The sequence below is a fragment of the Anastrepha obliqua genome, chromosome 1, assembly GCF_027943255.1.
Source record: "Anastrepha obliqua isolate idAnaObli1 chromosome 1, idAnaObli1_1.0, whole genome shotgun sequence".
Taxonomy (NCBI): Eukaryota; Metazoa; Arthropoda; class Insecta; order Diptera; family Tephritidae; genus Anastrepha; species Anastrepha obliqua.
In genome coordinates, this window is record NC_072892.1 from 19,453,294 (window position 1) to 19,597,472 (window position 144,179).

Consider the following 144,179-nt stretch of genomic DNA (forward strand, 5'->3'; position numbering starts at 1 on the left):
GCGGGTAACACTAGATATTACGGGTCTTATCCAGTTGTCCTTTCTGTAGGCACCTCAAGCGGGGTGAGATCTTTGGCACGTACGTCTAACCCAGCAGAAGTTGTTCAATCATTTTTTAGCTGATACATTATTTATAAACTCCAGTTGATATTAACAATGTAAGCATCACAGAATTTATCTGAATCAGCCCCATAGTCGAAAAAATAATATAAAAATATGGTATTGGTATGTCTTCCTGATAATTCCAGTTCTTTGATCTTCGTATTATTTATTAAAGAGTTTCACCTATATTTTCATTCCCTCCCTCTTATGGGCTTTTGTTGTTCTATATATTTAAAATGGTTTTGAAGGGACTGTAGTTCAAGTATGATATTTAGGTTACGTACAGAAGTGTTATGAGATGAGACGACGTGGAGGTGAAGTGTGGCGTTTTGAGTTTTTCGATCTGCCAAAAAAATAAAGCTCAATAAATTAGTTTTATTTTTTATCAAATTAATCAATAGATTAGATTAGGTTGAACTGATTGTCGTGGTTCGCAAGCATCGGGTCTGATGCCTTAGAACCTTCATGTGTGCGCGTCCGACCACTCTCCACTTCTCCGTTCGCTCAGGCCAACCATTCGCCTCCTCTCCCGTCACGTTGGACTCGTGGCCAAGTCGGTCGGAGATCTTGATCGCAGCCTTGTAGAGTGATTTCGCCTTTAACATCTTCTTTGGTGATTTCACTCTGGGTACTTTATTGTAGTCGGAATTGGGACCCTGAGCCTTTTTCGGAGAACGAAGTAGTGCGTCTTCATGCGCGGTGTTTACACTCATTACGCTTTTATGGTCCGAGTCTTCAAGGACTAAGGCACCATCGCAGAGTGGATTTGGGTTTGGTAGTAGTAGCAGTAGAGGTGTGGCCGCTAGTGGCACTGCTTATAAGCTCGCTGTGTCCGCCGGTGGTGACAGGTGCTTCTCCTAGCAGATATCCCTGCCCGCGTCTCATCTTACTCGGGCAGCTAGCGGCACAGCTTATAAGCTCGTTGTGGTCGCCGGCGGTAACAGGCGTTTCTGGGAGCAGATATCCCAGCCCGCGTCTCATCTTACTCGACCTCCACATTGATGGCCAGCTGTAATCCACATCGCTTTACCCAGAAGTCAAGGGGAAGGGGAGACCAGTTTGGACTGTTCTTGCACCTGTAGCTTAATCATTATTGTGGCCGCTTGTTCTGTATTTCGCATCGTAAATTGTGCATCGACTTCCTTGCGCTGGCTACGTTGCACCTTCAAGCGTTTCGGAATATATGCGGATACTAAGGCAATATGCGCGAAAAATATATCAGGCTCACATTTCCCGCGATTAGAGTAACAATTTGCAGTTGCAAATGAGTGTGTAGAGTTCTATTTAATACTCGTATATCATTCTGGATGCCATGAAACTGGTTGCAGCAAAACTAATGTGCAACAAGAGCGCACGTGAACGGAGCAGACGGCGAACAACTTCCAGCCAATTGAGAATAATCGACAATCCGCCAACATAATCAGATACCGATAAGCAAATTAAATAAGAGGCAGATTACAACCGGCTGCCCGTTACTGTTGGAGCGACATGCGGCATATGCAACATGCATGGCTGTTGCAGCTACATTCGGGTAAATGACAGATATACTGCGGTTGCACATTACTTAATTGTGTATTTCGCACCGCGCACCGGGAAACGTCCCGCTTTACACCTGGAAGGATCTTACGGACAACAGATCGCTTGAGCGCGCATGGGGATTATCATATTGGAAATTGTAAAAGTCGCATATCGGTTGTATTCGGCAATTTGTTATTGAGTTGCAACAAACTGTAGCAACTGATTTGCTGATTAGCCGTCGCCACTCTTGCTGCTGTGCACGCCACTGTGCGCCTTAAGCTGAGGCGTTCGGTGTTGCACGATAATCACCCTGCCTGTGGCGGTTCGATAGCGACACCGAACGGCTGCGGCTGCGGCTCCAGCGGCGCAGGACATATGATTGACAGGTGTTGATTGCAACAGGCGGTCATTCGCGTCATACGCAGGCACATTCTTATTGACGGACATCAGCAATGTCGATCGGCAGCGGCGGCTGCAGCAATCACTGTGCCGTAATAGATATGATGGGCTTTTGGCGGAATTGGTAATTGGCGCGTTGCAAGCGTGAAATAAATTATTACAGTTCGTACGTGATTTCAATCAATTTTTGTGTTTTACGATCAGCAAATGATTTATTGTAAGATGGTGTTACACAAATTTCCGTCCAAGTATCGCCATGTATTCACGTGCATTCATATGTTCAATTACAGGTATGTGTGTGTGTGTATGCTGCAAGTGTGGCAATATGAGGAAGAGTGTTGCTGTCGTGTTTTAGATTTGCTGCAGTCAAATTATAAAATGTGGAAATACAATAAAGAATGCGACTGCAGGCTGGTGCGGCTATGCGGCTGTGTGTATGTGTGTATGTGAATGCATGTGATTACGATTCTTTTAGGTGCAATTTGCGTAAATCAGGTTCTAATTTACGCCTTCGATGCGCTTTGCATTGCCCACAAGCCGTAGGCAACAACATAATTGCACGCGCATGCGCGCTGTGTATCCGAAAATCCAGAAGAAGGCGCGGCGAGATTATGGCGAGCGGCGGTGGGACTCGAACGGGCGTATGCGCATTCTTATGGAAATTGCAACGCGTCAACGCATTTTTTGGCATCGGGATATTCTGCTTTTGGATTTAAGTTGTTTGTTATTTATTTCTCCATTTTTACTAGTGGCTTTGGCAGTGCGCACTAGTAACGGAACTTGTGCGAAGTTTAATCAATAATTTCTTTTATTGCTTTTACTGTTTGGCCGGTAATTCGCGCCATTTGTGGCTTATATGAGATTTTTTTTATATTTTTTTTTTATAAGAGCTCATGTGCTCATGTGTGTGTGTGTGTGAGTGCGCAAGCCGTCGTACTTTGTATTCATAATAGCAGTAGCGGTCGCGCATGTGCATAATTGAATTTTTACGCCAGGGTCAAACTGCAGGCTGCAGCCGCTCTGCGCTAGGCTACTTTCACGTGGCATTGATTTTGATTGCGATGAGTTTTTGCTGTGGTATATATTAGCACTTTTGTAAAATTCAATATTTAATACTCGTAGTCGAGAGTCCATAGATGTAGTGGTTTCACAAACCCTTTGAAAAATTCACTCTTCGAGATGAAGAAATTTATTTCGTCCGATAGTTCTCCACCTACTATTAATATTTTGTCTCATTCATCTACCTACATCACCTTCAAAAAGCTCCTCATAAAATCCATTTGCTATTCGGAGTCGGGTTAAAACTGTAGGTCCCTCGATTTGTGGAACCATTTCACGATGCACGCCACAAATGGAGGAACGTACGCGCCAAATATTTATTTTTTATTAAACTAGGGGACATTTTTCATAATTAATCCTCAAACCTCAGTAAGCTGATTTCTATCGCATGTATCCCATTCCTACTCGGTGAGGTTAAGATTTGTAGGTAGACAGAGACATTTCCCTCTTTCTAACTCACACTGAGATATTTTCCTAAAATTTTTCAGAAACACCAAATTAAACATTCGCCGTTCAGAAATATTAAAGCTATAGGGTGACTCAAGAGTGATGTGGATCTTTGGCAGCTTATATTTGTGACATGTTAATTTTTTTACACATTTTTTTAAACAATTCGCACTGCAAAATTTGGCAAACTTAGCCATAGAGCAATTAAAAAACGCGTTTTATGGGTCTCCATTTACAAAATGTATTTCGCACATTGTGTGCCGATTTCGGTCACCATAAGTCAACAATCAGCAAAACTGCAGCTATTGCAAATCCACCTGTCATTCAACAAAAAATTATGTGCCCTCAACGAATTACTGTTCGGTGTGATTTTTGGGCTGGCGGAATCATCACTACAGTCTTCGAAATTAATGTCGGCAACGGTGAGTAGTAGTGAGTGGTAGCAAACTTCTTATCGCATGAATTAGATGGCATAGGTTTGAAATATATATGATTTCGCCACGACGGTACCACTTGCCGCACAGCCTCTGAAACAAGGGTCTTATTGCGAACGAGGTTCCTAAGGTGCACTATTTCACAAAAGAATGAGGACTAATTAGAGAGAGTTAGCCCAGAGCTAGCGATTTGACACCATCGACCATCTTACTCTGGCCATGCATTAGCTCTCGGAAGCACTTTGCCGAGAGCAAACGCGAAAAAAGAAAATGAGTAATGGATTGCAAACGTAATATTGGGATTGTATTATATTTGGCTGGAAAATCACAGCCAGCGATTGTTCGTGAGCTCGAGCACCTTAAAGTAAATAATGTTTTTGTTTCTCGCACCATTATTCGTTACAAAGATACTGGTAGCATCGCGAAACGTCATGATGGTGGTCATCAAAAGACTGCAACGTCATGTGAAATGCTTCTAAAAGTGAAGTGAAGCGACTTGAGCAAAATCCCCAACGAAGTGCCAGTCGAATGGCGAAAGAACTGAAAATATCTGGCCGTAGCATCCGCCGCATACTAAAAAATGATCTCAAAGTCAAGTCTTACAAGATTAGAAAGGCGCATAATCTCACACCAAAGCAGCAAGAGGAAGAAGAAGTCAGACTTAAGACAGCGGAAGCAACTCCCCAAACATTGTGTTTTGTGACGTGAAAATTTTTCAAATTGAGCAATTCGTAAACACCCAAAACGATAGGATTTATTTGACCGCACGTTCAAACGAGAATCTGAGTCATCGATTGGACACCACGAGGCAGGTAATGGTTCACAGGTAATGGTTTGTGCCGCTGTAACCACAGATGGGCGCTCTCCAATCGTTTTCATCGAGCCTGGCGTCAAGGTAAATGCGAAATATTATCTGGAAAGTATTCTGGAAGTTGCTTTGTAGCCTAGGGCAGACAAACATATCGGTGGTAGACCATGGACGTTTCAACAGGACTCGGCACCGTCTCACAAAGCTCGAGTGAACCAAGAATGACTAAAAAACAGTGTCCCAAACTTCATAACGTCCACACAATGGCTCTCAAATTCACCAGACGCGAATCCGATGGATTATTCTCTTTGACCTATTGTGGAAGGCAAGGTCCGAACTAAAAGATTCATCAGTCTCGAGGCGCTGAAAAAAGCCATTGTCCGCGAGTGGGCCAAAATAGCTGCAAGTCACATTCGGGCAGCTTGCGATCCATTTCTGGACCGTCTCAAGGCCAAAGTCAAGGCAAAAGGTGGTCATATCGAGTAAAAGTAAATGGATTCTTAATTTTGTATTATTTTTACCCATTTTTTACTTTGAATTGAATATAAGTAATTTTCCCAACTAAATTTATGGCCTTTTTAATTGGTTACACTTTGAGTGCCGGAAGCTGTAGTTAAGGAGCTATATTTTTTTACCGTTAATACATATAATTTACCCGATTTTATCCTACTTCCTTTGCCACTGCCCTGCTCTAAGCAGAACTTGTGACGACTGCCTGCGATCAGTACACTTTTCATGTCTGACGGATATTGCTGATATAAAGTTGGAACTGTTAACAAAAGTTAAAACTCGCCAACACCTGTATCACGAATTATGTTTCACCCGACTCCAACAGCACTGGTAACATTACGGACCCTTGTGGTCTATGTGCGATCTTTTCAGATCAGCCCGATATGCCTAATCTAATCTAATCTAACCTAACACCACCTCGCAACTGTTGAAAAACTAAGTGAAATGCACTACGTCACATCTGGCGAATCTTGTGTTAGTTCCGAACTATGCAAAAAAGGATAACTGACACTTCCTGAAAAATCACCATGGAAAACTCACCAGTGTTGACATACCGACAAGACTTGGAGTTCTCCACCAATTTCAAGTAATCCATAAATCTTTTACCAACGACTACCGCACCGTATGTGTAGAAGTATGTGCGTGCATAGCAAAATCGGTCCAAAGGCCAACAACACTCTGCCACTCAAAAAGCAATAATGCTGTTGCATCAGCCACGTCATTGTGTGCTAAATAGATTTCTAAAAGGCGATACAAATTCGCTCAAACAATGGACCAGCCTGTGTCCGCCTAATCGACTAACTGGCCGGCTGTGTCGCTGTCCGTCCGCTCTTCCGTTTATACGTACACCAGTAAGGAGAAGCCACGCATGTGCAACAACGGCTGTCTAGCTGCGTGTTATTGTTGTTGTGTTTATTGCTGGTATTAATGTTGGTCGATTTGGCGACTATTGCTGAGGAGAACCAGCGGAGATACTTAGCTGGAATGAAATGGCATTCACCAAACTAACGAGAACAGCGCTGCCGGTGTTGGCACAACAACAAAACGGTAGCTGGTGACAACGTTGCCAATATGTGGCACTCACAACATTGCGTGGCAGCAATGACCGCAATGATCGGCTAAGCAGCGGCAGTCAGAAGTTTTTCAGAGCGGCGTCGGCGGCAGCGGGCGTTGTTGCATAATCTGTTTACAGCTACTTACCTCAGTGCGGCACGCAACATGGAAGTTTTGGTATTTCTTGAGTAAAACGGCGAAATAGTTTGGCGCACAGACACACACACACACTACCACACTCAATGCATTTGCCCATCCTTCTGCGACATTAACCGTTGATGGTCGCAAACAATGCGGTTAAATTCGTTGTTGCTATTTGGGTTTTTGTTGTTGCTGTTTTTTTTATCTTTTCGCCACAAACGCACAATATCAGTTGCTTGCCACATTTTGTTGCACTTCACAGGCCTATGTTGTTTCATAATCTCCATAGAAGATCTACATTTTTGGCATCTTTTTGTTCCATTTTTGCTGGTCCTTTCCAACGACTTTGCTATTTCCATGCTGCTGAAAGCAAAGAAAAAAAATCAATTTGTAAAATATTGAAAATGGAAAATAAAATTACATTGCAGTTTCTCTTTGTCTTTCCATACAACACAAACAATGGGCAACAAACAACTGGAGAGGCGTGTGACGGCTGCTTCTTTCGTCTAGCCAAAAAAAAGTTGACACGGGGCACATTTGTATTCTTTTTCTGGGCAGCGTGATTTCCTAATTTCTTGACATTTCCTCCTTCATCCGCTGACCAGACTACTTGCGTGTATATTTGCCAAGTACATATGTACGAAGGTATGTTTCCTTGTTCCCGTTTCGAGGGTGGCTTTTAGATTCGCCACTCACCGCCTTCGACTGCTTACTGTGCAGGTAATCGGATTTCTCAAGTGATCAATGAGTGCGTAATTTGTGGGATCTGCAGAATTAGGCGAATGATTTTCAAAAATTGCCACATATCCATGCAACAGATTGGCAGACAGGATTACTGGCACACATCTGCTTTAACTTAAATTAATGTAGCCAAGTATGTGCGAGTGTTGTTCGTGCGATGTGTGGCGAATGCGAGTTTTCTTTGGATTTGTCTTAAACGTGGAGTGGATTGCGAAAATTTCAACCGAATATTTTTATACCCTTTTTGGTTTTATTTTAGTGGCTTTTTAATATTCATGAGATTCAATTATTAATAACTAATTACACTGCACGGCCCAACCGAAGAAAAATAAATAAATAAAAACATTCCAATAATGGATTCTGGTACACATTTAACCCCTTTGCTCATTATTTTGGTAAGCCGGCTAAGGAAACTATCTGATCTATGGTACATGATTTGTTCGGCAGTTCTAGGTGAAAAACAACGGGCAAAATATTTGGAGAACGCTTTAAGCCTCTAACTCCTCGATAGATGGGTCTTGTTTGTTTCTGTGCGAAAAATAGTGCTATCGGAGGGATGTAACGGCTTAAAACGTATCACAAATATATTTATCATACAATTTTACTATAAGTCTTTCGCCCCTACTTTGGCTAGTTGCTATTGACGAAGTTCTGATAATGCTAAATAAGGCTGAGGTTAACATAGTAGCATACGCCGATGGCTTGGTCCTAATGGTATCGGGACCGTTCCCTCAATCATGGCTGGGATTTTGGAAAGGTCACTAGCTGTACTCAGTCGCTAGGCTACCACTTGCGGCCTCCGAGTCAATTTTGACAAAACGGAGCTGGTACTATTTACCAGAAAATATAAACCTCTACCCTCTCGACTTCCCAAATTAAACAATCACGTTCTCCCGCTCTCATCAGAAGTTAGGTATCTTGGAGTGATACTTGACTACAAACTCCATTGGAAGAAAATCGGGTAAAGAAGGCCATTATAGCCTTCTATTTCCGCAAATCTATGTTCGGCAAAAAATGGGGAGTCAAGCCACAGATCGTGCTGTGGATGTACAAGGTAGTGGTTCTACCAATTTTAATGTATGGATGCCTGATTTGTTGGGAACCTCTTAGGAAAGGCTGCAATATCACTAAACTGGGGAGGGTGCAAAGGACTGCATGCGTTGACATTATCGGAAAACTTGCCCAAGTGCTGCCTGGAATGTCGTTTTACATTTACTTCCCATCGAGTTTTCCAGTCTTTCCATCGCAGCTCAAAGTGCAATCAAGTTAAAGGAGGTTGGCCGCTGGAGGCAATCCCTCAAGGGACATGGTATCATTTTTGGGCAGCTCAAACCGTATTTCTCCGCACTTCGAACAGATGTCTCTATCCGCAAACTAGAGTTTGAGGGGCGTGCTAGAGCCATCTTTCAAAATAAGCAGGATGGGATCAAGGGGGAAATCTGCGCCGAAGCTTGCACCTCTGTCTTCACTGAGGGATCCAAGATGGAATCGGGAGTCGGAGCTGGGATTTTCTGTAAATCAGCTAATTTATTTATGTTTAGAAAACGCTTGAGATACTAACATTTTCTCCGATAGTCAAGCCACGATCAAGGCTCTGGCGACGCCATGGTGCAGAACGAAATTAGTAATCTCCTTTAAGGAGGATATCATATCTCTTGGGTGTGCAGGTAACATTTCTCTGATCTGGGTTCCAGGACATAGGAACATTGACGGAAATGAAATTGATGATAAGCTTGTCAGGAAGGGGACTGAATTGGCCTTAGAGACCTCCTACCTGTTCATTGGCATCCCCCTGACAGTTGTTAAAGGGGAACTGCACAAATTATTTCTCAGGAAAGTGCAGAAAAGATCGAGCTCCATTTTTTCATGTGCTAGTTTGAAAGCCCTTTGGCCCCAATACGATATACGAAGGACTTAGAAAGCCCTTTGGACTCTTCGTCATTAAATTTCCAAACTCGTAGCGGAAAAGCTAAGGTTACCATTCAACTGCCATTGCAGAGGCTGTGGGGACCTTTTAGAGAAGGAGACTATTGAGAACTTTCTCTGTAAATGTCCGGCTTTGGCAGCTAGACGATTCAGGTCACTGGGTGCTCCTTTCTTCGACAGTCTGGGGCAGTGCGCCAAGCTAAATACCATCAGTCTCTGGCTGCCTGTCGATATCTGTTTGTTGGAGGTCTCATAATGGTATCAGAACGGCACTTCAATGCTACTTGAGGAGTGCCAGACTAACACTTCACCCATTTCACCTACCTACCTACCTTACTATATGTCTATTAATACATCAAAGCTCAAAATTCAGCTTAAGCTGACTCACACGAGATGTGAGTCTTCTTATTATATCCTACGGCAGTTACGAAAATATTCGGCTGTTTTTTTACAATCAATGATAATTTTGCCTTTGAGGGTACATATATGTGTATAGACGCATATGTAAGTAGACAAAAAAATTTATCATTTTTGAAATCTTAGAAATTTAAAATTAAAAAAAAAAATTAAAAAAGTAAAATGACGAAAATAAACCAAATAAATTCAAAATGCTTCGAGGTATCTCGGCCTCGTATTTAATTCAGTGAGCTTCCTGAATGACATATTTCACATATTTACTTGCTCTCTGTACGTGCATTTATGTAGCTGCTTTGAGAAAGCTGAATCAGGTAAAGTTTTAATTCAATCGTCCGACAACACAAACTGAAATAAATGAAAAACATTGAATGTATCCTGACAAAGTGAACTTAATTAACTTGAAAATTTATTAAGTCCGCTATCATCAAAATTCATTAGTGCCAAAAAAAAGACATGGTAATAATTGCAAACTTACTCACAACAATAACAACAAAGCACACCAAGCAGAACGGCAGGAAAGTAAAGTCAACCGCAAAGCGTCAAGCGCAAGAAATATGAATTTGAAACAGAAGTCAAAGCAACCGAACCCGAAGCCCAAATTACAACTCCTCAGCTGGGTAAATGGCGGTCAAAGCAGATGAAAAGGATATCCTGGAGCTTGACTTACATGGAAGACGCACTGCTGTGCACCTACACACAAATTTATTTATTTCTAGTTATCCATTTTATACGCACCAGAAAAGCCAAATCAGCAGCGGCCCAGGGTATGCCGCCGCGTTGGTAAGCGAAAGGCGACACAGCAAAGGCGCGCACGAAATGATTAATAATTTTCACATACACTCACACCCAAGCAAAACACAAACACATTTGCGACAAAGTAGAAGTGGGTATCCTGTTCGCTGGCAAAGACAAATGAAAATTGTGCGTGGTCTGCTTTTCGCTGAAATTAGCGGGAAGTTCACTCCATCTGCTCCTTTGTTTCAGCGCTTTCTAATTTTTCAGACTACAGACTTAGTTTTTTTTTTCGTTTTGTTCTTTATTGCTGATTTAGTCAACTGTTTGTTGGTGATAAAATTATTAGCAGCAACATTTCATCTTGAACGCGGAAGCTGTGGCGGATGTGGTGGATTTGCAGGTCTTCGAATGCTGGTGTTGGTGGTGGTGGGAAATTGTTTTTATATTTGAATGCAAATTTTTTAATTCTGGTTGTTTTGGAGTTTTTAATCAGTAGCACTCAGGAGCTGGGCAATCTTCTGCATAATTTCATTTTTTGGTGTTGTTTTTTCATTTCTCCTTTGATTTTTTTTTTTTCAAATTTCCTGTTGCAAGTGTGTCCTCTAATGCTGTGGTTGCACTTCGCTGGTGATGAATGAGCTGACAGCGAGTTTGCAAACAAGTAGGGTAGTGGGAGAGGTTAGTAAAAAGTGAAAAGCGTTGCGGGGCTTATGTGCCTCATTCCACGCAGGAGAGAAAATGGAGCTATCAGATTTGGCAAAGAAATGCAGCTTTAAAAAATGATATGTAAAACAAATTTAAAGAATTGAAAAGCAAAAACATTTTACGGAGCAATAACACACATACTATCACTAATACCAACACATGCGTGAAAATATCTTGAAGCCTAGAATTACTGGGCGAGCGTCCTTTGAACTACCTGTGAATGGCTTAATTCAGTGCGCCTGGGTACTGTGGTTTTCTTTCAAAGATATCAAATTTCAAGTGCGCCGCAATGCCCGACGTTTTACGCAAATGAAACAAAGTTTGTCATATTTAAATGACAGATTTGCTGAAAACTCATTTTAGCGAAAACAAAAGCGCAAGCGGACGGGGTGAAAGGGTGATAGTCAAAACAAGCTCAATGCTCATTGCTCCCTGCTCACTGCTCACTTGCTTGACGGCGGTATGAGTTCTACAATCACACATGCACACAAACGGCGAGCGTGTGTGTGTGTGTGTGTGAGGCAGTGAGCGAATCAGTTTATGAGGGAAATTCGACACCGACGCCTCGAAGAAAAAACTTAAATGAATTTTATGCAATAATTGCGGTTGAACTGAGATTTCCTCTGGACAACAACGCTTCGTGTACTCTTTCTGAGTTTTCACGTTATGAATACGCCCGAACGCCCAAAATTATGCAAATTATACCATACGATATGCCATAAAAGGTTGACATGCGTGCATGTGTGCGGTATTTAACCCTAATTGGCAAGCGAGCAAATACATACAGAACAGCAGTCGCACCAGAGGAGCAAAGGATGTGCATATCCTTGCGGCAATTTAGCCAAATGGTGACATTGATATGACCACACCAATGGGTACATTTTAATTAGAACCAGTGATTGTCGCAACCTAATTCGTTCAGGGCGTAGGAGTGGGGCAGGCGCATGAGGTGGTGGTGGTGCACACCGAATGGATGCTGGATGACTGTTGGTTGTATGAGCAATTGGCTCGATTATCTGCGCTGCTGCATCACAGCACTGACAGCTACATATGTGTGTGTGTGTAAGCATACACACCTACACATACATATAATGATATAGAAATGTTGAAGTGGTTGGTCGTAAATATAAAACGGCGTGATGCGCAGTCCTTTCGGGCACTTCCTTGGCCATCAGAATATGATAATCACAGTTGAAACATGTCAATGACCAATGCTGAATTTCGGCGTCAGCATTTGACCAGGTTGTCAATGTCGTCGGTTAACTTGTCAGTTTCAAACGGTGACACATAAAACGTCGAGCGAAAGCAGCAGGAAAGGGTGGCCAGCAAATTAGAGCGTCCATATGAGAATATGTCAAAAAATAAAGCTTGACAGTTTTAATTCGCATACAAATCCATAAGTTTCAATATTTTTAATACAATATTTTTTGGGTATTTTATTTTTCGATTAAGTTTTCTGTAATCGATTTGGTTTCTTGTTCACAAAATTGATGGCTTTGCATAAATTTTCAACTTGGTAGCTCATAAATAACCTAAATCGGAATTTGTTTCCAATTATATTTTACACCCCATGACAGCTAAGCAAAATACTAGAAATGAAAAAAGGAAGAGAAATGTAAACATCGGTGCGCAAGAAAAGTAATGCACTTGGCTATTAGTAATTTATAGCGACCTGCTGAATAGCGCTTACAAATTGTCAAATCTCAAATTAAATTTCCTTGCCACAAAATCCACAACAACACCACTCGATATGCCACATAGTGCGCGAGCGCTTAACCAATGCGAAGTGGACCGATTAGGCAGGCCTGGGCTGGCCCGACCGTCCACCTCGGCGCAAGCAGACCACCCATGGCGTTACGGCATAGTATGGCATATGACACCTTTGGAGATGACCAACCATGAGTAACTAACCAAACGCAATGCAATTCAACAAAACAACATTTGCACAAAAGTCCAAAGGCGCATTCAGCCCAGCCAGAGCGGAGCAGAGTTGAGAGGAAGCTTGGTGCTTGTTGCTGCCATTGTAACAAGCTTTGCATGCGCCTCGCTACTCTTTGCCGAATTAATTTGTTGTATTTGTAGCTTTTACAATCTTGGCCAATTGCACTGGTGCTGCGTTCATTGTTGTTGCTATTGTGTATCTATCTCATCATAATTTTTCAACAAACAACACCTCACCGGTGGGTCCACCACCCGCCACATCGCATCTACCATCTGGCGCGATCGTCACCAAGCCACGAGTAAACTGGCTCGCATTTTCGCATGTGCCGCGATCGCTGGCCGGCACTCGAGTGGAGACTGCGTTGCGTTGCGCCGTTGGTGAATGATGTTAGTATTTGTTGCTGTACGTGCATATGTTGCATGCCACCCAGTCGCGTATTTTTTACGCATTAACGCAACAAATAATAATTTCTGCTTTTCGCCTTTCTTGTTGGAGACTTCGTCAAAAGATTGAAAAATGTCCACAAATACATTAGTGCGATTTACTTCGGCGCAACAACAACAATAACAACAACAAGAAATTATGCGCATTGTAAATGTGTTTGGTGGCAATGCGATGGTGACGGTGTTGCTGGTGCTGGTGTTAAGAAAAAAATTAATACAGCTTATAAGTGGCCTACTGAGCGGCGGTTGGGCAGTGTTGGATAGCGACGTTTCTCTAAAAAAATATGCATTTCCTTGGAATCTGCGGCAGCTTGGCGAATAAATAGTAAGTTTTATAAAACAATAAAACGATTTCAAATAGAAAAGATGTTAGAGTTTTTGGATCTTTGTGGTCCAAATAAATTTTCGTATGCCCTGTGCTCTGTTTATTGTTTTAAGCAAAGTACCGTTAAGTATATACGTACCTGGGCTAAAAAAAAATTGCAAAAATTCAATCCTGTAAATCCTGTATTTTCGGTAATCCCGGTACCATACAACAAATTTGCTTTGATTTTTCTGAAAACCGTCGAGATGGTTATTTAACATCCATCTATGATCAGAAAGTACTGGGAATATTTAAATAAAACAAAACAGAGTTAAATTTCAGGCAAATTTATTTTATCCCTTTTAAACGTTTAACCCAGTCCTCCATGCCCCCCTGGTAGGCCGACGAAGGGATGGCTTTCAGCTTCTTCGTCGCATTCTCTTTGATCTCCTCTACCGACTGAAATCTCCTTCCACGAAGTGGCAATTTCAGCTTGGGAAACAAAAAGAAGTCACACGGGGCCATACCAGGTAAATCGTGCAGGTATTTATTTGGTATTTGGTCAAATAATCCAACACAATTCTGGCTCGGTGCGATGGGCAGTTATCATCATGAAAAATCCAAGAATTGTTTGCCCACATTTCCGGCCGTTTGCGACGTACAGCATCTCTCAAACGCTTCAAAACGGATAAATAATATTCTTTATTGACTGTCTGGACCGATGGAAGGTAGTCATGGTGCACTGCGTCTTGGTAATCGAGGAAAACAGTTAACATCCCCTTCCCGGTACTTTTTAATCATAGGGTATGTTTCATTCGTAGTTCTTTTAAGCTCCGAAATCGTTTTCGTATAGTTGTGTCAGTTACCGAAAGTTGTGCCCCCCTAAAATATCTTTTGTTTTCATGATGAAAAAATCATTCATTGAAAATTTGCTTTTAAACTGTTTTGCTAAATCCATTCATACTTCAAACCTTTGCCATATACAGTGAAACCTCTCTTGGGCGAACACTCACCTCAGTCAGCTGCCGATGCGTTGCTACCGATGGCCAATCTATATTCTGGAATTGTACACTCTCGGCCACAGCGACAATATCTTCGTCGCCACGCACAGTACGATAGGGCGGTTCGTGAGTTTTGCCCGCAATAAAGTTAAGTTTTCCCACAATCTTGAATTTGAATCATTTCGACCAAACGCACTTGAAATAAATTTTCTGTTTAAGCAGCGCGACACTATTTTCTGGCAGAAAGCAGCTCGCCTCATTCTACAGGATTTCAAGAGGACAAGAACTGTTAATGCCATAACTGGCCCTTGATTCGAGAACAAAGCCTCGATCAACTTAGAAACACTGAAAACAGTCTGGCCAGTGATAGCTGATCGTCGTTGTTATTGTTATCGTTGTAAGCAGTAATAGAAGCCCCGTCAGTGTAGGGTATATCACCGGTCGCCTTCGTCTGGCTCATCTAAAGGTAGGCCCAGGAAACTTTCTGTTTCGACAGGTTGGGTCCAGAGGGAGAGGGTTGTTAGATGAGTAGGTTTTAAAAGCCATGTGAAAAGGTGGTTAGTGTCGTGCGGGGTGCCTTCACATGCCGGACATGTGTTTGTTATGTCGGGGTCAATTATGGACAAGTAGGTGTTTAAACTGCTACAATATTCAGAACATTCCAATGGCAGCCGGTTCTACGTTGCCGGAATGACTCGGATTTTTCTCGAGCAAGAGCTGTCGCCCCAGTAAACTAGCCCTGTATAGTGAACAGGTGATCGTCGTCTATGGGCTTGGTCAACCTTTTCAATTATATATACTGGCGGCCCTTGCCAGGAGCCCACTTAGACAAATAATCAAAATTCGTCCGTTGTGATATCATAGAGGGTGGGGGAGGAAAGTGAAAGCAGAAGGAAAAGAACCAAACAGGTGGAAATGGGAAGCAGGGGTTTTGGACTAGACTATGACGACCAACAGTGGCTAATTACGTTCATATTAACCGCTTCAAGCTACTGATGAATTTTATCAGGTGTGTGATATATTTTTTTTCCTTGTTCACTCCTCTCGGTAGCATAGGGCCTCGACAAGACTCTTCCATCGTACAAGGTTCTGTTGTTGTTTTTGCACATCGACTTTCTCCAAATGTTCTTTTGTTCGACCGCGACCTCTTCTCCTTTGCGGTGTGATATTTAAACCCGCAATAACCGCAGGTGCAACAAACAAGTGAGAGCCCAGTTGTCTTAATCTTTGCCCTATGTTAGCAGAAGAGCTGAGAATAAGGTGCTGAGATGATTCCACCTCCTTTTCCAGACAGCTTCTGCAGAAAGAGCTTGAAGCAGTCCCAAGTCCCACCGCATGGATACCTAACGGACAATATTCGGTAAGGTTACATACCAAATTCGAGAGCTGCGGCTTTGTTACCCTTAGAAGTTCGTTTGAGCGCCCCCGATCTACCAGTGGTCGCGAAGGATCTGGTGACTTTGCACGTTTACGCACTAGCCCACCGCTCGCTGAGTTGATGCGTGGCCCATCTTTGCAGGAGCACTTACTCAGTACCAAGTAGTTGTTTTCTGAAGCAGCACTTCAATAGCTCTTTACAACGCAGCGAAATGAGAGGCGTGCCTGCACTGCTATTCAAGTTCAGTTATAGTTAAAACTTGATCAACTTGGTCACAGTAAGGTTTTACGATTTTGGATACTCATGATGCTGTCCGTTATACTACACTGATTTCTACCTTTTGGCATTTGAACAATTCACGAAGGTGCATATATGTATGTGTGGATGCATGGATGTGTGTGAATTAACAGAAATGCGCTTTATTGTATGCCACAGCTTAAAGCGTTAATACGTAATTTATGTGTCACAAAAAAAGAACTTGAATGCCACACGAAATTATGGATTATTTATCATTTCACACGAGCTGCGCTGAACCGTAACGCATGCATCGTTACGAGCGCTCACAACACCGACAACCACAAAATGTATGCCTACCACTACAGCCACTTCTGCATGACCACTACTACCGTTGTCGTCTTGCCACCGGCTCCAAACTCACCAATAAGTTCAGTGCAGTGCTTATGAGCCCGATCCAAAAGTCCAGACCCACTTACGAGTGAGAGCCAGTTGAAGTCATCGCCGTACTGCTGGACTGCTGCACTGCTGTACTGCTGTCGCCGTCGTCATTCGCCTTTCGCATCGCATCATTTAAGCTGCATTTATGCACAAAAGCCAAACGTTTGTCAATTCGATTGGTAACCAAATTTATGACAACACGCATATAACTTATGACGGGCTTGGTCGTGCTACGAAAAGCGCAAATACGTAAATGCACAAGAGGTGTTGGTGGGGGCAGTTTGGACGGTGTAGAAAGAAAGGCGCGCGCTGTTAGAGGTACAATGAAGGTAATAAAGTTGATCAGTCCACTCGAATCTTAACGTTATTTTTATTGATTTCATTGCAGGGTAGGTGGCTGTTATTGTTGGTGTCGTGCGAAATCCATAAAATACTCAGAGAAACATGCGCTTGTACTTGCACACACACACACATACACACGAGCTGCGAACTGTGCGGGAACTAAGGTGTTGCGCTCGATTCCTGCGGTGGCAAGTGTTAATTGGAATCAATTTGATAATCTGTAGACACAGAGTAACACTTGGCAGTTGAGGTGCCGGCACATACGAGTGTCCAATTGTAGATGCCATACAGGGAAATCCAATGATTTCTTAGCTGGTGCCTTCTGGTGAATTTGAGCATTAATTATTTTAGTTACCGGAACTGATGAGTGGTAAGGCGAAGTTTTAAGAGTTATCAAATGTTTTCCTGGCACGACACGTGGTTGAGGAACAAGTTCTGGCTCCTTGATAGTTGCTCGAGGGGCCCGAACTAATTTCAATTTATTCTGAAATCATCGATTTTAAGTGAGTAATTCTAAACAGTTTGCTTGAACCATTGCGAGTTCCTTATGAAAATGTAAAACAAAAAATAAAATAAAAGAAAGTCCAGCTCCCTTTCTTGTGGTTGGCCTCTGGAGGCAATCTCCTAAGGGACATGGTGGCATTTTCGGGCAGTTGACACCGTATTTCTCCGAGCTTCGTACAGATCTCTCCATCCGCAAACTGGAGTTTGAGGGTCATGCTATGGCAATATTTCCAAATAGGCAGGATTGGATAGAGGGGAAAATCTGCACCGAAGTTTTCACCTCTGTCTTCACTGACGACACTAAGTTGGAATGGGGAGTCGGAGTAGGGGTTTCTTCTAAATCAACCAATTTAGCTATCCCCTTTAAACTGCCGAATACTGCTGGTGTTTTGAAACAGAAGTCTTTGCGATCCTGCAGGTATGCAAAATGTTTAGGGAATGTGACACCGAAGGGTGTCCTAGGTGTGCAGGTAATAGTTCTCTAATCTAGATTCCAGGACATAGAGGGAAATGAAATTGCTGATGAGCTTGTCAGGAAGGGGACTGAATTGGCCTCAGAGACCTCCTACCCGGTCATCGGCCTGCCCCTGACAGTTGTTAAAGGGGAACTGCACAAATTATTTCTCAAGAAAGCGCAGAAAAGATCGAGCTCCATTTCTTCATGTGCTATTTCGAAAGCCCTTTGGCCCCAGTGCAATATACGGAGGACTCAGAAAGTCCTTAGAACATCTCGTCATTCAATTTCCAAACTTGTGGCTGTGTTTACCGGTCACTGGACGATCGGCGCACACGCAGAAAAGCTGGGGTTATCATATAACCCCCTTTGTAGAAGCTGTGGGGACCTTCCAGAGAAGGAGACTGTTGAGCAATTTCTCTATAAATGTCTGGGCTTGGCAGCTAGGCGATTAAGGCCACTGGGTGCTTCTTTCTTCGACGGCTTTTGGCAGACTGGCTGTAGATGTCTGTTTGTTGGAGGTCTCATAATGATATCAAAACGGCGCTTTAGTGGTGATGGGCACTTCAACCATTTCACTTACCCAACTACCTACCTACCAGCTCCATTTCGCTCCCTTTTCAATGAGTGGAAATTTAGTCACCTTCCCACTGATTCTCATTTGGGATTAAAGGCAAATCTTAATTAGAAGTTTGCGCGTTTTCTCTGCAGGGTATTAATCCGCAAGTACTTGCATTCATTCGATAAGTTATGTACGAGTACGAGAAAGGTCCTTTGTTGTTATTGTTGAGTGAAGTTGTGCTCATGATCATTTCGCGGTTGTGTTTTGATCGAAAAATTGCGCTTTGGGGGGCTTTCACGCAATCACATGCCGCAAATGCAACGCTGCTGCATACTTGCATATGTATATATGTATGTGTGTGTATGTATGTATCATCGTTACTGATTTGTGTGTGTTGTGATTTGAGTGTAAGCGGATGAGAGTGTAATTCAAATTGAATTAAATTAAATGCCAATTTATTGCCAAAAAGCTGCCACCACCACCAAAATTCATTAAAGTCATGAAATGTGGGCCAATGCGTAGAGGCCTGAGGAAAAAATGTGAAGGGATTTGAAGACAATCAATGAGTTGCAACTGTAAAATGTTGGCTAATCCTTTGCGATACACAGGCATACTGCTTTATAATAAAAGAGGTGGCCAGCGAATAAGCAGTTTTTTGGTTTTGGCGAGACATTTTTGGAAAAACTTAAACTCGTGCAAACTACAACGCGAATATATTATTGATGAGCATTCAAAATTTCGGGAAAGGTTTACTATGCGAGGTTTCATATAAACAACGGAAAGAAATTTAAAAAAATACCAGTCTAACGGTTAGACGCGATAGAAGTGAAACCTTCCGTAAAACAAACTGAGAGAGAATGAGACGAAAGCAGCATAAGGAGCGGGATAATTATAGGTTCATTATAATATTGCTATAAAGTTCATATTTTATTTTCTTCATTTTATTATTATTCATCCTCAATGTTTTCAATTCCAACAAATGATACGAGTGGCTTATGATAGATAAAATATGATACAAATGCTTTGGTTTCGATGTTGTCAAAAAAAATACCCAAACGGACCGAAGAAACAGACAAATTTCTTCCATTTTCGTCTACTTGTATTCATATAAAAATTTATGTCTCTTCCCACCAAAGCTAAATGTATTAGTATATTTCTTCTTGTATTTATTCAATAATTTGGGCCGAAATCCCGGCGGTACTGCAATACCGGGCCAACCCGTGGCAGAGGTGGAGCAAGCCCCTAAAACACTCCGCCCATTTCCAAAAATTAGTTTAACATTTGTTGTCCTCCGATGGAGGATCTATCAGATGTTAATCTGATAAGAACAGATACCACACTACCTAGTCAATAGATTTTCTAATAAACCTTTTGAGAATTACACGCTCACAACAAAAATTAATGTACGAAATATTTATACCGATTCACTTAAACTGACTTTCAGTATCTAAACCAAAAATAGAAAAGCCAAAAAACTGTTTTCAATAAATAATCAGAAATGTCCTTCAATGCAAATTTCAAAAAAAAAAAAAATTTTTTTCTTGTAATTCGAACCAAGAATTTTGGATCGGAAGTTCACATTGCTAGCCGCTCGGCTATCGCGCCATGCTGTCGGTGCTGGCCTAAAAGTTATTTAGTTCGTCGCTACGTTTATATGTAATATTCGCAGCCAAGAAGGTCGCTTTTTCGTTTCACTTTTTCTCAAATCACTCCCAACGATTCTAAAGAAGTTTTCACTTCAATAAAACAAAAGAAATTTCAAAAATGGATTTGTTGCTTTGCTTGCTCGTAGTATTCAAGTCCAAGACTCCTAAAGGCCTTTGTTGTCAGCCGTTGTTGGCACAGCAGATTTGCTGAATTTTAGTGTCCAACCTACTGCATTTTTTGACTAATCTTTAGTGCTGCTATTGCCGATGCTGTTAGCTATACTAGGCTGAGCATAGGTTCTGCATAGGGAACTTGACTTATTAGCTTTTAAAGTTCGATTAGATATTGACTCGACTCAGAAATCGAAGCCAAATGGACAAACTCTTGCATAACCCGTCTCTACATGGGCTTAGAAACAGTCAACTATTTTGCTTAACGTACTACCATTCGGAGAAGCCTACAAGATGGCCCATATAAAGGGGTTTCCAATAAGAGGTGTTATTTTGATATTCAAAGAAAAATCCTATTAAATACTTAATATATTTGATCGGACGTTTATTTCATCATAAAGAGGAAGGTATGCCGTTAACAGTGGAAAATAACCACCACGACCACGCTTAGAGGACAATATCTTTTTCATGAAATTTTCCATAACCGAATTGCAAAGTGGCTGCGCTATGTCCTCGATAGACTCACGATTTCCATCTTTGAGGTCTCCAATCGACTCTGCGACCCTGTGCTGTTGGCGTAGACCTTCTCTTTCATGTAGCTCCAAAGAGAAAGTCACAAGGTGTTAATTCACAAGATTTCGGTGGTCAATTGTGATCACCCCTTCGAGAGATAACTTCGTTCGCAAACTTTTCCCGTAAAAGATCAAAGGTTTCGTTGCTTGTGTAGTACGTAGCGCCGTCCTGTTGAAAATAAACGTTGTCCAGATCAATACTATCCAATTCCGGCCATAAAAAATCGTTAATCATCTCTCCTCGATTCAGGCTCTGGAGACGAATATCACGCAAGCCATTCGAAAAATGGCGCCAGAAACCGTTCAACACTACGGAAAACTAGCTTAACAGGATACGCTACTGCGAAGCCGGCCGCAGCAGTCACTTAAATGAAATTGTGTTCCTCAATCAATGGGGAAGTTTGCTCTTTGGAATAATTTAATACTAAAAAAATAATTTTTCTTAATTATTATTATTTTTGCTAATTTGTTTTTAATTTTTTAAAAATATCCACTTTATGGACCACCCTGTATTTTTACCTAAAACCATACCATATTATTTAAAACAATTATTGAAATTAACTCAAGGTGTATATCACACAGAAGGTGGAGCATTCCGAAAACCGCAAATTTATTTTTCACGAATTTTTACAACCGTTTACATCAGTGCTGAGAATAAACAAACAAAATGAAGAGTAGTTAGTTGTTTGTGAATATTCGGTGAATGGCTTTGTAATATTGCAATTTTTAAATTAAACCAACTACTAAAAATTAAGTGCCATCAGTCAAATCGCTGAGTGAACTTCGTCGGAGGTGTGTTCAAAAAGTATCGCGAATTTTGTGTTTTTTCAAAAATGATTTATTTATTCATTAATATCTATTTTGTCCCCTTCAAAGTACTCCCCATGAGATATTTCCACATTTTTTCCAATCTTCGAAGCAATTCAAAAAATCATTTTTTTTATCTCGTTCAGCTCCGCCTTCAATGCCATCTTTATCTCGTCAATCGTAGCGTAGCATCGTCCTTTCATAGGCCTCTTCAATTTCGGGAACAACAAAAAGTCACAAGGGGCCAGATCTTGGGAACACGGTGGCTGTGGCATCATTAGAGTGTTGTTTTTGGCCAAAAAGTCGCGCACAAGCAACGATGTGTGAGTAGGGGCGTTGAGCGTTATCGTGATGCAAGAGCCAATTTTCGTTCTTCCACAAATCTGGGCGTTGCTGGTGGATTGCTTCGCGCAAATTGCGAATAACTTATAGGTAATATTCTTTATTGACAGTTTTACCCTGTGGCAAGAACTCATGATGCACAACGCCCCTGCAATCGAAGAAAACGGTAAGTAAAACTTTTACATTCGACGGAACTTGGCGCGCTTTTTTGGTCTGGTCTTGGTTCGTGCGGGAGCTTCCATTGGCGTAAGGCTTTCTCAAGTGGGCCACAAAATTACCAAAGTGAATATTTTGCGATGAAATTCAGCCAGGACTGAGTTCTATCATCCAGAAGCACACTCAGAAAATTTTGTTGTAAAATTCTAAATAGTTTTTTTTTATTAACTATCGAAGTTTTTTGCAGCGCTTGAATAATTATCACATTTCTCGTAAAGTAAGTATCCGATTGCAACGATTTTTCAACTGCAGATTGATAAAGGATGATATTTTCCAAAAACGTTATTTTTGTTCCGAAACTTGATGTTTTGTTGTTGTAAATAATTTTTTTTAATAAACAATTAAAAACTTAACTAATTTCTGCGCCTCTGCGATGAAAATTTTTTAAGGATATTAACGTAATAAACATCTGTGCATTTATGTATGGAAAAAAATGCGTGCAATTCGAAAAGAATTAATTACAATTAATTTTTTGTGCCAGGATGCGCGCTTCGACTTACGCGGATGCGCACGAACACACAAACGGCGGCTCGCGGGCGGCTTGCGAAAAACCGTGTTTCGAACACGTCTCAACGCGATATGCTTCCGGAAGATCAGTTTTGCCGACATTGTCATTAGTTGTGTCTAGTCTCCTTCCGACTGCTGTGGTGATGTGTTTCGGTGATAATAAAAACTGTGATATTATGTAGATCGCTACGTTAATGTGTACAAAACTTAGTATAGACTAATATAATGCCACATGCAAATCGTTGTTGTAACCCTTTCGGAAAACAAAACCATAGTCGTGTTTACACAAATCGTGAAATAGCTGGACAATTTGTGTGCCGTTTTTGCAGGACATCTTTATACCAAGGAAAAGTTCACGTCTCCCCTATTGTATGTTCCACATACTTGTTAAACTACCGTATTAAGTGTACTTATAATTATAAATGCATAATTTACAGGTTGGCCTAACTTTCAAAAATGATCCTCCGAGTCCCATTGAAAATTTCCCTAACGAAATTATTACTACTGAAGATAATGAACAAGAAGATCCTAATTTCACTTGTGGGGCTGTTGATAACGAAATAAAAATTGATAATTGATTGATTGAATTTACCAGAAAAATTTTGCGTGAGCCCGGTAAAAATTCGCCGAGTCTCTTGTCCAACAAAGAAAAAAAAGTAAAATTAGCTGCGAGCGTTGATGAATTGAAACAAGGGACTGACTGTAGTGCGCGTCTTTCTAGAAATTCTGAAATCGGAGGATTTGACAAAAACCTTGAAGAATTGCTGGTATTGCTTAATAGTAAAAACAATCGTACAGATAAAATACATGTGCTCACTTTCATCCCAGACTCATGGACGATTAAACAAATTCGTGAATATTTTCATGTGTCTCGACGAATGGCCGCTGCAGCTAAAAAGCTTCGGAAATCGAAAGTCATGGGATCGCAACCAGTGAGAAAAAAGGTCGCCCAATCGATCCAAATATAATTGAAGCTGTTCAGAATTTTTATCGGTCTGATGAAGTAAGTCGCATGACTGCAGGTGTTAAACAATATAAAACAGTAACAAATATAGGAGCTGGCCATCGTGAACAGAGAAGATTATTATCAGATAAAATCGAAAACATCCATAAAGAATTCCAAGAGAAATTTCCAGGAATTCAAATATCACTTTCAAAATTTAAAAAATGTCTATATCTGTTTAACTTTTTGTGTCCGTCCGTGAATTGTTGTTGTTTTTCAGCGAGAAATTTTAAGGGCATTTGCTGACTGAACTTACAATGTATAGATCTGATATGTAAACATAAACGTGAGTAATAAAGAAGTATGGTATATATAAAACGTTGCATGACAGCTTATACATTCCTTTGAATACATTTGATTTAATTATCATTACGCATTTCCGCGACAGTCAAAGTGCAAATTCTGTTATACGTAAATTATTTATATGGCCAATCTTTAAAAACAAGTAAACACCAGTAATGGAAAAGTTGGCAAAACTGATCTTCCGGAAGCATATCGCGTTGAGACGTGTCCGAAACATGGTTTTTCGCAAGCCGCCCGCGAGCCGCCGTTTGTGTGTTCGTGCGCATCCGCGTAAGTCGAAGCGCGCATCCTGGCACAAAAAAATTAATTGTAATTAATTCTTTTCGAATTGCACGCATTTTTTTCCATACATAAATGCACAGATGTTTATTACGTTAATATCCTTAAAAAATTTTCATCCCAGAGGCGCAGAAATTAGTTAAGTTTTTAATTGTTTATTAAAAAAAATTATTTACAACAACAAAACATCAAGTTTCGGAACAAAAATTACGTTTTTGGAAAATATAATCCTTAATCAGTTTGCAGTTGAAAAATCGTTGTAATCGGATACTTACTTTACGAGAAATGTGATAATTATTCAAGCGCTGCAAAAAACTTCGATAGTTAATAAAAAAAAACTATTTAGAATTTTACAACAAAATTTTCTGAGTGTGCTTCTGGATGATAGAACTCAGTCCTGGCTGAATTTCATCGCAAAATATTCACTTTGGTAATTTTGTGGCCCACTTGAGAAAGCCGTACCCATTGAGGTGATTGAGCTTTGGTTTCCACGTCATAACCATAAACCCACTATTCGTCACCAGTTAAAACCCTCCGGAGCGAATTTGGGTCGTCGCGGACAGAGTCCAACATCTCATTAGCAATGTTTATGCGATGCTGCTTTTGGTCGAAATTGAGCACTTTTGGTACGAATTTTGCGGCAACCCGTATCATGCCCAAATCATTGAAAAAAAAATCGAATGCCATGAGCCAATCGATGTGTCTAGGTCCTTAGCAGCTTCTATACCATTTTCTTCACTTAATCAATTTTTCCGTCTGTTGTTGAAGTGCTCGGGCGTCCGGCACGCTTTTCGTCGTTCACATCTTCTCGGCCTTCTGAGAACATTTTGTACCACCGATAAAAGTGGCTTTGGTCCAAGGTAGCTTCTCCGTATGACACTGTGAACATTCGAAATGCATCCGCGCACTTAATTTCATTTTTCACACAAAATTTGATACAGGTTCTTTGATCCATATTTTTGAATAGTTGAAAATCGATGCGAGCAGAAAACGTGCAGGCAAAGCAGCTGTCAACAATTAACTGATCATTCAAAATGGCCGAACTCGTTGGCATGAGTGAGAGACATGAGTACCAACACAGCGCCACAAAAAAATCGAAATTCGAATATACGTAACCCGCGAAAATTCAAAACTCGCGATACTTTTTGAACACACCTCGTATGAGATGGCACATAACCAAAGCGAGGACAAAGTTCGTCCAACGAAATTCGTCGACAGTAGATTTATTTTTAATTTTGTCGCTGCGACCAGTCATCAAAATCCTCTGTCGGGTAAAAAATGTAAATAAATCTTCTTCGTAAACTTTGCTTCACTTGCAGAAATGCTTTGCACATTACAAAGATGATTTTTAAAACTTCGATAACTTGAATTTATCGAAAAATTTTGGGACTCATCCTTTCACTTCTGGTGCAAATTTCGTTTTGGGTCTTTTTTACTGAGTGAAAGGTTACGGCGAATATCACCCGACGGCATCGCTGGGTTCGACGAAATTCAACCGGCGATTAGGTTTATTTTTTCTCTGCAAAGAATTGGTGTGGGAACATAGGTTTCGAGCTACAAAAGTACTCGGTTATCTTACAGATGCTGCTATCATAAGAGCAATTTCAATGTTATTACTGATCCATTCAACTAATTATTTTCTCCTTTTTTTTCTTGTTCACTCCTCTCGGGAGCATAGGGCCTCGACGAGACTCAGTCTTGCGTTCGTTTCGTTAATCCATTTTGATTTCTGACAGGGTAGATGATTAGCCTGTAGCTACCAGTCTTAAGTAGTGGGAATGCCCCCCTGTCGTTGCTTCGGAACAACGTCTTCTTATTGCATGGAGCGCCATCTGTGTTTCATATTTTTCTGCCAGAAGGATCACACAGATGGTTGAGGACTTCGCTAAATTTGGTGTGTCTGCGCTATAATCGCGGTTGCCCGCTTCCTCTTGCTGGCGCCACCGATGCATTGTGTAAATCTGTGGTTTTTCTTTGTTTTTTTTTTTTTTTTTGTTTTTTCTAGTTTTAGCAGCCACAGTGCAAATAATGCGCTGACTATTGTGCGGGAGTAAGGATGGGAAAGGTCACTTTTTATTTTTTTTTTTTTGTTTTGGGATAGAGGAATGGGAATATTTTTGTGTGTTGGTTTTGTTTTCAGAAACAGGGAAAGTCGGTAAATTTGGAAAAGTGCGTGGTATGACGACATTTTCGGTAAAATTCGTAGCATTTTTCAATATTAACAACAGGGGTGTAACTACAATTAACAACTATTCTATAGAGCCTAAAACACACTACGGTGCGGCCGCATATTCAAAAAATACTATGATTAGTCAATTAACCCTTACCTAATCACGGCGTTGTGCAAATTTCGATAATTCATATTTTCATTGTTAATCTTTCGATTCGTATAAGCACAATTTCGCACCTTATTTGCATGAAAAGCAGTTGCTCACACTCGTGGCTACGTCTTTGAATTCGCGAATTCCCACGTTCACACCATGTGGCAGCTGCAAGACTACACAAGCGCATAACTATTCCAACAGTGCACCAAGCGCTGAGTATATCAAGCAATCAGTCACCTTCTAAAGCAATAATTTTCGAATCTCAGACGAATCCCTTCGTGCTTGCATTATTTGGACACCTATGCAACTAAGCATCCGCTTTCGTACTCATACATGAATTATATCTCCTTTTAGGTATGGCTGAAATTAGCTATTGCTAGTTTTTGCACCTCCACAGATACCCGGGTAGATAGGCAGACCGAAATGCCAATTGGTAATTGGTAATTTTAACACCTTCAATGCCGCAAAATGATGCCAAAATGCTAACGATCTCAAAGTGGCTTGAGAAGAAATAAAAAATATTAAAAACAAAGGCATAGCGAGCGCCCATACGGACGTGAAGCGTATCCACCAGGCATCAGGCGTCAGGGTTTTACACTCGTATTTTGTGGCTGTTATTGTTCTTAGAGTTAGTTCATCTGCTTCATTGTAGTTGGTGGCGATCATTAAAGTCAAATCATTTTCCACATTTATATTACGGTGGGCAGTTGTCGAAAGTAACCGCTGGGCTTAACACCTCAAACACAATAAGAAATAAACTAAATGTAGCGTGAATAGCAATCAGAAATCAAGCAAATCAAGCAAATCAAAAATCAAAATTACCACCGATTGCATATCACGACTTGCTTACCTTTCCGAGCTGGACGTGGCCGAAGTGGCAGCACTTATGTAAAAGTAATCAAATCAACACCTTCCACCAACGGCAATAACTCAAAATCATCGACAACCGATCGCTCATCACCCATCGCCAATCAACGATCAGTCAACACCGCCGCAACCGCTACACAAACCGCAATTGTTGGCGACTGCAGCTTCCTTTAATTTTTCCATCTTATTCACGTGCGATTTTGTGCCTCAAAAATATCTGCTTTCTGCTGATTTCGTTTATTTTTTTGTTTGTTGCTGTTGTGCTGTGACCGATCAGCGGAGCGATCATTACGATCGCAACATAACACACAGCTGAAAGAGGTTGTGATAGACATGTCGACGCGCACCTCTGCCACACTTGTCGCCTTTGGTATGAAACAGAGCTAAACTATAAAATTTACGTTTCTGGAAGCCGAAGTTGTCATTTAAGGGCTAATTTATGTCTCACACAATTTATCGCAACACCAGTGTTCCTTGTCGCTTGGGCCGGCCATTCACGCAGCCTTCACTCACAAGCACGATTGCATTGCTGGCAGTTTACGAGCCTTCGAGCAAACTAGGGATACCCGATTGCAGTTGCTAATCGCACAATCTGTTTCTGATCAATTCTTCTGCGCCGCCACCGCTTTCAACTTCCTACTCTGCGAAGCACGTCCACTCCCGCAAGGACGCTATGATGTGGACCGCTGGGGCTTGGAATTGACCTGCAATTGATTCAAATTCACTGCAATCCATTATAGGGGCTAAGCGCACGAGTTTCATGTCTCATTATTGGTAATTTCGGAGCAGTTCACATATCTGTAAATTGCGGCGATTCGCAAGAGGCGCGTACTGCCTCTGCCACAAGCCGTGGTAGGCAATGGATAGTTGAGTTGCTTTGGTTTAGAATTAATAATACGTGACAAGTACGTACGAAAGTGACAATTTAAGTATGCGTATCAGTATAAGCATAAAAAATATGCATAAAGAATAAAATAATAATACGCAAAATGTGGGTTAGGTTCGGCGAAAAGCTCAGCAAAATGTTCCTACGATTTAAATATTCTTAATCATAGGTCATAAAAATATGGTTGCAAATTTCTAAAATTTTTAATAAATGTAATTGGCTAACTTTTCCTTTTGCAATTACAACGAGAATAACTAATAGAAGGGCTGGAGTTCTTTGATATAATTGGACTTCTTTTGCCTCTTTACCATGGCTAAGCAGCTCTTCGGATCTCGAAACTATTGAGAGCTTCTGGTAGGGTTTAAATCCATTGGTTACCTTCGCAGTCCGTCCACGATAGTTTAGTTGAAAAACACATTTCAGAATTTTTTTATGGAGCGCATGAGATTAGAGCTCGGATCAAGAACTGTGAGCAATTATCCAAATCTTGCTAGAGGTGCTGCTACAAACATGGAAATAAAATTGTATTACTTTTTTTCAAAGCCTGTTTAAATAATAAAAATACATTGAAATAAATAAATGCCACTGCTAAAAAATTTGTTTTATGTTTATCAATCGCAGAGTTCTAATTGTTTGTCCGCGTATTGTGGCAGCTCTGCACTCGAAACGCGTGACTTGTCTTGGCATTCTAACCAATTTCAAAGGCTTCTGTGCGGTTTTACATTTGGTTTTGGCGAAATAAGCAGCAACAACAAAGTTTTTCAAAAAAGTTCAATGAAAAATAAAATATTGCAGGTGTCTATCCAGACATTTCACTACAGGGTTGCCCATATTCGACGGACCCATCTGGCAACCCTGTATCTTTTGACAGAGATGTCAGATCGCTTAATGACATACCGCGTTGGAAGCGTGAGTCCAAGCAGATTTTTACCATGGAACAGTGGCAGTTCTGGTTTCAGCAAGACGGCGCTCCACCACACACAGCTCGCACCACAATCAATTTTTTGAAGAAATTGTTTCCTCGTCGTTTGATGTCGAAAAATGGCGATTTTGACTGGCCACCGTGTCGCCCGATTGCTGCAAAACGGGCACAATACGCCGTACAGGCTCAAGGCGGCCATTTGAGAGACATCAAAAAGTGATGTCAACAAATCTACTTGAACCAAATAAAATGATTATTATCGTCAACATCAAAAAAATTGTGTGTTTCTTTGATTAAAAAAAACACATGGGTCCGTCGAATATGGTCAACCCAGTATTTCAAATAACCAAGTGGTGTCACTTCTTGAGTTAATTAGATCTTCTAAAGATGTAGGCGCAGATACTGATGTAAAATTCACCACATCATGAACAGTGGAATGCTTAATTACTTTAAACTACACGAAATCATCCGACGCAGCTCATTTCGAACTGAATATTTTCGATGCAGGTCGTTTAAAAAGTTCCATGCAAAGTCAGAGATTTGGCACTGCTGGCGCGCCCCGAGGTTATATTTAATTAGTAGCAGCACCACTGAACACTACTAACATCACACGCTGTGACTGTTCTGCACTTCAAAGAAACCGTGACAAATATCTTGCCGCTTATTTCTTTAAAGACCTGGGAAATTTGCAAAATGTCTCACTGGAGGCACTAGTTGCCTTCTTAAAAAGATCTAAGTGGTTTAAGCAACATAGCTAGGGGATGGAAATGAAATGCAAGCATCGCAGATCGACATGTGCCTGCAGCGACAGCCAAGCTGCGTTCATGGCCTTAGAGAGCCCCCCAACCACATCGGGGGTAGTCGAGTCCTGTAAATCCAGGCTGAACTATGTCGGTAGACGTAATAGCCTGATGCTAACATGTGTCCCGGAACACGTGGATATCGTGGGTAACGAGACCTCTGACTCCTTAGCTAGGATGGGCTCTGAGGCCAACTTCTTTGCCCCAGAGCCCATTCTGCCACTCCCTTCTGCAGCCACCAAAGCCACGGTTAGTGAATGGATTACTACAGCCCACAAACGAGCTTGGAAGGCTGAAAAGGCTGCAGATGGACTGTCATTAAGCAGAGGGAACTGCAGACAGCTGGTTGGACTGAAGACGGGCCATTTTCTGTGGGCGAAGCACATGGAAAAGGTAGGCATCTTAGAGAGTGTACTCTACGCCCTGCTTGTGAAGAGGAGGATGAGGCGGACCACTTTCTATGCGTCTCCCCGCCTTCGCTCGAATCAGGCTTGAGTTCTTGGGCATTGATGCGTTAAGAAGCGACCACCTTGGCTCCTTGGCATCACAAGATCTACTCAGATTTCTCCGGAGGTCGAGTAGATTTAAAGAAAATTAAAAAGGGAACCCGAGTGCAGTACAATGGATTTAATTGTGTCTGAGAGCTGGTTCGATAAAAAAAAACATAATTTAATGGTTTCAAATACTCTTTATTATTTAGTGGAGTCTACCTGCAGAACAACAATACACTTCCTGTAACGAGATTCCAATTTGTGAACTCAATTCCTGATGTGAGAATTTGCAAGGGCTGAAAATGCCTTTTACTGCTGTTATAAGCTCATCATTTTATGAAAAACGCTTTCCCTGCATGCATTTTTTTAAGTCTGGAAACAGATGGAAGTCGTTAGCGGCCAAATCTGGGGAATACGGTGGCTGCTCCAACAATTCAAACTCTAATTCATGGAGTTTAGCTATTGTCAAAAGGCTCTTTTTCGTGATTAAAAAATTGCAAGTAATCCACAAACAATACTCCTTTCGCATGCCAAAATACTGATGTTAACACCTTCTTGATGGATTTCTGGAAACGAACCCGTTTCGTAGCCGAAGAACCAGGTTCACACCACTCTTTTGCTTCTTGTTTTTACTTCGGATCATGGTGATAGACCCAAGTCGCAACCAAAGTGATGAACCTTTGTTAGCGAATGCGACATCTTTTGTGCACACAGCTTTCTGAAACCCAAAACCCAGTGACATGCCTAGGGCTTCTACTAAATCTCTTTCAGTCACTCGACGATTTTTCAATAAGATAGCTTGTATTTTTTTCTATGATTTTTGCTATTGTTGCACACAGGAGGTGTTGTTGCGGATACACAGGAGACAATCCATCTAGCCACTTGTAAAACCGCGAATCTCATGTATACACAAAATGCACATACTATAAATACGCCAGATTCGTACTAGCCCTGTCTAGAAAGGAAAGCACAACTATCGTAGGCATACTGACAGGCCACAATTTGTTAGCGGCACATGCATATAAGATGAGAATTACAAACAACGACAACTGCAGATTTTGCAATGAACTGGAATAGAGGGAGACTCTTGAACACCTTCTGTGTGCTTGCCCTTCATTAGCTAGAACCCAAATGAAATGTTTAGGAGCTCTACAATATGAGAGGTTCGAATGTCTCTCGGTGTTAGAGCTTCAGCGCTACTTAGATTCGCAAAAAGTATCGTTGTTTGGTCTCGAATTTTTTTGAGCACGGGACAGTAGGAGATCGTCAACATGCCGTTCATCAACGTCCAAAACGTTCCAATGAACTTATTGAAGCAGTGAGGGAGAGCGTTGCCCAGGAGCCAACAGTGTCGCATCGTCGTCGCGCTCAGCATTTTGCCGTCAGTGAAACCACAATGCAGCGCATTTTAAAGGATGATTTAAATTTTTTCTCGTATAAAGAGCAATTGACACAAAGAATATTGCCGACAGACCATTCACGTCGCTTGAAATACGGCCAAACAGTCGCTCGAATGGTTGACACTGAACCCCATTTTTGGAAGCAAATTTAAATGACTGCGAGGCACATTTTAACCCCTCTAGCAGCGTGAATAAACAATATTGCCGCATTTGGGGAGCTGAGAATCCACACAAAATCGCTGAAACGCCATTGCATGACCGGAAAGTAACTGTTTGGGCTGGCATTTACGCCAAAACCATTATTGGGTCGATGGAAACCGATATTGATGGATGTGTTGGCTCATTATGTCTGCTCGCAAATGCGTGACACAGGTTTAGACGGTTACTGACTTCAACAAGACGATGCGCCATGCCACACTGCGAATGCAACAATTGAATTTCTACAACGAAAATTCCCGGGACGTCTAGTGTCAAAAAGAGGCGACATCGACTGGACCCCCAGATCACCTGACTTAACCCCCCGGACTTATTTTTGTGGGGTTATCTGAAAAGTAAGGTTTACGCCAACAGGTCGCAGACTATTGACCAGCTTAAGGCAAACATTTGTGCCGAAATCGACGCTATGAAACCCGAAATGCTTTACAAGGTGATGACAAACGCAGAAAAAAGATCGCAGTTTGTGATTGCTAATAAAGGTGGCCACTCTATTGATATTGTATTCAAAAAATTGTTTTAATAAATTGTAAATAACCGAACCAAACAAAAATGCCTCACTTATACAAATCAGTTGTTTTTTTGTTCAAGGTTACGCAATGTTTTCATACCGACATAAATGATGGCGCACCCTGTACGTAAAGATGCTTTAAGGGGGTATTCTGATCTAGAAATTTGAAAAAATCGATTTTTTTTGCATATTTTCAAAGTTTAGACTTTCAGCAATATGCGCTTCAACGGATTTTGCAAAATTCGAATTATTTTCGAGTGGAGCGAATCGCACAATGAACGGCAGATGTTACCGGACGACTTGAGGACTCGTTCTTTCCAGAAAATCTCTTGTATCCCACACAACCTTTATATATTCCTTACATATATATATATATATATATATATATATACTTTATACTTCTATAATATATACCTGGAAATATATCGCCGATTAATCCAGAGTGAGTAGTAAATATTATGATCTAAGTTATTCGATTGGATTTGTTGCTCAAACTGCAAACGCGATTTTCTTAAAACTACTTTTTTTGAGATGGTCGTCATGATGTCTCAAGTTCCACTTGACCGATCGCTTTGAAGTTTGATAAGAATTTTTTATTATGCATGCTATCGCGCCTGCCTCGGATTTTGAAAAATTTAAGTTTGAAGTATTTTTAAAAAATTTCATTAAAATTTGGTAAAAAAAAGGGGGTTAAAAATTTTTTGTTTTCAAAATGACGCCATTTTGTGAATTTTTTTTTCTTTGGTTTGGCGTAATCCGATAGTGACATCCTAACTAATGAAGAATTTTTTTAATTTGTTTGATTTAGATCGCTACAAGGGTTGGAATCATGTCAACAATGGAGCGCCGTTTTTTATGTAGCCCCCACTCCGCCGGTCTGTAATTCCCCGATTTTTTTATTTTTTTTTTTATAAATTTTTTTTTATACTTTTCCAATATTAATAAAAACCATAAAAAAAATGGATAGTAAAAATGTTTTTCCTTTTTTTTATTTTAGTTTCAAAAATACCTAAAATTAAGGCGTCTAGACTAGATACCCCCTTAACCAAATATTGGCAAATATTTCTATAGGAAATATTTCAAAATTAACTATTTTCGAATAGCCGCCAGTGATTGCGCCAATCTTAGATATAGAATTTTTGTCTCGTTGAGACAGTTTTGTCTCGTTCGTTCCCCTTAAAGCGCAACTCGTGGTTTTTTTTCAAAATGCCTACCATTTCCGGTTATTGTGAAATGAATCTTGCTGCGGTGACAATTTATTTTCCATCGATGTGTTACTGTGCGCCATTTTGCTTCGGAATAAAACTCAAATTGTCATCTTAAGATTTGCCTTTTTTATTTCTTTCAATTAATTTATATTTTATTTAATTTATTTAACTTGTGAATTTGCTTTGTTTTTATTCCAGCCACATTTAAAATAAATTATATATAAAAAAAAAAAAAAATTGTTGATTGGTAAACAAATTCGTCTGCTTAAAATTAATTAATTTATATAAATGTATTTAACGCATCATATTTATAAATAACTGTTTATGTTGTTTTATTTGCTAAATGCATACCTATGTTCGCATGTCTGTATGTACGTATATACATATATCTGTTTGTATGGGTATGAATGTGTACATATTTTACAACAATTTATACACAATTCCTTGATATTTCGCCCTTGTTTCATATATTTTCCCGTTCTTTGATAAGAGTTTCGCTCTTGATTTTAATTAAATTGTTTCTTCAACGCTTCACTTGCTGTTTTTATGTTGTTGTAATGCCTATCAGTAATACATATATTATACAAATTTGTATACACCAATACACACGCATATAATACAAAACAAGTTTACGTTTTTTGTTCGTTTGTTTGGTTGTTTTTGAAATGATTTATCGCCATTTCTCGAAGCTGCTGCTATGTACAGAATTCCTTTGTGATCTACGATTAAAATTTATTGCTAGCAGAAATGGAACTATTCCTCTTTAACACACTGTGATTCGGCTATTATTTACAAATTATTTTAGCATGCAAAACACTGATTCGTTGCACTTATTTTGCTCACTGGAAAGGCCAATGAAAATAAATGAAATGAACGCAAAAGTAATTGAATAAAAAGAAATGTGCAAGTGAAAATAGACAATAAAAATAATTAATAACAAAATAAATACCACAAACCTTTTTTTAGGAAATATTAAAACACTTTTTTCGTATATGTACATATGTATGTATGTAAAATATCAAATTTTATTTAAAAATAATTTCTCGTTTTGTATGTATAAATAAAAAAATTATATGTTTTCTTTTTCAACTTAAAACTAAAGTTGCACTGGTTTTGATTTCACATAAAATAAAATAAAAAATTTGCTAATTAAATTCTGCGTAATTAAAAATAATTTTTTCTGTACCTTTAAGGGTAAAATGTAAAATTTAAAATTTTACTCAATTCTAAAATTGAATTAAAGCACAAAATTGCCACAGTTGAGCACAAAAGACACTTGAAAACGAAAAACAGACTGAATAATTTGAAGCTGGGTAAAATAAAGAAAGATTAAAGAGTAAAATTAGAAAAAAAAGTTAAAAATCGAAGAGCTATTTTGCTTAGTTCAAATTACGCGTACAAATAATGTTAATAAATTTGTTGTTGAGATAAAACTTTTTTTAAACTTAAAGTAAGTATTAAAGTATAAACTGAAATTAAGTAAGATTCAGTGCCATTCCATTCATTAATATTTGTTTCACGTTTGCTTAAATCTACGAAAATTGTTGCCCTTTTGGAAAATCATGCAAAGTTTCGTTTAACGAAACTCTGTGGCTCCCTTCTAGTTTGTGTTCAATTTGTGTATTGCTTTGTTTCAAGGATATGTCACTTGAAGCCGCCAAGAATAGAATTTTTTGCAAAAAAAAACTAAAAAAATTGGGGGAAAAAAACAAAAATTAGACACCAGAAATAGGAGTTTTTTACACAAAAAAAGGAAAAAATATGAAAAGAAAATTGAAAACAAAAACAAAAATTAGACACCGTAAATAGGAGTTTTTTACACAAAACAAAATTGGAAAAAAATTGAAAAAAATTAGCTACCAGAAATAGGAATATTTTACACAAAAAAAGAAACAAAAAATAAATTGGAAAAAAAATTGAAAAAAATTAGAAGAATAGAAGAAATAGGAGTTTTTTACACAAAAAAAAAAAACAAACAAAAAATTGGAAAAAAACAAAAAATTAGACACCAGAAATAGGAGTTTTTACAAACACAAAACAAAAAATTGGAAAAAACAAAAATTAGCTACCAGAAATAGGAATATTTTACCAAAAAAACAAAAAAAAAAACTTGAAAAAAACAAATACAAATTTAGTTGTAAATATTTTGAGCCTCATTGTGTAAAATCTATTAAAAATGTTTGTAACTGCGCTTGATTTTTTAAGGGGGGAAGCCGGCTTAAATCGATCAAAAAAACGATTTTTTTTATTGCATAAACTACTCAAGAATATGTGGTAAAAACTTTAAAGCTGAATTCGTATTATTCCCGATGCTATGAGCACTTAAGTGCGCTCCCGTCGGTTCGGCCCCGTAGCGCTTACGATACGATGCTTTATATCAAACGTGTTTTTCTCGAAACGATTTTTTTTTTCAAACTGGTGGGCATTCTAGCTTAAAAAGTTATCGACCAATCGTTCTAAAATTTTTCGGGATTTCTTCTTTATTCAATTCTAATTTATATGAACTTATTCTCGGATTATATTATTATTTGAAATATTGTTTTTAAGCAAAATATGTATGTAGATGAAGAAATATGGTATAAAAAAACTAATTTCTGTTCAAGCGCCTCAAAAGCATGCAATTCTCAATATTTTTTTTTCCAAAATTAAATTCATATTCTTAAGAAATATGTTGTTAATATGAGTAAAAAAAAAATTGCTGTTGATTGCAACTTCAGGAATTCCCACCAGTAAGACACTCGGATGGCTATCGTCCATAGACAGCACGCACTAACGCCACTATCTCCCGCGGAAATAGCTTAAAAAAATTTAAAAGTGTACCTAACAATATAAATAAAATATCCTCTAAACTTAAACCATTTCTGATTATTCCTTCTTTGTTCAAAAACTTCTCGAAAAACACCAAAATTTTGGCCTCCTAAGCAGGTTTCCCCCCTTAATTCGCATGCACTTTTTAAATTTTTCTTCAGCTTCTATTATTTTTCTGTGTTTTTTCTACTCGGAGTTTTGGCTTCAAGCTTCATAGTTTGGGTGAAACATTTGTATAACTTCAATAAATAAATTACTATATAAATATTAATTAGTTAAAAATATTTACAAAAGCACGACAGCGTTCCCATTTCAAATAAATTGCGCTTTAACAACTCTAAAAGGTAAAAATTTACGCTAATATTTCATGTCTTCACTTCAGCTTCCTTAATTTTTTTTTTATGTTTTTTTTTTTTTGTTTATGTAAATTTTAATTTCAACTTTCTTTTGTGATTTCTTTTGTTTTTTTTAAGGTTATTTTCTACTTTCGGTTTTTCTGCAATTACAACTACACTACTCGTTTATACTTTTACTTGACATCGACAATGAGAGGAACTTCGCTAATATCGATTAGATTTGGTGGCGATGCCAGCTGCTGGTGTTGCTGTTGCGGTTGCTGGAGGTGGAGGTGGTGATTGTGGCCGGGGTGGTGTGCATGCAGCTGGGAGTGTGATTGTGAGTGTTGGGCGCTGCGTTGTTGCTGCTGTTGGTATTGTTGGCTGATGATTGCCGCCGTTGCAGCTGCTGCTGTTGCAGGTGCGGCTGTTGCTGTGCCGGCAGTGGAGGAATTGGCAGCTGACAGTGCCAGCGTTGATGTTGACAATGATGAAGCGCTTGTTGATGCCGTCGATGTTCTCGATGATGCGGACGAAGAGGCGGATGCCGTTGGCGCAATCGCACCTGCCTCCACAGTTGTGCCAGTTGTCTCGTCCATGTCGTCGCTGCAGTCGTGGCTGTTGTGATCGCTCACCTGATTTTGACTGCTGCTATTGCTGCTGGCGAGCATCATGCGATGATGCTGTTGAAGGCATTGATTGGCATTCACTGCTGCCGCTGCCATCATCATAGCTGCGTCACAATAGTTGGACAACATTGTTGTTGGATTGACAACACTTGGCGTCGGCGCCTGGGATGCATTGGCTGCGTAGAAGCAATTGGTGCTGCTGCTGCTGTAGTCGCTAGCCACCGAGGTGGCACTGCCACCGACCCCCCCTGTGCCGGCAGTACCAAAGAAACCGCTGCCATAGCTGCCCATCCCGCCCATTATGCCCACCTCTCCATTGAAGTGCTGACCGCTGCTGCTGGCGACTGCATTTGCGCTACTGCCATTGCCAATGCCATTGGTGTGGTTGTTGTGACTATTGTAATTCAGCAAACTGCTGCTGCTGCTCGTGCTGCTGCCTGTGTGTCCGTTGCCAATATCCACAATGCCGTTGCTGTTGGTATGATAGTTGTTGTGGTTGCTGTTATTGAGTGCAACAGCAGTGTGGTTGTTATGGTGGTCGTGGTGGTTGTGGCTGACAGCATTGGCGGCAGCGGCAGCTGCTGCTGCTGCGGCGGCGGCGGCTGCAGCAGCGGATGATCAAGTCGTTGTCAATTGGCGCCACATTGTGTGTCACATCGATGGCAAGTACGGCCAGGAGAAACTGTTGCCGGACAGCAGCATGTCGCGTATTAACGTTTCAATGGGGGTTTTACCGACTAGACGCACAAAAAACAATTGCTCGATGACCTAAAGGGCGGTGTGAAGGGAGCAGAGAAGAGAAAAACAATTGATTATTTCGGCGTCTGCATCAAATCGGCATACAAATTCAAAGGAGAGTCTAAGTGAGAGTCTGAATGAGAAGCTAAATGCTTTGGCTCGAGTCTTGGAAAGTTTAAACGGAAACTATTCGGCTTTAACGCCACTTTTTAAATATTTGTTATTGTAATATTTAGGAGTCAACCATGTCCAAATAAATGTCTCCGCAGAGTGGCTAACTAGGCCACCAATTTTTTTCATTATATATTTCCGGCTACTTGAGCTTCGGGCTAGCGCATATAAGCCATGCGCGGGATTTTTTGCAGCAAGGACTGTTCAATATGTAAGAAATACTGGACCTCCTAAATTTTTTATAATTTTGGTTTTTCAAAAAGCATTTTTGAGTTGATGGAGAGTAATAAAAGTGGCTATTTTCGATGACTTCCTCGACAACAAAAAAATACAGAAAATGCTGTTGGGTCAAGTTTAAAAGGCTTCGTAGCGCATGAGCGAGCAGCGATTATTTAATTTCAGTCCGGATAGACGATAAAAGCATTTAACTAGCCATGAATGTGTGCTTGCCGAAGGTAACTCACCTGGGAGGAAACGGTGCGCAGGGAGGGCAATCGCAGGAGCAACTTTCCGAACCGCGTAGGCTGACTGGGATACTGGGTACGGCAGTACTCTTCGAGCGCGCACTGCGACTTCTCCTGCAGCGATTCGATATGTGTAACGTCCGACAGACCGCACGCATCTAAAACGCACAAGAACAAGAAAATAATTAAATTAATTGAAAAAAAAACAGGTAAATGAATATTTTGAAATAGTTATTTTAAAAAGTTTGCGAAAGTCCGTCAAGCGTGAAAATTAGGAGAAGTTTGAAAATTAGAAACTGGTGCGGCGTATTTTATAAAACGGTTACTCATAAGCAATTAACTAGGCTTGAAAAGCAACAAAACAAATTAATTCCAATCATGCAGCTTCTCTGACTCACTTCCGGGTGAATTTCATTAAAACTTGGTGGCAATTGCATTGAACTTCGCCTCGGAAGTGAACTACGGAAACCGCCCAACTAACGCCCGCTTTTCAGGCTTGACAGACTTTCGTTGAAATCTTCGTAAATAAATTATTTATGATAATAAAACGAATTCGTACTTATGCACTTTAGCACTTAAGTGCGTTTTCCTCAAGCACTGCGCCGCCGAAACTTGAATGCAATCTCTCGCAGATGCACAGCTAGATTGACGTGGTTCGAAATTCGCGTAAAGAATGCCTAATCGCGATACAACAACATTAACCTAAAACATTCAAAACAACAATGGCTTAATTTACTGTTATAAACTGCTTGCAACCCAACAACTATCCGATCGCTCGCCAAACATTTCCAAAGCTTATAGTTCAACCTTGAATTGCTGTCGCAATAGTCACAAATTTACGAATGCCCAAGAACAAACTAAATATATACATACACTCACACACACACACACACATGCATGCATGCACGCATATAAGCTTGGGCACATGGACAGCAAGAGTCGCGTCGTCGGTAATTGACATACTAAGCAATCAACAATAATCAACATTCAGCACTCAACATTTAACAAGTATTTAATTAATGCGTTTTTGTTTTTGTTCAAATTGTTTTCTGTGTTGCCTCATAGCATCAAGCGCCCGTAAAGACGCTGCGCCGCAGGGGATAACGCAGAGCATCTTGTTGTGGCCATTAACAAAGCAACGCCAACACAGACACAATCACAGACAATTTTACATATTACTTCATCGAACAACAACGCAAGATGAGCTGTTTTAGCAGTTATTGGCTAAGCTGAGCTGATAGTTTGGTGATTATACGCCACGTTGAGCCGCTCGCCGAAGTAGGGAGCGAGGCTTTTCATACCCTAAGCGCTTACCTAGAATCCACAATTCTTGAACGTTTGCGCGTCGCTTGAATGGCTACGTGAAATATTTATGAAAAATATTTAATTAAATTATCTCGCTGACGACATTAGCGGCTGTGGCGTGCGGTTATTTGTTGCTAGGATGGGTTGAGTTGAGTTATTTTTGTCGTTTACTAAATTTTTATTGACTTTTGCTTCAGTTGAAATTCTGCCAAAGCAAAATCTTTTGCATAATTACAGCGATAATTGGATATTAGTAATATTTGTTACAATTTTGGGCTGAATGACTTGTTTGCTTAGAAGCTTGGTTAGACATCCAGTGCTTCAGGTGATAATTTCCACCAAGCGGAGTTATCTGTTGCAAACAATCGATGCGAATTCGGTGATTTTTGACTGGCATTTACACTGACTTTTGACGCAATGAAGCGCTGTGAGAATTGTCGTCTCTGAAGTTGCCCGCAGTTGTTTTGTATCGAAGTTGCCAACTGCATTTGAATCCAAGTTAGTTGAGCTTTGTTGGATATTATCTGCGTACGTTTATGGTCAATTTAAGCGACATTAATTGATAGTTCGTTTGCTAATGGAAGTGCGCCGGCGTGTGGCAATAAGCAGCGGTTTTATAGTTTACGATGCAGCTCTCATGATGTCACTGGTTGGCTAACTGACTAGCTCACCATGTACACGGTGGAGCGCGTTGCCCATAAGTGTGCATGTGTATATGTGCATACAGCTAACTGCGTTATGCAAAGCGTCCAGTGTGGCAGATATCTTCGACAGTTCGAATGCTTTTGCATTTATAGATGAATTAAATTTACTCCGTATCTATTAACGTCGTAATCAATTTATAAGGCAAGTTTTCTACTTAAGGCAAATATTTATGTTTAGTATTAAAGATTTAATAATTTCGAGTTGAAATATTATCTGTTATGAGGAAGCTTCGATAAAAAACCGATTTGAAAGTATGATAGTAAACCTGATAGAGATGTTCAACCCATTCCAAAAGAGATTTGCATAACTAAAGGGTGGTTAAATTTCAAGGGCCGATATTGAATATAAACCACACCTAAACATCAAGTTTTTTTCTGCATTTAATTTGACATTTTTCAATTTCAGACTAACTCAACTTTTTATTATGAAAACGGGCGTTCAAATCAAAATGCATATCGCGCACTTCATCTTCTGTCAATAATCAGAATTGCCGCATTTAGGCGAATGATAATCCAAGAGTGATTGCCGAAAAACCGATGCACCCACAAAGAGCGACTGTTTGGTGCGGTTTACGGGCCGGTGGCATCATTGGGCCGTATTTTTCCCAAATGAGGCCGGTCAGGCAGTTACTGTGAATAGTGTTCGCTATCGTGATTTAATAACGAACTTTTTATGGCCAGAATTGGAAGATATGGATGTGGACGATATGTGGTTTCTACAGGACGGTACCACTTGACCCACAGCTAATGAAACAATGGCTCTTTTGCGCGAAAAAATTTGATGACCGAATAATCTCACGTCGCGGCGATGTCAATTGGCCGCCAAGATTATGTGATTTGACACCGTTGGACTTCTTTCTTTGGGGTTATTTGAAAGAAAAGGTATACGTCGCTAAGCCAGCAACAATTCAAGAGCTAAAGGATGAGATAATTCGGCACATCAACGGCATAGAACCTCAATTATGACTCAGCGTCATCGAAAATTTGGACCATCGAATGGAGGTATGCTGCCGAGTCCGCGGCGGCCATTTGGCCGATATTTTGTTTCCTACGTAATTGAGCCATATCAGTATTATCATAATAAAGATAAATAACAATAATTTTCTAAAAGAATTGTATTTTATTCAAAATCAACACCGGTCCTTAAAACTTAACCACCCTTTAGAAACTGAAAGGAGAAGGAAAAGAACTTAACAGGTGGAAAAAAGGGAGAAGGGGCTTTGGATTAGAGGTTGACAAACAACTGAGGCTTATTCCATTCGTATTAGTCGCTTCAATGAATTTAATCAGATTTGTGATATTTAAACCTGCAATACCCCCAGGTGTAGCAAAAAGGTGAGAGCCCAGATGTCTAAATCTTTGCCCTACGAGAGCAGGGTAGCTGAGCAGAAAGTTCTGAGATTCTACATCGAAATACAGAAAGAACTTGAAGCAGTCCCAAGTCTCATCGCATGGACTTCTAATGGACAATATTCGGTAAGGATACCTACCAAATTCGAAAGCAGCGGCTTTGTTAGCCTTAGAAGTTTCCACGAGCGCCCCCGATCTAACTGTGGCCAGAAGGATCTCGCAACTTTGCACGTTTGCACATTAGCCCGGCGTTCGCTGAGTTCACGGGAGGCCCATCTTTTCATGAGCAGACCACAGGCTCTCAAGGCAACTCCAATCCTCTTATTTTGCTATGAAATCGACTCCAGGGTCCCCTGACACGAAAGCCTAGTAAGCTTTACATCGACGTATTCGGATGCCAAATGGAGAAGCCAGTCATTCCCCGACTTATTTTGAATGCAAAAACAACGAGTCCAAGGCTTTAATTGCAGCTTGGCTGTCGGAGTACATATTTGCATCCTTTGCAGTATTTACAAAAGTTAGCACCCAATCCTCTGCTTCTTTAATTGCGGCTACCACCGCTTGGGAAACACTACACTGGTCCGGAAGCCCAAATTTGAGCTAAAGGGTTTTCCAATAACGGGTGTGATTGGTGAATGGATCGTTTGTGCTATCGAGAGATGATTAACGATTTTTTGTGGCCGGAATTGGATGGACAACGTTTATTGTCAACAAAACGGCGCTACGTGCCACACAAGCAACGAAACCATTGATCTTTTACGGGTAAAGTTTCAGGACCCTGTTATCTCTCGAAGAGGTGATATTGTGATTACCATTGTGGTCACCGAGATCTTGTGATTTAACACCTTGCGACTTTTTTCTTTTTAGGCCACGTGAAAGAAAAGGTCTACGCCAACAGCCCAGTGTCGATTCAAGACCTCAAAGATGGAATTCGTGAGGCTATCGAGGGCATAGGGCAGCCACTTTGCAATTCGACTTTCATGAAAAGGATATTGTCCTGTAAGCGTGGTCATGGTGGTCATTTGCCTGATGTTATTTTCCACTATTAACGGCATACTTTCCTCTTTTTAATGAAATAAACATCCGCTCGTTTATGTTAAAAAATAACATTTTTCTTTGAATATCGAAATAACACCTCTTATTGGAAAATCCTTTATGTGGAGAGCTCTTCGCAGAATACTCTCCCACCAAGTCATCCGTCCAACGTCGAGCTATCTGTTAACATGTATGGGCCATGGACATGGCACTGCCCCCAAATGTTGCACACCGCCCTTTCCTCCTTTTAGAGAAAAAGTTTCTGATCTTATTCCTTGGAGATTCCACTACAAAGATAATTTTATGCTATCGAAATCCAGCTATAATTTGTTAAAAATGTACATTTTCAGCAATTTACAACAAGCCCTTCATTAATCAAGATTTCATTGATTTGTGATATTAACATACAAATAGAAAATTTTCGAAGTGTCATCCTGAGGTGTAAATAAAATACATTGCTTGCTAAACTTTAAAAATAATATGACAAATGGAAGAATTTTTTAATACATTTTTTTTTAATTTTTATGATATGATTTTATGGTATTCTAGTACGTGCGTTTGCTGACAATCGTGCAAAATGCAAATTAAAAATTATTTATTCTTTCAATTCTGGAATGCCAGGTCAATCGTATTCAGCAAAGGTTTCAGTTATTTGCATAATTAGAGAGTCAGTTATGTTACTTTGTAAATAAAAGTAATTTGGATGTCATTAACCGTTACACGAAATTAATGGCATAGCAACACCGGCGTTCCAGATCAATATTTTCAGTTAGAGAGACATGATTGCCACACCCTGCAGCGTGACTCGGGAGTGAATGCCTAACAAGCCAAACATGCGAGTGCGTACTTTGTATGGAAGAGAAGGCGTGACAAACCAAAATCAAATAAACAAAATTTCTTTTCTTTCTATAGGAAAATTCCTATATATTTCCCGGTCAAAAAGCGTTTGAAGAAGTCCTCTACTCTGGCGGTAAAAAAACTGAACCAATCGATTTTCACAAGCAGTGCTCGAGGTCAGTTTTAAACTATCAAGAAAATTATTGAAACGTTTGAAAAGGTGATTATCACTTAGTGCCAGTCCTGGACTACGCAAGCTCTCGGCCATTGTGCGAGAGATACTACCCGTTGGCATTAAAGAAGAAGAGAGGCAGCAGCGCTAGTACCTTTCTACAAAGCGTTGTTGGACGCACAAACTAATGCCAGTCATGGTACCGAAATGGTATTGAAGGAAACACGGGGAAGTTGATCTCTACGTGACGTAACTGAAGAGAGGTGATGGATGTTTTAAAGTGTATCTACACCGCTTTAATTTGGAAAACGACCCCTTTGGCCCGGTCTGCCTTGACGAACTATGTAGAGGGTGCAAGGCATGTGCTATTCCTGTGCCCGTGTTTTGATACCGAAAGAGCAGATCTTCGCAGGGTTTTTGGCGAGCATCCCACAGAAGCAAACCTTACGACGCAAATGTGCGATAAACCTGCAGAGTGGCGCACATTAGGTGGTGTTGCAGCGCGTATCATGAAAACCCTGTGTGACGAAGAATAGGTCTGAAAGGCGAACCTAAGCCATCAACAGCTTGATCCTCAGGCTAATGGACTCTCGTACTGTATTATTGTATTACTTAACGGCAAGGTTCTGGGAAAAGCAACCGTTCGGGCAAGTGGAGGTTTTAATTCGAGTTAAAGTCACACATAGAAGAGGTAGAGACAGTCGAACACCTTCTATGCGGGTGTGTGGCTCTGCGTAGAAGACGGTTGAGATTGTTCGGCCGTGTGGATGTTGCGAGTCTCAAATTAGCTAATATAGCCAGTCACACAATGGTTTAGAAAGGACAAGTAGAATAAGGATAGGATAAATCTGGTGGTATCACAAGCGGTCTCTAACTGGCCTAGGTGCGTCGAAGCACAGGCACTTCACCTAACCTAACAATTGCATGGTGGTTCACTTTGCGCCACAAAATAGGCGCTTAAGCAAACTATAACCACTAAAAACATCAAACTTGCAGATGCCCTGCTTTACATAAAAATACAAAGAGCTCTGGTAGCCATTTGGGGTCAACAAACCTCAATTATAAATAAAAATCAGCTATTGGAGGCTTAACAGTTCTTGCACATCGGAACATTTTTTATGATCTTCATCGTCAGTGTTAAGAAAATATTTTTCCTTTTTGACTCTCTTGCTCTTCGTGGATGATTTAAAAATTGTTTCATCTGTTAAGAACTCATTGGACGCTGCCCAGATAAAGCATTAACTCGAATTGAAAAATGTTCATCGTTGGTGCAAAAGGTCGCGTCTGTCCCTAAATATTAAAAAAATGTTTTCGTTTAACATTTTCGAGGCGTGAGTACATTTTTAGCACATCCTACACTATTTCTAATAATGTACTACAAAGTGTAACAGAGTTTAAGGATCCAGGGCTTATACGATACGAAGTTTTCCTTCAGTCGTCACAACAATTTTATTCTTTCAAAATCTCGGTTGTACTCGGTTCTAAGCTTCATTCGTGGCAATACACTCGAATTTTCTAAGCCGTATACCTATATACCTTTGTTCGTGCTCACTTAGAGTTCGCTGTTATCATCTGGAGGTAAGGTCTCCAGGACCAACTTTGGATAAATAGAATACATCGCGCGTATAGAAAACATTTCTTAAGCAGGCATTAGGTTCCCTCGATTTGAGCCCTCTGCTCCTGTATTTCTCGGCTAAAACAAAATAATTTAGAATCTCTAGAAAAGAGAAGAGCAGTCCTTTCGCTTTCGTTTATTTTCAGTGCTGTTAATGACATCGTCCACTGTCCGCGACTTGAGCGGATAAGCTTTAATATTCCACAAAGAAGTCTTCATAATTTAACCCCTCTTAATGGGGGAAACTATGAGACTAAATTTCCGAGTAATGCAGCCATTGCTCGCCCACTCCGAGACTATAATTCGTTATCCAATTATAACCTGCTTGATTTCGCTTTTTATGAATCTAATTTTGTAAAAAATTTAAATTTAGTTGCTTAATATTGAATTTGGTATTCCCACAAAACTAATACGGCTATGCAAGGTGATGTTGCTCAACACCAACAGCGCCGTCAGAATTGGGAAGGACCTCTCCGAGCCGTTTGATACCAAACGAGGTTTCAGACAGGGTGACTCGCTGTTGTGTGTCTTCTTTAACCTGATGTTGGAGAGCGTCGTTCGAGCCGTAGAACTTAATCGCTCAGGCACAATATTTTATAAGAGAGTACAATTGTTGTGATATCGATATCATCGGCCTTAACAACCGCGCTGTTAGATCTACCTTATCCAAACTGGATAAAAAGGCAAAGCGAATGGGTTTGGTGGTGCACGAGGACAAAACGAAGTACAAACAAACAGTCGGCGCACTCGCGTATCGGCACCCATGTCACTGTAGACAGTTATAAGTTCGAGGTTGTAAAAGTTCGTTTATTTAGGAACCAACATTAACACCGAATCTCTCTTGCCAACAAGTGCTACTTTCGACTAAGTAGGCAACTGAGCAGTAAAGCCTTCTCTCGACGAACAAAACTAACACTACAAGACTCTCATCATGCCCGTCCTAACGTATGGCGCAGAAGCTTGGACAATGACAACATCCGATGAAGCGACCATTGGAGTGTTCGAGAGAAAGATTATGCGTAAAATTTTTGGACCTTTGCACGTTGGCAATGGCTAATATCGCAGACGATGGAACGATGAGCTGTATGAGCTTTACGACGGCATACACATAGCGCAGCGAATAAAGATCCAGCGGCTACGTTGGCTGGGTCATGTCGTCCGAATGGATACAAACGCTCCGACTCTGAAAGTATTCGATGCGGTACCAGCTGGTGCGTTGGAAAGATCAGGTGAAGAAGGACTTGATTTCACTTGGTGTGTCCAACTGGCGCCGGTTAGCACGAGAAAGAAACGACTGGCACGCTTTGTTGAACTCGGCCAAAATCGCGTAAGCGGTTATCGCGCCAATTAAGAGGAAGAATATTGAATTTTTATTGATGGCTAATATTTTAGTTGCCAAATTTGGTTTGTTTTTCTTTTTATTTTTGTCTTTTCTGTAAGGAAGTTTGTACTGTAGATTATTAAAGTTAAATAAAAAAAAAAATTAAAAATTATAAAAAAAAATAAAAAAGCTATAAATCAAGCAGTAGTATTACACACATTCAGATGAAGTGAATCAAAGAGAGCAAAACTTAAACTGCAATCAAATTACAATTCCCAATTCTGCCTCAAGACTGATTCTTTCTCCAACCAATCATTTTGAACAGGCATTATTAGCAATTTTCTAATATTGGTTTTGAAGCAATTTTCTAATATTGGTTTTGAAGCAATTTTCTTCGAGTGACTCATTGCTGTGTTTATCATTATTCATTTTGCCGCAGCAAACTTCTTCTCACAGCAAACGGCCGTCGTCTCGTTTTCCGCTTTCAGATTGCAGAAATGACTTGTCGCCAGCAGCGTAAGACATTTAACCATTTAATTGCAAATTAACCACGAACACGGCCGTCGGAGCGCTTCAAGCTCGCCGAGCATAGGTAATCAAATCACTTCACATAAAATAATTGTCAATTGACTTTCTATTAACTGTGGCAGCAGCGATATTCCTACAGCAGCCTATCAATGCTAACGATTCCTTATGGCGGTTGCGTTTGGCGGCGCGGCGCGGTCAAGCGACCAATAAACTCAAGTCAACTGTAAATTCATAAAAATCACATTCAATTCCTTCGCGTATACTTGGCGAAAACAAACTAGGTTTCAGCAGCAAACCAAACAAAAAAAAAATTAAAAAAAAACCGATAATAGCCAAGACAACAAAATAATTTGGAGGTACTTGTAAAAAAGAATGCTGCCAAAGTCACGACAACATTTGACAATAGCAGCTACAAAGTTACTCAAACGATTTCTGCACACATACAAACATACGTACATGCCTTTGTACATATGTACACACACACAACTAAAAGTGTATTATGTAGTTATGTGTTTTCATGCAGTTATCCAGGGAGAAAAGGCTGCACATAGCTTTTTGAAGGAAAAGAAGATGATGATGCAAATATCGGGTGTTTTTTGGCTGCATGAGAACAATCGGCATCTAACTAAGGTTTGACAGCTGAGAATGGAAAACTCTGTTGATATTTCTGTTCAGTAAATTTTGGAGGGAGCACTTCTCGAGCTTGCTAAATAATGACAACTGCGCATGTCGCAGAGAATGTGAAAATTCCGATTCCTTAATAGCTGACGACGGGACTGTCGTTCCGCTACCCGACCATGACGAGGTGAGAATAGGCTAAGGAACAACAAAGCCGCGGGAATCGACGGATTGCCGATTGAGTTATTCAAACATGGAGGCGAGGAGTTCGTAAGGTGCATGCAGCAGCTCCTATGGTCGGTTAAGCTGACTACGTGGATGAATAGAATTGGTCCTTTATGAATGCCGTTCTGGGCCCTCCCGAAGTATTTAATATAGAAAGCAGTCCCGGGAAGGGTGTCTCCACAGAAGGAGAGTGGCCACATCATACGACGCAATAGACGACGGTTGCTGTAAGTGCGAAGGCATTTTGAACCCTACCTCACTCACCAAAGACAAAAAAAATGGTCCACGTCTTCCGATTGGTGTGCTCTGTCCCACCTATAAGTAGAGTGATCCTCCAATTTATGCCAATTACCGCGGGATTAGTATTCTAAATATTGCGATATAAAGTTCTACCGAGCGTATTGTATACGACTGGATCTTATAAGTGTGGCTTTAGACGTGGAATCCATCATCGACCAGATATTCACAATACGCCAAGTCTTGAAAAAGACCCGTGACAGGAGAAACGACATGCACCATCTTTTTATCGATTTTAAAGCAGCATTCGACAGTACGAAAAAGAGTTGTCTATATGCTGCCATGTCTGAATTTGGTATTCCCGCGAAACTAATACAGCTGTGCAAGATGACCTTGCTAAATACCGGCAGCGCCGGCGCAATTCGGAAGGATCTCTCCGAGCCGTTTCATACCAAACGAGGTTTCCGACCTGATGGTGGAAAAGATCGTGCGAGCCGCAGAACTTAATCGCAATTTTTCAGAAGAACGTACAATTGTTGGCATAAGGCGACGATATTGACATCAACGGCCTTAAACACAGCGCTGTTAGTTCGGCGTTTTCCTAACCGGATAAGGAGGCAAAGCATATGGGTTTAGCGTCGAACGAGGGCAAAGCGAAGCACCTTCGCTCATCTAACAAACATCCGGCGCACTCGCATATCGGCACCCACGTCCCTGTTGCTAGGTATGATTTCGAGGTTGTGAGAGACTCCGTTTATTTAGGAACCAGCATTAACACCAAAAACAATGTCAGCCTTGAAATCCAACATAGAATCTTTCTTGCCAACAAGTGCCACTTTAGACTAAGTAGGCAATTGAATAGTAAAGTCCTCTTCTTACGAGCAAAGCTAACATTTTACAAGGTCCTCATGTATGGCGCAGAAGCTTGGGCAATGACAAAATCTGATTAGGCGTATTTTGGAGTGTTTGAGAGAAAGATTCTGTGGAAGGTTTTTGGATCTTTGCATGTTGGGCGATGGAACGATGAGCTGTATGAGCCTTACGACGACATGGAAATAACTCAGTGAATAAAGATCCGCGGCTACGTTACCTGGGTCACGTCATCCGAATGGATACAAACGCTCCGGCGCTGAAAGTATTCGATGCAATACCAGCTGGTGGTAGCAAAGGAAGAGGAAGACCTCCTTTGCATTGGAAAAATCAGGTGGAGAAGGACTTGATTTCATTTGGTGTTTCTAACTGGCGCCTGTTAGCACGAGAAAGAAACGATTAGAATGCTTTGTGAAACCCGGCTTACGTGGTTATCGCGTCAGTCACGGAGAAGCAGAAAGTTTGGTAAGCTATTATGTATCGTTTAATGCTAGAACAACGCTTCCAAATTGTGGAGATTTACTTTGAAGAAAAATAAATTTTATCGGGAAGTTCATAGAGCACTTCGCGCATTTTACAGGCGGCTTACACGGTCCGCATCATCGGTCCTTATTTCTTTCGAAATGCGGAAGGAGCTGCTGTTTGTGATTTGCGAGCGCTATTGAGCCATGGTGACAGGATTTTTGTTTCCAAAAATTAATCAGCTAAATATTGCCGACATTTGGTTTCAACAAGACGGCGCAATTAGCCACGCAGAGCGCTTAACAATAGATTTATTGGACTGATTGAATGGACCACGCAACTCGTAGCCGCGGCGGACATATAGTAATATTGCAATATTGAAAAAATAAATACCATGAAAATGCCACCAGGTTGGAATAAAAAAATCATACTCGTGTTTTGTTTTATCATGTTAAGCCTCAAGCTCTTAAAAAAACACCCGATATATGAACGACATAATAGCAAACCAATAACCGTAATGAGTATTTGTAGAGTAAAGTGGAAAGGGTAAATAAATTTAACAAGCTGGTCCATAAAATTCAACTAAAATAATATTGGCATTACTTTTATTTCCATAAAAGTCTAGAAAGTATAGTCGAAAAACTAACTTATTGCCTGCTGGCGACATTACAGCTCACATTTTTAAATTTAAGTTTGCCAACGATTGACTTTCTACGTAAACGGACATTAAAATGGCACTTAATGTCAAGATCTCATTAATAGAACTACTTTTACGAGTATAGATGTCTTCTCGTTGGGTGACAGTGGCCTTGCAGAGTACAACTACTTTTGCCTCAAGCCACTTTAACAGCGCCAGTGAAGTCAGAGTGTAAGCATTTTTTGTTTTAGTGATTTCAAAAGGAAGCGGCTACCGTTACGTTTACAAGCAGATTACTGCTATCGCTCATTTCTATGTACATCACGCAAAGTTTTGAAAAATATTTCGAATATTTCATCACATAACAATTCTGGAAGTCCATGGACTATTAAAAATAACGGACGTAAACTTTTAGCCACAAAATATTTTATAAGCCCCAAAACGCTAAGTACTTTCCCCATTTATTAACTTCAAACGAGCCTTGCTGCCAGACCAAATTTCAACGGTACTCCAAATAGACTGCCCACCGAAGTTCGTGTGTTTATTCGTTTTGCGAAATTTCGGCAGTCAGAATATCGCTGCTTTGGTTGGTGCTATACGACTACTAAGCTGGGCATTTCTACTGCTCAGTCTTCAAACTGAGGGGAGCGAATGAGTACTGTTATAGCTGGGTATCTATGTAGGAACTGTTGCGCACGAGTACAGTGATGTGGCGCAGAAGAGGCTGTGGCGGTGGGGAGTAGGCGTTGAAGCGCTGGTAAAAGCAGTCACTAACTCAAAAGATCGTGACCGCATGTCTTAAATGCATAATGACCGTAAAGTAGTTGCAGCGGCAGCAGCAGCAGCAGCAGCAACTATCAACAACAGCAGCAACAACGAGAAGTCGCTGGTATTTACTGAAATCTCAGCAACTAGGTAAAAAGTAAATTCTTTAACGTGAAAGAAAAGAAAAGCCAGCCGAAGCAATTCAACCTCAAATGAGTTGGCCCGAAAATCAAAGACTTTGCTTGCACACGGACCAGATTTGGTCGTAAGACAGGCTGATAGACGGGCTGGCGGAGAGTGTGGTGCCGACTAGTTGAACAGTTGAGTCAGTGTTTTGACGCAAACACTCAGTGTGCGAATGTGTGTGTGTGTGTGTGTGTATATGGCTGGCGTAAAAAAGGTTAAAGACATACGACCATCCGCAAGCCATTTACTTATTGAAAATTTACCGATTTCTGAATTGTGGCATAATTTTGGCATTGTTTTCCCTATTCTTCATTGTTATTGTTATTGTTGTTGTGTTTGCTTAGCATTTCTTTGCTTAAGCCATTCTTTATTGTTGTGTTGAAGGGTTTAATAACTTGATTAGATGCTTATTTATACGGCATGGCTGGTCGAATTTCATATACCCGCATGATAAATGAAGGGTCAAGTTTTAGTGCTGACACTGCGATGGGGGTCGTTTAGCTCAAGTTTTAGATGTTTTAATTCAGACCAGAATATTTACAATTATACGACTCGCAGAAAAACAGTGGTTACGCGATAGGTAAGAAGAAAAGCCTGCAAGAGGTCGATTATTCGGCGGTGTTTGGTAGAATGACACAAAAGCGCGGAGCAAAGAGTTTGTGCATTGAGATTTCAGAACTGCGACATCCTCAAACACTTTCAGAGAGGCTCTCAATATCTATGACTAAATCGATTGAGACTTGTGTGCCTGTGTATCTGCTCGTACGTCCATGACGCATAAATTGGGACATCTGAACAAGGCTTCACATATATGTATGTTGGTATCGGAAATGCTATGAATGAATGAATGCTAAACTACGATGCTTCAGTAATTAGTACCACAAATTTGCTCAAATTTCGTATACGGAATGGAATCAGTGAAAGACGTGCGTTAGGAAAACGAGTGTGACAACACCTTCTTCTTCTTCTTCTTAATTGGCGCGATAATGGCTTACGCGATTTTGGCCGAGTTTAACAAAGCGGTCCAGTCGTTTCTTTGTCGTGCTAACCGACGTCAGCTGGGCACACCAAGTGAAGCCAAGTCCTTCTCCACCTGATCTTTCCAACGCAGAGGAGGCCTTCCTTTTCCTCTACTACCACCAGCTGGTACCGCAATGAATACTTTCAGAGTCGGAGCGTTTGTATCCATTCGGACGACATGACCCAGCCAACGTAGCCGCTGGATCTTTATTCGCTGCGCTATGTCTATGTCGTCGTAAAGCTCATACAGCTCATCGTTCCATCGTCTGCGATATTCGCCGTTGCCAACGTGCAAAGGTCCAAAAATTTTACGCAGAATCTTTCTTCCGAATACTCCAATCGTCGCTTCATGGGATGTTGTCATCGTCCACGCTACTGCCCCATACGTTAGAGTGGGTATGATGAGAGCACCTTCATTGGTGAGATGACAACACCTGCATTCGAGTAAGTAGGTCTATATGTGCAACTCCTTTATCTAATTCGACCACAACTGGTCCACTCTTAAAAATAAAGAATAACTTTGGGATTGGAGGCAGCTAAATTCTAATGACATTGAAAACATCATTTTTAACTACAACAAAATGAATTGAGAATTTTAATTGATTAATTTCATAAAACCCCAAAAAGCAACAAGCACAGAAAATGAAACAAAAAGGTCTACAATTTGTACTCGATATGTCTCAGCAACCTTACGAGCTCTTCTGAGAGCCGTAGACTCCTTTTTGAGAGGATAAAATGCATACGAAATACTGAGTTAACTGAACAAAAATTTGTTGAAGCTGGAAAATTACAAAGCCCAGCAAATATTCTCCATAAGCATTGTAGAAAAAGGTCTCGTATTAAAGCAACTCGGTTGGTTTGTCTGCTCAGCAGTTACCGCAACGAAGCATCCACAAACAAGGCACAAAACAAGTGAACATGACAATCACCAAAGAGCTCTGCCGATCGGTATGTGTCGTGTTTACTTACTTAAGATTTCGGTAACCAAATTGCTATTGACTAAACAGCAAGAAAAACAATGTATAAAATCACCTGCAAAAAAGGTGGACTACGAACTAGTCGGTCAATGCATCAGGCAGGCAGTTGAGCTGCTGAGCAGCTGAGCAGTTAAACAGGCCGCCAGACTAGATCGATGCGCTCGAAGTGTGGCCGAGACATGAGAGATACAAGTGAACAACAATCGAAATTGAAACGAAAACAAAGCGAAATCAATGATTGGTGATAGCAACAAAAATGAAGCAAAAAGTAGCCTACTATCGAAAGCAAATCAAATGGGGGGAGAAAGAAGAGCGCGCATGTTGGTGTACGCTTGACTCGCCGTTGTTGACGGCGACATGTTGTCAGCAGCCCAACATAGATACGGTTACTTGCAACGGCAGCAGCGAAATGCCAATTCAATGCCTGCAATGTGCATTCCCGACGTTCCAACTAACCAACTGTCGCTGCTGATCGTGTCTCCCACAATCAAAAAGCACCCAAATGGGCAGCTTAGGGGGCAGCAAGAGTGGCGCTGCGAACATAGTTTGGCGGCGTCGTCGCATGGAAACTGCGCATGACACAGAAATCGCGGACGCTCACTTGCAAATGCGCGCTCGGTTGTTTGGACGGACGAAGCGTTGGGTGAGCAGTGGCTCGACAGCCACTTAACGAAAGTGTGCGAATGGTAAGGGTGAGTGTGTGTGTGTGTGTCCTCGTACTATATGACTGACTGATCGGCTGAAGTTTATGGACTCATCACAGCAATTCAAATACAATAGCAGTTTTTTGCTGTAGTCACAGCCACAGCCGTGCGATCGTCTCCCCTTGCGCCGGACTTACAAGCTCCGTCACTCACTAAAGACCAACTTTAGGATACGAATATTGGCTCGTTTCTCCAACATCTTGTGCAACGGGCAGCAGCAGCAGCATGCCACATAACGTTGCTTACACAATTGGGAAATTATTTTCATTGCTCCTAACAATTTTTTCCTTGTTTTCGGGCTGTTTTTGTTTTGCCTCCTTTTCGCTCGTTGCTCTTTTTCGCGCATTTCTGTTTCCACTGTGGCTGCAGCTTAACTGGGCACGGTGCGCTTTGACAGAGTGTTTTTTGTGTGCTCTGTCACATGGCTGTTGTTGCTATTGGAGTTGCCATTGCCATGGCTGGCTTTAAGTTTTTTGTTTGTTTTTTTTTGCTGCCGTATCTGTATCTGGCGGTTAGCGTAAGGACCGTTTGCGCTTGTAAATAAGCGACGTAAACGAGTGTTGTATTAATGTTCATAAAGTGGTATCTTGACGTCAATAAACGTCGCCGATCACAAGAGTCTCAACTGTGGACAAGACTGTGGCACATCCATCGCTGGTCGCAAGCTCTGATGACGATGACTGCTGTTGGACACATGGATGTATGTGGATATGTATGCATGAATGTGGCATCACCACGGCGCGTTGACTAGGAGAAGCTTAGGTGGTAGGTGGCATTATTAACTTATGCACCACGTGCAACTAACTGGGGTATGCAGTGCGTGTCGAAAGGTACGATGAGCAGCCACAGTAAAATGTCATACTAATTATCGGTCGAAACTGAATAAGTTGGTTATGCCTAGGCTGCGGAAATTTATTAATCGTAGACATGACTTCACGCATTCATATGTTTCATTTCGATTTACCAAACCAATTTTATGAGATTTGTTTGATTTTTTTTTCAATTTCAAACGTTTATTAAAAAAAATGGTTACAAATTTATTCTTCAAAATAATAGCCATCGCTAGCGACACATTTTTCCCATCTCTCAGGCAATTTGTGGATGCCGCGCCAAAAAAATTGGCCGTCTTTGGCCGCAAACCAATCATCGAGCCTTTTTTTGGGTTCTTCGTGAGAATTGAAGCGCTGGTCGGAAAGTGCGTGGCCAATCGATGCAAACAAATGATAGTCGGAAGGCGCCAAGTCTGATGAGTAAGCCGCATGCACCAGCGATGTTCGATTTTGCGGTGCATTGTCATGAAAAAATACTTTGCTCTCTGACGCCGATCGGCATATTCTGGGCGTTTTCGGTGGATAGCGCTGTTCAAATGGGCCACTTATCGTTGGTAGTGTTAAACGTCAACTGTTTCGCCTGGTTTTAATAATATAGCTCGTACCAAATCATACCACGCTGATCCCAGAAAACACACAGCATTGCCTTGCGGCCGAAACGATTTGATTTGGCCGTTGTTTTTGGCTTGTGGCCGGGCGGACCATACGATCGTTTACGCTTGGGATTGGAGATACACCCATTTTTCATCACCCGTAACGATTCGATGCAAAACCGACTTCCTTTTGAACCGGGAGAGCAGCATTTCACAAGTGGTTTTTCGGTTATCTTGCTGCCTTTCAGTCAGCTCATGCGACACCCATCTTCCGACCTTTCAAATCATGTCCATGTCTTTCAAACGTTTGGAAATGGTTTTTTGGGTCACTCCCAACTGCTCTGCCATCATTTCTTGCGTTTGACCATCATCTTCATCCAACAATGCTTGCAATTCATTCGGCGTCCTCAAACTTTTTCGGTGGCCGGCCACGGTCCTCGTTCTCCACGCTAAAATCACCACCTCGGAATTTTTCAAACCACCTGAAGCACTGTGCTCTTCTTAGAGCATGTCCACCATAGGCTTCTTTCTATAAGCATTTGATGAGCTTGAGAAGCGTTTTTCTTCAACTGATAGTAGAAAATCAACGATGTACGCAAATCGTAGTTCGAAGGCACGAAATTCGACATTTTTAAGATCGACAAAAATGCATTGTTGTATGAAACGTAACAAACAATGAACTGAATATTGTTGACAGAAAACAAGACATTTGGGAAGGTTTAGAAATACTCCTAGCGAAATCTAGGGACTAATAGCTGAAAGTCTCATTTCATAGGTATCTACCTGTATTTTCAAGAACAATTTTACATAAAAACACTCATCCCGAGAATAACTCATTGAAAATATTTCTTAAAGTTATAACTACAAATGTAACGCTAAGAATTTGTATAACTAAAAAATAAGAGTTTACACTTATTGGTATCTTAAAGTAATAATAAGAATAAGGTTTCTAATAATTTTATAAAAATATAAGTGCACACTTTTATTGAAAGAGCATAAAAATTTCGCAAAATAAAATATTACTTAAAAACGAGCGGCTAAATATGAAAATGTAATAGAAATGCGCAAATGTGCGTGAAAATGCCTGGTCGGTCCAGTAGCTGTTTCTGCCATCACCCGGCCTCCCAAGTGGTGCGGTTAGTTTGTGGCTCAGTGCTGTGTGAAACCAATAAAATCCTGGTGTTATTTGAAAGTGTGAGAGTGTATATGTTTGTGTGGGTGCATAGGTGTTTGGGGGTCATATTAAACGAATTTCGGGGTCATGAAATAAAGAAAATATATTAGTTAAAAAATTAAAACGCAGTGATGAAACTCACTGATGCAAGAAAATGGCAACTACAAAAATGATAAAATAATAATCCTCAGAAAAATAATAAAGTGGTACAAATAACAATAATAAAATGGTTAATACCGAAAATCCTAAGTAAAAGTTGCCACATTCCAGATCATAAAATAAAGCGAAGCGTAGTTTTCAACTGACTACTCATGAAATATCGAATATCTAAAGTGAGTATGTATTAGTAAGTGTGTTTGCAAATACAAAATAAATTCTTCAAAAACTTCTACAAAGCAAATTCTATATTCATACCAAATGAACTACTGCGATTTTTCTAAACTACTTTCAATCCTAAGGGCCATCTCTTCGCAATCCTCCAACATTAAAGCTTACTTTATCACTGCAATAAATGCATTTGCATACTCTCAAACCTCTGTTTAATACTCGGATCGATATATATAACGGATCAATGTTTATATGCGTCCTTTTAAACTGTACTTGATTTAGGCGGATCTAAAGTGATATGAAACTAATTAAGGCGTTGGAAATAAAGTGCCCTTCACTGGCATTAGCAGCCTTGAAAATAGTTGAACAAAATAAGTATTTTTACTCATTTGCCGTAACTCAGCACTAGCGGGCAGCTGAGAAGGCGAGAAGCGTGAAAGATAAAGGGTGATCAGATTGGAGGTACTTTTTCCAATAGGGTCCTTTTGACAGATCACGCATGACTACTGTTAAACTAGGTTAGGTTAGGATAGGTAGTAATGGTTGCCCAGAGAGTGGGCCCACTTGGACGAAAGCCAAACTTCTTTCATCCTTTGTGATACCATTACAAGAGGGGCAAAAGAGGTGAAGGAAAAAACGATAGGACGAAAAGAAGAGGGTTGGGGTGGGTTGAGTATTTGTGGACTATGAACGATGACTGATTTATGGTTGTGTTAGCCTCTTTATGCTGCTGATGAAGTTCATCAGATGTTTGATATCAAGACCTGCTATATCAGCAAGCGCAGAAAAGAAGTGAGAACCAAGTTGCTTGAATCTTATCCCCGCGAGAGCTGGGCAGCTAAGGAGCAGGTGCTGAGATGATTTCACCTCATCCTCCATACAGTTGACGCAAAAAGGACTCGAAGTAATTCCTGTTAAACTAAATACATAATTTATTTCAGTATTCATTGACATTCCAGCATGCCAAGACTTACACGTCTCAACAACGTTTACAAATCGTAAAGTGAAAAGTGTTCATCGCGTGCTCAGACCCACTTATGGTGTACATAACCGTCTTATGGAACGCACTATTCGGCAAGCCTTCGGCAAAATTGAGAATAATTGTACATTATTGGACCGATTAGGCTATAAATGAGAGTTTTGACGAAGAACCAGAAAAATCGATTTGGCGCCGATCTCAACAACTTTGCCCATCTTATAATTCTACTTGAGCGATTTTGCGCAAAGATCTTGATTTAAAAAGCATATACAGGTGAATGGATTGCGTTATCGAGAGATGATTAAGGATTTTTTATGGCCGGAATTGGATGGTATTGATCTGAAGAACGTTTATTTTCAACAAGACGGCAGTGCGTGCCACACAAGCAACGAACCCATTGATCTGTTACGGGAAAAGTTTCCGGACCGTGTTATCTCTCGAGATGGTGATCACAATTGGCCACCGAGATCTGGTGATTTTAAACCTTATGACTTTTTTCTTTGGGGCCTCGGAAAAGAGAAGGTCAACGCCAACAGCCCAGGGTTGATTCAAGACCTCAAAGATGGAATTAGTGCGGCTATCGAGGACATAGGGCAGCCACTTTGCAATTTGCTTATGGAAAATTTCATGAAAAGGATATTGTCCTGTAAGCGTGGTCGTGTTGGTCATTTGCTTGATGTTCTTTTCCACTATTAGCGGCATACCTTCCTCTTTTTAATGAAATAAACATTGAATATCAAAGTAACACCTCTTATTGGAAAACCCTTTATATGAAGCTAGTCCAAAGATTGAAACCGGCCGATCCCCAAAGCGTCATAATTTCAGTCGTTAGGCGCTTGAAAAACTTGCCAGAGATCCGCATTTTGCGACCCTAATCTTGTTCAGCGATGAGGCCCCGTTTTGCATTTTTGGCAAAGTCGAAGCCATTCAAGAAGAGCCATTACATCTATTGAAAATAACCGTTTGGTGCGGCTTATGGGTTGGAGGAATCATCGGCCCATATTTCTTCAAAGAGGATACTGACGTCAATGTAACAGTGAATATCGAATGCTTTTGCGCCATGATAAACGACTTTCTGGTGCCGAAAATTAAAGCCCGTGATTTTCAAGACATTTGGTACCAACAAGACGGTAGACGGCGCTACTTGCCGTACAGTCCGTAACACAATGGATTTACTGGGACGTCGTTTCGTTGAGCATTTTATCGCTTTTCCCGAAACAGTGGATTGACCACCAAGATCGTGTGATAACACACCTTTGGACTTTTATTTGTGGGGGTATGTAAAATCTTAATGCTTTGTGCATAAAACAGCTTCGATTGAGGCATTGGAAGTCAACATTACTAAAGTTATTCCGAAATAACGACCGAAGTTCGCCAGCGAGTCATTCAAAATGGGTGTTTACGGGTGGCCGAATTATGGCGCAGTTGCGGCCAACATTTGGAAGGGAGTATCTCTAAAAAACAAATGTGACGAATGGTTCTACACAAAAACAATAAAGATTGCCAAATCAATTTGAATTTTCGTTGTCTTATTTCTATTTGATATCCGATACCTCTAAATTGATCACCCTTTACTTTAAAATTAGAACCAGCTTAGAAAAGCGCACTTTATTGATAAAGTGATGAAACAGACCTGAATTTATAGGATAAACTCGTAAGCACAAATTTCTACTTGTAATTACAATAAATTGGTCTCATACACCCCCTTTCACATATTTTTCATATACATATATTTTTTCCATATATTATTATTTTTATATTATATACATAGTATATTTCTCAAATATATAGTTCAAGCTACCACTTAGTCCATATAACCAACAGTTTCGAACTTTAAAAAAAAATTTAAAATTTTAAAAAATTTAAAAAAAAATTTTACTAAAAACTTTATATTTTTCGGCAAATTGTAAGTTTCAGCTGCTTACAAGATAACGTAATTTTTGGCATTGAATGTTTGTTTTTGTTGACAGTACTAGAATTTTTTTATATGAAAAAAAACTAGCACATACTTTGGAGGGAAGCAAAAACTTTTTTAAAAATCAACGCTGTTCTGTATACACTTGAAACTTACACTTTGTTATACTAAAATTAAATGAGCTATAAAACTGCTTACTCAGAAAAATTCTAAAAATTGTGGTTAAATAGTTAAAAGTAGCGATGAAATTTCGAACAATTTTGTACACAGTGGGTCACTGTGTGTTATACTCGTATGGCTTTTGTTGTAGTATGAACGATGCATATTTTTATACAAAAAAAGTGATGTATTTATAATTTGGAACGTGGTGCATATGAGACGAAATCGTAGGGGTACGAATTAATGGCGGTTAGTGTAAGTAGAGCAACTTGACAAGCTCCATGAAAATCAAGCTAAGACCACACTAAAGTGCCTTGCAAGAGTTTCAATTAAGCGGTTATATACCTTGTGTTGGACTAAAAAATCGAAAATTGTTTTATGGCATATTCTAAAAGTACATCATCTTAAAAATATAAATTCAAAAAATCATAAAGATCTGAGCACTAGAACGAAAGTTAAAGACCGTGGAAGCGCGCGACCTTTCTTGGAACGAGAAGTGCACGCAAAACTTTAGACGCGATTATCTCGAAGTCGTGTTTTTTGAAAATTACCGCCGCGATGATCATTATTTATCAAAAAATATTTGACCGATTTGCGTAAACGTTTTTTTAATTATTCAAAGTTACAACCTCGTGAATTTGAACGGTTCACTTTTTATAAATATTTGCATAGTTCGCTGGAACAATTTTTTTTTTTTAATTTTTCAACCGCCAAAAATGGTTTTTTGGTGCAAAGTGGTTTTCATATCGAGAAAAATTTGTTTTGAGTAAATAAACCGTTCAGATTCACTAGAAAACATTTTTCTACAATAATCATTTAATTTTTTTGAATTCAGTAGAGCTGCTCATGCGCTACTGTGATCACCGCAAATCTCTTCTAAAAAAAAATAAAAAAAAAAATAAACATTTTTTAAAATAAAAACACCAAAATGTATTCTTTGAGACTCACCCTTCAGTATGATATATGCGTCATTTGAATAAAAATTTTAAAACATATAAAAAAAAAAAATTATTACAATCGTCCATTTTTTCGGGCTTAGAAGGTATATAACCCCTTAAATATAAAAATTCAATACCCTATTTTATATTAGGTTCACTACTTTTGTCGCTTACTTTACTTTGCTTATTTTAGCAAAATAAAGTGCACGTTTTTGTTCGACAAAAACTGTAAACTCGACATTATTCCGAATACCAGCACCAATCCTTAGCTTCTAAATAAGTTGTGATAAAAATTAAATATTAATTAATAAGTAAATGGTATAGTACTTAAAATTTTTTTAAAAATAAAAAATAAAAAACAAAAACTAAAATACGTAAAAATATTAAAGCCAAAAATCTACAAAGAAAGTAAAGAAAAAATTTGTTTTTTTTTAATTTTCCAACGAAAATCGTTGTCTTAAAATAATCTTAACTTTAAACCAAACGTCTTCCCATATTCTTTCAGTAAATTAGCAAAATTATTAAGTGCAAGCATTTAAAGTTTCTTTTGATTGCATTTACTTTGGATCTGCTAAATTTTAAGCTTTTAAACTCAGCGAACGCAGCGTACAATAAATTTCGTATTAAGGAAATTCACGACTTTCGCACGGAAGACGAATTCAACTACTGCAATTTAGAAAATATTGCACTGGCCTGTAGTCAAAAGTTAGTAATTAATTCAGCTCAAAATTTTGTACAGCTTCAATTTTTTAAAAGGAAAATCTTAAAATTTCTTTCTAAGCCAGTTTAAGATAGTAAAGCAAGTAAAAATACCAAAATAGAATTTAATTTTTCAAGCAACAATGTTTATATTTTTAATATTTCTTTCATCATCTTCCTCCTACTCCTCTCATTCTTCAACGTTTAACCAAAACTAGAGCTAGAATAAATTAGACTTATTTTCTAAAATAATAAATAACTAAATTAGTTAGCGCTTAAGGATTACGTCCATACGATCATTATTGATTAGGCATTTTAGGCACACTAAAGGTACTCCATATCGCTATAAATATACTGCACACTTGCACTTACACATATACACAGTATACACATACATTACACCCTATGTACAATGTAGCTAATTAATACGTTTCTGCTTTTTAATTATATGATTGCAACGTCTAACAAAATATATACAACTAATCATTTAAATTACAGCGTTCGATGGCTAAACTAAAAATGTAATTACAATTTGTTCGGAACGACCTGTTTCTACGCTCTGTTTGTACCGCCGAGTTCAACACTCGACTGCGCTTCGTCGCATAGCAACACTTACGAGAACAGCTTAGAAGTATTAGACTAGACTAAACACTATATCGACCTAAGGCTAAGGCGGCTCTACCAACTTTCAGTAAATCGAAAGATCTGCACCTCGGTGCTCAAACCAAACTACAATTGCCACCTACTGCCAAAGCTGTACGGCGAGTATCTATAGCTGGGACTACCGAACGAAGCGCCACTACTCACACCGAACGGTGTGCTATGGTGGAACATATCAAAAGCCGAACCGAAAGCAGTGCGCGGCGGTGTCTGATAGAACATGGCCGCAGTGGCAGCAGCTGCTACTGCGGCCTGTTGCTGATCTTGTGTCGCTTGTGTTTGTGTATGCGTGTGAAATTGTTGTTGCGCGGAGGTGTGATGCGGCGATTGATATGTTCCGCCATGATTACTACCTGCGGTACCTGAAGAGGCGACAGCGGCGGCGGCGGAGGCGGCTGTGGTTTGGGAAGCATTGTTACTCAATGGCGAAGCGGTTAGGCTGTTGAGTAGGGACGAACCGATTTGCGATTGAGTATTTATGGAAGCGCCCAGACCACTACTATTATTGTGACTTGCGTTCGAAGTAGATGTCGTTGTAGTTGTGCTGGAGTTGGTTGGCGCCGCAGAGTTCGCGCTGGCGTACAACGCGGCCAACAAATCGTCAGTGCTGGTCAAGTGTGCGGCAGTCTTGTGACTGGGGGCACACGAACTGAAAGCGCTCGTCGCCGAGTGCACAAGACCGTTCGCTGAACTTGTAGCCAGATGCTGCGATGTTGTTGGCATGCGTTCATCTTTGATATGGCAAGGTTCAGAGGATCCCATATTTCCAGAGTTATGATCCGTAGTTGATGTCGTTGTCTCTGCAGAGGGTGTAAGCGCCGCGTACTCGGTGGCGGAGAAGACATTTTGAGTGACCGCTTCAACGCCAGCAACACTCTTCATGAAGGCGGCTAGGTGGAAAGCAGCTGCCGAAGTATGTTGCTGTGATTCGCTTTCGACGCGATTCAAATCGTCCAGATGGTCGCGCACTATCAAAAGCACTTGCTCATGTAGCTGATCGGTATTGCCTCCATTCGCCACCGAGCTAGCGGACGTTGCTGTCGTCACCGCCGAACTATCCGAATTCGCGCTGTTATTCGTGCTGGCCGCGGAGGCCAACCCGCACACTTTAGCTGAAACTTTGGTTAGCAGCGCTGGAACATCCTTGTAGAGGATATCCAGCAACTTACCGGTGGTGAAGAGCACGATCGCCTTAAGACAGGAGTATTCCGCCGAATCGACGTGTAGCGCCTTCAGTTTTTCCACCTGTTCCTGGAAGATACGTATGTGATCCATGAATGCAACCACGCGATCCGCCGCCATCGGCGAGGCATGGAGACCAGCAGCGGCCAATAGCGGAGCCACATGCAGCGGCATCGAACATTGACTCGCATTCAAAACGAATAACTCGGACCAGACTAGACGCAGCAGCGCTACTTGATCCGTCACTTGCAGCTCGGGAAAGAACGGGATATTCTTGGCCCACTCCACGGCAGAGAAGAGTAGGCGTGCGGCCAGTTCGCAGATGTTATCAATACCCATTATATTGTTCGGCTGCATGCATTGACCATAGCGGGACGTTGGGTAAGGTTCGGCGCGCAAGAGCAGTGAAATGTAGGAACTTAGATAGGAGTGACCGTTGAAGCCGGCGACTGCCATGGGGTCACCATTGGCGAGCTGATACTGCCCATGCATACCGGCCAAACCGGGCTGAGTAGGTGGCACACGACCGCGTTGAACAGCTGAAAAGAGAGAGAGAGAAAGAGAATAGAGAGAACAAGAATTAGTAGGAGCTTAAAAAGCAAAGAGCTAAACGTAAGTAAGTTAGAGCTGGAGGTAGACGGCTGCCTGCGGCACAGCTGGTAACCTAATACCTTATTTAAATATCTAATTTTCAAATTTTCAAATACGAACAATTACAACAAAACTGTTATTTTGACCACGACATCACACGCCGAACAATGCGGCTGGCAGATAACGCCGTAGATACGCATTCAGAGTGTGTCATGTTTTCAGGCGCGGCCACATGCAACAGCAACGACAATACTGAGACGTTTACAAAACATAAACCCCTAAACTAGCAGCCGAGACAAAGAGGTATCAGCAACCTCAATCTCAGCGCATTGTTATACGAAGTTTAGGCAAGACGACAAGCGGCAGCAAAGCAATGTAGAGGACGCAACAAGACAAAGAATATGGTTTTAAAGATTTCGCAAGACCCAGAGCAAAGCCAAACGCAGGGCAGGGAGCGAATTGCAACCCCTTGTTGAGCATTACGGTGAATGCCAAGCATTGGCAGAGATACTTTTCAGCGCAGATACGCACTGCGTCATTAAACAAAATACTTCGAGAGTCTTGAATACGCAAAAGACGTTAGAGCGCATGGCACGCGGAGCAGTGTAAAGCGGTGGAGAAGAGGTTAGGAAGCAACCCTTCGTCGCTATGGTACAACTAGAACACACATCCAAATAAAGCTCAAGCGTTTGGCTGTTTGTGTGCAAACTCAAATTATGTAAAATATATTTTCAACACATTCGCCAACTTCGTAAATTTACAACACAAATTTGCATTGCTGTTTTGAGTGTTGAGTGAATTTACTTTTAATTAAAATGCACAATTTACAAACGATAATATATATGTACACACATACATACACAAACACACGCGTATGCTTCAATATACGTAAACGGAACATTTATGGGCACATTGCCCGTGCGGCGTGTGGCGTTGCAGAGGGGCATCGCAAGCAATCATCGAAACACGTGAAACCTTAATGGAAACTTTTTACACAAAGTCTATTAACATACGTACGCTTGTATGCTGGTATGCGTGCATGTAAGAGTGCATTCTTATTGGCGCGGAGTCATTGGAGCTCTTGCGTCACTTTCTTCGGCTTTGTCACAAGCAACGGAATTAATTCCATTCGCAAAAATAAATACTTCATTATTATTGTTATTTCTTTTGCCTTCTTGGCATGGCACAGAGATCACAGCAAAGCAGTTTGAGGGGGCTAGCAGCGACGCTGTTGAAGGATTGTTCTGGATTTAATTTTGTTGGATTGGCGAGCTTCCCAGCGGGAGAGACGGTATGGATTTCGGATAGTAAATTTGACTTGGATTTGAATACTCATAATAATAGAGCGGCGCATACAGCTTTCAAAGATGTTTAGGCCAAATTTGTATGTGACTATCCGCTCCCAAGAAGGTTTGTTAAGGGGGCAGATACCTGTAAAAATTTCAAAAAAAAAAAAATTTTTTTCACAAAATGTCAATATAATCCTTTAAGAATATGTCAAAAAAATTCAAGTATTTCTTATATTATAGATCGTCAACCGTGACGAGCGCTCGAGCGCTAGGAGAGGTATAGTTACGTTGCCGACTTTAGACGCGTTTTTCTCAAAACTATATTTTTCGAATTGGCGTACACGATAGCTCGAAAAGTTATTAACCGATCTCCCTGAAATTTAGCACACATCTTTTTTATGTGAATTTACAATTTCTACAATTACAATTTTGTAGCAAAAATAATAGGAAAATTCGCCCCAAAACTAATTTTTTCTAAGCATTTTATTCCGCGAATCTTATATCATATAGAAATTATGGCACTAATAAACAAAAAAATGGTTGGTGTTTTGTATTCAGATCACTGACGCCGATGCTAGAATACCCGCCGATTGAGAAGCTCCGCTGCCTTCCTGGATAAATTGAGTGTACATCCGCCATTTTAAATGATTGAAATAAAATAAAAAAAAAATTATATTATTTTAATATATAAATAAACTATATGCCAATTAAAAAAAAAAAATAAATTGACTTCTTCATTTTATTTGACTTCATAATTTTAATTCTTCAATTTAATATGGCCGTTTACAGGTATCTGACCCCTTAGTAAAAAGTCTGTCAATGGGCGATTGCTGTTAGAAAAAGTTTTCCATGTTTAATGGCCGGGAGTGGGAATCGTACCCAGAACCTATTGTGGGTATATCACCACAAATACCCGACAGTTACAGTTACGACAGCCGATAGAACATCATTGCTGAGTAAGTAACGAATATCGGCGCTGAGCTGCATGCAACCTTAACTGAGGAAGCCGTAACAGCCGCTGCGTTTGGGGTACGGTACACTAGACAGGGCTAGTTTACTAGCAGTCCTTGGTCGGAAAAAACCCGAGTCATTTCGCTAACGTAGAACCGGCTGCAATGCGGCTGAATGTAAACCCCAGTAAACTAGCCCTTTCTAGTGTACCGTACCCCAGCCGTTGATTTGTATAATTCGCCAATAACTTTTAACTTTTAGCATTTACTGTTTATGACTTACTTTACGCACTGGATGCTCGTAAATGGAAATACATTGCAGCATGCACAATAAATAGCTGTGTATGTATGCGCACCTCTGGCTGGAATATTTCATTATTTCTAGAGTTACAGTGCAAATATTTTATTCGCTTCAATTTTCAATTTTTTTCCCCCCATTTTACGCTGGGAAACCGCTCCAATAGGTACTCGTGGCCACATTACATGTGAGTACCTACTTATATATGTATGTATGTGTGTTGGTTTGTATGTACGCACCCACAATTCAAGCGAAATAATATGCAAACTATTATCATTTGTAGAAATCTGCGCAAAATGGGCAGAAATGCAGCGAAATAAATAAAACGGAGAACAATGGAGCCCGAGGTGTCTGAGTGTAGATTAGAAAATTTAAAGCAGCAAAAGCCAATATACAAGTAAATATAGTTGAACCGAGAGTACTAGTAGAAGTGTGGTAAGTGAAAATGTTTTATTATTTTTTGTATTTTATTTCATTTTATTTTACTTATGCGATTGATTTCTCAATTTTTACTTTTCGAGTCTCCATATGAGTTTTATGAGTTTGCGCGCTACTCGCACAGGAGAGCGCGCGTTTTAGTAATATTCTTCGAAAGGCAACGCTCGCCGTTCTTTCTTATTTTCGTAATCCGCATATTTGCACTCTTTCCATTCGGTGATTTCCTAAAGTCTGTACAAAGGTAGCGTTGCGACATGCGACCGTTGGTTAGACCTTAGCCAGGCGCACTGGTCAGCGCACTGGTCACTTCGTACCCTTCTTGTCATTGCTTTTATTTATGGCAATTAAAAATTGTCTATGCAAATTTGCGTCTATCTAAGGGTGTACGTAGCGGGTTTGACCGGTTTTTATGCATGGAATCGCTCGAAGATACCGATTTATAATTTCTTATGAAAGCGGCAAAGTGAAATAAATTCTTCTTACGCGTATTTTGTTTTGGTCAGTTCACCCTCCCTTCTATCTTCGGTCGCCCTCTTTTCTCTTTCGTCTGCTGCTCTTCTAATTCCTACGGCGCTGACGAAAAAGTGAAAAATTTAAACCGGCAATTATTTGGACAATGCGTTTGCGTAATTGTGTTTTGATTTACATTTTTCTTTCCTTCACTTTTCTTCGCTGTATTTCCTCTACCTTTAATGGCTTACTAACCGAGTGCGTTACAGCTGTTCTCTTCGATCCACTGCCGTCAAGTGACAAGTTTAGGTAGATTTTTCCTGACTGGACATGCAAACCAGTTTCGGCAGGCACACACACACACACACACGGGGGCTATCGGTCGACTGACCATTGCGATTGTCCAGTTGTGCATGACGACTATGCGCCTGGCCGGACATTAAGTTATTAATGAGCCTGGGAAAATAGCATTCGGCTGCCTTTTTGGCACCTTTCTGGCCTTTGTGAGGTATTGTCGCTGCGCTTTGTGACCGGAACCACAATCTTTTGATCCTCACGCTACGAGTCGTTCTGCAGCCGAGTGCGCAGGGAACCTAGAAATTTAAGCTGATGCTGTGCGGTTTATGCTTTTATTCAAACATGCACTGACGTCGTATTTTCGGTTTTGCTCTTGCGCTACTTCTTTCGTATACTGCTTTCGGTTGAAAACGAAGCGCTGACAAAAAAAAAAAATGAGCAACTCGCGCCAAAGCGTCTGCTGTGCACTGCCCTAGTCCTTCTGTGAAAAAGGCTTGATTCTTTATCTTACTCGCTTCTTCCCGCTGTGCTCTGTCGCTCAGTTACGTACTCACTAACTCACTATTGCCATAAGTTCATTGCGATCAACACCGCAGATTAGCGGGATCAAAATGCGCAAAAGAAAAGCAAACAGACTGCATGGAAAGGCACACAAACAAGAGTAAAATGCAATAAAATGGCGATGGCAAAGTGGCGGGGCTGTGAGTGCTTCACTATACGCTTTCGATGGCATGCACACTCAAGACAGGAGAAAGACGAAAGTTTTTGCCAAAAACTTTATGCAGTCACAAAGGTAGCAAAGCAACAACAGTGCAGCAGAACATACCACACATTTCTTGAGTCTCTTTTAGCGTTCAGTTTAAGCGATATTTCTATTTTATGTTCTCTTTTGTGCGCTGCTTCATATTTGCTATTTTTTTATTTATTCATTAACTTTACCGCTAATTTTTTCGAGTTTGCATGCCTTAACGCGATCGGCACGTGCTCAAGCCTCCTTCGTGACACTCAAGTTGCTTCCTACACCACGCATTTTATTGGCCATTTCCTTGGCTTTTGTCCCTGTTTGTGCTGTGTTTTTGCGCGCTTACGCAAGGTTATGCTGCGTGTCATGCGATAAATCGGCGCGTCAAGTGCCTGCTTGAGCGCGTACTTTGGCGTTCGGTTACATTCAGCGGGATAAAGTTCGATGAGGCTTCTGTCAAATGCGTGTTGAAGTGTTGGCTGGCAGAAAGCGGCGGGAAATTAGTTGATTAAGGGCGAGGGCTGCAAAATGTGTGTTTCTAAAGCGTTAAGATATATAAATAACAGCTTCCTCCTGCTATGTGTTTAGAAGGCGTGGCGACTGCTGCATTTTCACAAACTTTAACAAAAATCGCACTCTGCTAAGGTGCCACCAAAACAGTTGAGTCTTCTAATAAATCAAGTTCTTATATCTTTTTCTATGAAAAACGACTTACAATGGCACAACAAGTTGTTTTTGGTGTTTTTAGTATTTTTTTATTTTTTTTCCTATTTTTGAGTTGTTGTTTTTTGTGTTTTTTTTTTGCTTGTTCTTACTACCACGAACTAGTTTTGCATGCACCGTGTACCTTTGTAGCTGTACATTTTTCATACCCATTATTTTATGGGCATACCTGCATGTGCGTGCATGTGTGTGTGTGTGCCTATTTCCAGCTTGCAACAATTGACACAACAATTTAATTATATTAACCTACCACCGTAGCAACTTTGGCGTTGAACCTTAAACTTGCTGACCGTTTCTCAAATCGGTTCGCCCAGACTTGCCCTTTGTCCAGTTTTTCTCTTTATATGTCTTCCTTATTTGCCTGATTTTTGTTGTTTATGTATTTTTATTTTTTTTTTTTTTGGAAAGAAAACTACATTTCATGCTTTGAACTTTTTATGAGTTTTTTCAACGCTTTGAAGCCTGATAAAAGGGTGCTTTATGCCTAAAAATGTTGTCATTTTAATTTGTTGAAAACGTTCTCACGATATTTCAGCGGCGATACGAAGACTAGAGGATAACCGAATTGATGTTGAACCAGTTTGGAAGTCTGTCAACAAGCACACAAAATGTAAATGTAAGAAATTACGAAAAAAAACGTTAAACTATTTTCACAAATTTCAAATCAAAAACGGACAGTAAAATTACTGGTGAGAAGTGGCTGAACTGCGACGAGTCGGGGACACCGCGGGGTGGTGGAAAAGGTGTTGAACTCTTTTCCTAAACACTTCTGACATTCGACCGTTTCGAATGTCAGTGCTAAAACGTGGTCGCCAGTACAAAGTTTACATGACACCTTAACAGGTATGAAAGCAACAACAACAACATCAGCAAGCGACTATTGCGAATGGCAACTACAACGAGCTAAGCACTTGGCAGTAATATGTCATTAATGCGGTTTATATGACCACTTAAGTGGTCATATTTCGCAGCTAGCCACTTAAGACGTGCACAACAACAGCGACAGCGACTACATATGCACATTTAACACACACATGCACATACATATGTGTATATATGCATGAGAATGATCGTTTGCGCAGCTACAAATACTACTAATTGCGCTTGTCCCAACCGCATAGCATCAATAGCTGGCTAATGTATGAATTTTTATAATGCCACTTGTGACTGAGTATCAGTGTGCATGTGAGTGTGTGTGTGTGTCTATTTAAATTATTTTTAACAACATTTACTGCAGCTTAATTACAACGCTCCTCAACTGTTCGACTGCTCTATTGCTCGGCTGCTTGGCTGCCTGACTACTTGACCGCTCAGCTGCTCAGTTCGCGTTAACATTCCTGTCATTCACTACTGCGCTTGCGTACCCAGCAAATTACTATCGATTGTAACCCAAATCGATGTGTATAATCAACAAATATACATACGAACACCGATTTATCTATGCATGTATGTATGTATGGCGAATGGCACATCTATTAATTGTTGCCTTTGAAACGGGTATTTTAAGCGCCTAACTTGCTTTATAATAGCAACAGATTTGGCTGCAGCGCTGCAAATTTTCTAAAGCTCTTGTAAATATTTGAGTAAATATTAACAAAAGATTGCAAAAATTTTCGATTCAACACGAATTGCAGTCGCTTGCACGGACACTGAGCGAAAAATAAGTCCTCAAGCTCAGCATAACAGACAACTGAAATTGAAGTGGTTTATCTGAGCGCAGCGAGAAGTTATGAATGCTTGCGTGAATCGGGCGATATATGCTTGAAGTTTGATCACAATGAATTGAACGTGCAATTAAGCTGTATTGGCTGAAATCGTTTAGCCTTTACCGCCTTGGCGTGGATTGTTGTCCTTAAGTTTTTTGCTTAGGGTTTTCAGCTTACAGTCTGTTATCTACATAAGAGCGTGGTCACTGTTAAATAATAGCAACAATTGATTTTTCGAAACTACGCAAATTGATTGATAATTTGGTCGTCAATACTCAATGCAAATACCTCAGTAGCAAGTCCAATCTCCTGCATTGTCAATAATGGCCTGACATCGTCGGGGCATACTTTCCACTAGTTTTTCGGCATATTCTACCGGAAAAGACCTCCAAATTTTCCGAATTTGTCGAGAAAGTTGATCTAAATTGCATGGCTGGCGTCTGCAAAGCTGCATTTTCATCAGAGTCCACACTTTTTCTATGGGATTTGCATCCGGTTACTGAGATGGCCAATCTAAAGTGACAACTACGTTTTGCGCCTTCCACTCGCTACACGCTCGGTACCGATGTTTCGGATCGTTGTCCTCTTGAAGGATCTAGCTTTCATTTTTCTTAACATACCATTGCTTAGCAGATGGTAACAAAGCCTTTTGATATATTTTATTCATTTTTGCGGCATTTAAATTCTCGGTATATGAGATCAAAGTACCGAAACCTTTGTTGGAGAAGAACCCCCAAACATGGACCTTCACGGGATGTTTAACAGTCCGTTGAAACATCCTACTAGTGGAGGTTGCCAAGGCGTGTTTGATGCTCGGAAATGCCCAGAAGGAGGATTCATCAGAAAAAATTGCGTTGCTCCAATCGCGGTCCAAGTTTTCCTTTGCCCATTGCACTCGTTTTTCAACGTGTTTTGCACTCAACATTGGTTTTTCAAAAGTACTGCGATATTTCAGTTTATTGGCAAGCAAGGTCCTGCGAATCATTCCGGAAGATATAACAACATCTTTTACTTTCAGCTCCACGTAAAGTCAAAGTTGGATCTTTCGAGAACAATGCAAGAATCTTTTTTCGTCTTTTTTTGAGACTTTGCTTGCACTTCCGCGATGAGGAAAATTATCAACGTTACCGACATTTTTATAGCGATTTATCCACTTGCTAACGAACTGCTTCGACTTTGCCATATATTTCGCAGCAGCAGTTTGCGTTAATTTGGCTCCTTTTTCATGCAAACATAGAAAAATTGCCTCAAAGCGAGAAGCGTAAACAGCACTCATTTCGAAAAACCAGTCAATTGAAGGCTAAATTTGACAGACAGCTGACTCTTTACAAAAAAACATGAAGGACTGATGTGCCCGTGCCCTCTATGTCATAGAAAAAGAAGCAGGACGCTGTGATGTTTTATCTACGTGTAACAGTGACTACGCGCTTATGTAACAGACTGTAGATTGAAAAGTATGTATATTTGCTCATATTCCACAAGCGTTTGAAACACCTCTCACCGCTGCTTTTCCTCAGTGCATTTGATTGACAAAGCTTGTGATAGGCAATGACAAGCGGCTAATTACTAGGGGCCACTGCCAAAGCAAAACTGACTGCTATCGATGCTGGGCGATTAGACATAATCACTAAGCCACGGTGACGTCGTCAAAGTCAACAAGTTTATAGCCCAAACTAAGCGGCACTTAACTCGCTCGTACTGCTGTTTATTTTTAGGAAGCCAGCAAAGTTAATAATTATTACATGCATACAAAAATATTGTTAATATTAGCACAACTGGGTAAGCACAAACTGACAAAAAAGTCGAAAACAAAAATTAAAAAAATAAAAAAAAACCAAAAGACATCAAAATGCGCCAAGTTGGCTTTTAATAGCAAACAATTAAGCATCAAAAGCATGTTGAGCAGCGGCCTGCACGAATGCCATTGGCAATGCAGATACGCAGTTATTCATAAATATGTACATACCTATACGCACACATACACATGCAATATTTACAATATTCGCGTATTAAGTGAGTAGCCGCATATTCGAATGCACATATTCATGAATGTTTACCGTCAGCGGTAGAGTAAGTTGCTGAGCTGTCAAATGTGACAACACAATTGTCAAACAATTTAGCCATCGGAGTGACAGCTGACGGCTGGATTCCGCTTCGTAGCTTAGCCAACAAAAATTAATTGTTACGCGTTTTAAGTAGCAATTAAATAACACTGAGCCTATGGGACAAATGCACTGAATTATTAATTATGAATCGGCATGGAATTTAATATTTTCAGTGCTTTTTTGCGCTCAAATGTTGGCACAGGCATTGAACTCCGCCACACGCTTCAGAGCAATTGTATGTATGTATGCATGCTCATAAATATATATTTATTTCATAATTGATTTTCCAATTTCCAATCATTGCAGTGCATTTGCTGACGCTGTGACAGTGCGTGACAACTCTGGGGCTAATGCTACAATTTGTTTGAGGTGGGGAAATTGATGTTGCACTGTGCAAGCAATTAAATTTTCAAAGGTTGACGCGCGTTGAAATTGAAAAAAAAAAATCCTTAAGGGGTTACATTCATCCAGAATTTTCAAAAAATAGATTTTTTTTACAGATGATTATTCTTTATAATTTTAGACGTATTTCTGTGGAGGTAGGTAAGTAGGTACAATGGCAAGAGTGGCACAGGCACACTTCAAGTAGCACTTCTGTGCCATTTTGATACCCTAATGTGGACCATTACCTGTGCGAAGAACAATTTTTGGGAAGAGAAAACCTTCTACAGCCATCCAGTACTGTTGATGTAGTGGAGGAGAGAAAAGGGATATAGACTGAAGGATTTCTTTAAGGCATCCCCAGACAACACGCTAAGGAATCTCAAGCGCCTAACCGCCAGAGACGAACATTTGCTGAGAAAGTGTTCAACAGTCTCTTTCTTTGCAGGATCCCCACAGCTTCTGCAATAGGAGTGGTACGGAATTCCAAGTATCTCCGCATGAGTACCGATCACCCAGTGACCAGTGAACACCGCAATGAGTTTGGAAATTGAATGGCGCGGGATTTCCATCACCTGAAGCGTTCTGTTTATATCGTATTGAGGCCATAGTGTTTTCGAAATAGCACACAATGAGACAGACCTCCAGCTGTCTTGCGCTTTTTTTTTAGAAAGAAATTGTGTAGTTTCCCTTTAACAACGGACAAAGAGACGCCGATGTCTGAGAGAGGGACAGCTGAAACCGGTTCTGTCGACCACTTCCTGGCCAGCTCATCGGCAATTTCATTTCCCTTTATATTCCTGTGCCCAGGAACCCAGATAAGGGAGATGTTTCCTGCTCGATCGAGATGTTTGAGTTTCTCCTTACAAGAGTTCACCAGAAGAGAGCTGCAATACGGCGACGACAGGGCCTTGATCGCAGCTTGGTTATCGAAAAAAATATTAATGTCTCCCTCCCAACAACGGTCCCGAAGCATTTGCATGCCTGCAGGATCGCGAAGACCTCTGCTTGAAAAGCGTTGCTCGTTTCCGGCAGTTTAAAGGATACCGAAATGCTGTCTGATTTAGAAAAAACCCCCGCTCCCACTCCAGATTCCATATTGGATCCGTCAGTGAAAACGGAGGTACCTATATCCGTGCCGACTCTCCCTTCCTTCCAGGCTTGCCTGCTTGGAAAGATAGCGCTAACACAACCCTCAAATCCCAGTTTGCGGATGGAGAGATCAGTGCGAAGAACAGAGAAGGAAGAGGAGAGCTGCTGCAAGATGCTACTATGTCCTACAGGAAATTGTCTCCAAAGGCCAAGCTCCTTCAACCTAACAGCGCTCTGAGCAGCAATGGATTTAATCTGCAGATCTACAGGAAGTAAGTGCAGAATAACGTTGAGCGCAGCAGTTGGGCATGTTCAACAGGCACCAGTGATGCCCACACGTGCAGTTCTCTGCACTCTCTCCAGTTTAGTGGTGTTGTAGCCCTTCGGGAGAGCTACCCACCAAACTAGGCAACCATATGCCAAAATTGGTAGAACCACTAAGTTGTACATCCAAAGCACGACACGTGGCTTGAGACCCCATTTTTTCCGAATATAATATAATTAGATTTACAGGCGTGGAGGCTATACTGGCCTTCTTAACTCGATTTTCTATGTGCAGCTTCCAGTGGAGCTTGGGGTCAAGTATTACACCAAGATACCTGACTTCCGATGCGAGTGTAAGACACTGGTTGTTTAGTCTTGGAAGCTTAAAAAAAAGTCGATTGTAAAAATTCCCCATAGGTACAAAGTTATGGTCGAAAATGTAACTGCCCGACGAGAGTTTGATGCTAAAACACACACGAATCAAGGCAATGAAAGCAACAAGAGAGGCCAGAACATCTCGTTGACTGGAAAAAAATAAAAAACAACAATTGTTTACTGATCAGGAAGATTAGACGAAAGTTAACAAAATAAATTAAAAAATGCATTTCAAGTTCTTGCTTTAAATGCGCGCGACCGCGAGCGAAATGCACTTGAAAGTCTGAACTCTTTTTTCTCGAAACTACTTTTTGCGGCACGGTCTGCATGATAGCTCATATAGTTTTTAATATCTTTTGATACGTTTTTTTTTTTTAAATATTCGAAAGTGTTTTCTCTATAGTCCGGATTTTTGACGTTTTTATTAAAAATTTTTATAAAATCATTAAACTGTGGCATTTATGACGTAAAACGCATTTTTTTTAAATGCCATAAACTGCAAAATTTTTCGAAATTCAAAAATTTGGCTCGACAGACTATGGAGAAAGCACTTTCGAATATTAAAAAAAAACCGCATCAAAAAATAACTACAACTTTATTTACATGATTTTTTTTGTACTTTCTACAGATCCATCAACATTTCAAAGAGAAATGATGCAGACCGTGGAGCAACTTTTTTCATTTTACTTTGGGTCACGTAATTTTTTATATACTAATTTTTGTAAAGAAAAATTAAAATAAATTTTTTTTTAAGTTTCAGTCCTAATAAACAATGTGTAAAATTTTTTATATTTATTTCTATTGCTATCCCTTCTAAAAACAGTTTTTCGTTTAGCGCATTTTTGACGCTGCTAGACGTATGTAACAGTGGGACATTTTTTTGAAAAATAACAAAATGGCGGACTTTTGAGAAAAATGTGTGTTTTTCAGGTGGAAATCAGACTGTAGTATGGAAAGTTATTGCTGAAAAGAAATGAAAGTAGCACCTGCCAGAATGACAAGCCTACAGAATAATAATAAGTTTAACTTTTTCGCTTCAGATGTCTTGAAAAGCCAAAAGCTTTTTTTTAAGACGCTTACTTTGTTGCCGCACTACTACAAAAACATTTGTCAAAAAAATAAAATAAAATTGTTTTTGTATACTATTTGATGCCAATAATAACAACCTACAAAATCAAAGCGATCGCATTTTATTTTCTCAAAAAAAAAAAAAAATTCTAAAAAATATCTATAAAAATGAGTATTTGACCAGACTACGAGTACTACCTTAAGGATTTGTGGTGTGTACTGAAATAAGTGTCCGTTTATGGTAGGTGTGCGCTTAAGAGAGGTTTCGCTAGGAGAGGGTGGAAGAGCACTACATTGTAGTGCCTACCCTAAAACCAATTTAGTCTAAGTAGATTTTTCTATCGATTTTCACAAATTTCGAAAAAGTCGTATGAATAATTCTTATTTCCTAGGGAACAAAAGAGTCTACTTGAGTCTACAAATATTTACTTAAATAATTAAATAACATTTTGTTATAAATACTTATTTTCTTATGCTAAGCTTTTCATCCTCATCCATGTCAAAAACTGTTTAAACGATTTCGTTTCAAAATCATAGAATATCGCCATTATTTTTTTGATCTTTGTTGGTGTGAGCAAATGCTTGCAGTATAATGTAATATTATATACATATAAAAAATCGTATCATGCTTTGTTGCAGATTGCTTACAGGGTCCAATTGACTTAAGAATTGAAAGCCATTTACTAGCCAATTTTTTATCGCTTCTCAGCTTGGGCCTTAGCGTAAATTTCAATTAGACTAAGTAATATTCATAATTTTCTGTTTTTGTTCAATTGAATTGAAGTTTCACCTGGATAGCTGTGCTAACGAATAAAATTTCTGCTTACTGAAATGCCACACGTGACTGTCGAGAGGTGAGTGGATTTCTTGTGTACTGCCCGTGCGTCACACGTTATACATTTTTTGAAAGAGCTCTCTTTGAATAACGAAATTTTGCCTGCATTTTTAGTTTAAGTTAATATGAAAAATTCTAAAAATATTCTAATTATAATACACCTTTTTCTAGGGATAGCTCTCTATAGCTACTGCATATGAATTACTCCTGTAAAAGGTATCGGCGGTATTAAAAACGGCAAAATCGGGCACCTGGTGCGTCTATTTTTCATATAGCAGTATTTCATATATGTAGTAATAAAATTTTTTCAAAGTAAAAAAAATTAGATAGAAGAAGAATCTCAATCCATACTTTCTGTTATCATTATTAAACGCTTCTTCTGTTCTGCATCATAGTGGATACTTTCCTTGTCCCAATATTTTATGGCCAGCAACAGACGGTCGCCGTAGTCGAATGGTTAAGTGTGTGACAATCATTTGGAAGTGCCCAAATATCCGGGCATGAAACATCAAATGATAGAAAAAAGTTGTTTTCGGACCTCGGCAGGCAATGGCCAACCGTCGAGTGTATTTCGGCCATGGAAAAGCTACTCATAAAAAAACCTCAAGTCGTTCTGAGGTGGCGTAAAACTGTAGGCCCCTCCATTTGTGGAACAACATCAACACTAGAGTAATAATATAGATAAGTAACTACACAAGAGGTTGGGATAGGGTTGTTGATTAAGTTTTAGAAGATTAGTGGATAGTGTGAGTTTGAGCGGAGTATAATTTTATACATAGTTTTCGCAAAGAGTTAGAATTTTAATTAAGTTAGTTTAATAAATTTGCAAATTAAGTTAATTCTATCGTCATCTGTGTTGTTGAGTAGATTCGAAAGTTCAAGGTTAGGATGAATTGCATTTCTAGTGATTCCAATCCTGGGCAGGTATCGAGAAGGTGTGTTATCGTGTAGTCGTTTGAGTTGCAAAAAGGGCAGTCTGGTTTGACTGTGCCATTGAGGATGTGAACATGGGTGGCTATAGTGTGACCGATTCGAAGGCGTGTAAATATCTTGCTGTTCTGAGAAGATATGTGTGTAGAATATATGGGCTTGATGCCGATAGGATTGGACTTTTTCTAGTGGTGTTGGTAATTAATCCATTGATTATTGTACGTTTCCTGAAGAGACTTCAGTAAAATTTTCCGAATAGCTTTGATAGTAAAATGTGCACTGAAGTGAAGAGGTTCTTGAGGGGCTTCTTTGGCTCTGGTATCAGCAAACTCGTTGTCTTGTATTCCGGCTTGACCCGGAACCCACATGATCCTTATGGAATTTTTATTTATTAAGATATTATTTCGGATTTCGGTGATTAATGGAGTTTCGTTAGAATGGTTCAATAGAGAGTCTATTACAGATTTACTATCGCTGCAAATAATGAATTTGCCGCCTTTTTCGGAAACATAAAGTACCGCTTCAAGCAATGCAGCTGCTTCCTCTGTGAATACTGAGCAAAAGGAAGGTAAAGCACCGACTGAGATTGTGCCGCCAAGCTGGTTTGTGACTGCAAACGATGTACTGTTGTCTGTTTTAGATCCATTTGTATAAACAAACTGCCATTCGTTTTTTAAAGGAGCAACGATGTCATTGAAATGTTGGACGTATTCATTAGAAGAGGTCGTTCCTTTGGGAAATTTTATATTAGCAAATCCGCGATAAAAATAGCTTTTGGATTCAAGCCTGGTGGGAAAACTGGAATTGGTGGCAAAATGCTTCTAAATTCGTATTTTCACTTTTAAAATATTACACAGGAAATGCTATCATTTATACATCATCGCTGATCCAATTCCTGATTCCTGCGAACTGATTCCAATTATTGGCTCTGGTCCCCGTGTAGGGAACCGCTGATCCACGGTTGACCAATTCATCGGCAATTTCTTTGAACACCGGAGTGTCCGGGAACCCATATAAGTACAAGCCTGTTCTGTCCTGCGACAGAATTAAGCTTCTTTTTACATTCTTGAATAATCTTCGGGGTTTGCTTCGCATTCTCCAGGGCCTTCAGTGCGGCCTGACTGTCACTGAAAACTCCAATCTGTTTCCCGCTCCATCTCCTCTCGATTATCCATTCAGCTACTTTGAGGATAGCAAAAATTTCCGTTTGGAAAACAGTTGCGATTTCGCCCATAGCATAGTGATAATATACTTATTACTATCGTTAAAGTACCATCCGGTTCCAGGCCCTGTTTCATTTTTGGACCCATCTGTAAAGAAAATATTCGTCAAGCCTCCCTGAATGCATTCTGGATTGCTCCATTGCCCACGCAATGGAAATCTAACATCAAATTTCCTTCCAAATAAAACTATGGGTATCAGGTCGTCTTTTGGGCGCGAAGAACAGTGGATACTACTCAGATAGCAACTTAAAAATTTCTCTGTGTACCGAAGTTCCGTCTGCTGCCAGAAACCTCCTACTTTTCCTTAGTTTCTCCAAAATTTTAGTAAATATAAAAATAATAAATGAAAAACTTAATCTTTTAGTAACTTTTTTAGCAAGTTTTTCTTAGAGAAATTATGCACTTTGCGGTGGATAAATTGTGGATATTACTAAGTCAAATATTTCTCAACCAATTTGTGAAATTCACTGTGCGGCATCTCGATCAATACCAGTGCCATAGCGACATAAGTGCCGACTTCAGAAATTTAAGGTATGAAAACAAATGATCTTTAGCTTCATTATTTCAGCATCCTGGCGATGTGAATTGATTGCCTCAGAGCTGCAATTTTACCCAATTTTTTTCTTGAGGATTATCATTAAAGAGCCAGACCGGCACTTCAACCATTTCACCTACCTACCTATCGTTAAAGAGCTTCTATGTTAAGCGAATAGCTCAGAAATAATTCTAGGTCTTAAGCGAATTAGGTGTGCATTGGGTGTAGGAAAATTGGTCGTATGTACCAAGAGGCCAGCCGAGACAGCTACATGAATGGAATGGTGTCGTGTTACTTGCTTTTTCTTATAAAACCCTAAATTGAATTTTTTGCCATTTATTTCACTTTTAAATGCTGTAAGCTTGAAGTTTAAACTGCAACTCATATAAGTGACAATTCGTGGTGTTTACTCAATTGAAGTAAAATAATGGGAAATTTGTACCGGTAGCTATTTGGAGCTTTCTCAGTATTTGTCTCACAGGGATGCTTCTATGCTTCTAAGCTTCTATGCGTCAATGCAGTTGTTCTCTTTTGTTACCGGTGAGGTCACGTTAAGGGCACACGTGTTTAATTCATTTTATGACTGTTAATTATGTTCCTCGCCAGTTGCGGTGTTGTTCATACTCGGCAGCCAACATGAAGTTTCTGCAAGCTTGAATGGAAACATATCCGAAATCAAGTTAGTTGTCAAGTCTAAAGAATCTGCTGCAATAGACTTGGCTTATCTGTAAATATCCGTTTGAGCGCGCGTTTGCCCCACTCAGCGCAGAACGGCTGTGTGTGCAGCTTCATTGAAATGTTGTGCATTTTTTATTGACATTATTGAAATCGCTCACAAATTCATGCATGTGCGTGTGTTTGTGTTGGTGCTTAGTAGGATGCAGAGACTACTTACCAATGCATGCCTTAGTTTTTGCGCAAGTTAGCGCGATTAATTTGTTACATTTACTCTTGGCAGCGTTTGAAAAAGAAAAGCAAAGAAAAAATGCACAACTCGCGAGATGAAGTGGTGGTAAGCGATTGTATATTTATTTCTTATTTAGTTTGCGATCAGTTGCGAGCTCAGTGTCGCTTTGCACTTGATGCAGTGGCTTTGAATTGAATTGAATTTAATGACGTAGCTAAATGCACATTTGTTACGCATTTCATTGATTTTTGAGTGGAATTGCGATAGTTAAAAGCGTTGTATCAATTAAATTGTTTATTATAATTGAATTCTTGGGCGCATTGTTGGCCCAAATTGTTGAAGCGGCCGAAAGCGGCCTCACCAAAGCTAATTTGTGTCGTATGTAAAAAAGTTCACGAAAAAGTTCGGCTTTTCTGAAAGCATACCAGCTGCGTGTTTTTATCTGCAAAATTCCAAAGCTAAATAGTTGTTGCCATGCGAAATATATTATATGAAAAAAGTGTTGTTAGAAAATACTAAAAGCGCATTTTTGAAATTCAGCTCATAACTGTCACCCAGCAACCAACTGTCACTCAGCTTGAACAAAGGATAAAGCGCAGCACAGCGGTACAAATACGCACAATTTTCTCATACAAGTAGCTTAAGCGCGTCCGCTGCCTCACGCATACATACATACGTACATGTGCACACACATATGCATTTGCGCATCCAATTCGGCCGTATTTAAAATCTTTGCTAGCTTTTGCATTAGATTTGCGCAGAAAAATAGCAAAGAAAAATGTTTGCAAAAGTATTTTGGTTGGACAACTTTTCAGTCGAGTGCGGCTATTTTTCTCAATCTAAATTTAGCTTGAGTTCTTTGAAGATCAGACCTGCTGGCTCGGGTGCATGCGACTGTGCCAATAGCACTTGTCACCTAACGAATTCCCCAACGTTGATCCAACCGCTGGCGGTGGTTTGCGAGTGGCTAATGTCAGCGATGAACCGCATAAGTTGAAGGCATGCGCTGCCGCTCTATTGCCACGCCATTGTAGAGGTGTTCCCATCCAATAGTTGTTCTGAATTCATTTATTCAATTCGTAATTGCTTTACTTATTGGTATCAATTTTTTTTTATTAAGACTTTTGCAAAACGCGCATACTTCCGTTTCGATTCACTGCGTTCTGCTGCCTAATTCTGCCGCCGCTGCTCTTGTGCTGGCCGCGCGCCTTTTGCTGCTCTCATTCAAACCGTCGGCGCACAGCTGATAAATTCACTTTACGTTCGACTTGAATTCATTCATTCATTCATTCATACGTTCAGCCACTCAGTCAGCCTCTATATTTGACTTTTAATTGACCCTTTTCATCATCAGAATGTTGTTGATTTGTTATTGTTAGTGGTTTTTGGTTTTTCGCTCGCTTGTTGAGCGGATGCTTTGTAAAAATTTGAAATGTCGCGCACATTAGTTTTCACTTTGTTCGCAAATATTTCCTACTTTTTTTGTTCGTATTTTACTAATTAATTTCAATTAAATTCAAATCGTAAAAAATTAAATATTTTGCAATTCTCGCTTACCTTCGCGTCGCATTCCCATTTTCAGGCACTTTCTTAAACGGCAATATTGACATTGGTTGCGATGGTGTTGATCGATCGGGCAATTTCTGCTCCCCCGACACGAGTAGGTGAGGTTGCGTCGCACTGAGCGCTTGAAGAATGATTTGCAGCCTGAAAAATGTAAATGTGGAGAAAATGTCAAAAAACGACAAAAATCAATAACTGAAATGCTTAAAAATTTCAAATACAAATATCGAAAAAACATATAATATATCGAAAAAAGCGTTAGACCAACTTTTTGGTATTGTCGGGGCGCGGATTAGGCCCAAAATATCTGATTGCAAGCGCTAACCAAAAAATAAAGTAAATAAATAAACCAAAAATCCTGTGCAGCGCAAGGCAAGCGTAAACATCAGCTATTGAGTTCACTTGTGTCAGACAGTGCAAGTAGCTTACGAATACACACACACACACACACACACACAATAACGAGCCTGCACTGCTTGCCTGAATCCGTGGCACAACGGATTTACTGCTGGCATGCGAATCGCCCTAAAGTCCTGTTGCCTTTTAAGCCCTAAATGTGCTTATGAATTGCATTTAGTGGAAGCTCTACAATTTTCGCTTCAAGCCGCTTAAGGCACTGCAACAAAAATCGAACAAAATTGCAGAAAAACGCCTTGAAAAATGAGACACTTGCGCCACAGAGTCATCCTTTTCTAGCCATTTTGTTGCGGGCTATTCAAGGACTTAGATACGCGGCCAAAGTAAATGGGGAAAATGAAAGACGATTAAGTAAATGTAAAGGAAAAAATCGACGAGCATTATGTGCGCGCGCACACGTGTCTGTGTATGCTAATGCGTGTGCAGAAACGCTTTTGTGGTTTCCTGGCAACCATTAGCCAGCGTAAGCCAGCGAGGCATATGAGCAAAGCTCTGCGCAAAATCCAACAAATGCATAGAGCAATCAGTGCAGCGTGTAATCAAACACTTTCCAAATACCTACTATGCGTTTCCCACTGCTCCACCACCCTTAGTTTGCTGGTAACATAAAACGCAACAACTCAATTCTTTGTGGCAACAATGGTTTTTCAAAAGTCCGCATTTAAATTCTATTTACTTTAATTTATAATTTTATACTAACTACCCAGCAAGCAATTCTAAGATCGTTCGATTTCAAAACTTGCCATCCTACAGCGCCAATATATGGATGTATGAAGAGAATTTTTCACAATAATCCCCGCTTTTTTACCACTTTAACTTTATGCCAGTGCACCCGTCGTGATGAAATAGCAGAGTTTGGGCAGTTTATCGAGTGGGTATACGAGTGATAGTCATAGAGATAAAAAATCGTTTTATCAACCAATTGAAACTTTATTTATTTATATATTGGGGGTACATATAATTAATTTCGTATTTGTTACTAACCTCATATCTATTTATGTAGTCAATATTTTGACAGCGACAGCTATTCTATGTTAAAGCACGCCAAAAAATCACGTAAATTTGATTGTTACAGTAAATATTAGTAAACACACAAATTTTTTTTATTACAGTCAAAATGTCAAATTACGTTCCAACAGAGCAGCATTTGCGGGGAGGTCTGCTTTTGTTCTTGAATTTAAAGAAAAGTGCAACAGAAGCACATCGTTTACTCTCAGAAGCTTATCCTGAATATGCTCCAGAGTATGTCAGCAGTGGGTTGCACGATTTAGAAGTGGTGATTTTGACACAGAAGACAAAGAGCGATCAGGTCCATCAAAAAAGTTTGAAGACGAAGAATTGGAGGCATTACTCGATCAAGATCCATGTCAAACTCAAGAAGTACTTGGAAAAACATTGGAAGTCAATCAAGAAGCCATTTCTAAATGTTTAAAAGCAGCCGGATACTTTCACAAACAAGAAAATTGGGTGCCACACGAATTAAAGCTGAGAGACGTTGAGAGACGATTTTGCATGTCTGAAATGCTGCTTAATCGCCACAAAAAGAAATCGTTTTTGCATCGTATTGTCACTGGCGATGAAAAGTGGATTCATTACGACAATCCAAAGCGTAGAAGATCATATGTGAAGCCAGTCCAACCGGCCAAACCGAATATTCATGGTTTGAAGGTAATGCTCTGTATTTGGTGGGATCAGAAGGGTGTGCTGTACTATGAGCTGTTAAAATCAGGCTAGACGATCATGGGAGAGCTATACAGGCAACAATTGATACGTTTGAAGCAAGCAATAGCCGAAAAACGGCCAGAATGAGCGACCAGACACGAGAAATTGATTTTCCATCATGACAATGCTCGGCCACATGTTGCAGTATCGGTCAAAAATTATTTGGAAAATGCCGGATGGGAAATTCTACCTCACCCGCCTTATAGCCAAGACATAGCTCCTTCTGATTACCACTTGTTTCGGTCGATGCAGAATCACCTTTCTGGAATACGGTTCACCAATGTGGCTTGATGACTTTCTCGGCGCAAAAGATGAGAAGTTTTTTTTGGGATGGAATACATAAATTGCCTGAAAGATGGGAAAAAGTTGCCGCTTCCGATGGACAATATTTTGAATAAAATATTTTTTCACGTTTATACTTAAATAAATGTTTTTTTTTTTTAACAAAAAAATACAAAATTAATTATATGTACTCCAATATACATTTTTCATAGTTCCTAGATGAAACATAGGGCCTATGTTTTATTTATTTAGTTTAGTCAAAAAATACGAAATTTCTTATTGACTATTGACTTAGTGGCAATAAAACCATTAATAAAATAACCAATAAAACGAGCTGAAACCAAAATACAAGTAATCTAAACAATAAAAATAATCATCCACCGATTGGAGGACATTATTAGAGATAAATATAATATAATGTGACGATTGTGTTAGTAGAATATTACGTGATTTAGAGTAAGTGACTTTTTTTATTTTTTTATTTTTTTTTTATTTATTTGTTCTTTTAAGTTTACACGTTTTAAGTGACGTGGAAACATTTTTTTTAAATCTGAAGAGTTACATGAGTTCATCATTAAGTTCAGCCTGGAGCGTAAGCAAATCCTCGCGGTTTCTTATTGAGGCAACAAATTTTAAGTCATCTTCATATAAGCTGCCTGGCATTTATAAATGAGACAAAAAGTAGTAGTGGGCTCAAAGCACTATCCTAAAGTAACCCCATATTGACACTGAAGAGCACAGAAGCTTCATCCGAAATTGCAACAAGGCAACTCCTCTTACTTAGCTAAGATTTCAACCATAAAAGGAAAACCGACTGAAAGCCAAGAGAGCTCAGTTTACATGAAAGAATACTTTTTCTCTGAAGTAGGTTAAGATCTTTAAAAAAAGTATACATTTAATTCAAGGTATCAGTTTTTTTAATTTAAATTTCTTAAAACTCTTTTGGTCCAAATGATCCACGCATTCCAAAAGAACTGAAATTTTGAGAAATAGCGAGAATTTATGGCATAGCGTGGATCATCCCAGCAAGCATGACATCGGAAACGTGCATAATTTATTGAAAAAAAAAAATAAAATTCGCCCATTGAAATGTTGAAGGTGAAGTCTAAAGTGAACAAGACTGGGGTCATAAAAATGCTTTTTAATGGCGCTATCTTTTTAATGAGTTAGTGCGTTGAAAGTTACATCCCGAGCTGACTTCCAGTCCAGTGAAAGCTTGGTGACATTCGGTTTAGTGGAAGCGAAGTTATTGCGTCTAAAGTGTCATTTGTGTTTGTGTATCGTTTGTGTTATCGGTACAAAAATGAGTTTCGAACAAAGAGCTGATATTAAATTTTGTTTTAAAATCGGTAAAACGTTTAACGAAATATTTGAATTGATGAAACAACTTTAAAGCGATGATTTTCTATCTCGTGCCAGAGTTCATGAGTGGTTTACACGTTTCACGTTTCAGAGATGGTTGTGAGGACATAAACCTCAATGAACATACGAGCCGCCCAAAATCAGTAATCACCGAAAACTCCATCGAAACTGTTGGTAAATTTATCAAAAATGAACCGAAATCATAGTTGAAATTCATGGAATCGGAGTTCAGTATCTCCAAAACATCGATTCATCGCATTTTGATTGACCATTTGCGCTTACGAAAGGTCTGCGCACGTTTCACTCCGCACAAGATAACACAACTGAGGACCAAAATTTGTTCAGAATTCAATATTCAAAAGACCTCATTAAAGAGGCCAGAAAAGACGAGAACTTCCTTTACAACATTGTAACTGGTGAAAAAACGTGGTGTTTCCAACATGAACCTGCAACTAAGCGTCAAAGTGCCGAATGGAAGGCCCCAGATGAGCCACCACCCAAAAAATCGCGTTTGAAGAAGTAATTTGTTTTTACGATTCCAAGGGATTGTCCTCAAGCAGTTCGTGCCAATGGGCCAAACCGTGAATGCGATTTTCTATTTTGGCGTTTTGAGGTGTTGGTTGCATCGCATTCGTCGAATTCGCGCTGAATACCGCGAAGGAGGAAGCTGACGCTTATTGCATAATAGTGCACCATCTCATCGATCCACTCTTATGACTGATTTCAACAATCCTGATATGGCTCCCTGTGACTTCTATCTATTCGGAGAATTGCAGTTGGCCATGAAGGGAAAACGTTTTGCATCCGTTGAGGCCATCCAAAAGGCTTATACCTGAAGGACATTCCGGTCAATGACCTGAAACACTCTTTCGAAAAGCTTTTAGATCGCTCAAAACAGTGTATCGAGGCCAGAGAGGATTATTTTGAATAAATAAAGCCGAAGTTATCAGAACAAAGCTCCTGTTGTTTCTATTTTAGCTGAGTCTTGTTGATTTTGGACTTGACCTTGTACATAATTGGGATTCACTCAAGCAACTGTTTATCGCATTTCAGCCGGGATGCTTAGATCTTTTTGAATTCAATTCAAATTTGTGGCGACGGATTACAGATTCAAGTTTTATAGGCTTTGATATTTTGACATTTGGGCAATGGGTTTTAAACAGAATGAATTAAAGTCTTATTAAATATGCCGGCAATTGCTTTTCATTTCAAAGAACATTTTGCAATATGATTAGCATGTAACATCAACGTCCAAAATGTATTCGGGCGCTTTCGAGTCTGATTCCTAGTGCCTTGCGTTTAGTGAAAACGTGGGTACTCCATGTAAGCTTGCAGTCAAGGGGCATTCCGAGATATTTTGTCACATTACTCTGGGGTATGATTAGGTTATTGTAAAGGTAACTTGAATAGATTTTGTCACATTTGAATTTATTTTACAGTCTTTGCGCCATTGAGTTATTTCATGAAGTTCTTTTTGGAATTTAAGAGCAGCCACAGCAGGAAGGGAGTCAATTGCGAGTAAGGCGGTGTCATCTGCAAAAGTTCCGACGATAGTTTCCTCAGTAGATCGATCCCCTGGTAGATCGTAAGTGTGAAGCAAATGCAAGATGCAACCCTTAATACTACCTTGGGCCTGTATATTTGCATGTAATTATTGAATGCATATATATTTTTTTTTTGGTTACAATCCATTTTTCCTGAAATTTTTCTCTAACGGTGAACGCTTGCGGAAGTGGTCGAATAACAGCCTCAAATATTTTAGTCACTAAGGTGTTTGCTGGGTGGATATGCATTGGGTGCATATGTGTGTGTGTGTGTGTATCGTGTATATGTGTATGCAAGAGAGTGGCCTGGCCCAAATTCAGTCCGCAAATAATTCACAGAAATTGCATAATAGGGCTGCAATTGATATTGTCTGGGAGTAGACGTTTGGCCTGGCCAAAAGTATAATATGACTACATTAAGTGAGGCGGCAAATCGCCCGTGTACTTGCAGCATCCTTGGGCAACAACTGGAAAAATCTTAAGAACAACAATAACATTGGAAATGTTCCATTTATGCCAAGCACGCTAGAAAATTCCCAGGCCAAAGAGGCGAACGTGCTGGCGCTGCTGGGGCAGGTCCGCAAAGAGGCGGCGGCCAGCAACCAGTTTCAATAAGTGACTGTTGGGCGTAAGTGTGTGTGTTTGTGTGTGCTGCAGCAACCAGCAAACAACTTCACAATAAGGGCTTAGCGCGCTGTCGAAAATCGGAGAGAAAAAACACGGCAACACAATGGCCAAGTGAGCGAACGAATGCGCGTGCGCGCACAACAACACCAACAAGAGGTGGGAAGATATGAAACGGTGAATCAAAACAAAGCAAAGAATCGAAAAACTTTTGAAAAAAAAAACAAAAGAAGTATTGGGCAAATAAACGAACATGAACTTGCGCCGACCAGCTAAAACATGGCTAAAACCAATATAACACACACACACACACATGCATGCTGATGCGTTCAACGGCAAGAGGCAACAACTGTGCCACGCACAAACAACAACAACCAAGGCGCAAACGAAATGTATAGCAACGCCAAATATAATACAAATATGGTTGTGAGCGGCAGAATTTTATAAGCGCGTCCATAAACAAATCGCCGTTGCGGCCCTCGAAATGCGAAATGCAATAGCAGGCAAACAACAACAACAACAGCTACCACCACTACTGTAAACAGAAACAATTGCTGCAAAGCAAGCAACACCGCGATAAAAACGTTAAATCATGTTTTAGCCTTTTCCGTGTCTGCCGTTCGACGAACGCGCCGCAAATCGTTTTTCCATTACACATTTCGTGGGTCCACCCTTTTGCGGTTATTGATACCCCACCCGGCATGGAAGGAGGCAGTTCGGCGCAGTGAGCATAGCAGCTCGAACATATGTATATCGATATGCGGGCGTATATTTACATAACTGAGAAAAGGTGGGTGTGTGAGCTAGTAAAAATCCGTGGCAAACATATTGGATTGGAGTTTCTTACTCATCAAACATGGCCTTTGAGGTAGTCGTAGCTCCCAGTAGCGATTAAAGCCAATCGAACTCTTAATATAATTTTTTTTTTTTTCAAAAGTATTGAGTTGTAAATGCATAGGAATTTTATGCGCGCATTCTATTTGAAGATCGTCAACTGGTTTGCTTGCTTTCTGTTGATCTGCTATTCAATAACTCTGATTTATAGTGCAAAAATGAGTTGCTGAAACCCAAATATTTTTGCAAACAAACGAGTGCGCGCATCTGTTTCTTAATTCCTCCGAAATTACATACTCCTACGCGAAATCAACGACCCCCAGCCCCACTTGCCGCCAACTGGCGCATTTGTGATTATTCGTACGCCGAGAGGCCTGTGCTGTACGGGCAAATCCCTTGTCGCGGTATCTTCATCTGTGGCGCAGTATCTTCATCAATAGGTTAGAGTAAAACAAAACACACACTCGCACGCAGCCAACGCAGGCACACACTGCGACAGCGTGAGGCTGCAGAGCTCCAGATGCTGCTGAGATACGGGCGCATATGGGCAGTGCTACACGTAACTATCAGTACGATATTGTATAAGAAGTGCAGGAAAATCATACGAAAACACACAAAAAAAGCAAAAAAACAGAAATAGTCGCAAAAGCACAACAAAACAGGCAAACAGCCAAGCATCCAAACATCCAGTTTGCTTGGCGCGCTACGACGTTCGCTGGCTGCCTAACTGAATGCATTTGTGGCACGGAAGTAGGTAAAAAGGCGCAACGAAACTGTGGCTTGGAAAAAAGTCGTGACTTGAACAATATAGTTGCTGCGCGATCGCATGGATCGTTTATTGTTTGTACGTGTGCATCAAATGCCTGGGTGCCGCGCACCGCCCACCCCCATGGCCCATTACGTAGAAGAGCGCAGGCTGTGGTGCTATATGAGAACTGCGCTTTACTGAAAGCCGAACATAGTTAACTTGAACAGCTGACGCCGACACACACACACACACACACACACACACGTACAAGCAGAGCTACATATGTTCGCTTGTTTGTAAAGCAGGTGATGCATATTGCAGGCTGCAACCAGCAAATCGTTGCCCCAAAACCGAAAAACCAAACAGATATTGGCAATAGCGGCGAGCGGCAGCCGAAGGATAGGAGGCGAAACACGGGTATTTTGATGATGATTTTACAGCTTAAAAGGAATTTTATGAGCATTTACTATTGTTCGAAATATGGTGAGAAAATATTGTGCGAGTGTGAGTAAGTGCGCGGGTGTCGTACGTACCCAGTGTTGAGCAATGGTTTTGAATAGAAGTGGCTTGCTATGAAAGCATCGGATATGGAACAAGGTAGTGCTCCCTGAATAGTTCATAGTTTGGCTTCAAAGACTTCAACTCGCAGTTGATTCCTCTACAACGCGCCCCATTTTCGACTCAATTCAACACAATTCCGCCTGTCATCACGTCCACTCAATCGACAGGTTTGATCCGTAGACAAACAAGCCGGCAGCCGGATAGATCAGCGCTGCTTTAGTGTCAGTTGGTTTACTAGAATTTATTTTGCTAAGCATATTTTGTCGGATTTCCGCGTTTTTTATTTTGCGCTGCTTTTCGCTTTTATGGGAGCACCCGCAAACAGTAACAACAAAATAAAACGTGCTTAGATGAAATCCTTTTGAGAATAAAAGCAAAATTTCATTGCTGCGTCGGTTGCTCCTTCCTATTACCGTTGTGTTGTCGGTGTCGCCCGAGGTCTGCGTGATACACATGTTTAGATACGTGGCGACACAAAATTAAGCACACTTAAACTGAGGCACAGCACAGCGACGAAAAAACTGAGTCGCTTAAAAATCGTATGCAGGCGAGTGGTGGCAGCGACCGCCAGGCATCAACATAGCCAACTACTTGAGTGGCAATAGACGCCAATTCGCGACGTACTAAATGCGCCTTGTTGCTGCATTTAACAGTAAATTCGTGTTGCACTGTTGCAACATTGATGCGCAGTCGCAACACAAAATATTCAATCGGAAAGCAACAACAACAACAAGCAACATGCGCAATTTCTATGTACCTACCAGTAAAGGACGGCTGGCAGCGATTTGTTGGCTCGGCCGCAGCCGCGACCGTCTGTTGGCGGTTGACGACTGCCCTCGCTGAAATGTATCTGTGAGATACATTTCGTTAATTGAATCCCATTAAAGGTAATTTTATGGGAGGCGTTAAGCCAAGAAACGTGTACTTAAAGTTGGCCATTAACATGGTTCGAGGGAGCAATGGATGGGTAAGCGGCTGAAAGTTTGAAGTTTAAAATAAGTTTCCGTTTAGCCATTTAGCCTTTGCAGCTGTAGTGGTCTGCAGCGAAAAAAGCTGTGAAAACGCTGCGAACGCGCTTGAGTTGACAAAATCCCCAACTTCTTGTTGAGAGTGAGAAAATTAGATACTTCTTGTTGCACGTTGTTGCACTTAATACTGGCTGCGCACTTTGTTTGAAGCTACAACTTCTCTGAATTAGTACAGCGGCAGATAATTTTGCCACAATTAATGACAACCGCCCGGGTAGTTACACGGAAAGTGTTATTTTCAACAAGTTTCGGTGGACAATGGCGGCCACTGTGGCATGTTGCATGTTGCATCACCACCAACCATCCGGACGGAGCATGGCGCGCAAAGGCCATAAAACTGTCAAAATCACTCAAAGCGACAAATAAACTTGTCCAAATGTGAAGGGCATTGCAATACGCGCAGCAACCAAAAAGCTTAACATCTTGCAGAAGGTCGAAAAGAAGGATGTTGACAATGATCGGCTGCGATTTCCTTATAATTTGTTTATTTAAGCTGTCGCCGCGACGGACAGCGACCGCGGTAAATGAAGAGTGTAGCAAAATGTTGGCAGGCAAAGAGGAGAGGCGGCGCTGTAGATCAACAGCGACTGATAAGGCTGGGCCGTGTTGAAAGAAGTTGGCGGTAGAGCGCGGAGCGGAGGTGTGGCAGCGCAAAGGAATGAAAGTAAAGAAAAAGCGTAAAACAAAGAGATGTTTTTGTGACTTTTGTTTTTAATTTTTTTTTTTGCTTGCTTTGCTTTAAATTTGGAGGCTTATAATGAAAAATGCATGAATGTCCAAAAAACAACAACAATGCTGTACTGCAGATTTTTAAAGCCTTTTTCAACACAACTCAGCGCCTCTCTTCGTCTCATCGCAGTTCACACAAACCTCGTTTTTTCATGTTTTTTGTTTTTCTGTTAAAAATTTAGCCCGCATTTCAGCTGACTCGGCAATTTAATAAATTCTGCTTTTAAATATTAATTATTGTTAATTGCAAAAAGCACTCTATGATGTATATTTTTCTACAGTTTTTTACAGTTAAATAGCGCTGCGGAATAACTCAAAAGTGGCAGTAACCCAAGAGCAGCTCTGCAGTACTGTGACTTCGCTCTTGCTGCCACACCGCGTCGCAGCAATTAACACGTAAAGTTCTGGCGCAACAACTAATTGAACTTCCTGAAACTAAATTTACTCGCTGTGTAAATACGCTTGGCGCGCATTTGTATGAATTCATTTCGAAGAATTTTTATAACAAGAACCATTAATGAAGCTTAGATACTCGAAGATTACTCGCTCAAGCACACACACATACATACATAAGAAGCATGTGTAATGGCTCTAGGCGGCACGAGTATGCCACAACTGCGCGCTACTTTGCTTTGAGTTTGGTTTCGCGGCGATATGCGGCGCCTCCGGGAGAGGTATTGGGGTTTTCGGGGCGATGTAGACTTGTGGCCCATGGCCCGCGTTCCGTGATCCACTAATGAAAGTGCAGATATTTTAGCACGCGCATGCGCGCATGCAACAACGCCTATAATGCTTCGCTGCACAAATTAAAGCATGAAATTGCGCGCTCTGCAACAACAACAACAACACCAATGCAAAGTGTACCTCAATGGCAAAGCGCATTCAGGGCAGGCGCACCGCGCCGTCCAGTCCATCCAAGAAAACATTTATTTATGATTAGTAGCGCACTCCAGTAACACCAATAACAAATACGATACATAAAATAAAATAAAATCAACCAAAGCAAAAAACAAAAATAATAAATAAAAACATGAAGCGCAGTTATAATGACTGCAAACAAGCGTATGTGCACTAACAAAAACAACGAAGCGTACAACTCCTAACACAAAACTGATATGAAAGCAGTTAAAAGTACAGACAGCAACAAATTATTGTAAATTGACAAGTGCGCCTCTGCTGCACTCAATTGGCAGATCGACAAAGTGACAATAAAAATTTCGTACAATTAAAATTGAATGCCACCGTTTGTTGTTGGCGGCTCCATACATTTTCGAAGTGAAGCAGATGATGCCACTTTTGGAGTCTGGCGGTGCAGGCATCACGCGGCTGCTGTTACGCGCTGCTTGCTTGTGGCAGCCAGTCATACAGATTCACCTACTTTCGGTAATTACTGAGCTGTCTGCCGATGTTGTTGCTGCGTTGCTGGCAATAATGAAAAAAAAAATCCAGTATAATAAATAAAATCGGTTCAATAAAAGGCAAAGACGGCAGCTAAGATTGTCATAAGGCAAGAGGAAGATAAACAACTACAAAGTGGAGCGTAAAGTAATGAAGTCGTCCAAGCGCTTGACAAACTGCTTAAATGATGGCCATAAAGCAGTCGACAGAAAGGCAGCAAACAAAAAATAAAAATAAAATAACAAAGAAAATCTAATTAACCAGGTAGATACCTATGAAATGAGACTTTCAGCTATTAGTTCCTTCGGCAAAGTTTCTTATTTTGATCCCTAGAATACGATTTTTACAGAGCAATGAGCAATTTTAAAATCGACCCGCCCTAATATACCTGGTAGTTAATTGAAACGTTTTGAAATGTGGTAGAAAAATTAGAAATAAATTCCATATATGCGAAAAACCTGTACTTCCGTTATCCGTGTTGTAGTTATGGCATTTCTAATTCATATTCTATTGCCAATTCTTTGAAATAATTTTTGCCAATTTTTCACTCCTCACAACCCATACACAGGCACCACAAGCCGTGTGCGCGCGGGTATTAACAATTTTTCGGTCAACGAGCAGCGTGAACTACAAAACACTTCAAAGCCGGTAATAACACGCTTCGACGCTGGTGTAATACTCAAGTACAACTACAATAACAAAATATTTAATGCAAGTATGAAAATTATGCTGCCGCTGCTGAGCTGCACCGACGAGCCATATTAATTGCCTAATGGTGGCTGATAATGATGTTGCCACAATTAAAAGCTAAACAGACAAGTGCAGCTAGGCCCAGTCAATGGTAATTAGCGCACAACAACAACAACAACCTCAATAAAACATCTGCAATACGGCATGGAGGCGACGTGGAACGTGGCTGCCAAGCGCCAAACGTCATAGCGGTGCTTGGAGGAGAAACCCAACTAAACGGCAGAAAGAACGGTGTAGCGCACACGCGTTGCAAGCACACCACACATGCGCTGCTACGCCCCAGTAAAATTGATAGCCCTGCAGAAATTAAATATTATAAATAATAACCAGAGCAACGTTACATGCACTGGGACTCACCTACACACGCACACAAGCATGCACACCGCTGCCTGGTTTGATATGAGTAATTGCCACATAAGTCTAATAAACTGCACTCAAAGTAATTAGCCGTCGAGATTAAGGCAGCAGCCAGAATGCAACTAGGCGGCTGACATGAAGCCCAAATGGCTAGAGGGTCGACGTAGCAGTACTTCGTTAGTGAAACGGGGTGGGGTAGGCTTTTACAGATGTACAGATGTAAATATGCCTGTAGATTTATTAGCCAGAAATTGGTTTGGTTAAAGCTATCTATGCATAGTTGTGGAAGATTAGGTATCGCGTGAAACACTAGTCATCATATACTCACTTATATGGAGGATTGAACACTAATTGCAAAGCTAACCATTTTTGAATTTCGAAACTCTTGCTTTTTAAGCACTTAAGGAGTGCCAGACAAGTACTTCACCTATGCACTTTTATAAGCTGCGGACCTACCCTTTATCTGAGCTTTCATATTCGACATTTCAGAGCAAACAACTTTATCCTAAAATATTGTGAGCTTTCACCTCCATATGAGCTTTCTACAAATTAACGAAGCTTTCAGCAGTCTATCACAGATATGTTAAAAAACCTTAAATTTGATTTTCCCATGCCGTCTCAATCTTTCTTTCAGCCTTTGCTAGTTGATCAGAGTTTTTGAGATTTCATTTCCCATCAAACCAGTTGCCTAACTGCTTCAGCAGATACCTACATACACATGTACATATGTATGCGCATATAAACACTTCATATGCACTCTCTCACCCTCCGCTCCACAAGCTGGAGAAATGGAAGTGCGCAAAATGTTGTGATTTCATATGAACGAGCATGAACTTTGCTAATTTAACGTCAAGTTAGTGAGAGAATAAATTTGCCGCAGGTACTTAGGCATGAGAGATGTGCGATAGCTGTAACTACAACAACACTAACACGAACAATAAATGCAGCAGCAGCAGCAACGAATAGGCAATGGCAGTAAGTGGCGATACGCCCAGGGACGTCGATAGAAGTTTTGGGCCTAGAACTGGAAAGCACGACACGGACTCATGAACATAACTTAGATGAGAAGTTTGAAAACAATAAACATCCGACTATTTTAAGGACGCATGCAGATGAAATTGTGTAGAATTAGATTTTTTTAATTTCGAACGATTCTTTAAGTTTCTTCTAAACGACAAGTTCTTTATTTTCATTTTTCTAATCTGCGCACAAGCCGATTTTTTTTTTCGGGAACGCAAAATTGTTTTTGACATTAATTTAATTTTGTTGTAAGACAAGTGATTGCTAAAAAAATGTTCTTCTCTCGTTGGTAGTTGCAAATTAAAGTTCATTTTACCTAGACCGCCGTAGCCGAATGGATTGGTACGTGAATACCCTTTAGAAGTGCACATAGCGATTCTCCGGGCATGAAACAGTAAATGATAGAAAAAGTTGTTTCTAAAATAAACCCCGATTGCCGAGTGTATTTCTGCCATGAAAAAGCTCCTGATAAAAATATCTGCCGTTTGGAGTCGGCTTGAAATTGTAGGTCCCTTCAATCGTGGAACAACATCAAGACGCACGCCACAAATATGAGGAGGAGCTCGCCCAAGCACCCAAAAAGGGTGTACGCGCCAATTATATATATATATATAACCAGGGCCGTGGAGAGAGTATTCGGGCCCCGGGGAAACTTGAGATGCGGGTCCCTTCAAATTATGTCTAATTCATATAATTCGAATTACTCTCGAGTCCGGGCCCCTCTGAAAACTCCGGGCCCGGGGGAAAAAGTACCCCGGTTTACCCCAAGAAATAAAGTATTTTTTATTTTTGCACTTACTTTGCAAACCACCCTAGTATTATTTAAAAAACAAATTCAAGTTTTATTCCGTTTGAAAGACTTTGCAACGCAATCATCCTGACTTGGGCTTGTCAAATATTTTGAGAAATAAGCCCTGACTTATAAGTACCTTGAATTTCTGAGAGTAAATTAATGCCATTCATCTATTCTGAGTGCATACGTTCGAATCTCCGTGAAGCAACAAAATGAAGAAAACGTTTGTTTTAATAGCAGTCGCCTCTCGGCTGGCAAAGGCAAAGCTCCGAGTCTATTTCAGCCTTGAAAAATCGCCTCATAAACTTAAAACTGGTCCCTCCACATCCCGAAAAGGGTGTAAGCGCCAATTATAAATAAATACATATAATCTATTTCGTATCAGAAAGATTAGAAAATATTCCCAAGTCGATCCTGTTGAGTCAAAATTTAATTATGCGCCTCATGCGAAAGGCCCTCTTGAAAATTAAGTTTTTTCATATTTCAGCAAAAAATACTAGAAATAATTTTTAATGCATCGAAACCTTTCGCTCGCTCTTATTAAAACCGGGCCCAGCTGGATACCCCTCTTTCCTTCTCTTTCGACGGCCCTGGCTGGTTCGCGCATAACCATTATGCTGCAGCAACATTACCTAGAGCACAGGTGGCGAAGCGTTCGACAGTTGATTATACGAAACATGTAGTTATTGCATGTATTGTTGTAGTTGTTGCATGACCACACTTGTGTAATGCTTGCGATACTATTCGGGCCGACTTATTGCCTCATAATAACTGGAACAGATGATATTGCATTGTTTTGGTTTGGCCACTTTTTAGCCACACTTCGACTTGAACCGGAACTTCAGCTTCGGTCAGGCAGAAAATGTTTCAGAAATCTCCGCCGTTAATATGTTGCTCATACTCGTTGAAAGTAGAAGCATTTTCCACGCCTAGTGCCAGGAATACACCTACATACACACACACACATACACGTTTCAATGATACGCTTCTCAGCGATAACACTTCCAATTGTGTGCGAGTGATGAGCAGCCTAAAAATGGTTGCACAGCATTTAAATTGAAACAGTGTCGGCTGGGTGACCGACGAGTAATCGCAAGAAAAAAGTAAAGTTCTGAAAATCTAACCAGTCATATCCCTCTATCTAATTAATATTTAAGTAATAGAATTGTAATGTGGGACAGGTGTTTCGGCTGGAGTCCATTTGAGCATCGTTTAAAACTTCGCTCATATAAGAAAATTTGATTTTATCTTGAAGGCGCAACGTAAGCAAGTCTAATAATTTCGCAAAAATACAATTTTCGTACGCTTAACATTCGTAGCGAAACCGTGAATCATAGCGGCGCTCGCTCCAGTCATGCCAACCTTGGCGGCTGCAAATCGACTTCTTTAAGCGGGAGTATGGCCAATCTGAAAATGCGCTTAAGAACTTTCCACTTAAGTAAGTCGAAAGCTAAAAAGGTACAACTCCAGCGCACGAGTACGAATTTGCGTCTATTTGCGCCCATGACTTGCCCAACCGCCCTGCACTTCGCCTATGCCTCTGATGGCCACGGAGCGCTTCACTAAAACGTTAGTTACGCTCATGCAATAAAATTCAACGAACTAAAGCGTTAAATCAGCAAAAGATACAAATGAACGAGCTGGGCACAGGTAGACTGGATAGATAGACAGATGGCTGTGCGGCTTTGTGGCAATGTGGCAATGTTGTTGCGCGCAGATATGAGCTCGGATGCAAGATATTCACACGGCGGCCATACCGCACGGGCTGGCTGAGCTTTGCCTGCCACTAGCTTTTGGCGCGCGCGCACCGCAACGAGATGAGGTATGTGACGGCCGTGTTGCAAGCACTGAACACACACACAGAGCCGCGTATGTGCAGTCACAACAACAGGAATGGCAAATCGGAGAATAATAGAAAATTCTAAGAGAATGAACAAATGAAAGACTGAAATAGGAAGGTAAGCAGCCCAGACAGACATTTAACGCAAAAAAAAAGATATATATGTATGTATGTATGTACGTATGTACGTATGTATAAACAAATCTACAATGCTATCATTATCCAGGTGCCAAGTGAATGGGCAACAGCAACAATATGTAAGTACAATGCAGACAACAAAAACAATAATGGCCAGTAAGAACACAATAACAGATGCAACAGCAATGCCAACAACAGCAGCAGCAACAACAGCAATAACAGCAGCAACAACAACAACAATAATAATCGCAATACACCCAACAACTGAAACAGCAATAAATAAAATGAAAACTTCGAAAAACAGCGATAACAACAACAACAACAACATCAATGTACAGATAAACCATACACACGCTTAGGCCAAGTACTCGCAGACTAGGCAACAATACGCGTGGCAAGTACTCACACTACAACTACCACACGGCACCATCGTTCGCGGCCAAAGTAATAACAGTAGAATCATTGAAGAAAAAAACCGAAAGGAAAAGAAACAACATTTTTGATTCATGTGTTATATCGGGGCGTGCATATGCATGTGTGCGTGTGTGTGCCAGTGTCGCTGACTTTAGTAGTGAGTACTTGTAGCAAATTTACTTTTTAATCCTCATTCAGCCAAACAGCACCGCGCAAGGCCCGATTAAGCGAGCGACGGGAGGGCGAAAAGGCAGACAGACAGACAGACGGAGAGTTTGCCGTGGTGAGATATTAGATAGATGCAATCAAATGTGGCAAATCGAAACTCAACAGTTCGAGAAAACTTTTTTTTTGTTTTTTTTTTGTAGTGAAAAGTCAAAAGAGGGAAACAAGTGAAAATCTGATTCATTTTGTAGACTTAAGTTAATTTAGAGTTCACTTGGAGAAGTGAGGTGCAGCTGGGTCAGTACAAGGAATTAAAATTTCCCTAGCTGTTAAAGCTGCTAATCATTTCATTTTACACACACATTTATAGGAAAAGGGTATTCCGCATTAGTGTTAATAGATTTTTGCATCTCACAGAGATATTTGAAAAAAATATTTTTTCTAGTACAGGAAGCATAAATCGCACAGTTTTGAATGTGATTTCCCTGCGAATATTTATTCTTATTTAATTTAGATTATATTTTTATGAAAAAAGAGGGCTCGATCTCCCACAAAAACTATCAAAAAAATCATTAAATTTCCATTAAGACTTCGCATATTTTAATCAGATCTAAAAAATTGCAGGCATGCAGTGAGGCCAACTGATGGTGTTCAGCGAAGAGGCCCATTTTTGCATTAATGGCTATGACAATAAGCAAAATTGCCGTGTTTGGGCTGAAGAGTAACCTGAGGCCAGCGCCAATGTAACAGTGAATGGCGATCGCTATGATAAACGCGCCATGATAAACGACTTTTTGATGCACTCTTGTGCGTTTAAGAAATGCTTGCGAAAGAAATCGGTGCTTCCAAGTTTTGTTATGTAGTTTTTATCTGCTTTATCGACCGTAAATATCAAACGAAATGTCAACACGTCGCACACTGACTTTCAGAATATTGAAAACAATTGAGATGTATTATTTTTTCTATTAATTGAAAAAATTTCTCACCGCATGCATCTTTCAGTTCGTATTTACTCCAATACTTTGAACGACGCCCGGCGGAATTGGTCGAAAGCTTCTGCTACCTCGGCTGCATCATCACGGCAGATGGTGGAGCAGATGAAGATGTCAACTGCAGGCTACTAAACAAAGCAAGGGCGGCGTTCGAGCGAATGCATACAGTATGGGGGAGTTCGCAAATCTCAAAGCGCACTAAACTACGAATATTCGGCTCATGCCGGCGTGAAGTCCGTATTGTTGTACGAAAGCGACACATGGCTGGTCTCTAACACCATCGCACAGAGGCTACAAGCCTTCATCAACAAATGCATCCGCATCATCTGAAGAATATTCTGGCCAACCACCAACAGTAACGATACACTGTGGAGATTAATGAATGAGGAAGTCATCCTTAGGCAAATCAAATGCAGAAAGTGGCGATGGATAGGTCACACATTGAGAAAAACATTATATAGCATCACGAGAATGTCACTTGCCTGGAATCCTGGGAGCAGAGATCGCGGTCGACCAAAAAACACTTGGGGAATGTCGACGCTGCGCGAACTAGCTGATACCGACCTCTCATGCGACGGTGCGAAAACAACAGCACAGAACTGTGTACGTTGGAAGAGATTTGTCGAGGCCCTAGGCTACCGATAGTAGCGAACAAAGAAAAAAAAACAAGCCAAATGATTTAACGGATTATAGATCATTCTCGGTGCGCCTTTTTTCTGTAAGCGCAGATGCATACGAGCACAAAAATAAAAAAGGCTCGCAAATGTTCGCAAGCAATTTTCATAATCATGTGAAGAGTAACATTCGAAAGTGCAGCTGGAAAAGTGTTTGGGATGAATTTCTGCCTCGGAAGATTAGGTAATTTTTATTTATTTATTATCATTAAAAAGCAGTAATTAAATTATTATTACACTAGAAAAGTTAAATATTTCACGATATTTTAAGAAGATATAGTGCTAGATTTTCCCCTTTCGGTTTACTTTTTTATTATGATGGAATTTTGTTTTTCCAACTCTGTCTTCCAATCAATATTTTTTCCGCTTTCATGCGAACTAGACTTGATATGGATGCTGGTGTTGTTGAATATCTCTCTTTGTGGCAAGTGAAGTTTAGCTAAATTTTTCGTTACTAATAGTAAATTTGTTTTAAAGTCGAGACTGAAAACGTGTGATTTCCCTTAAAGAATTGCCCTAATTAGCCAGCGCAGGCGGTTAATGTCCGGGGAGTTAGTGAGTCATGAGAAAAGCGTAAACTGAAAAATGCTTAGCTTTGAAAAAAACGTGCCCACAAATATACAAATTTACACAACAAAAACAGTAAAAAAATGCTATCACTTGGCAGTGAACTGTTGCAGCGTGCGATTGATTAGAAACTTTTAGTTGCAAAATAACAAAAAAAAAACTTCAAAACTAAAAACAGCCACAACCAATACGACAGTTGCAGCAAATAAAAGGCCCATTCGCCGGCGACAGTAAGTACTCGTATAGCGTTAAGTACAGCGGTTAAGTGTCTGGCGTTGCTTTTGTTGCTGTAGCTGATGCTGCTGCAGCTCGTGCAACGCGACGACTTAACGTGCAATAATTAATTAAACCGTTACATTACACAAAAGTTTGTGGCAATTCAGAAGTAGCTAAGCAAGGCAGCGATCACGACTCGGAGAGTCGTACGTTCGCCAGTTCGTTGGCGCGCAGAATTTTGAAGTTCTCGCAAAGCGCCAGGCTAGGCTTTTCATTTTGTGTGAGCAGCAACGCAGGGGCGCGCTGAATTTTGGGGAGGTGGCAGTGTCGGTTGCGAATCGTGCCTCAGAGGATTTTGCCACACTCAATAAAACCAAAAAAAAAAAAAAAACAAAAAGAAAAAAAAAATTAATAACAAAAACAAAAGGATGCAAGTTACTTGCGGGCTGATTTGGGGATTTCCTGAGTAAAACTGCAGCGTGCCCGCAGGTCCTTCCCCCAAACCATGCCTGCATCGCTGTCGTTGTTGTTGTTGTGCTATTTGTTTTACAAGCTCGCTTTAATGACGACGAATTTTGTTTGTTGTTGCATGATTGCAGCGGCTGCTGCTCAAAGTTGTTGTCGCTGCTGTTGTCATTTTTGGTCGTCGTCAGTGTTATCGCGACTGTTTCCGTTGTTGTTACTGTCATTGCCTTGGCGTTGTCGCCGTTTGTCGTTTTGTTGGACTTGTTATGTTATATTTTTATTGTTGTTGTTATTGTTAGTGGTGCTGGTGCTGTTATTTTGTTTGTTGTCAACAATGCGCAATACATTTCGGTCGACTCTCATTTTAAAGTACACAGCCTGGCTGGCAATTAATTTTCTCTCTGTGCGGAATTGCAATCAAAATGAAAATTTCTATGATTTGCAGAATGGCGGGGGTTGGACTTGTCACAGCGGAATTGCGACGTTTACTTTTTGGCTTTCAGCTGTGCAAACCAACGATTATTGCTAATATTGGTAGTTGTTGTGGCCAACATTTAATTAGTGGAATTGGTATAGCAAAATCAACTGTAATATTTCCCACGCCCTCGAAAATTTTGTTTCGCAAAGAGGCCTGGAAAAAGTATCATAGTTTATTTGTCGACATTATGACTCACGAGCAAAGATTAGGGGCGCCGCTAAGAAAAATCGCCAAATATTCTTTGTTTTCTTCAACTTCTTCTTGATTGGCGCAATCACCGCTTACGCGATTTTGACCAAATATTCACTTAGTGACTCCTAAAAGCCTCCTACTTTACTTACGTAATACTCATTAGAGGCACTAGGTTAGGAACTACCACTATTTATGCACTCGTTTGCGTCATTCACTGATAATGGCGACAATGACAAGCCGCAAAACCGCTTAAGTTTAATAAAATTGAAAACAAAAAAAAAAAACAAATACAAAAATGCGCACAGACAGCAGAAATAAAAAAAGGCACTAACGACTACAGCAAAAATTGCGAAACTTTATAATTAATTTTGACCTTTTGCTGGTGCGAACGTGCGCCGCAACTGACTGTTGGAGAGAGCCATTCAGAACAAATGATGATCATTCGAAGACAAGGCAATCAGAACTTGAATGTTACACTCACACACACACACACACAACTTGAATATGACATTTGATCGTTTTAATCATTGCATGTGTGTGGGGCTCGCATGGTCATATACACACACACACACACACACACACCCATATGCGTGCATGTACTTGTAAACTATAAACACTAATTAATGAAAAGGTAAATATTCATAGACGCAATGGAATATTTTCAACAACAACAACAACCACATTGAGTGCGAAATAACTCAGCGCAACCTGAGTGGCAACATTAAACTTGAAATATGGCCGCAATGCAGGCACTTAAAGGTGTGCTAATAATATTGCATATTTACATGCTGGGCAATTATCTGTCGGGAATCGTTGATCGCGATCTATTAAAAAGAGCCAGAATCTATTCAAAACAAAGCGAAATGTAGCCGAGAGATGCGCGCGCGCACGTCACACGGAATTAATGTGAACAATAAATCAGTTACTTAGTGGGCTGATGGTTTTACCGCTGCGCGACCCAAGTGGCAGCGCCGTTGGCCGATGTCGCATGCGTGCGATTGCAGCGAGGGAAAAATTGTCAACTGACACAGACGAAAGTCATTAGTTGCTTGTGACTTCATTTGTGACGCGCTGGGAATTGGTTGGTGCGGTTGTATGTCTTGTGTGTTTTTGTGAATGTTTATTAGCTGGTTTACCGCTGCAACTGCAACATGCTTATGTTTTCCAAATTAACATTTTCATGAATTTGAAATTAGTTGAAAACAATAAAAGCAAAAGGCGCCAACTATGTACGTAAAAGGAATTCGCTATAAAGTGTCGTATAGCAGAGCAAAAACATACATATAATTTTTCAGCTTAATAAACGAAATAAGCAACAAGACATCAAAAATTAAATGCAGAGAAATTAGCAGTAGCAACATGCTAAACAAGCCCTCAAGACGAACACGAACGAACAACACAGGCCTGAAGAAGCAGCAGAAGAAAAAGGCAATCATTTATGAAATTTTAAAAAGGGTAATAATAATAAAATGAAATAAAATTAAAGAAGCATTAAAGAGGCAAAGGAAAATAGTGGCGAGTAACAACGGCAGTACGTTCCCACGTTCGACAATTAAATCGTCCCCAACGGCGGCGGCAGCGGCGGCAGAAAGCGGCTCTGCTAATTTAATCACATGCAACAAATGGCAATGCCACTGCCAGTGCCGCGCGGAGTTTGTACGTCGCTATGCAACTTCTTGCAAGAAGCGCAGCTATCGCATTTCCGAGTCCGCTGAACTGTTGAATCGTCAAACAAATCATGTGGACACTGGAGTGACTACTTTTTCGAGTGAATAGGCCCACGCTCCAGAGCGCGGACGTTGGGCAGGGGCGGGCTTTCATGTGGTGGAGTGTGCACTATGGGTAGACAACAACAGCAACAACAAGATATAGTGGATTAATGTTGCGAGCTTATATTAAGTTTAATTTGAAAATTACCAAACAACTTGTGTGGCTTTTTAATTAAATCCATTGTGCGACATATGTATTGGTTGAATTTGTTTGCCTTGCAAGTATCTTGCAACCTACGGCTATTTGATATTATGTCCACACATTTATGAAATTTGACAAAAATTAATGCTTGCGATAGTTTAAGAAAAATATATAATATAAAAAATAACAAAATTGCGGTAGATATGCAATTAAAAGCGCAAACTTAACTTTCGGAAGGAAAATAAGTCGCACAGAGACATTTACGCCAGCTTAAACTATTCAGCCCCACGCGTGCTCATTAGCGGCCCGAGCGGCCGGCAAAGTTGTACAAAAATGTATGAGGATAAAACTTAAAAGCAGAAATTTAGTTTATCTTGGACTTTAGCTAACAAATTCTATCGAAAAATTCTAGTACTAAGAGTGTGAAATTGGGCAAAATAGTTTTTTTTAACACTTCTGGTATTTATGGTATAGACGATGACAACATACGATGAAGCTGCACTGGCAGTGTTAAAAAAAAACGATTACGGGAAAGAGTTTTCAACTTTTGCACGTTTATAAGCTGTATGAGCTGAGTACGGCGCTATAGACATAGTGAACGAGTTAAGGTCCAGCAGCTCCGTTGGCTGTATCAGGCCCTACGAATGGCTACAAATGCTTCCAGTATTAGATGCAGCAGAGGAAACCCAGGCCCATTGGAGTATTGTTGACATACTTAGAAGAAGGAAGACTTTGTTGGAAGCTTGCAAGAGACCAGATTTAAGTGAAATACTCTAGATAACCATAAATTTAAATCTTAAAAACATATTTTCAAGCTGTAGTTCAAGTAAAGTCTTAGATCTTTTTCGTACAAATTATAAATACAAATTATAAATTTTTTAAATTTTTTTTTAATTAAAAAAAAAATTTTTTCACCTACTTTTAAATTTTTTCTCCATCTGCTCGCCACTTTAAGAAGACCCGGTGGTCTAGAAATTTCAAAAAATCGATTTTTTGTTTTTTCGATATTTCGAAAGTATAGTAACTTAAGGATGTACTGTGAAATTTTCATGCGCAAATTCCCAATATTAAAGCTGCAACAGCCCATCAACTAGGTGGAGAGCGGTCCGCGAAACGACTTTTTTCGGCCTGGTGTTGTCAAAAAAAAAAATCAGAAAAACTATTCACCCGAATCGTCTGAAAGCTTAATATGTTGCTCACAATATCAATGGCTATCGCCCGTACTAGAATCATATTATTTTTTCAATTATTTATTTTTTTTTATTAAAAAACTAAAAAAATTGATTTTTAGAGTGACAAATTCAAAACCCCGCCATTTTGTCAAATTTTTTTTTGTTTTTTATTTTTTTATTCTAGTAGCGGGTCATAGCTACAGTCATACTGATTAATAATTTTTTTGGTTTTTGTGTTTCAGACAAATAGAAGAGCCAAAATGGACAACACCGTCCAGGTTCAATTTTTCGAGAGGGTCAACTTCAGCGCCACTTTTAAAATTAATATATTAAAATTAAAAAAATTTATTTTTTCATATTTGTGTGTAAAAGAAGTTATATAAAAGGCCTAAAGTATTTAAATATCGTTTTTCATATTTTCTATTGAAAAAAAATCCTAAAAATACCCTAAATTTTCGAGCTGTAGACCACCGGCACCGGCACTTAAGGAGTCAAAATTAAGCAAAAAATAACAAAGAGTGTGACAAATTAAAAGAACATTTTTGTCGATCAGTGTAATTAGGTTGCGCTTTATTCTATTCCATTCTAAAAGTATAGGAAAATGTTATAAGACAACAATGGGAGACAGCCAACAATCAATGGGAGCGACTTTACTTTGCTCTAAAAAAGCCAAGAATATCAAAAAGCCAATACAAATTGCCAAAAAAAGTTTCTTTTATCACGCCGAGGAAACTGTTGCATATATCAGGCGTTTTTATGGGAATTTAATGAGATAATAGAAAACAGAAATATTGTTGGAAAGGGTTTTTTTTTGTATTATAATCGGGTAGATAATTTCATGGCATTTATTTTTGGGATATAATACGCGGTATATGTTTGATTATTTTTTCTAATAAATCTGGCAGTATGGCGTTAGTGTTCGCTTGAATATAGCAATAAAACGATTGTTAAGCGCGCTGTATGGCAAGTTGCGCCGTTTTGTGGAACCAAACGCCATCGATGTTTCGCTGATTATTTTTTGCAAACAAAAATTCAGTCACCGTTGCTCGTTGGTGCTCGCCATTCGACAGCACCTTCCGCATTTCGAAAGACATAATGACCGATGATACCGCCAGTGCTGTATGGACTTGACAGAAGATTTTTTTTTTTTTTTTTTTTCAAAGTGAATTTCCACAATTTGGAAGGCTTGTCAGAAACCTTACTGAACAGAAGCACAACTGAATATTTTGGCATTCTTAACCCTTTGGGGACGGAGCCGCTTGACGAGCGAGCGCCGCTGAGGACGAGAGGTATTGAAGTGCGCAGTAAAGAAAATGCATTCGTTGAACGTTCTAAAAACTAGGGCTTTATTTAACACAAGATACTTTTTTTCACAAAATCTAAAAATATTTATAAACAAACTGCTATCACTGCTAATGTTGGAAAGCCTGAGTGGATTCGTTATTGCGCGGATTTCACTTCCACTTAACGAGGTAATGCCGTCATCTTCCGTCTTATCAGATTCAAAGTAATATTCGTCCGAACTGTCGCGATCTAACGCATCATCTCTAGATCGCTTAGCTATCGTGCGTAGGATAAAATATAAAATGTATCAAAGAACTCAAATTCGTTCTGACTCTACCGTCGTCTCACAACGTAAGTTTACCTTATAAGGAAAATAAGACTTCATCGCTAATGGCCCTAATGTCTTTGAATGAAAACGTGGCTCTTTTACTATACCAATGCGTATCTTATCGCTCAGAAGGACAGACCCCGCGATCCTCACACCTACGAACTAATTTGGGCGGCTATATGCCGGCACTCGTTTCCAAAGGGTGAAGTGTCAAGCCACAGTTATCGATATCGATAATTCTCCTGCAGCTAAGAAGCTCATCATACACACATATTTCACTAGTTTCACATTGATAGGATAGAGCGCGTGCAGAAGTTGTTTCTCAAACTTGCCTTTAGATTAGATTAGATTAGATTTATGGGGGGTTGGAAAAGTCCAGGCACTCAGTCAGGAGACCATTGTACTAAACCTGGATAGATTTCAGTAGAAAGAATAGAGATAAGAAAGATAAAAAGTGGGTGGTAAGCTTTGCGTTCATTGGGTTTCTCGGATCCTATGCCTTCGCATATTGCACGCTTAGCGCTGCTCAATTGAAATCGCTCGATAAACGAAGGCCAATATTATCTTTAACTTTTATGTTTTGCATTATACAAGGCTTTTTATGATTGTCACTCACTTTTAGAAAGCATAAATTTGAATGTTCCGCGGAGGTATCTTCGTGCTTCGTTGCCTTTCTATGCAGTTAATGCTGGAACGAATTTTGCTATTGGCCTATTTGCGAATTTCACCAAATCTCAACAACTATCGGTCTTGATTTTACTTAGCCTAAAAACATTTTGACTGATATTCTGAATGCGACGCCCTCATTTATTTATTCAATTAATAGTCTAAAAAAAATTAAATTAAAAAAATTAATTTGAGTATAATTGTTAATTAGGCTGTAAGAAATTATTATTTTATAGATGAAATATGCAAAAATTAATAAATATTTGCAGAGTTATATTTTGTGTTAATTAATTTGGCTCATGCGCGAATAAGTTTTTGCTTTGAGCAAGTTTTTTTCTATTAAAAAGTAATTAGTAAATGTAGCAACTTGGAGCTTCGAATTCAAAGCCTGCTTGATCTTTTTTTCGCAGTCTAGCATTTAAAGAGCATTTCGTAAGTTTAAGCAACCCAAAGTGGTGGTCTGACGTCAATTCTAAATTTACAGATATAGAAACTTAGGCATGTCGACATTTTTCAAACTTTTAGATAACTTACTTAAATGGCTACTTTGGTGCGAGTAAAGCACACAATGAACTATTATATAAATTTCCAGCATTTTGGCGATGTTTCCAAATGCCCCTATACCCGTTCTATTTCAACATTTCCCTCATGTAAATGAGCGGCTCTTGAGTTTGAGTGTAGTGTATACAAAAATCATTTCATGAAAAATTAAGCAAGCAAAATTTAGTGACATTTTTGGCTTCACATAACGCACGCAAGCATATCTAACGAGCCCCCACTCGGCCGGACAGCCAGCCAGTAAGTTGCATCACTCACATCCTCATTCTCATTCTCATTCTTAGCCGCATCCTAGTTGATTTCTACTAACAAGTTCAAACAGCAGCGAATAATCGTACCACAGCCGACTTTTGCTTTCCTTCGAATAACTTTGCGATATTTTTTTGCGCATATCTTTTTGTGCTGCGAGTTGTCTTTATTCTTGCGTTTTGCTTTCTGCAGGCGAAATTCTTTTTATTTCCTCGGTGACTTATTATTTGGTCGTTAACATTTCGCCCATGACAATGCCGCCCCGCCTCCTTCACTTATGCGCGTCTTTTCTTTGCTCCCCTTGTCTGTCCGCCTGCATGTCTGTCTGTCTCCTGTCCCGCTTTGTCTGTCTGGTCATATAATACGCCACTTCATTTGTATTTATTTTTGTATAAAAAATGTAAAAATATCATCAACCTGGTACGCCTCGCTACGTTCACTGCCATACTGCTCGCATTTCGTAACAATTTTTCGCTTAAAGCCAGTGAAACTGCACTATTTTGCCACAATAATTTGTCAAAATTTGCTACGCTTATGTAAAACATAAGGCGGCATTAGATAAATTTCAATAAAAATGAAGTTTATTTAGTTGCGTACAGTGGATCCTGGGCGCACAGAAGGAGGTATCGGAATGGTGACTGAATTGTGAGTCAATCGCCTGGAAATTAGAAATGACTGTCTGCCAATGGAGATGCTACGAAGTAAGTGCAACTTTTGGATATTTCAATAAATTTGCCCGAAGCCGCATGCGATTGAGACAGTTTCTCTATCAAAAACAGTAAAACTTTTCTGCTGAAAATACTAAAATTTAGTTAGTATGAAAGCTTAGTTTTTTTTTACTTTTAATTAAAAAAAAAGTTATTATTTCTTCACGGCCTTATAGAAATTGTTTCCGTGCCTTGGATTCAAGCGCATCATTGAATCAAATGAAGTAACGAACCCTTTTTCTGCCGTAAATTCTCAGAGTGCCTCCCAAAAGCGTACCTAAGTAGGTAAACGTCTATGTGCGCGGTTGACTGCAAAATGTGTGGCAGTGCGGTGGGCGTTTTCTTAATTTTTGGCAATATTTACTGTATGTACGCCATGATTTTGCTTGCTTTACATTTTTTCTTATTTATTTGCTTTGTTATGCTTTAATAATTCGCTTTGTGCGCTCTTATGTATCATATGTCTGAGAGTTTTTCGCACATGCTCAGATATTACGCCTCAGTTGTACGCCTCGTATCCGAAATTTATTTGTTCAATGCATATAAATGATTTATTTGCTATTTTGTTAAAGCTCAACAAATGTGTCCAAATTGGAATTTCAACGAAATTTATTGAAAAAGTCAACAAGTCAAGCGTTAACTGGCTTGCGTGGCTAACAAAGGCGCCAAAATTCAATAAAATATATTTTCATACATATCTACATTTTCTTTCTTTCGATTTTTATTAATTTTGGATGCCATTAAAGGTACACGATTTTTGTGTTAAAAAGCAGTAAACAGCAGCTACACACACACACACACATACATGCACACTGTAGTGCTGAAAGTGCAGAAAAATGTAGGTGTGGGCGTATAACTGTTTACAAACACATTCATGCATGTGTGGGTGCAGGGGCGGTCAAGGTGTAGTTGGGTGTAGTTGGTGACCACTCCAAATTACCGCGCGGTTTGTGTATTTTATTGCTTTGGGCTTTAGACAATAATGCAGTTCCGTGGGAAATGTTGCCGGCGGCTGGAGCGTGCAGAATGGAGTAATCGGATTGCTTTAAAACTTCGTTTTTCGAATTTGATGCGCCTTGAATGGCCGAATGTCGCTAAATTATGAATGAAACGAAAATAGTTCCAGCTCAAAATCTGTAAGAGAAGGAATATAGATAGACTCCTTAAATAACTAACGGATTTAATGGCAATGTAAAAACTGGCATTTTTCATTTGCCGTAGCTTTCCCATATGGCTGCTTCCAACTACAAACTAAAGCCCAGCATTTGGCACCATTAACACCCAGCCGCTAAATGTAGAAAAATTATAAATGCAGGAAAATTAACTGCAGGAAAATGAACTGCAGGCAAATATGAAGAAGTCCAACCAAAAAAAAAAATCTATTGCGCACGCATTATTAATGATCTCAACACTTTCAAGTCGATTGCCTTCCCTCAATGCATAGAATTCCCTCTGTGATACTTGAAGCTGCATTGGGATTCTGCAATCCTAATGGCCATGACAAATAGTTAAATTAATAAGCGAGAATTGCAGAGGACTGCGATGAACGTGAAAAACAGTTGCGAGCAGAAAAATGTTGGCGGAACTTTTTTATTGTACGTAGGCCTTTACGTATTTACGCATTCTCATTATAGCAAAACATTTGAAAAATAAAGTAATTACGAAAAGTTCTCTCTCTTGTGTTATTATAATTTTCACAAAAGAGGATTTCTAACTGAGTAAAGAGCTTGTTGCATTTTTTGTTTTTTACGTCACGTGCGACGAATAGAGGTCCTGCTGTTCCCTAGACTAGGCCGCGCTGTGCGATCGAATGTAAATGGGCTGAAGTAATAGAAAATTTTTAAATTAATGCGCGCTGCCTTATCAACTCGCGCAATGAATTGAATTTTAGTTTGGTAAACCGGCCTTGACTCTTTGGAGAATCTCTCCCGCCAACAAGTGCTACTTTCGACTAAGTGGGCAATTGAGTAGTAAAGTTCTTTCTGAAGGAAAAAAGTAACACTTTACAAGACTCTCATCATACCCGTCCTAACGTACGGCGCAGAGGCTTGCACGATGATTTTATGCAAATATTTGCACTCTCTGAAAAGTTAAAGTTCTGAAAAATAAAATGCGATATTATAGAAAAAAAATAGTGAAATTCCTGGTGCAGAATTATGGAAATTATTTCAGAAGGCTTTCAGTAGACATGTCTTGCTACAAAAAAAAAACAAAAAAAAAATGTTTACAAGTCGCAAAAACAATTCAAGAAATTAATTGTACATAGAAATCTTTGAAGACGAAATTGACCTTGCACGACCATCAACATCAACTGATAAACAACATACCCAGAAAAATTAAAAATTTGTCGATTCACAATTTTAGTTAATACTGCAGAATTTCATTTGGACTAATGTCATATTATTCTGAAAGCTGTTTTTTGTCTGTGTAAAAGTGCAGCTGCTCATCATTCTCTTCACTGTGTTTGGCAGACCATAGCTTTTGCAGCTACATTCTTACATTTAACTCGGTCATTAGTCAGCTCCTGCCAATTGGCCATACTCGTTGTTCTCAGGCCATGTACGCAGAATCCAGCCACCTTTTCCACAGTTTTTCTTTTCCCATCGCTGCTCTGTGAAACGCCATGCCAGTAGCGTTATTTTTTGGCATTCTGCAATATGACACAACCATCTTATTCACTGACTCTTTATATATCTTACTGCAATTTCTCTCTCTATAAGTAAATCGAGCTCTTCATTATATCTTACTCGATGCGCGCCTTGTGCCATGCAGAGGGGACCATATACGTTTCTGTGTATTTTCCTTTCGAACGGAATTTTTAGTTATGTCTGATGCTCGAGCGCCTATACCTCGCAACCGCACGCATACATTGACCTGAATAGCGGTCTCAGCTACCCACAGTGCTTTGAATGCTCGAGCGAATTTCGCTAAGAATTTAAAAAACTATCATTCACAACTTTCGTGTACGCCTGATTTAGCAGGACGCGTGATTTCTGGCTATTTCTTGAGCTCTAGAGGCCGCTCCGAAAATAGAGTTTTGCTGCGAAATGTATTGTACCAAAAGTGAGTACTGCGCATTCGATTAAATGGGAATAAAAATCAGAATAAGAATTAATAAGAATTTCCGAAGTTATGAGCAACTTCACCTAACTTGTGATCAATTACGGTACTGGCTAGTTATAATAGAGGAAGTGAAAGCCCTCCGCGGCAATGAAAAGGCCACATATGTAGAGCACGCCTGTACTTCACTTCGATTTTCCGATGGGGTGCAAGAGGAAACGACTGGCGCGCTTCTACCAAAATCGGTAGGCGCTTATTGCGTCTGCATGCTTCCCAAGTTTCTCACATGACTGTACTTCGCATGCGACTGTGCATGCAAAGGATGTACCAGCTATGTGCGATTCCACATACACATACATACATTCACATATACATATATAACTAACTGTGCGGTATGCTCTCATCATTAATATTATCACAGCATTTTATCAAGGTGAAATTTTTCTCGCGGCGTGGTGGCCTCTGAGGCTTACCTACAAAGATGCATACACACACACACTCAATAAAAGACATTCCCGTCGCACGCCAGCATGCGGAAGTGTTAAAAGGTTTCGCGTTCCTAAATGACGTTTTGTTTTGCCTAGAAACTGTGGAAAGATGAAATGCGCAATTTCGTGATATAATCGAGTCGATTCAAGACTTTGGCAGGATTTTGTCCGAAAAGTGCGGAATCAATGAGAAAACTTTCTATATGGAAAATATTTTAGTGTGTAAATATTTGCCAACCTAATTTACCATCTATTTTTGGCGCCACTTCGTACTACACGCACACATACTAAAAAAAAATGCAAAAAAAAAAATTATTACTTCGCCTCTTTCACTTAAATGTGCCTGGTACCAACTACACTTTGCTAGCTTATGGTCAAATCACACTGAGCTTCTTCCTTTCTTCTTTCCGCATAGGAATGAAAATGCAGAAAAATCAAAGAAGACGAAAATATTCGTTTATCTTCATAGGTGAACAACAGCACGTCCATCCATCTATTCGTACATGTCCTTTCGCAACAGACCCCGTGTCCAGCGCGACTACTCAACTCAGCTCCGCGACAGCGCACTTACGAGTATATCCATCAGCGTTGCCAAGTCCATTTGCCTGCGTTGTGCGTGTGTGCGCTGGCTATCTATGAGTACTTTTAAAAGAAATCGCGTTTGCCACAATTAATCTTCTCGTATGAGTTTGAAGGCATGCAAGTACGCATGTATGTACACATTTATAGATGTGTGTGTGTGTGTGGTTGTATGGGGAAAAGCCAGTTGCGCTTAGCGGCAGAGAGGACAACAAGGCAACAAGGCAGCGAGGCAGCGAGGTTTCATCGTCTTGTGCTGTGATGGGGGATGGCTTGGCTTGGCATGAAAGCATTTGAGGTGTGCAAGCAAAAGACATATGGACAGCATAACTACAACGGCAACAGCAAAACCAACAACCGCAGCAGCATTAACGGGCACTGCCGAGCAGCAACCGTTGGTCATATGGACATTCAAACAAACAAACACACACACACACACACACATGCATACATAGCATACATACGTGCATGGCTTGTCATGACTAGACCAGGCGCAAGCATCGAGCTGCAGATAAAGAATCAACAACAAAAGCAACAAGAACAACAACAACAACATCAGCCAAAAGACACAATAAACGATAGCGCACAAGGCATGCGACGGGATTTTTGAGTTGTTCGCATAGGTGAGGGAATACCTTTGGGGAGGACGTGAAAGCGAAATGTACTGTACGCGCAGCAGTTATTGACAATGAGCGGAAACTTAAAATGTTCAAAAATAGGCGGCTTGTACGTTGGCAGCACTTTTCAGCTGCTTTTAATAGTTTCTCAGATTTTCTTAGCAAACCTGAGGATTTGCCGCTTTTTGTAAAACATCAGCAGACTTAATATTTTTGTGGTTTCACATACAACCGAGATGATTAACATTTTAGACACGAAGCGCATGAATTTTTATTAAACTTTAAGGCAAATTTTTTCCGAAGAAAATTTTTGTCAAGATCATTTTATACTTTGTTGTATGTGTGAAGATATCGATGTGCGCGTGTGTATGTGTTTCAGTGAGCAAATCAAATTGCAAGCAACGAGGTGCACAGCGCGGAGGTGGGAACGCAACGCCAAATGACGGCAGTGAAAACGCTTATAAGCGCTTTTAAGTATTATATTTTCGCGAAAAGAAAATAGCTGCACGCTCATATGCCTACTTTCAGCAACACATAAACACCAACACCACCAAAAACAACAACACCAGCTATCAACTGCAGATCTCATTGTGTGCGCCGCCTATGAATGCCTAGAATAGCGACGGCCGACTGAGCACTCTGCGCATCTTCTGCTTTGCTAGCAGAATAGAGTACTTTTGTAGTGTCATGAGTGCATGCGTGCGTGTGTGTGTGTGAGTACGTGTTGTGCCCGATAGAGCTGCGCTTTCTAGAGATATGTACATGGCAGAAAAATGTAAGGAAATAAAAGAGTTGATTACTATCAGGCCTGCTATATCTTGAAGAGTTTCACAACAGCAACAACACCCGCCGATATGCGCAACTATGTAGCAGAAGAGGCGTTCAAAATTCTTAGTTGCGCTCCGACGCTGTTTCTTAAATGTTTTTCAGTTTATTTCCCTTTTTATAGGCGCGGAGTACTTGTTGTTGTTCTTCCAGCGGCTGTCACCTCCAACACTGGATATTCTTGCTAAAAGCTGGCTAACACCTTGGGCTTAGCGTCGTTCTTATACTCCACTAATTCCTATTTGCTTTGATAGATATGTCGCTGGTATTTACTTGTATATTCTGATTCTTGCATTTATTTGCTCTTTCGCTCCACCTTTCCATAACAAAACGCTTAGCGTTTAATAATCAGCGTCCCTTCTTTAATTCCCCATTCACATGCAGCCAGGTGGCCGTCTTCTTGTTTACCATCTATACAAACTACTGCTGCTGTCGTTATCTGGCTGGGTTCTTGGTTCGTCGCCGCACGCAGCCAGCAGAGTATGACAAGTGGCGTGAAGCGAGCGCTGCATATCTGCATCTTCACGTATAAACAAACCTGCATGTGCCCATACGTATGTATGTATGTATGTAGGTGCACTGCACCTAATCCACCGTCTTCCGCTACTTCTTCGCATTGCTCAATTCGGTGTTGTTTTTGTTTTTCTAGAACAAAGGCGCGCATTTAAGTGCATAATTTGCATGTTTGCACAATAATTGCTTTTGAAAAATTACTAGCATCCAGATATGAATGTGAGATATCCGTGGAGCGCTAGCGCTCGTAACGCGGGGAGTGCGCGCAAAAATCGCTTAAATGCGCCGCGCTGCAAAATGCCCGCAGTGCTGGATATTTCGCTGGTGGCTGGTGGCCGGTGGCTTGCGGCTGGCCTCCCAGTAGATGGCTTTGACTTGTTATCTTATCAGCTAATCAGTTCGTAGTGTGTGAATTAGTCGAGATAACTGCGGAGTTTCCGATTGTGCGGCAGAAATGTACTATTTTAAGTCGTTTTTCTCGTTTCAACTCCATTGGCATTGTGAAGATCACTGATGCTCATATCCAAATTTTTAGTTGACTGCATAAATTGCGAGCTGTAATCGGTATGAGCTTTACGATGACATACACATAGCGCAGCGAATAAAGATCCAGCGGCTACGTTGGCTGGGTCATGTCGTCCGAATGGATACAAACGCTCCAGCTCTGAAAGTATTTGTTGCGGTACCAGCTGGTGCGTTGGAAAGATCAGGTGGAGCAGGACTTGGCTTCACTTGGTGTGTCCAATTGGCGCCGGTTAGCACGACAAAGAAACGACTGTCGCGCTTTATTAAACTCGGCCAAAATCGCGTAAGCGCCAATTAAGAAGAAGAAGAATCGGTATTTAGTTCCCATTTGGTTTTGAAAAAAATCGTATTGTTTCACATCGAGTTGAATTGGCCAATCAATCAATCATAATTGAATTCTCGCGTTTATTCAGTAACTTGCCAACGCTTTTCGCATTCATATCAAAATGTTTCCAGTTGAGAACACGACAATTTAGCACCACTTGACATGCCGCAACCCAGCCATTTGTGTTTTGTTTTTTCTTTCCACATTCGTGATTTACGTGAAACATGCCAGCGCGCATTTGCATGGCAATTCTCTAGTTATTCAATCATTCGATTCACTACTTTCCGCATATTCGTCGATTTTTTTAGGCCTTCGATTGCTTTCGCCAACTCATCAAACTCTCATAATTCACCTGAACTGTCAAAAATCCCCAAACGCGGTCGACACGCTTCCCAGCAATAACAACCACAGCAAATACTAACGCCACATTTGCGCTTCGCAGCGGTGCTACCGGCCCCTAACTGCTATCTGGTATCTGAAACTAACCATTGAGCTATCAAACTATCAAACTGGGGAAACATTCAGTTTCCGTCCGTCCGACCAGTGGTTTCGTTTGTGTTTGGTCATCATCGCTGCATGCCACATTCATCCAACCACGTCAGCCGCCCGCCCGTCTACTCGCACTTTACACCTTTGCATTCTATTGGTTGTCTCGCACTTTTTCTGATTTTTCAAATAGTTCATAAAAATAAAATCAACTAAAAAAATATTAGTGTTGTGGATCGTGTGTGCACGACGATAATGACTGCGCATTTACTTAAACACACAGCCACACACATGGGCACATTGGCACATGGGCGCACAAATAGCTTGGCACTGATGGTTCACTAGATTTTAGATATTCGAACTTTCAGAGGGGAAGCAACTCTGCTCATTTGCCGCCTTGCGGATGGTTCTTTGTTCGGCTTGCCTGTTGTTGTTGCCAGCCCCTGGCTGCGTGCTGCGACCGCGCTTGCAAATCTGTTGAACTATGGCAATTGAAACATGATTGTGTTACATTGTGTGCACACATTTGACATATTGATTGGCATTTCTTGATTTGCGGTTTCGAAAAATTTGATAAAATTGTTTTTTGTTCTCTTTGTTTTGCGTTTTTTGTGTTGGCATCGCTGAACGGTGTAAGGTTGCATGGTGCTGTTGAGGTGCGACGAGGTGATGCGTGCAATCGGTTGGCTGGCGTCAGAGGTCAATAGTGATACTTTTGTAAACACATAACTACTGCTTATGTGTGTGTGTGTGGAGTCGTCATGAACTGAATGCGGAATTTTCAACTCTTGTTTGCTTATGACACAAAGCACTTCCCAATAATTACAGCTGCCATTTATGATAAGAGCGGCAATGACGGATCATCAAAAATTGGCTTTTATAAAATGTTACCATATAAAAAAAGCTTAGCGCAAGCAACTTTGCAGATACGGGCCTCTCAAGGCAAACCAAGGCAGAGGTGGAACACCCATTTTCAGATTATCAACTAAAGAGAATATCAGAATATTAGCTATGAAGAACTTCCACACTCTTTTATTGGTTACGAAGCGGCTGAGTTGCAGAGTGAGTCCGCACCTTCAAATAACCCGCACTGAAGCGCAGAATATTCTATGTTTTTTTTTGTTGGAATTAGGCATTTTTTTGAGAATTAAAATTAAAAAAAAAATACTGATAAATGGAATAAAAAATTTAAATACCAAAAATTGCTTTAGTGAATTCGGCTCTGTAAATCTCTTTCATCTTTGATTTAAAAATTTTCTCAGTAAACAAACAAAAAATTCACAACCTTCGGAATTCTACATAAATGCGCAAAGCATTGCATCTCGCAAAACTTAAAGCATAGCAATTACTAGTAGCCACTTATCACCCATTTTCATTACCTGCTATGCCTTTTTGGCATTCACTGCAAACTCTTAGTTCTTTCAATATTTTCCTACCCCCATCACTTTCAATTACACACTTTTTTGACAAGCGCTCACGCGCTGACACTTACCTTCGCAGGTGAATTGTCCATAGTGCTTGCCGGAGCTCTTGTCCCCGCACACCACACACTCGATGTTCTGTTTGCAGTCCAAATTCTGCTTGGAGTCGCTGTTGCTGCTTTGTGAGTGCAGGCTATTTGCCTGAGAACTAGGCGTTGTACTGCCGCCGCCGCCGCCACCACCACCTCCACCGCCCGCCGCACTGCCGGCGCCCAAGCAACTAGACGCCGTCTGTTGGCCTTTGATCATAACGCCCAGCTCCTGTCCGTGATTCTGTTGCGCCGCCGCCGCATGATGTGCGGTCGCTGCATGGTGCGCTGCCGCAGTGGCCGCCGCCGAAGCTGCCGTAAGACTGGAGAGATCCTCTTTGATTGTGTGGTGTCCGCTTTGGTTGAGTGCATTCGATTGACCACCGGTCAGACCGGAGAGGTCCTGCTTGATGCCCGCCGACTGTTGACTGGCGACGCTGGATGGTGTCGTACCGCCGCCGGTACCCACAGAGCTGCCACCCGCGCCTGCTGCACCGGCCAATGAGCCGGGTCCAGCGGAAGCGTGCAGATGACCTCCGAGGTTGGGATCATGCCATGCAGAGGGTGGTGGCACGCCCAATGCCATGGAGCGCGGTAGGCCGAGATCGAAGGCGGACAGCTCGGCGCCGGATTGCGGGCGTGGATTGAAGAAGCCGGGAGCGGTGGACGGTGAGGCGCACATGACGCCGCCACCGTACACGCTCAAAGAATTATGGGTGATAATTTTGGCGGCTTGCGGGGCGTAAGGGGGGAATGAAGTATGCACTTTGCCGGTATCTCGTCAACACGCAACGGGACGAGACCGTTTGGCTGGTTGTACCAGGCGCTATGTTCGTGTGTATAGTTGCACGTCACGTATATATGTTTGCGTGTTCAATCACACCAAGCGTCGCTATAATCCTTTTTATTACTTTCAAACGAGATTTTGCAGAAAAGTGATCGCAACACTGCAGAATTGTTTTATTGGTATTTTTTTTTTTGCGAAAATTCTTTATGTATTTTCATCAACCAGTACTCATTTTTTGTATGATGAATTTTTTAACAAAACACTCAAATGCAATATTTTTCACTTTATCATAATTTCTGATCGAGCAAAAACTTCTTGCACGCACGTTTTGTAGGTTGTCGCGTTGCCGCGCTGCAAAATATATAAAATATATTTATTTTTATTTAAAACTATACAGCACTCGATATTTTTAGACGCACCGCGCGCGTATTTTACTGAATTTATTTTTTATTTCGTCAATTATGAATTTGTGTCCGTGCGTTACAACCGAAAACTTCACAAGACTTGCACACACTTTGTAAAATTTCAGTTGTTTTCCTTCTTGGCATATCTACGCATGTAGAAATAAAAAATAACTTTGTTCAGAGATTCGGAAAAAATGCGCGTCATGCGAGCAGCGAAATATTTACTGTTTTCATAAGGCCTTTTAGAGCCTGACTGGCAAAACATTCGTGGCAAAAGGTACACGACCCGACCCGACTCGACCGTTTCGACCTAACGACACATCACACAAATCTCTCATTCCACCACTCAAACCCACCAAAGCACAACACACACGGGCGCTCAGCACAGAATGTACACAAACTCGCGTACGCGAGTATTCCAAGCAAATCCATGGCAGCAGTGCAGTCAGTCAGAGTCAGCCACCCTGAAATCTAAATCGTACATTCATTCGTCTACGCCGCTCGCACGCCCAATGTCAAACGGAGGACGCATTTGAGTGGAAGTGGTTCGCCGACTCGCTCGCACCCATGCACAGGGGCTGGGCAGCCACAGTTGTGTCAATGGTGGTGGTGGTGGTATCGGCATGGTGGCGTTTGTAGTGGTGTTCGCAGTTGTGTGGCCTATGTCTGCGCTCTATGGCGGGGCAAGACCTTCAACGTGTTTGGTTGAGCGCCGCCAAAGCACACACAACCGCCGCACTTATATTCATTACGTTCGTGTGTGTGATGTGTGCTGTTATATGCACTGGTTTTGTTCAGCGGTATTTGGGAGACATAGATTTTTTCACTCCACTCACACCACTCCAAATTTGCTACTCGCAAATGCACAAAAAGCGCTCAAGCCATTATTTAAAAACTTTTTTCTTTCGCTTATTTGTCAAATGACTGCTGAGCAAAGCTCCACACGGTGTGAGTGAATTAGTTCGTTGGGTTTGTATGAGTTGGCTTCGTTATAGAGCAGAGCAAAGAGTATGGCATGCATTGAACTCGTTTTTCTTATTAGTAAATTTAATGTATCAGGCAGATACTTCGTATCTGTTAGTTGCCTTTTTGCTTTTAAAATACGCCACTTAGATGTTGTTCTTGTTGCAGCCGTTTGACTGTTTTGCTTACATTGTTGCTATTTTTTCTCGTTGTTTTTAAAATGCGTTTTGTTTTTTCTTTTTGTTTTGTTGGCTTTGTAGCGCGCTACACTGCTTCAATCGCGACAAGAGAAAAGAAAATGAAGCAGATAAGCGAAAAGTACCGCTCGTTCGCCAAGAGCAAAAAAGCCACTTAAACCGAAAAACTTCACTCCACTTCACTAAATCCCTCCCCAAAATTTTTTAATGACTTTGGATGAAATTTTGTTGTATTCTCAAGCTTTGTTGGTGTTGTTGGCCTCTTTACCTTATCATGCGCTCATTTATTGTAATGATTTTTTAAGCAACAGTCGCTGGCAGCGCGCTTTTGGTTGGTTAATTTATGTAAATGCTGATACCCAGCCACGTACCAGCTGGATATACCTTCATATTTACATACATACATACATGCTCATATGCATATGTGCATACATATATAGTAAAAGTGTATGCATAGGTATGGTAGTGTATGTTTTCAGTGCACGGTTAGTATGTGCATATGAATGTATGTACGTATGTATGTATATATGTATGTATGTATGAATGTATGCATGTATGTATGCATGTATATATCTAAGTAGAAATCAATTTAAAATGGTTTGCACAGATTTAGAGCAGGAGAGCAATAACTTTAAAGCAAGAATAACTGTCATACACTAACATGTGAGCTCAGATGTAAACAGCTACAATTGAACAAATGGATGTGCTCACATACTTACAAATGCGTAAAATATGTGTACATCTGTGTGCAACCCGCTTAATGTGTATGCCACCTAATCAGAATTTTCAATAAAAAAGAAATTTTCAATAGATTATTTTGGAGTGGCTCGGGCTCATTGGAAATTCCAAAACGATTTGATTTTTATGCGCTCAACAAAGCCTAGCCAAGTGCTGGCGTAAACAACTCTAGGAGCTATAATACAGTTCATCGAATTGGATGAATTATGATTTAAAAAAATATCGAAATAATCAACCAAATGGAATCGATTAGCAATTTTTACGCGGAAGACCGTCATGGGGTCATTCACAGGCGCCAAAAGCTGTATTTAAATAACTTCATTTATAGAACCACATATCTACAAGTAAAAGTAGAGGAAAGACTCTGTCTGGCATCTATCAAGTGACGCCTTTACTACATAAAGGGTTTTCCAATAAGAGGTGTTAATTTGATATTCAAAGAAAAATGCTTTTTTTTAATACAACTGATCGGATGTTTATTTCATTAAAAAGTGGAAGGTATGCCGTTAATAGTGGAAAAGAACATCAGGCAAATGACCACCACGACCACGCTTACAGGACAATATCCTTTTCATGAAATTCTCCAGAACCGAATTGCAAAGTGGAATTGCCCTCTGTCCTCGATAGCCTCACGAATTCACGAATTCCATCTTTGAGGTCTTGAATCGACCTTGGGCTGTTAGCGTAGACCTTCTCTTTCACGTGGCCCCAAAGAAAAAAGTCACCTCTTCGAGAGATAACACGATCCGGAAACTTTTCCCGTAAAAGATCAGTAGTTTCGTTGCAAGTAGCGCCGTCTTGTTGAAAATAAACGTTGTCCAGATCAATACCATCCGATTCCGGCCATAAAAAATTGTTAATCATCTCTCGTTAGCGCAATGTAGTCATTCATAACACTTGTTATTGGAAAACCCTTTACTTGGTTGTTCAATAAGTTTTGCGGCTCGATAAAAAATCATAATTTCATGGTTTTAAATTCACTTTATTATTCAGTTTAGGCTACCTGAACATCAATACACTTGTTCCAAGAAGATTCCAATTTATGGAATCCATAACTGAAGTAAGAATCTGGAAGGGCTGCAAAATATGCGCCCATAGCTGTTATGACCCCATCAGATAGAAGTCGCTAGGGGCCAAGTATGGCGAATGCTGCGGATGCCCCAACAATTCCAACTGGAATTCATGGATTTCAGCCATTGCCAAAATGCTCTTGTGATATGTACATTGTCCTGATGAAAAATACTTTTTTTTAATAAAATCGACAACAAAGCGAAAACTATTGCCTGAAAAAAACTATTACCTATAAAAATATCATCCCGCAATTGCATGGCTTCATTGATGATGAATGCCAAAAAGCCATCGGCCACAACGCGAATCGCTTTCGGGCGCTTTTGAAAGAAGCAGCAAGAAGCCAAAAGAAGATACTTAGAGTCGGCCAACAAAATATATATATGTAATAACTGGCACCTACACCCTTTTTGGGTATTTGGCCGAGCACCTCCTCCTATTTGTGGCGTGCGTCTTGATGTTGTTCCACAAATGGAGGAACTTACAGTTTCAAGCCGACTCCGAAAGGCAGATAATTTTTGGAGGAGCTTTTTCGTGGCAGAAATACACTCGGAGGTTTGCCATTACCTGCCGAGGGACGACCAATATTAAAAACAACTTTTTCCTCATTTTGGTCTTTCACCAAGATTCGAGATTCTCTCTGAATTCCGAATGGTAGTTACGCACCAATCCATTCGGCTACATCGGCCAACCAAAAACATGCCTAAAAATACTAGCAGGAGGTTTGTGGCCGTTGCTAAATATAAGATTTATGCATACTTAAGACATGGAATGAATATTTCTCCACCCCAACTGCTCATGGAAGCAGGATATGAAAAATCTTACTTCCCATCTTTTAATTTAAGATGGTTAAAGAACAATACACCCTTTGTGGGCTGGCGCCTAAGCTATATCATAAAGCGGAAAGAAGTTGGTAAGTTACCCGCACGAACTCTACCAGGAATGTCAATTCCAGATTTTCAGCAATTCGGTCCCGAATTATCGGGATTATTTGTCAGAAATTGTGGGATTTTAGTGATTTGTAATTTCTTGCGAGGCACACGAAATGAAAGCAGAGAAATTTATTTTGCCAGAGAATACCTACTAACTTCAGACGTTGCAGCACCTCGAGATTAAAGAAAATGAATCGAGTGATAATTTTTGTTTTTACTTTCTTACTTTTAAGAATATTTCAAACGTTTAGTCATTTCAAAATTAAAATTTTACCCGAACTTTTAATGCTGGCTTTTACTTTTGCGTTTGTTTTGCGAAACATTTTTTCAGGCTGCTGCAGGTTTTGTTAAAATTTACATTACATGATTGGTATAAGCGAAGAATTTTTTAAATTTCAAATGGAGATAAACAAATAAAGAGCTTTTTTCATAGAATCGTCGTTGTAAGTGATTCTATCAGATTACTTAATTCTCTCTTACTATTCTTTTTTATTTTGAAGACGTTACCTGACACAGGTCATATTTAGATCTAAAGCCAAACATTTTTGAAAGAGGTCCAGACTTCAACCCGTATATCTCCGTCGATGATAGCAAATGAATAAAATAGCTGGTATTCAATGACTGTATTTCTATTTTTCAAGCACAGAGTTGATGAGTCAAATAATTTTGCAGTGAGCTGTCACTGTGAATGTGATGAGTGATAGTCATTTTTTAGAGTTACACTCCAAAAAAAAAGGTCCACGCGAATGATATGTACTGGATCAGAATTGGACATACCAAACTCACACACCAACACCTCCTCACAGGAGGCACCCAACAATAATGTCCATTTTGTGATAATAACCCATCAGCTGACCATCTTTGAAACGATTGTCGCACCTTAGAAAGTTTCAGGAAAAAACACTTCGGATCCACCAAACCTTCTGCTCTATTGGCTACTATTTCTATCACCAATATAACTGCTTTAAATATTTTTTTGAAATATTGTAACTTAACTTGTATGATTTAATATGATTTGCTAATAATAATACAGACAGTTTTATCTAACTATCGAGTTGTAGGCCCTGGCAGCTAGTACTCGCTCTAGTATTCGTTTTCGTATTATATATTAATGCTAATAAGTAAACGCTCTCATTACAAAGACTTTCTCTTGGCTGAGTATGTAAAATCGGCTGTCTGCAAATGAGCGCCAGCTCCAAGCATCACCTCATTTCAACCTAAGCTGATATCGTGAAGCGAGGCTTCAGAGTGGGAGAAAGCTGATCAAACCATGGAACAAAGAAGCTGAGGGAATAAAAATCGAGCTTCTCCTTTGATCGTGTCGTGTGTTTAGTTGTTTCCAATCCCGACAGTTAGAGCTGAGCTTGCTGGGTGTGCCATTTCATTGCTCATGAAAAGTGCTAACTACATTGAGTTGCTTGTAGCAGCTTCTCCCAAAACGATAATTAGAGTCATAAATCTTATATTTATTTATGTTAATATATAAGTCTATACGAGGGGAATTCCAAAAGGAAGGCGACTTTTTATTTTCTTCAAAAAATATTTATTTATTTATCAATATCTATTTTGTTCCCTTCAAAGTAGTCCCCCTTAGATATGTAATAATTTACCCATACCAAAACTTTTACCATCCTCGAGCCACCTCTGAATAACAAAGGCCTTAATATCGCCTGAAATCTTTCACTGATTAGAATTTGTTTTCTGTAGATTTTGTTTTGGAAACACGAAAAGTTCGTAAAGAGTCAAGTCCGGTTAGTACGGGGCTTGAGGCAAGACCAAGGTTAGGTTAGCTTGAAGCGGTTGTTCTGTTTGACACACTCAGGCTCATAGCCCATTGTGATGCCGCGTGGGTAGCTTGTTCCTATCTCTTCTAAAACCAGTGTGTGCTTTTCAATAATTTTAGAATATCTCTGATTTCTGCGGAACTGAGACCTTCCAACTCATTAAAAAATTGTTTACCTACATATGTAGAATACTAAACATGCGTCTCGATAGAGCAGTACAGTGGCTTAGTAGGTGCGAGATTGTCTCTTCCTCGTCCTCATCAAGACAACTTCTATAGAAGTCATGTGTTTGCACACCCATCCTTTGCGCGTGTCTACCTTTTAGGCAGTGCCCCGTTATGACTGAAATCAATGTGCTAAGACTATGTTTATTTTGGCTTAGCAAAGATTCTGTACGTTTAGCATTTAGAGTCGGCCACAGTTGACGGGCGATTTTGCAGGTGGCTTCATTACGCCATCTTTCGTTTGCTTTCCTTACGATTTCTTCAAGGATGAGTAGCTTACATGTCTATGTACTCATCGGTTAATTTGGTGCCGAATCTCGCTAGTTCATCAATTCTGCAGTTACCCTCAATGTCGCGATGGCCGGAACCCATGTTAGCTTTAGGTGAAATGACTCAGCCATCTCGCGTGCGGCATTTCATGGCTACCTAGGAGGTTGTCGACAATTTTGTGAGGCAAGACCAAAAGATTTAGTTATTTTTATATAAAGTTTTTCCAGAAAATCGCCGAGTATATTGAAATACGTACGTACACCCAACTCTCTTTTTAGACAGACTTTTTTTGCACGGTTTTGAAAAAACACGACTCACGAATACATTTTTTTACACAAAGTTTTCGTTCTTGCACGGATCTCAATTTTTTTTTCTAAACAATTCATAATTCTTATCAAGATGTCTCATAAGGGGGTGTTCTTGTGCATAATTTCAAAAAAGTCGAATATTTTTTGTTGCATATTTTCAAATATTAGACATTTAGGAACATGTCGTTAAGAGGATTTCTTAAAATTCCATTAGTTCATGAATTATTGCCTTTTTGGTGACATGTCATCGGTTTCTCAAAACTACTTTTTACGTGCTGACGATAAGGATATCTCGAGTTCTAATGAACCAATTTACTTCAAATTTGTGGAGGTTGTTCTTTATACATTACTTCAAGGGATGACTCTATCTCGAAACTATAACTTTTAATTTAGTAATTAAAAAAAAATCGGAATTGTTGAAAAACGAAAAAAAAAATTTTTTTTTCATATTTAGCAAACAATTTTTTTTTTAATTTTGCAAAAATTTTTTTTTTTCCAAACAAATTTTTTCCAAATTTTTGAAAAAAGTTTTGTTCAACTTGTCCAAGACTTATTTAAAAATAATCGGAATTGTTGAAAAAAAAGAAAAAACAAATTTTTTTTTTAATTTTGCAAAAAAATGTTTTTTTCTCAATTTTGCAAAACAAATTTTTTTCCTATTTTCCAAAAAAAATTTTTTTTTTTTAATTGGAAAATTTTCTTTTTTCAATTTTGCAAACAAATTTTTTCCAAATTTTTAAAAAAAGTTTTGTTCAACTTGTCCAAGACTTATTTAAAAAAAATCGGAATTGTTGAAAAAATATGCGAAAAAAATTTTTTTTTCAATTTTGCAACAAATTTTTTTTTTCAATTTTGCAAAAAAAAATTTTTTTCAACTTGTTCAAAACTCATTCGATGGCGGCATCTATAATAATTAAGAACCCGCTTAGTTTTTATTTTTCAGATCACCAGGAGGAGGCTGGAATCATGCAGGGTGTCCTGGCCCCTCTTTTTTCTGGACCCCCTTACTTAGACTGCGCATATTTTTGTCACCTAAATTTTTTGTTTGTTTAGTTTTTTATAGTTAGATAGTTTTTAATATAATAATTACTAATCAATAAAGAAAAGATAAAAAAATGGATGATACAAATTTTTTTTGCCTCCTTTGTACAGCGCCTCAAAAACCGGGCGAAATTCATGCCTCTACACCAGAATACCCACTTAAGTAAAAAATTGTTTGTGTAAGAGGAATAAGTACTTTTTAGAAGTAACCAAGTCCGACTATTCATTAAAGCTTCAATGTAATCTTTAGGTCGCGTCTATAGATTGCGTTGGATAACAAGTACTGTACAAGGTGGCGCAAAATTAATCACCTAATATTGTTTTTGAATCATTAATTTACTGAATAAGAAATAATAAATTTGAATGACCTTTAATTTTATTTGATCTGTACGTTAATGGTATCACAACGGACCTGCAACAGGTTTAAGTGTGCCACCAGACCTACCCTACGCTTTGCTTATCTGTTTGTATACTGCAACTCTTAGTTCACGAGTGTCAAATTTGACTGATATAAGACGCCATTTATAAACTTTTCAAAATTATAAATTTTCCGGTAGGGCGATTAATTTTGCGCCGCCTTTATAAACAATTCGAGAAAGCAACAAACAGTGGCTAATAACAAACTTCGTTACAACGAAAAAACCAAGAGAAGACGTAAATAATTTGAATAAAACCCGAGAGATGAGCTGGACATATCTACCTAACATATCTATTGATGGTAGCATTTTTGGTCAAGTAGCGATGAATACAGATACGCATTCCAATGTGTAAATGATTTCACCTACTTGGACATTACAGTATCAACCAACCAAGCCATGTCGGTAGCAATCAATGGCAGAATACGGGCAGCCAAAAAAGCATAGAATGCTAATATAAAATTTCTCAGATCTAAAAGATTATCGCGTGAGCAAAAATTTAAAATGTATAAAGCACTGATACGACCTGTGCTTACATATGGCTGTGAACTATGGACGCTGAAAGCTAACGAGACAACGCAGCTAATGTGCTTTGAAAGAAAGAAAGAAAGATCTATGGGCCGCTTAAACTGACAGATGGCACTTAACGTATTAGGCACAATGCCGAACTGGAAGACATAATTTAAAAAGTCAACGACTTAGATGGCTGGGACATGTGAGGGAGCGATCAACGAGAAAGGCACTAGATCTGCGCCCAATGGGAGAAAGTAAAAGGGAGCGCCCGAGGAAAAGTTGGGTAGAAGATCTTATGGAAATGCGCGTGCAATTGGAGGGAAGTGGCTGTAAATCGAGATCGATGGCTAGAAGCTGTGAAGGCAGCAATGGTTCACCAAGGACTATGACGCTAAGAAGAGGAAGAAGAAGCGATGAATAGTTGCAAAATAGATTTTTTTTAATTTGTATTTTTTAATTAATTTAAATTTGTATTTTTTTATGTTTTGTTCTCATGCATTAACTTTTTCACTGTACACCAATTTTACGTTTTTTTTTTGTAATGAAAATGAATTGTTTTTGTTTTTTAAATATGTAGTTATATAAGTTATATATTAAGGGTGGTAAAATTTCAAGGGCCGATGATGAATGTGAACCACACCTAAACGTCAACGACTCCATTGGACTTCTTTCTTTGGGATGATTTGAAAGAAAAGGTGTACGTCGATAAGCCAGCAACAATTCAAGAGCTAAAGGATGAGATAATTCGGGACATTAACGCCATAGAACCTCAATTATGCCTCAGCGTCATCGAAAATTTGGACCATCGGATGGAGGTGTGCCGCCGAGGCCGCGGCGGCCATTGGGCCGATATTTTATTCCATACGTAATTGAACTATACCAGTATTATCATAATAAAGAGAAATGATAATAATTTCTTAAAAAAGTTGTATTTTATTCAAAATTAACACCGGCCCTTAAAACTTAACCACCCTTTATAATATGGATTTCACTATTACTTCCTTTGCACGTTTTTTTTTTTTTGGTAAAATATTTAGAGTTTATTCATCTTCCATGATTTTTTATTGTTGTGGAACCTGTGCCCAAATTTCCCATATGTTGCATGTATCTTTGTATACAATTTTCTTTTGCACGAAACTTCGGAAATCGAGTGTACGTTGCCAGCGAAGTTTGAAAAGTCATCTTAATTATTGAACGCACCTCGTATACGTCTGCGAGACTAGCTAATCAAAAAAATTGTTAAACTATTTCTAGAAATGACAATTAAATATAGACAAATAAAAAAATATTCGTGCCTTATCAGCATAACATGTGAGACTTTGTTGATTTTTGTTTTGTTGTTTTTTTTTCTACTTTTTCTTTGATTTGTGCATTGATTTTCCCATCGCGCTCTCGTGGCTGCGCGAAGTAACTGCATTACTTGTAAACATTTTTCAGTCACTTTGATTGTTGCCACCAAGTCCCTTCCTCACTACTTGGCTTGTTGGCGTTCAAATCCTATTAGCTTAAAAATGTTCACGCTCTAACTAATTTAATATTGCAGCCCTATTGCCAAATGGGAGGGAAGTCATGTGCCGCGATTTAGTTGCGCTGACATCTAAGGTTTCGGTGTGCCACGAAGTTAATGCTAACTGTGACATCTGGCACACCCTAGACATCCAGTGCAATTCGCAGTTGCTGTGCTGGCCAGATCGGGGTGAACTATGTTCTGTATGCGCATACCCACAGTAATTGGATTTTTGCGAAATATTTGGATGTTTGGGTGTGCGAGGTTATCGATTGGTAAACTTTTAAGTAAATATATGAATGAAACACAAAATCGAAAAGAATTTGCTATAGTTTGTGGAACGCATAAGAATCTACAACTTATTTAATATTCAACATTAAGTCCACTGTCCGAAATTCTTATGCACCAACAACGAATGGTTGTGAAATTTAAGATTTTTAAAACTCGCAATTGCGTAAGCTGCACTGAGCCACCAACTAACCCCATCCACTCAGGTGGCAGCATATCAATAGCAACGGTCATACCACTTTGCCATCACTCGGCTTAAATGTGTCGCAAATGCTCCAAATGCCGTTGCTGACCATCGTTGTGGCCACTCACTGCTCGGACTTTCGGCATTGCATTTGGCATTCGAGTCCAGTTGACAGCTCAGAAGGGCAAATACTGGTGATGGTACTTTGCACTACATTTAAAAGTGACAACGTCAACCACAACAACAACAAGAGCAATGACAAAAGCGAGTTTGTACGTGCCGTTGGCTAGTGGGCAATGCGAGTTGCTCATACCACATGTTGGGCGCAAACCGTAGAGTGAAAGAAAAATGTCAGAAAAATTCTGCCATTTTTTCCTAAGCCAAAGCACAGACGTTTTCGTTGTTTTTGTTTTGCCTTTTACCCAGTTTGGGGTTGTGCACACGACTTCACTGTATTAGTGTACAAAAACGTATGTATTTGTGTGGTTGCCTACTTTGCAGCGTGGAGCGTGGAGCGTGGCTCGAGGAGCAAACGTACAATTGGATGATAAACGAGCGGGCATCATGGACAGGGTTGGCTGATTAAAAATTTTTTTTTTTTTTTTTCGTTTTCTCAGCATCTCACATTTTCTTGCGTTCTTTCTTCCGCCTAGTGCAAACTTTATCACCTCTTGGCCCTTCAACGCCGCTTCAGCACATTGCGTGCGTGCTACGTGGTTGGACGCGGTAATGAGTGCAAAGAAGAGGTGCTAATATTATGCCAACCCATGCGGACCGGGATGAGTGGCGCTCTGGGGCCCTAGGGCACGAGAGTTTGCACTTTTCTCGCTCTTCAAGCAACCTCAAAGCGGCATCGGCACACACGTCAGGCCACACCATGCGAACGCTATTCTTGGTTGTTCATCTTCATCTTCTTATTGGGATTGGGTTTTTGATTTTCTTATTTGCACGAAATTCCAATTGGCATTAGACGACCAAGTAAGAAAATCACTCACATTTTACCATTTCTAACTAGTTTACAGATTTGAGTTGTTAATTTCATGCGCGCGCCACATGCATAATATACTCACACACATACACATGCACATGCGGCAGTTCTCTCCGCTCTACAACGGCGCTGTTTCGTTGAGTTTTCGCCAGGCAACTCAACTCAAACACACCGTTGCGTCTGTGTGAGCGCATGTTTGCTCAAGCTGAGTGTACGCCCTTATTGGCCACATCGAAGCAGCAGTAGTGTGCTCTCGCTCTAACACATCGACCACTGCATTCGCACGCAGTGACGGACTGCGCGCCATCGATGTATAGGAATGTGTGGCCGTGTTGTGCTTGCTGGACCGCTAGAGGTCTCTTTTGCTCCAATTGCTGGAGCATAACCTTTGTGCGCGGCCCTCGATGAGCTCCAATATGCCACGAAGGCTCCCAATGTTGTCGTTTGTGTTGTTGGGATTGCTTTGACAACTGCTCTGTTTGTTTGATTTGATTCGGGTTGCCCCACTTTGTGCTGCTTCCTCTTCTCTATGTGTTTGCTGTGCCTTGTTGTTGCTTTTAGTTTTCGTTGCAATTGAACCTAATCGCAGCGCCCTCGGCACCTCTGGAACCTCTGCCACCTACTGTCCGACCTCCTCCGGTCCGCCTTTGCGCAGCTGTAAAACCTATGATTTTCTTCGTCCGTGCATACACCAACATACACACGTAAGTGTGTATGTGTATATATTTTATTGTTGTTGTCGGTAGTTGTTGCCTCTTTCTGACTCAATGCTCGACGCTGTCGTACCAGATGTGGTCGTCGTCGGTGCTCAGAGTTCGCGCGCATCGATGCATTGCACCTCCACCCTTTCGGGTTAAATACTGACAACCCTATTTGAGCGCCTTTTTGCACTTCATGAACAGTCGGAGTCAGTCGGAGTAAGTCGACGCACCAACCACACCTCCCACCCACTCACTCACCGGAAGGCATTTGGACGCCATTACTGTGGGCGGTGATACCACCTCCACTTCCGTTTCTCAGCTAACAGCGTGGAGGCTGTGTTTGCTTATTGTTGGTTGAGGGCGACTGAAAATGGCACCGCATTAATGAATTTCATTCCGTTTTCTTGCACTTTTTCTTTTCGGGATGCTTTTGATATGACGGATATTGTGGCAAAAGGTTTTAAAGATTTTTGCAGTCGAGAAAGGGGAGTTCAAGCTTGTGGCGAATTTCTTTACGCTTCCAGCAGATCTAAGGGAGGACTTCTGTTTTTAAAGGTTTCATAATGGGGAAAGGTTGAAGAAACTTAGCCAAGTTTACCAGAGGCATCACTAAGCCTTTTTTATAATAAAAATTAATACAGCTTATTTTTAAAAGAGGTATTTCTACTTTCTCCCAATACAGCTTCTTGTTGTTAATCAGCACTCTAACTGGGTACAGTGAAATTAGAAAAAAAAAACAAAAATTACAAATCATAGTTGATATGATTTGTAACGATTTTGAGCCACATTTAAAATATTTTAGGTAAAATCAATTAAAAGGTCAGTTTATTACAAATTGGAGACTAAAACTCGGATATCAGTGCAAACAAACTAAGTTATTTCTAATTCGGTAATGCAACAAATGCAAAATTTCAGTAACAATTATAATCTACGAGTGATAGGTTGTTAGCTCAGAGTCTTAATCCACTCGATGGTGCAGCTACCTTAGATTTACCTGGAGGGGACGGCATTTTCAAGTCAGCCGCTTGCAACAAGTCAGACGCTGTTTGCAGCCTCCCACTATGGAACAGACGCGGCGGAAGGTTTTTAGGCTTGATGCATATTTGAAGGCGGCATCTTCTCGCCTTGTCGATGCTGTCTACGAACTTGCAGTTTTTTAATCAGAGGAGTGTAAAGCCCACTTCACGTCCACACCACAGTGGAGTAGCAACCTATCAGCCCTTCGCGCTCCGGGACGCCGCTCTAGCAAATAATAATAATAACAAAGCAGCAACTAAACTTTGAAGAATAGTTCCAGGAATTTTTTGTATGCTTTCGTGGATAAAGGCTGCCCTCTGCATTTTTTTTTTGATTTGGAAGAGAGCTAAAAGCTGTTTTTAGAATGCTCGTAAAGATAATAACTGCCCGACTACCAGCATCAAGTACCAATTGTCGGTTCAGAATTGCAATCTTACTTATCGAGCACCTGACCAGTCTCGGAAAAGGAAGTCCTGAGAAAAAAATCAGTTGCGCTAAAAGCAAGAGCCCATGAAAAGTGAGTCTAAACACACTTCTTTGCTATTCAAAGCTTTTCAGAAAATTTAGTTAGAGTCACTAGGCATGGGCGTCGTCCTCCGAAAACTGTATGCACCTCACAACGCGCAACACCGCACGTATAATCTCTCGCTCGCTCCACTTTGTTCACCTTTTGCTTTTCACACTTTACAACTCAGCGCTTTGAGTAGTTCAGCCTTTTCCGAGTTTGCTTTTTGTTTGCTGCCTTTGTTATTGTTGTAGCCATCGTCACTTTCTGTGCGGCGGTGACTATTTTTTCTTTGTTTACCGCGCACTTCTATGCAGCTTCCACACGCTTCTGAAGTTGGAAAAAAAGAAAATTTCCCAACACCACCCATCCAAACGCGCAAACAAGCCATCTCGCCTACCAGTCCGCCAGCCAGCCAAGCGGCGTGTCGTCCTTGTGGCCAACTTTATGAATAAGTGCTAAAATGCCAGAGTCCAGGACCGCATGGACCAGGCCATGTCATTCTGGTTAAACTGATGGCCATTGCGCTTATGCTCGTTGTTGTAGTTTTTGTTTGCTCCTTCATTGTTGTTTTTGCATTTCTTTTTTTTCATTCATTTGTGTTTTTTGTTTGGAGAGGCTTCGCAGATGATTCATTGTGCTTGTTAGTAATCGGTGGGTGAGGAAAGTTTGTTGTCGTATTCCTCCTTGTTTGCTCCAATCCAAACCAGACTCGCCGCATAAAAAGGAGGAGGGTTAAGGTTAAAAATGGGTTTGGGGAGATGTATGGCGAGGCAAATGAAAAATATGCAGAACAGTCTATGCGACGCTCTTTGGAGCAATGTTGTGCCTTGCGTGTGTGTGTGTATGTTTGAGGGCGTGAGTGTGTAAGTGTGTATTAACGACAACAAAGTGAAACCTCAAACAACAAGATTTGATGAATTCATTTGGTTGATGGATATGGTTTCGGGGTTGAGTGCGAGTTCGGACTACTTTTCTGACAATGCGATTCGTATGCGTTTGGACAATGACAGAGATGATTTAATGAAATTGAATGTCCTTGAAATGGAATTGGTCGAATTTCTGCAATTTAAATCAGAATTTAAACACATAAAATTTACTAAATTAATTAAATTATAACGTTTTTACCAGGAAGCATTAAAATTAAAATATAATTTAAAATATTTATTGCTTAGTTGAGCTTGTCCCGAGTTCGTTACCATGAAACGTCATCGCTAAGAAACATCGACGACCTTCGAGTGGCTGTGAATAAAAATGTATCATTTTGTTGATACCACAAAGCCCATCACATAGTTTTGCTAATTCCTATGCAGCGTGCCTCCCTTCTTCCTTTTTAAGTATGATTTCATCAGTTCATAACCAACTGGTTGCATTCAATTCCTATGCCAAGTCGACCGTTGCGTCCGAAAATCCACATAATTTGTTTTCTATCATGCAATTTTCGCCTCAGCTTTATTCGTGTTTGCTCTGTAGAAAATTACGCGAATATCTGGTATATTCCTGAACGGTACTTTAATGGTAAAATTATAGAAAATTCTAGCTTCCGCGAATGACATCGAACTGCAGGAATACAGCAGCTTAGAAGAAGAACTTTCTTAAACTTGGGAACGCAGCCAAAAGCTTGGGCTTCCGCATAAACGGATCGAAAACTAAATTTTCGTGCACTGGAAAAGTTCCAGATGAATGCAAATCTGCCATATTAATCGGCACTTACACTTTCGAGCGAGTGGCGTCGTTCAAATATATTGGATCTATCATCTCTATGAATGCAACATCCGAAAAAGAAGTTAGTGCGAGGCTCCATGCGGGGAATGTAGTCTTTTTTCGCATTTTGGGGCTCAGTCCCCATGCTTTTCCAAAAAGTCTTCGAAAAGGTCAGCCAAAGAATGCGCTTGCGGCTTTTGCAGTAACTAATTAAAGGTAAAACACTTACATAAATGAAAAATTCAATGGATGGAAAATTGTTTCATTAACCAAAATATCGACACGACGAAAATGCGATTGTTGAAACTTCGAAAATATTCCCATAAGTGGTATTGACCGTAATAATGCAATAAAAAATAAGTTTTAATGACTTTCAATTTGTTCATTCATAACCCAAAATTCCAACGATTAACTACTGAATATTTAAAATTCTTTAAGTAAATTTGTACTAAACGAGTATACGCCTAACTGCGGAAATTTATTATCATCATTGTTGGCGTGACGGTCCGGGTTGAACCCAGGTCTCCCTCAATAACTTCGACCAAGAATCTCGATCTTTTGCAGACATCTTACAGTTTTGGCATCGTCATTAACTGTGTCAATCCAAGTTTTCCTCTTCGGAAAGGTTCGAGTCTCTTCGTTTCTTTCTAAGCGAAAGAAGCTGAAACTCTATAAAACAATAATTAGGCCTTGCGTTACTTATGCTTCTAAACCCTCGGAGATGCGTAAGGTGTGGATGAAGAAAAGCCTAACGTATTTGAGCGAAAAATCCTTCGTCGCATCATTGGAGCGGCGCGACTAAATCACGTCAAGTATCGCCTACGTCACAGCGATGAATGCCCAGCTGCGCTAAACGACTTCCAAATCGCTGACCACGTCCAGTATCAGCATACTAAGTGAGCTCGACATATTCTGAGGATGGCCCAAACGAAAGGCAAAAAAGCTGTGCAATAGTAGGCTGTATATGCCTTATAAAAGGGCTCGCCCAGGGAAAACCTGGATTGACACAGTTAATGACGATGCCAAAACTGTAAGATGTCTGCAAAAGATCGAGATTCTTGGTCGAAGTTATTGAGGGAGACCTGGGTTCAACCCGGACCGTCACGCCAACAATGATGATAATAAATTTCCGCAGTTAGGCGTATACTCGTTTAGTACAAATTTACTTCAAGAATTTTAAATATTCAGTAGTTAGTCGTTGGAATTTTGGGTTATGAATGAACAAATTGAAAGTCATTAAAACTTATTTTTTATTGCATTATTACGGTCAATACCACTTATGGGAATATTTTCGAAGTTTCAGCAATCGCATTTTCGTCGTGTCGATATTTTGGTTAATGAAACAATTTTCCATCCATTGAATTTTTCATTTATGTAGCGCATTCTTTGGCCGCAAGCGCATTCTTTGGCTGACCTTTTCGAAGACTTTTTGGAAAAGCATGGGGACTGAGCCCCAAAATGACTTACTGGGCATTCACTACAGTTGTAGTCACTTACGCTTCCCTTGGCATTATGGCCTAAAGCTAAGCAACGAAAAGCGGTAAATGAACTCAACAAAATGTACCGCCTCGTCTGTTAAGTCTGTTAACAGGAGCATTGAAATCGTCGGTATAACAGGAGCAATGAAAACATGCCCAACTCACGTACTAGGTGCGCTCTTATGCATACCACCACTTCCCATTTCAATTGAAAAAATAAGCACGTTTGAAGATTAAAAAGCATCTCCTATCTAAAAAGCGGAGATATGAAATGACATTTAATGACTTTAAAAGACTCCCGACATACTCCTGTTCTTTATGGGGTTGATACATTATCTCGCAAATCCCCCAAAAATAATTCTATCAACTTCAATCTTGGGTCTTAGATTTGGTATGCTGATGGGTCGAAGATAGCAGAACAGAGGCGAGAATCATTGCGTCCAAAGTCAAAAAATCGATACCAATGGGGTTTTCCCAACAATCTTCTAGGTAGCAATACATGCCTTTGGGATATATAAGTAAGATAAGAGGGAATATCACGGTAGAAAAATGAGAGAAACCCACATTTATATTTGATTCAGTCGGCCATGCGGCTTTGGAAGCCTTCTAACAACTAGCTCCTCCACCACATTTTGTTTTTTTTCCTTGATCACTCCTGCCGCTATCAGTCCTAAGTAGTGGGAATGGCCACCTGTCGTTGCTTACTGCTTTGAGCGCCATCTGTGTTTCAGATTTTTCTGGCAGAAGGATCACACAGATGGTTGAGGACTTCGCTAAAATTGGTGTGTCTGCGCTATTACCGCGGTTGCTCGCTTTCTCTTGCCGGTGCCACTGATGCAATGTATTACTGTTTTTCTTTTTTATTTGGTGGTTTTGGCAGCTACAATGCAATTAATGCGCTGACGATTGTGCGAGAGTAAGGATGTAAAGGATGGAAAGGATAAGTTTTTGCGGTTGAGGAATGAGATTTTTTTTTGTTTTCTTTTTAGAAACATGGAAAGTAGGTAAGTTTGGGAAAGTGCGAGGACCGTGCTTTACGTGAGATTCGAACCCACAACCTCCACCATATACCCCACCGAGGCCTCCACCATATACCACCTCAAAAATGATAAGTGACTGCCTGAATCTTCTCAACAGGTTAGGGAGCTTCAATACAGTATTATTAGGTGGGGTTCCTGGACACGAGTGACTTAAGGGAAATGAGATAGATAAAAAAGGGGCAAGAATGCCTCTAATTGAATCTGAGTCTTTCTGTGAACTTACAGAGGGCCACATTAACGAACTTCTCAGGAGGTGGGAGGAGAGAAAATTCGTTGAACACTGGTCAGGGACAAGGGAAACAATTCTTAACGCCGAACAGAGGAATTTCTGCTAAGCTACTTCCACTCAGCAGAGTAGATTGAAGAATTTTAACGGCTTACTTTACAGGCCACTGTAGTCTGAGATATTACTTAAACCAAATTGGTCTCTATGAGACCATCATCTGCCGATTATGTGAAATGGACGCTGAAATTTCAGAACACATACTTTGTAAATGTCCTGCACTAGGCGGAAAGAAATTATAGGGTAGCTCAGCATACAGATCTCTTTTGGTCGCAGTGCGCAGTAGCCTAATATTAATAAAAATAATTACCCCTGCATATTTCCATAACTCGTAGTTGCAATTTATTAGGTGAAAACGTAAGAAAATTTTCTTGACCGCACATCGTTGCGCTTCATTAAAAGCGGATTAAAATGCAACGCAGAGACCGAGCCCGCCAAACAGACAAAAGTGGCTGAAAGCAGCGAAAATGTTCTCACGCTGACCAAAGCGACAATTCCATTTCAGCGAGGGTTGGCGCATAGTGGATGTAGAATTAAAATGACAAAATCGTAAAGCAACAGAAAGGGCACAACAACAACGGTTCACCCCGAAAGGAGTGTGCAAACCCAAAAATTTTTACTAAAATGTGTAAAATTTTTAAAATCAAGCGGAAAATTTAAGGAAAAATGTCTTTTCCGTTGAATCAATGCTACTTTCTTCAGTTTATTTGTGCAGTGCAATCAATGCGCCGGCTAAGGACGAAGGACCAGCTGCGTCGCTGACCAGCGCTGTGGATAAGCAAATGTGTGTGTGCATGCGTGTGTATCTACTTATATTTACATACACATGCAAATGGGGTGGGTATTCTATGAGTACCACAGATCCTTTGCAGCATCAGTTTGGCTGTGATCTCTTACAAACCGCCTCAAGGGTAGAGGTTAATTTGATTTTATTCTTTGTTGCATTTTTTTTTCACTCAAAAGGTCAACCCAGTGGATATTTTGCATCTCGTGAACGTGAATTTGCATTTGGCCTGGACTAGGCGAACGAGTGCGTGTGATTTTGATCTTTCGCTATGATCAGTGGTGACCTGAGGTTTGGGCTGTGCATTGGGCTTGATTGACCTTACGTGAGAATGCGATTATGTACGAATGCGCACACGCAATCATATAAATGAAGTGACCAGCTAATTATTTCTTTTGTTGCAACTGAAGTTATGGGAAGAAAGACTCTGATTTTGCGACCGAGAAGAATTAGAAAATTATGCAACTTTTATTAGCACTGAAAATTGAGTCATCGTATTTCTAAGAATTTGAAAGCTGGTTCCTGCCACATTGAGCAAATTAAAAATTAGACTTAAGTCCACAAATATCATATTAAGTTGGCTTGCGTATTTTCAATTTAATTTTGCCCAAACTTTCTGAGTGCGCTGCTCCCCACATGCGCAGCAAATCCTCATGTGTTTATATGTTTTATTCATGCCCCCGTGAAAATTAACAAAACGCCATATTGTCTGTTCGTACGCTGGTACGTGTGGATGTGCATGTGTGCCTGCATGTAAGGCATGTGCGGTTGTGTGTTCGTCTATTGACAGCTCATAAATAAAGTTGGGCGTTCTTGTCGCTCGCTACGAACGCTTTTACTGCTCGCTGCCAGCATTAAGTGGGGTAATGCTTTCGTATTCTGCTTGACCTCTTGACATGCGCGCACAAATTGTGTTTTATGTGAGCACCGAAGTTGTCGACCAACCGGCCGTCCAGCCGACTCCATCGATTACATACCCACATGAGCTTTAACTACATAAAAGACACGAGCTACTACATCCGCACTTACTTTTATTGACAAATGCGTATTGGCGTCCATGTATGTATGTCTGTTTACATTGCATAAATACATAGATAGTAAATGTATATTAGCTCATCACATACATACTTATTTGCGCGCATATTTAACTAAACAGTCGAGTAATTAATGCAAATGAATGCCTGGCATTATGCAACAGTAACAGCCCGCGCCGACTGCTTCATTCCTCCTGCACGAGAATGTGTGGTTAAAAAAATGCTTCAATAAAGATACCTATACATATATATATATGTATCGGGTGTTTTCTTAGCGGCATGAGAACTACCAAACAGCGGAATGCGCATAAATGTGAAGTAAGCCGAATACCTGCATGTACCGTTTGGCGAAAAGAAAACAGACCCACGAGGGGCCCCTGTGATAATGGGCAGCCAATAACAGTAACAACAAGTTTCAAGTGCCTAGGATCGATCCTAAGCGAAAATGAAACCATAGACGAAGTTGTGACACATAGCGTAAATGCGGCGCAGCCTGACGGGCGTATTATGTGACAGGAAAATACCACTAACGATTAAGAGAAAGGAGTACAAAACCTGTGTGAGACTAACAAGAACTAGAGGAAGACAACAATCGACCTGGCTAAATACGATATAAAGGCTGGTTATATTTCAAGGGCCAATGTTGAATGTGAACCACACCTAAACGTCAAGTTTTTCTGCATTTCATTTGACATTTTTCAATCTCAGACTAACTCAATTTGAACCATGTAAAGACACACAATCGAGCAACGCGTTAAAGTTATTCAGGCTTATTATGAAAACGGGCGTTCAAATCAAAATCAGCGGATTCGTCAATAAGCAGAATTGCCGCATTTGGGCGAATGATAATCCAAGAGTGATTGCCGAAAAACCAATGGACCCACAAAGAGTGACTGTTTGGTGCGGTTTATGGGCCGATAGCATCATTGGGCCGTATTTTTTCTAAAATGAGGCCGGTCAGGCAGTTACTGTGAATAGTGTTCGCTGTCGTGAGATGATAACGAACTTTTTATGGCCCGAATTGGAAGATATGGATGTGGACGATATGTGGTACGCGAAAAATTTGATGGCCGAATAATCTCACGTCGCGGCGATGTCAATTGGTCGCCAAGATCATGTGATTTGACACCGTTGGATTTCTTTCTTTGGGGTTATTTAAAAGAAAAGGTGTACGTCGATAAGCCAGCAACAATTCAAGAGCTAAAGGATGAGATAATTTGGCCCCTTAATGGCATAGAACCTCAATTATGCCTCAGCGTCATCGAAAATTTAGACCATCGGATGGAGGTGTCCCGCCGAAGGCGCGGCGGCCATTTGGCCAATATTTTGCTCCACACTTAATTGAGCCATACCAATATTATCATAATGAAGAAAAATGACAATAACTTCCTAAAACAGTAGTATTTTGTACAAAATCAACACCGGCCCTTGAAACTTAACCACCCTTTAAAAGGACATAAGGGGTTAGGTGTAGTCTGAGGCCTGAAAAAATTCTGATTTTCAATAATTTTTTTTCTGTTAGTCAATTGCTTTATTTTACAAAAATAAAAACATAGCATTAATACACCATCTTTCAACTTGACTTAAGCCAAACTTCAAAAACAAAAAATTAATAATTGTAAAAGTGATCGCTGTTTGTGTGGAGCCCGTTTCTCCAGAAGTCCCTTGCGGTGATCATCTCAACTCCTTGGAGATTCCTCAAAACCATCGATCAGGCCCGAGTTTTTTATGTTTTTCAAAAGCAGTATAAATTTTATTGAAATCTACTAAACGGTTTTTAAGTTAGAGTGATTACCAGTTCAAAAAACATAGTTTGAGAAAAACGCATTTAAAGTTTTGCTATCGATTGCCAATTTGCTCGAGCGCGCTTTATTAATTGTTGAATAACTCAAAAAGTATTTGTCGGATTTACTTAAAATATTCACGCAATATTTTTAAGATTTAATACTTTAAGAAAATGCAAAAATAATCCAATTTTTTGAAAATTCTGACTTCCCCTAACCCCATAAGAGAGCAGCACTTTGATGATGTGACGACGTAGGACAGAGGAACCTGGCGCATGAGGACAAGTAGGGCTAACCCAAGTAGGGACAAGGCAAAGAGAGAGATTTAGAGAGATGACAACTATCGATATCGATTACTATGGTTTGACAGCTAAGATTTTCAAACTGTATTGACATTTCTGTAAGTCTTGTCAAGCCATCAGGAATCGTTTAACGCCAGCAGCACGCTTTCAATTTAGAGAAATTTACTTTGAAAAAGAATTAAATAAATCTGTCGTTGTCGTTCTCAATTTGCTAGTCTTTGTCACTCAACTACGTGGAAAATTTTACGTACAGCTCTTAGCTTGTTTGTTGTTGTGGTTGTTGAAATGGTTGAGTATTTCTACTAAAATAATCCCAATTAGCGACCAGCACCATTTTACTACCCCTGTCCTTGTTTAATGATGTCTTGTTCTGTTTGGGTTTTGCTTTTAAGTCAGATCCAATTTGTGAGATCCAGGTATAGCTGCAAATTCTTTATCTCGATGTCTGAGATCTCATTAATTTGCTGTAAGAACGGCTTACCGAAAGAGCGAAGTCGTGCCCTAGTTAGCCCTGAACATTCACATAAGTAGTGGAAAAGACTTTCCTTCACCCCTTCCGCTTGACAGCTTCTGCAGTGGGGTTAAAGGGTAGGTTGAGTCTGGCTGCATGATCCCCTACTTTCCAATGACCTGTAAGGGTTGCAGTGATCCGTGAGATGTTTGTTCGAGAACATCCTAACAGGTTATTCATCCTTTGGATTTTGTACGACGGCCATGTGTTTTTTGTTGTAATACATGTATAGGGTGGGCCATGTAAAATTTGCTTTTTGAATCGGCTATAAAAAAAAACTATTCAATATTTTTTCAAACTTTTTTTTTTATTTTGAAGATTGAACATTGTCATTTATGAATAAAAAATAATATCGTTCAAATGACTGCCACGACTGGCTTTACAGTTGGCCCAATTTTTAAGCACATTTTCGATTGCTTGCGCTCCAATTTCATGAATGGCATCAATCGTCTCTGGATGGTTCGCATAGCATTTGTCCTTAACGGCTCCCCACAAAAATAGTCCAACGGGCTTAAATCACAGCTCCGAGGCGGCCAATCGATATCGGAATTTCGGCTGATTACTCGGTTTTCAAAAACGGTAGCCAAAAGTTCGAGTGTAACTTTGGCAGTGTGACAAGTTGCACCATCCTGTTGAAACCAAATGTCGTCCATGTCATCCTCTTCAATTTTTGGAAACAAAAACTCGTTGAGCATGTCACGGTAACGCTCGCCATTTACTGTAACCTCGGCTTCTCGCTCATTTTCGAAAAAAAGTGGCCCGATGATGCCGTCAGACCAAAAACCGCACCAAACAGTGACTCGTTGTGGATGCATTTGCTTCTCTATAGTAACGTGTGGATTTTCTGAGCCCCAAATCCGACAATCTTGCTTATTGACTTAGCCACCGATGTGAAAATCAGAAAAGAAGAAGAAGACTCACCACTTTGGAAATAGGCTTTCAATATTTCCCAATTTTGTTCAAACGTATAGCGTCCCATTTCGTAAATGTCAAACCTTTAAGTAAATTATGAACACATTTGACATGTCATTTGTGTTACCATTCTCAAAAAAATAGATGGTTCAAAAAACAAACGCTATATGGCCCACCCTGTAGTTAATTGCTTCCATCCTCTTTCCACTGCCTCTGCTATGTCTAGTGTTGAACCTTTTCTTGCTAGCCCATCCGCCATCTCATAACCCCGTATGTTCCTATGACCGGGAACCCATATCAGAGTAATTGGAAGCCAATGACCAAGCAACTATAGCTCCTTTCTGCACTGTAAGACTAACATGGATGAAATGGATTTGAAATCTAAGGCCTTAATAACTGT

General features: G+C 40.2%; 2 protein-coding genes and 1 non-coding gene across 3 annotated transcripts; all 3 read right to left on the reverse strand.

Moving 5' to 3' along the window:
• Positions 1-19,773: 19,773 nt before the first annotated feature.
• On the reverse strand, positions 19,774-19,967 carry LOC129236646 (U2 spliceosomal RNA). The gene has a single exon (XR_008581699.1). It is a non-coding gene; the product is annotated as a U2 spliceosomal RNA (small nuclear RNA).
• A 16,956-nt stretch (positions 19,968-36,923) lies between these two features.
• Positions 36,924-38,140, reverse strand: LOC129253352 (spore coat protein SP96-like). Its single transcript, XM_054891696.1, has one exon. The coding sequence runs from the start codon at positions 38,138-38,140 to the stop codon at positions 37,406-37,408; it is 735 nt and encodes a 244-aa protein (XP_054747671.1). The 3' UTR covers positions 36,924-37,405.
• Positions 38,141-38,491: 351 nt separating this feature from the next.
• On the reverse strand, positions 38,492-120,667 carry LOC129253351 (steroid receptor seven-up, isoforms B/C-like). Its single transcript, XM_054891695.1, has 5 exons — positions 119,095-120,667; positions 82,994-83,143; positions 64,225-64,776; positions 39,214-39,371; positions 38,492-38,608 (listed from the first exon to the last, which is right to left on the reverse strand). The coding sequence occupies exons 1-5, from the start codon at positions 119,792-119,794 to the stop codon at positions 38,492-38,494; spliced, it is 1,677 nt and encodes a 558-aa protein (XP_054747670.1). The 5' UTR covers positions 119,795-120,667.
• Positions 120,668-144,179: the final 23,512 nt, after the last annotated feature.

What these genes read in the sequence shown, in the direction of transcription:
- LOC129253352 (XM_054891696.1), bottom strand. Translation starts at nt 38,140, where the DNA reads ATGGGCGGGATGGGCAGCTATGGCAGCGGTTTCTTTGGTACTGCCGGC.
- LOC129253351 (XM_054891695.1), bottom strand. Translation starts at nt 119,794, where the DNA reads ATGTGCGCCTCACCGTCCACCGCTCCCGGCTTCTTCAATCCACGCCCG. An exon ending in AATGGGAATGCGACGCGAAG is followed by an intron (nt 64,777 to 82,993) that starts GTAAGCGAGAAT and finishes CTCTCTTTTCAG; the next exon opens with CTGTTCAACGCGGTCGTGTG. An exon ending in GATCGTGCTCTTCACCACCG is followed by an intron (nt 39,372 to 64,224) that starts GTAAGTTGCTGG and finishes TGTGCGTTTTAG; the next exon opens with ATGCGTGCGGTCTGTCGGAC.